Source organism: Callospermophilus lateralis, chromosome 6, assembly GCF_048772815.1.
Source record: "Callospermophilus lateralis isolate mCalLat2 chromosome 6, mCalLat2.hap1, whole genome shotgun sequence".
In the NCBI taxonomy this organism is placed as follows: domain Eukaryota; kingdom Metazoa; phylum Chordata; class Mammalia; order Rodentia; family Sciuridae; genus Callospermophilus; species Callospermophilus lateralis.
Window position 1 is genome coordinate 160,965,811 of NC_135310.1, and position 140,580 is coordinate 161,106,390.

Below are 140,580 nucleotides of genomic sequence, written 5' to 3' on the forward strand. Positions count from 1 at the left end.
CTCAGGGGGGGTTCTGTAGAGAAGCTTGGAGTTCTGAATGTAGAGCACCTGCTGGTGGTGCTTGTGGAGGAGGAAGACCATGTGGCCACTGGCCAAGCCCATGACACCCTGGAACACAGCATCTCGAAGGACCATGAGAGCAATAAAAATCCATCTAATTATCCAGTTTTCTGGTAGAAAATAGCAGTAGTTGTCACTTTCACTAAATTCTGATGTGTTCATGCTGCTGATATTTTTGATGTAAAATGGTAAGTTCATGCTTATCAAGGAATTGAGAATCCAACAGAAGAGCAACAAGGGAAGCAGGTGCCAGGCAGACCTGGGCTGCAGCCTCCCCCAACTGGAGGCTCTGGGACTGATGGTGATGGCCTGGACCACTGTGAGGAGACTGGTGGTGCTGATGGACAGGCCCCGGGCCACCCTCTCCAGATAAACCACAATCTTACAGCCTATGTCACCTAGGAGGTTTCTCCAACCAAAACTGGCTATTGTCCTTGGTGTGCATTTGGTAAAAAGCATTAGGATATTTGTGAAAGCCAAGTGGATGAGAATGAGGTGGATAGGTTTCTTCTCACTGCCTCTGAAAACGTAAATGTAGCTCACAAGGACAAAGGTGTTCCCAGCAATGCCCAGTCCTGTTAGGAACATGAAGGTTGTTCCCTTCGCCAGGTCCAGAACCATTTCTTACTTCTTAGGCAGAAGCATTTGGATGCTGCAGACATGTTTTAGGGAAAAAATATCAGAAATGATTATATTTATCTTCAGAAAGCCTTTCATACATCAGTTCTCTAAAGTTTAATGACAGTCAGTACACACGTCCCAATGCTAGTTTTATCTGAAGAACTATTCTACTCATTTTTTTTGCTCCTCTTTTCCTCGGCTGTAACCAAATACTTGACAAGAACAATTTTAGAGGAGGAAAGCCTCATTTGTGGGATCCTGACTTTAGGGATCCCAGTCCATAGAGGGCCCACTCCATCCTTGAGGGCCAGAGGTGTGACAGAACATCGTGGCAGATGAATGTGGTGCAGAAAAGTAGCTGAGAACATGGCACTAGGAAGCAAGAGGGAGACCCCCCACACAAGGACAAAATGCCCACCCAAGGCCCACTCCCAGCTGCCCACTGCCTACAGTCACCCCCAGTTAACCCCAGCAGGGACTAAGGCACTGACTAGCCCAAGGCTCTCATGACCCATCACTTCCTCTCTGACTCCCTGCATTGTTCCACTCATGGGCTTTGTGGGACCCTCATATCTAAACCACAACGGCATTCTTTGTGTGTCTCTTTAACTAATAAGAATATGGGGGAAAATACTATCCTGGGGGCTAGTATTCAAAGTTCTAAGTTTACAATCCAGCTTTTGTTTAAAGTCCACACAAGCAAAACCAGTTCTGCTTCCACATCCCTAATCCCACCCTGTGCTCAACCTCAGCAAGGCTGCCCTCAACCCACCGTTGGCCAAACCTGAACTTCTGCCATGTTTCTGTTATCATTCTGTCTGTCCTCATCATCAGTTCTAAAATGCTGGGCTCATGTGTGTCCTCCAGCCCTCCCCACAACCCCCGCACACACTCTTAGAAAACCTCGATGCTCAGGTCTTTCCCTTCTCTGACCCATCCCACCACCCACAGTGCCTCTCCTTCTGCTCAGTATTCCTTTCTGGGTCACATTGTTGGGAGTATAATGGTTTCCAGGTTTGCCTTTTGCTTACAAATGTCTCATTTTTGAGAACTGAACGTCAGTGTTTCTGAACTGTAAGCCCCAACCGACTGGGCATCTCCCTGCTTACAAGTTCTGCGGTGGTCCTTGTGGTCCCCAAGGTCAAGTCAGTCTGCACGACCTTTCCAGACAGGATTCTGATGTTCACTGAATCAGACAGAGACATCAGCACCGAGTGTCCTGTGTGGCAAGATCACATCGTCAGCAGATGCAGCCATGGCTGGTGCCCAGAGGAGCCAGTGTGACCCTCTAGGAGGGTCTTGGCAGAGGTCTGAGCTCCCCCTGAGTGACCTCAAGGACCACTGGGGGAGCCAGCATCCCTTCTGGATGTGTGGATGCTTATGGAGCTGGGTTAGGAGAAGGGGTTGATTAGGGTTGGTGCTGTGGTGAGGAGAGGCAGTTCATGGACTAGGCTCCCTTAAGGCCACACTGAGCACAGCAGGTGGGGATGATTACATTGGGAAGAACTCACTCACACAGGGTCACAGTGGCACAGTGCAGCTGCTGCAGAACTGCAGGGGAATGATTTCTGTCAGATTTGCAGCCTGATCTCTGTGGCTCCCTGCAAGCCTGATTAACAACGGGCTGCTTTGGTCCTCAGAGGCCAAGCCGATTTTCAGACTTCAGGCAGGGATAAAATGTTGCTCCTTACACCGCTGTTCTCAATCCCTTTTCTCAACAAGGGATTTCTTTCAAACTGTGGGCAACTTCTCCAGAAAGAAGGAAACAAGGATGTTTGGTCCAATGCATGGGAATTGCATGTTCTTTATACTGCGGAAACCTTTCTGCAAGCCTTCTCCCTCTTCTCCCTACAAAATGCTAGAGGGTTGCTTTAGATCCCTTTTCCTGAAGGTCTCTGAGGCCATAAAGTGCATGAACAATCCAGGCCTGATGGTGCATGCCTGTAACCCCAGTGGTTGGGAGACAGAAGAATCACAACTTGAAGGCCAGCCTCAGCATCTAAGCAAGGCCCTAAGCAACTTAGTGAGACCCTGTCTCAAAATAAAAAAATTGAAAGGCTGGAGATGAGGCTCAGTGGTTAAGCGCTCCTGGATTCAGTGTCTGGCACCAAAAAAAAAAAATCATAAACATAGGCTTGTGCCCTAGTGTGTACCAGGGAGCCTCTTGATAGGTGAAAAATTACTACTGGGGTCAGTATGTCCCAATGTCCTCGCAGATTTATCAGAACTTCTCCTGTGTATGTTTCATTTGTTTGTCTAGGTGTTCACATATGTTCTAGCTCTCTCTTCCTTTTCCCAATTTCAAAGCTCTGACTCATGTTTGGGGGCAGATTCAGAGACTTCTAATATATGACTTCTCTTTCTTGCTGACCAAAGTGAAGATATCAGACATCTGCCTTCTCTCCCAGGTGCCTTGGGGAGTGGTGAACTATTTTACAAGGCAGGCTTCACATTCAGACAGGCATAAGCCCCACCAGGACCAACAGTCGACAGTTCATGCAGGTGACTGCATGCATCAGACATGGTTTTCAAAATGAATCATGACATGACTGATTCTTGCTGCAAAATAACAGGATAAAACTAATGTGAGATATTTCATGTTATAGTAACCCACAGCCTGGCAGAGTCATAGTGGGTTCTCTTTAAAAAGCAACTATAGTATTTAATCTTAATAGTTTCTGTTTTTGTTTTAAATATTCACTTTTTAGTTATAGTTGAACACAATACCTTTATTTCATTTATTTATTTTATGTGGTGCTGAGGATAGAACCCAGGGCATCACACATGCTAGGCAAGTGCTCTACCACTGAGCCACACCCCAGCACCTAATCTTAATTGTTTCTAATAGTTTCTCCATCAAACATGAATGTAAGTAGTGGAATTGACTTCCAAGTATGGCATGATATATAATGTAATAGGGATGATTCAAGGATGAATACAGAAACAAATCATCCAAATTACTCAGAAATATAGTTAAAGAATTGTTAACATAAAGAAAAAAACCAGAGGGCTGGGGATGTGGCTCAAGTGGTAGCGCGCTCGCCTGGCATGTGTGCAGCCCGGGTTCAATCCTCAACACCACATACAAAAACAAAGATGTTGTGTCCACCGATAACTAAAAAATAAATATTAAAAATTCTCTCTCTCTCCCTCTCTCTCTCTCTCTCTCTCTCTCCCTCTCACTCTCTCTTTAAAAAAAAGAAAAAAAAACCCACAGTGCTCCATCCTGTAAAAAGAGAAATGCATCTAAAAGGAAATGTCAAATTTTATGAAAGCTAATGCAGTCACAATTCAGGTGAAATTGCAGGCTGAAGGCACAAAAATTTCCATAGACACTTGAAAAGATCTGTACCATTCTGACTTGTTAAATAAAGTAAGAGGGTAACCTTCTGCAAATATGCACCCAGAGCTCTCTCGTGGTACCAGATCCTGAACATTAGGACAGAGATGCCTAAGAGACTCTGGAGGGACATCTGTGTCCTCTGTCTTCAGGTCCTTCCTACAAACGGGCAGAGTGAGGTCCTAAGGCTCCGACCCTCTCAGCAACCCCCCTGCTCAGCCACAGAGAGTAAGCTCCGTGCTGCAGAGGAAATGTCACTTGTGCCTGTGAGGAAACCAGAACCTCAGGCCCACTCACCTGGGGCTGTGCTGCAGACAAGCTCTGTGTTGGTCCTTCTGACAAGGGCGGCTTCCCAGGTCCTATTGTACCTCTGGGTCCGTGGGGCTCTTGCCACATAAACCACCTCCAGGACTCCAGTTGTCACAGTGGCACCTGTCAGAGAGCATCAACCGCTCTGCACACCTCAGTCCCTGGAGTATGGCTTTCTCTCCCTCCACAATTACTGCTTTGTTTGGCTCAGAAGTAATCCCAGGCTTAATTGGGACATGATTATTTTAGTAAAAGTTTGTGCAGAGAAAGTGAACAACCAGCCAAGTTTCTGTGTCTGAGGTTCCATTTCTTGGCCTTCCCTTCCCCTTCCCAAAGGCCCACGACTGAATCAGAATGGGGCCAGGGTCTGAGACACAGAGGGTCACCTCCACTCATATTTAAGGCCCTCTCCACCCACAGGGATGTGGCACCTGATGACCAGCACTGGGGACTCTGCTCTCAGAGAAAGCCCCAACCAGGACCTGGGCAGGACCAAAGTCACCGTCCTACATCTGTGTACAGAGCTCACATTGCTGCCCTGGTGCTTTATTCCTCAATCATGAGACTGTAAGTGAGCCTGGACACTCAGAAGGATCCTCCCACCCTCCTTTAGAAATCAGTCCTGGTGCGAAGCTCAAGGACACCTCCACGGTCATCTACAGACAAGAATGACCCTTGCACAGGTTCACTCTGCTGCCGTCCTGGTCCCTGGTGCAAAGGACACCACCATGTTGATCTCAGGGCCGAGCTGAGGTGAGAAGAGCGTGGCTTCTCCACCAGGGAGCACAGCACAGGGCTGGGTGGGAGCCAAGGCCCTGGTCACTGTCCCTTCACTCCTGTGTGACCCTGTTCCCATACCAAGGGTGCACTTGGCACAGAGCAGACCCCAAACACTTGTGCATCTGGTGGAAGATGAGCCCTTTGAGGAGAGCACTATTGGGGCTCATTTGGATGAGAAGATGTCTCGGGTATGAAAGCAGGAAAATAAAATGGTTTACTCCATTCTCCTCCATCCAGGATTGGGTTCTGAATACCGTTTTCTGATACAAAGGAAGCAGAGCGTTTAACACAGAGGTTGTTTCAGGGCTAATTCAGAGAAAGGTAAGATGAGACTGAGCGTCTATTATGTCACAAGGTAAAGAAAGGATCCAAGAGGGACAGGCATGCCAACTAGGGGGCCAGCTTGCAGGGCTCTGCTGGCCAAAGTGAGAAAACCTGAGTCAAACTGAGTAATGACATAAGATGACATCACCTTCCCATGAACCAAGAACACAAAGGTGCACAATAAATGTAAGTGAACCAGGGAGAAGGGAAAGCTCTAACTTGCATGAAACACACAAATGATAAATGCAAAAGGAGAGCAGTGAAATTAGAAAATCGCCCTTTGCAACATCCTAAGAGCAATTTCTCCAGGAAGAGACCATCAGTGGATGCTCAGACCAGTGGGTGAGGGTTTAGGTGTCACAGAACATCAACATGGCCTGGAAGTGTCTCCCCCATGACTTACTCATGCCAAAGAATGAAAGAGTCACGTGGTGCTGGACACCTGTGGACACAGAGGGTAGCCGCGCAGTGCAGAGAGGACCCTCCAGCAGCATGCAGCCTGGAAAGTTGCGGTCAGCGCTCAGCGCCCTTCTCTACCGCACCTGCACAGGGCTCTCCTGAGTCTAAGCTCCAGGAAAAGTAGAAGAAGTCCATTGAAAGGAGACTCTATAATGTCCCTGTCTTTCAAAATCATTAGTGTCATAAAAGGCAAAGGGAGACTCAGGAATTTTAGAAAATAAAGGAGCCTCGAGAGACTGACATTTGGTGCTGTAGCACAGGATTGGGATCATCCTTTGACAGACAGATTCATTGGTACAGCTGGTAAAATCTAAATACGCTCTAACGGGTAATCTCCTGATTTTGGTTACTGCACTCTGGTATGTGAGTTGATATTTTGTTTTTAAGAAAGAAACATTGAAGTTGGGTGCGGTGGCCCACACCTGGAATCCCAGGGACTTGGGAAGTGGGCAGGAGGATCACAAGCTCCAGGCCAGCTCAGCCACTTAGTGAGGCCCTAAGCAACTAACTGCTGACCTGTCTGTCCAGTGGGGAGAGAGCTCAGGGGCGAGGTGCTACTGGGATCAATCCCCGGAACAAGAAAGAGAAAGTGTTAGAGTCTGTAAACAAGTCTGGATGGCGCCTGGCCAAATGCCAGAGGGAGTGGTTTGTGAAGTAACAAAAAACAAGCCATTAAGTGTGGAGATTCCTTATTGGTTGACTGCTGTATCTATTTTATGCTAATTAGATAAGCTGTGTAAAATGTATAAATATCAGTCAGATCCTACAATAAACGGCTCCTATTCCTGCTGCATCAACGTACACAAGTCATTCGTCACCCCCCAGTTATTCTGCTGCAGCCAGACTGCGGCAGATGGTGGCCCGTTACGGGGAGCCCCGGGACACTCTGGGGTAAGTGACGAAAAAAGCTGCCCGTCCATAGATAGGACGGGAGCAATCTGCACGTCCCTAGGCAGATAGGGCGAGAGGAAAAATGGCCATTTCGAGAAAATGGAGAAGATTGATGCAGTATGTTTTTGTCTTGTTTTGTCTTGAAATGTTGTATTGTCTTTGTGATGAAAATATGGAAGGGGTGAGAAGTATATTGATAAGGGAAAAAGGCACCCCAGTGGAACCAAGAATAGTTAGGGCATGTGTTGATAAAAGCCCAGAAACTCGAGTCAGAAAGAAAAAGAAAGTTCAGAAGAAGAAGGATTATCAGAAAAAAGTTGCAGCAAAAGACTATTACTGAATACTTTTCGATACCGGAGGGTGCGTGAAATGACAAGGCGGCTGCCACCTGCCCAAGCCGATCATGGCGCAGCAAAAATTTTCCAAGCGGCAGTTGCCGGCTCTTCCCCGCCCCCCTGCCCGGGGGAGCGGATCGCCACTGCAAGCCCAAATCTAGACCTGACCTGGAGGCACAGTCTCAAAGGCTTTTGCTCCCTGTGCCCGGAAGCAGTTTGAGTCTGGGACTCTCCCCAGGGCCATCTGGGGCTGCCTGGGATGCTACAGCTGGCAGAAGATGCTAATGGCGTCCCTGAAGTTTGATCATTTCCAAGGCCAGTAACTACAATGGGTCTCCCACACCTGGAGGCTGATGAGTAATGAGTACCATTAAGGCTTATTTCAAATGTAAAAAAACCTTGAATTAATGTACTAAATTGTTCAGAAGGTTGTTTTCTTAGTGAAATGCTACAGGATTTTCTTCAGCTATCTGGAGTTCCTGCCTTCGTCCCAGTGCCGGTGAAAATAAAGGTGAAAGAATTTACAATGTTGCTGAGAACCTGAGGAAACTTCAACTGAGAACGCGAGGAGACTTCGGAGCTGTTGCTGTTTCTGCTGCTACAACTTAAGCTAGCTGCCTGCAGAACTTACCTGGACTGTGATTTACTTGGACTGTGAGTTAATCTATTGAGACACTGCTTTATCTGGACTACGACCACAAACTGTAATCTACAACAAATTGTAACTTGATATCTTTACAAATGGTGTCATTGCTGGTATAATTTTTCCAAAGGCTTCTTGCATGGAGCCATCAATTGGCTTGGTATTGTAACATTTTGTATCCTCCCTTTCTGTTTCTAGCAGGTTATTTATGGTGTTTCTGTAAAAACCACTATGGTCGTTATTTAAATTAAACAAAAGGGGGAAATGTAGAGTCTGTAAACAAGTCAGGATGGCACCTGGCCAAATGCCAGAGGGAGTGGTTTGTGAAGTAACAAAAGCGAGCCATTAAGTGTGGAGATTCCTTATTGGTTGACTGCTGTATCTATTTTATGCTAATTAGATAAGCTGTGTAAAATGTATAAATATCGCTCAGATCCTACAATAAAGGGCTTCCATTCCTGCTGCATCAAGGTACACAAGTTGTTCATCACCCACCCCCCCACCCCCCACCCCCACCCCCCCACCCCCCCCACCCCCCCACCCCCCCCACCCCCCTTTCCTTGTTCTGCCCAGTCCCCAGGGCCCCTGAGTAGGAAGAGGCAGGTCCTTGGTGCAAGAGCGGAGGTGGACTACTTTGACTCTTTGTAATGAAAGACCCCAGCCCAGAAACCCCAGGCCCCATTGTGAAACCATCAGGGCGTGTTGCTAACCCACTAAACACCGGAGAGGTCTATCTGTTAATCAGTTAAGGGTAGTCCATTGTGAAAGGACAGGATGGTTGGAAAAGAACAAAAAAAAAAAAAAAACAGGTCCCAGGGCATTCTTAGGCAAATAGGAACTGATAACATAAAGTGAAGAACAACTTTGCCCTTTAGGTAATCTATATGCTGGGTTCAAAGTAACCAATAAGAAACCTGTTGCTTACCGCGCGCACGAAACCTGCCCCATTATCCTATAAAAGACCTGTACCCCAAAGCCCGGTGTGCCAGTTCACCAAAGCTCCGGCTGAGGTTTTGCTGAGCACCCGCAGGCGTCTGTGTCTGAATAAACCTCTTGTGTTTGCAGCCAGTGCCTCCTGCGTCTTTCTTGGACAGGGAATCGGTGGGTCTTTCAGTAACATGCATTTTAGTTTGATCCTGTAGTTTGCAACAGGTGGCGTCACTCCAAAGGAGCTTCTAACTTCTGCCCTTTAAGATCTTTCTCAGAATTCAGAAAGTGAGTTTATGCCATCTAGGCTGGAGAGGGAGTGAGCCTTCTTCAAGGAAATTTTCTATCCCACGAGTTTTTTGTTGTTGTTGTTGTTTTTGTTTTTTTTTTGTTTTGGGTTGTTTTGTTTTTGTTTGCACCAGGGATTGAATCCAGGGGCACTTAACTACAGTGCCACATCCCCAGAGCTTTAATTTGTTATTTTGTTACAGGGTCTCACTAAGTTGTTTAGGGCCTCACTAAATTGCTGAAGCTGGCTCTACACTTGCAATCCTCCTCCCTCAGCCTCCTCAACCATTGGGATTACAGGTGTGCACCACCATTCCCTGCACAAGTTAAATATTTTGCTCTGAGTGTCTTGATAGATTATCCTAAAATGAAGCCCTGAATCAGGAAACTAGGTCCACAGTATCAGTTTCGATTTATTTTTAGGGCCAAATTTATCACTATGCACCAGCAATCAAAGATCACTATACATAATGCCTTCTGCTGTCATGTATAACAAATTAGATTTTAAAATTTAAAGAAAAAAAGATCACTATACACCTAAAGAGAATGTGAGTGACAGATAAAAGTGAATGAGAAAAATATTAGGTAGAGGGAAGAAATTTATGAGGTGATTGCTACACAGAAAGGTAATTCAGTAAAGAAGTTACTTGAAATTGTAAGAGTAGAAATGAACAACATGACAGAATAACTGGAAAAAATGTGGAGGACATCATCCATAAAGTGGAGTAAAAGTTTAAGGAGAGACTTAAGCCACCGCACTCCTTGGCGATTACCAGAATAAGCTGAAAACATGTTCACACAAAAGCCTGTGCACTTTTATTCACAATTGCAGAAGCTCAGAAACAACCAAGATATACCTCAAAAGATGAGTGAATAAACAAACTGGTACCATGGGATATTATTCACCAACAAAGGACAATGAGATGTGGAGGGACTTCAAAGCTGCTAAGTGGAAGAAGCCAGTCCAACAGGCTACACCAGGCACATCGCAGACGCTGTCTGGGGCTTCCTGCCCCCTGCTCAGAGCTGCCCTGAACAGCTCTGGACACCTGCTGTCCCCGCCAGACCTGGACCCTGTAGTCCCTGCACTCGCTGATCCTGCACGACTGACTGGCACTGTGCAGTCCTTCCCGGGCGCCTAGAAGTCCCTCTGGTTAGTCAGAAGTAACCCTACTCACGCTCATTCCTCTGTGCGGTTCATTCATTCCACCAAAGAAACCCGGGAACCAAAACAGTCCAAAGGCAGTGGAACACTTGTTCCTGCTTCCTTTGGTATTCATGTTCCCACTAGGATTTCTTTCTTTGACTGAATGGTTGGTTGGTTGGTTGGTTGATTTTTGCACCACAAGGCTTGGAAACCGGCTTGGAAGCAGGCCACTTCTTCTCTAGGGCCCGTGTTAGAGTCTGTAAACAAGTCTGGATGGCGCCTGGCATTTTGCCAGAGGGAGTGGTTTGTGAAGTAACGCCAGGGAGCCATTAAGTGTGGAGATTCCTTATTGGTTGACTGCTGTATCTAGTTTATGTTAATTAAGATAAGCTGTGTGGAATGTGTATATACCCCTCCTGTCCTACAATAAACGGCTCCCACTCCTGCTGTATCAATGTACACAAGTTGCTCGTCACCCCCCAGTTATTTTGCTGTAGCCGGACTGCGGCAGATGGTGGTCCATTCCGGGGAGCCCCGGGACACTCAGGGTAAGTGACAAAAAAAAAAAGCTGCCAGTCCATAGATAGGACGGGAGCAAATCTGCTCGTCCCCAGGCAGATAGGGCGAGAGGAAAAATGGCCATTTTGAAAAAATGGAGAAGATTGATACAGTGTGTTTGTGTCTTGTTTTTGTCTCAGTGTATTGTATTGTCTTTGTGATGAAAATATGGAAGGGATGAGAAGTAAATTACTAAGGGAAGAAGGCACCCCAGTGGAACCAAGAATAGTTAGGGCACGTGTTGATAAAAGCCCAGGAACTCAAGTCAGAAAGAAAAAGAAAGTTCAGAAGAAGAAGGATTATCAGGAAAAAAGTTGCAGCAAAAGGCTATTACTGAATACTTTTCGTTACCGGAGGGTGCATGAATTGGCGGTGGCTGCCACGTGCGAGAGCCAGTCATGGCACAGCAAGGTTTTTCCAAGCGGCGGCAGCAGGCTCTTTCCCGCCCTCCGCCCTCCGCCTGCTGGAGCCCAAATCCAAACCTGACCCGGAGGCACAGTCTTGAAGGCTCTTGCTCCCTGTGCCCAGTGGCATTTTGAGTCCCGAACACTCCCTGGACTCTCCCTGGGGCCATCTGGGGCTGCCCAGAATGCTACAGCCGGCAGAAGACACTACCAGCGTCCCTGATGTTTGGTCATTTTCAATGCCAATAACTAAGCTACAATGGTTCTCCCACACCTGGAAGCTAATGAGTAATGAGCACTATTAAGGCTTATTTCAAATGTAAAAAAAAACCTTGAGATAATGTACTAAATTGTTCAGAAGGTTGTTTTCTTAGCACCTGCTGGAATACTACAGGATTTTCTTTAGCCATCCAGAGTTCCTGCCTTCATCCCAGTGCCAGTGAAAATGAAAGTGGAAGAATTTCCAGTGTTGCTAAGAACCCGACGAGACTTCAGATCAAGCTAGCTGCCTGCAGAACTTACCTGGACTGTGATTTAAGCTAGCTGCCTGCAGAACTTACCTGGACTGTGATTTACCTGGACTGTGAGTTAATCTATTGAGACACTGCTTTACCTGGACTGAGACAACAAACTGTATCTTTGCTAATGGTGTTGTTGCTGGTATAATTTTTCCAAGGGCTTCTTGCATGGAGCCATCAGTTGGCTTGGTATTGTGGCATTTTGTATCCTCCCCTTCTGCTTGTAGCAGATTATCTGTGGTGTTTGTGTAAAAACCACTATGGTCATTATTTAAATTAAACAAAAGGGGGAAATGTAGAGTCTGTAAACAAGTCTGGATGGCACCTGGCATTTTGCCAGAGGGAGTGGTTTGTGAGGTGGAGCCAGTGAGCCATTAAGTGTGGAGATTCCTTATTGGTTGACTGCTGTATCTAGTTTATGCTAATTAAGATAAGCTGTGTGGAATGTATAAATACTGCTCCTGTCCTACAATAAAGGGCTTCCACTCCTGCTGTATCAAGGTACACAAGTTGCTCGTCACCTCCCTGGTTATTTTGCTGCCGGACTGCGGCAGGCCGGTCCTGAGGCACGCAGGTGTTTGGGGAGCAACGAATTTCTGCTTTCTGGGCTCATCCTGCTGTTCCCTAGAATGCCTTACTCCTGATTTCATAGGGCAGTACTCATGTGCGTCCCCACCCAGTCCACACGCCTACCAGCAGGTGTAACCTTTTTTATTTTTATTTTTGGTAACAGCCTTTCTAGTTGGAGAGAGGTGATATTTCATTGTGGTTTTGACTTTCACTACCCTGAGAACTGGTGCTGGTGAACATTGGTATTTCTGAGAAAAGTATATGTAAGTCTATTGCCCATTTTTAACTCAGGGAATTTTGTTATTGCTACTGAAGTTTTCATCTGTGTGTTTCATTATTGACGCTTTTATTTTGTTCCATCTTTTGCTGTTGCTTGTTCCTTTGTTTGCATTGCTTAGGATGCAACCAGAGCCCTGCCTGTGTGAGGGAGGCTGCCTCCCACTGCGCTCCCTTCTGGGCCTCTGCCATTGAGCTCGGTTTCTTATGTGTCCTGTGAGCGCAGGGGGATGGCATTTCCAACCATGGCCTTTCTTGTCTCTTCAGTCTGTTCCTTTTTTCTTTTCCTGTCAGGAGTATTTTAGTTTGATGAATGCTTTTGTCTAGTTTTGCTTCTCTTTTTGATGTCTAGACCAAAAATTCGTTCCGTTTCTCATGCCCTAGGTTTTCTGCTAGATTTTCATAGTTTCAGGTCTTACGCTGAAGTCTCTAACCCATTTTGAAAAGGTTTTTGGCTGGAGAGACACAAGAGTCTAGTGACATTCTCCTCCTTGTAGACATGCAACTTCTAAGCACCATTATGGAAAAGACTTTCCTTTCTCAAATGCATGTTCTTAGCATCTTTGTTGAAAATGAGGTGGCAGCAGATGCATGGATGTCTTCTAGGCTCTCTGCTGGGTCCCATCAATGTGTGTGTTTTATGCCAATACCGTGATGTTTTGATCAACAGCCTTGCAGTGTGTTGCATCCTATAATCGTGTGATGCTTCCTGCTTTCTTATTTTTGTTCCAAATTGATTTGACTGCATTTTAAATTTTTTGTGGAATCTCCATGCTGCTTTTATAATAACTGGTATTCCCATTGACAGAGTACAAAAGACACCCAAAGTCACTTTTCCATATCCACAGGTCATTTTTCCCCTGTTCCCCTGACAACACTTACCATCTCTTTTCTCCTGAATAGCAGTCACTCTAACAGGTGTGAGGTGGTGTCATTTTGGTTGTGATTTGCACTACTGATGTGTGGGCCTGCTTACATATATGTTAGACATTTGTATATTTTCTTTGGAAAAACATTTTTTCAGGCCCCTTGCCCATTTTGTTAAATTTCTTTTTTCTTTTTTTTTTTTTTTTAGTATCCATTTTTTTTTTTTAGTATCCTTGATCAGTATTTATTTATTTTTATGTGGTGCTGAGAATTGAACCCAGTGCCTCATAGATGCAAGGCAAATGCTCTGCCATTGAGCCATAATCCCAGCCTCTGCCTTTTTTTTTTTTTTTTTTTTTTTTTTTTTTGGTACCAGGGATTGAAAGGGGCGGGGCACTGGACCACTGAGCCACATCCCCAGCCCTATTTTGTATTGCCTCAGCCTCCCAAGCAGCTAGGATTACAGGTGTGCACCACCACACCCAGCTGCCCCTGCCCATTTTAACCAGGTTATTTGTACAAGTTCCTTAAATAGTTTGAACATTAAACCTTTACTAGTCATAGGGTTTGCAAATATTTTTCTTATTCCATGGGTGGCCTTCTCACTGTGATAAGTGATTTCATTCTGTGCAATAGTTAGTTTGATGAAGTTTCACTTGTAATTTTTCTATAGTTCCTCAACTTTCAGCATCATATTAAAAAACTCACTGGCAGGTCCAAAGTCAAGTAATGTTTCCCATGTACCCTGACTTGGTGCTTTCTGATTTCAGTATCAGCCTACATCTTTATTAGACTTTAAGATGAGTTCTGTGCATGGTGTAAATAAAAATCCAATTTGGGGCTGGAGTTGTGGCTCAGCAGTAGAGTGCTCGTCTAGCATGTTTGAGGCCCTGGGTTTGATTCTCAGCACCACATAATAAAAAATAAAATAAAGGTAACATGTCCAACTACAACTAAAATAAAATATTTTTTAAAAAAAATAAAAATCCAATTTTATATTTTGCAATTTTAATCATGTGCTTCTCTCTTTATTTTCTGCTGATGACATGAGATGCATTTAAATTTTCTCAACTCCATTCTGACTTTTTGGAGGGAGACAGAATAACACTTATTTAGGGAAAGCAAGCTCCAGGCATGTCTTGGCTGCCTTTGCCAATAATCACAAAATATCCTTTGTTCACTGGATACTTTGTTATCTGTTCTTCATGACTCCACTCTCACCCACCATTCCTACGTTCCCTTCCAGGATCTGCACTCCTTCGCCTTGAACTATAACCAGTGACCTATTCAGGAATGAGCCACTTTGAGCCACTTTGTCGTGTTTTGGGGTTTTTTTTCTAAAGAGAGAATTTTTTTAATATTTATTTTTTCAGTGGACACAACATCTTTTATTTATTTATTTTTTTTTTTTTATTTTTATGTGGTGCTGAGAATCGAACCCAGTGCCCGGCGTAGGCCAGGTGAGGATGTTACCGCTTGAGCCACATCCCCAGCCCTTGTCTTGTTCTTTATGCTAGATGTTAAGAGGAGACTGTCAGAGGAGAACTGTGGAACTGAGCTAGATGGTACACTTCTTGTCTTCCAGAAAGTCACAGTTATATGAAGAAAATAAATTGATAAGCGTATTAGAGTATGACATAATAGCGTTACTAAGATACTTAAAGTCTATGTGGACATGTGTGAGCAAACCAAAAACAAATGTGCATTCACTTTCATTTTCTTGAGAAGTTAAACACCCAAATATATCCAGGGCCACGAGAGAGACATAGAAGGAACATCCTTCCCAGCAGAGGCAAAGCCCTCTGTGTCCCCTCTGATATTTTGCACCATGAATATGTGCAATAGGAAGATAGTTATTTCCCTAAATAAGAAAGAGCACATTGGAGTTCTCTAAAGACAGGGAGACTGACCGGATCAGACAGCATTAAGATTCTAACAGCTGCTGTTTTGAAATAAGCCATGAATTGTTTTCAATATTAATTTTTCACTCATTTGTTAAAAAATGCATCCAAGTGTTTAGCAAATCAGAAAATACAGAAAGAAAACAAATTCTACTATGCTTCCATTAACTTACCTTCTCTCAAAAGAGGTGACTAATCTTTAGTTTCTCTTGTGTTCTTGCAATTTTCATATGTAGATAACATTCAATTATATATATATTATATTTAAATGCTATTACCCTTCATAGCTTTATAATTTAATTAAAATGAAATTGCTAATTATAAATACACCCCACATATTATTGCATATCACAGTTCGAACTCATTTTTCTACAAGTTCTGTAAAATCCCTTGGATGGATGGATATTTATGAATATCTTCAAATAACAAGCAAAATAATCCCTTCTTTGGATATTGAAGTTTTTAAAAAAATAACACTACAATCTAAAATAGGCTTCATGCTGTTTGTCCTATAAGGATACTTTGAAGATTGGGTCCTAGAATTGGACTTCTTGGGTCTGGAGATGAATACATAAGTAATCTTGACATGATTTTCTAAATTGTTCTTCGGCGTCTCACTAGCAGAAGTGGTGGTATGAAAGAGCCACCTAACATGCGGGAGAACATCAGCTGCTTCCTGAAGAGTGGCAGGAAGGACTAAGGGGAGATAGCTGTGTCCCTCCAGCTCCCGATGGCCTTTGTCCACTGTCACCAGCTTTGAGGTCTGAGAATGCACCTCTGTGTGACTCATGTACAATTACTGGGTCACAGCAACACAAAACTAACAGTGATTTCAAACTTATTGAAAGAATAGATGAATTGGACATTTTCTCCAAGTCTTTTTCTGTTAGTGAGCATGAAAACATGGAGCCAGATGTCCATCTCTGTGAATCAGCACAAATGGGCCGAGAATTCAAAATCAAGGGTCAGAAAATTTTGAACATCTAATGCCATGGAATAATTCTCTAGGGAGACAGTTGAATATAAAGACATAAAATAATCTGTCTAATAGAAGAAGTGAAAACAAAGCATCAGAAGGAGAACACTCTTCGCAGCCTTCACCTCAGGGGGGGTTCTGTAGAGGAGCTTGGAGGTCTGAAGGTGGAGCACCTGCTGGTGGTGCTTGTGGAGGAGGAAGACCATGTAGCCACTGGCCCAGCCCATGACACCCTGGAACACAGCATCTCGAAGGACCATGAGAGCAAGAAAAATCCACCTGATTATCAAGTTTTTTGGTACAAAATAATAGTAGTTGTACCTCTTGCTAACTTCTGATGTGTTTAGGCTGCTGATGTTTTTTATAAAATGGTTAACTCATGCTTATCAAGGATTTGAGAATCCAACAGAAGAGCAACAAGGGAAGCAGGTGCCATGCAGACCTGGGCTGCAGCCTCCCCCACTGGAGGCTCTGGGGCTGATGGTGATGGCCTGGACCACTGTGAGGAGACTGGTGCTGCAGATGGACAGGCCCCGGGCCACCCTATTGAGGTAAATCACAATCTTACAGCCTGCGTCACCTAGGAGGTTTCCAAACCAAAGCTGGCTATTGTCCTTGGTGTGCCTTTGGTAAAAAGCATTAGGATATTTGCAGAAGCCAAGTGGATGAGAATGAGGTGTGTAGGTTTCTTCTCACTGCCTCTGAAAACGTAAATGTAGCTCACAAGGACAAAGGTGTTCCCATCACTGCCCAGTCCTCTTAGGATCATGAAGGTTGTTCCCTTGACTAGGTCCAGAACCATCCATCTCCAGACAGGGAAGCTTGGATTCAGCAGACACCTTTGTAAAGAAAGCCACAGCAATCGTGAGATGCATCTGCTAAAACAATTTTATATCAGCAATTTCCAGAGTATAAGAACAGGCAGGGATATACATAACTGCAGATTTTTGTCCAAGTTACTAGCCCTTTTCCTGGGGCACTCTTTATTTGTCATTCTATGTAACAGCCAGCACCATCTTGAGGACTAGTATTCAGTCAAGTTTTCCCCCCAAATTTCTTCAAAGCCTCATAAAAGAAACCCCATCTACCTGTTGAAATCCGTAATATCCCACCTATGTTAAGCCTCTGCGTAGTTCATTAAACACACAGTTCCCCAGCCAGAATTTCTTCCTGCCTTTTTTATTTCCTTCCATCATATTCTCATTAATCTATTTGAAAAACTCATGCTTGACCTGTCTATCTACCCTGCCCCGACACAGACACAAAATTCTACTGTCAACATATTTAACGTCTTGTAAATTCATCCATGTTTAAATTTGCTCAGGGCCTGTCATTTCATTGCATGTTCCTTTCTATCCATCATTTTGGTTAGCATGACAATTTCTCAGTTTGCTTTTTGCTTCAAGTATTGTCTTTGATGATAGTACCTTCATATTTCCGTACTTCTTAACCCCAAAATTATTCTGTGATTTCACTGCTTACAAATACTCAGTGTTTTGTGTTTTTTTTTTTGTTTGTTTGTTTGTTTTGTTTTGTTTTTATTTTGTTTTTTTAATACTCCTCAGCATGAAGCCAAACTGCATAGTTTTTCCAGGATGGATCCAATAGTTGAAGCTGAGTCAGCCAAAGACATCTAGGAAAAAGTCTCTTCCCTGAGAAACCAGTAAACAACAGGAAGCAGTCGGGGAGGGTGCCCCAGAGAAACCAGCCAAAGCTCCTCCTTAAAGGCCATTAGCCTCGAAAGGAAGGCTGGGTCAGTTCTGCTTGCAGTGGTGTCTATCAAAGGGTTAGGATGTGAGGAATGCGCACCTGCTACATGCTATCAGGAGAGGAAGGCAGTGTATGAGTTGGGAATCCCCAGAAAAACCTCTCTGTAGAAAAGTAGGTGGAGAGACATTGGGCATGATGAACGAACAAAGTCACTCCAGAAGAATCAAGAGGGTCAAGAGGGCATTTTATGGCTGCTGCAGAACACTGGGGGAAGCCCGAGCTGTGTCTTTTTTTCTAATATAGTCAACAATAGGAAAATGCTTTGATCTTTATCATCCCAGCGGATCTCATGCAAGCCTGGACAGGATGTTACCTTTTCACACTTTACCTTTTCCCATCTCAGTCTCACCCAAGAACTTATGCTAAACTATGTTTGGTTTCTGCAGAACACGGAAACCAGGCTGTTAGAAATAAACCCAGGATTTACATAAGTTCTGTGTGCTTCAAGTGTCCTTCTGCAACCTACCCCTCTTCTTCCTGCAAATCAGTAAAGGGTTGCTTTTCTCTTCTCTCTGATGAAGGTCTCTGGCAGCATGAAGTGCAGGAATTCAGGCTGTGCCCAGGTTTGGCACCAGGCAGCCCCTGGGTTTAGGAATATCAGTTACTGCCTTTCAACCTCTGTTTCCTCCCCTGCCTGATGGGGAGGCTGAAGACTGTGCCAATGCAGGAGAGAAGGCAGCACACAGTCCTAAACGTCAAATGCATGATGCCCTTGGCTACAGGCTTTAGTGACAGGCATAGCAGTTGTAATAACTCTGGGGAATAAGTGGATGGACTGCTTATTCTGAGACGGGGTGCCATAAAGGTGACTACAGTGAATTTGCCTCAGTACCCCGAGTACTTACCAAACCTGGTCTTCTTTCACATCTTTCTAGTGACTCTTATTTTCCCAGGATTCTCTCACTTTCCCAGACTTTCACAGCCTGACACACCTCTCAGACACACCTCTCAGACAGAAGGAAGAATGACAGAGGAGGAATATTATCCCAAGTTGCATTAGGAACAGTGTCGTGAACTATTATAAAAGACAGGCTTCGCATTCAGAGAGACGTGCAGTGCCCCTTCTGGGCCTAACACCCTGCAGCTGAAGCAGGCAAGCCCCTCCATTCCAGGCCCCGTTGTCCACAGTCAAATGTGAGATTAGTGTTGCTTGCTGCATAATACCAACTAAATTTAAAGGATGTTACCTCAAGTAATAATATCAGGCTGAAAAGCACCAGTAATAATTAATTCTCAAGAGAGAAACTGTGTTTTTAAATAAAAATTATTGTAGGAAGTCCACCAAATGGCAGACCTACAAAGAAGGAAGTTGACTTACATGGATGGCACAATATTAGGTGTAAGAACAGAGAGCTGAAGAATGGATGCAGAAAGAATACCTCTGAATTAAGCACTCTGCACTTGGGGCCCTGGTAATATAATACAAGTGCAAAGGCTGCCCCTTGCAGCACAGTAACACACCAAAACTTAGGGGCAGAGACCTTGGGAAGCTGAAGATGCTGGCAGTCATAATGCAGGACCACACGGAGCCTGAGGAGAGCTGAGCGTTTCCTGGAGGCAGGCAGTCCTCTGTCTCTGGAACTTCAGAGCACACCACAGAGCTCTGATGAATCCAGTTCCTGAACACAGGGCGAACAGGCTCCAGCACATCTACGGGGACATCTGCTGTGAAGGGCCCCTGCATCTTGCTGGCCCAGGTGCCTACAGGTGCCAGAGAGTGAAGGTCCTAAGGCTCAGACGCTCTCAGCAACTATTTGTATTCACTGAAAGAGAATGAAACCTGTGCTTCTTAGGAAATGTCACCCGGCACCGTGCGGAAAGCAGGACTCATGCCCACTCTCCTTGGTGGCTGGGCGCAGACCAGCTCTGCACCCGTCCTTTAACAAGGTGCCGCTCCCGAGGTGGGAAAGAGGACAGCCTCTGAGACACACAGGATGGGTCACTTCCCTTCCTTCTCAAGTCCTCTTTACACTCAGGAATAGAGTCTATGTGAGAGGCTGTAGCTCTGGAATAAAGACAGTTAATGAAACACCAGTTACTCCAATCACACGTCACCCTGAGATGAGCCTTGGGTGACAATTGTGTGTCGAGTCCTCCTAACTGAGGAAGAGATGGGTTTTAGATCCTGTCCTTGCGGTCTGTGCCTGCTGGCTGTACACGGGGACCGCCTTGTGCTTGCAGCCTCCAGAGCAGCTCCTGTGTCCCATTCGGTTCTGTATCTCTTCAGGAATAAAATCATTTTCTCTCCCTTTAGAAGCGGTTTGGGGGGTTGGCTGGAGATTGGGTTTTGATCATCCTTGCTCAGGACACACACAATAGATAGCAGCATCAAGATTTGAACCCAAGAGCAGAGCCCCACATCACACAGGGTGGCCTCTGCTGCCGGTCCCCCTTTCAGTCTGACTCACTGTCTCTGGATCTCACTAGGCTCACATGTCGCACAGAATAGAAAACCGCCCAAGTAGGGGGACGGACCATAAATGACGATGGTGACGCGGAGCCAGGAGTGGAGGTGGTTCCCCTAGCTTCCTCCCTGTCGCAGCCCAGCCTCAGCCGCACGGAGTGACCAGCCGCCCTGCTGAGACCGGGCTCCCAGGCGCAGAGGGCGACCCAGGGCCGGGCCTGGCTCCCTGCGGCGCACAGGTGTCTCCCTACACTGCATCGGGAGGCGCCCAGCACAGCAGGCGCCTTGGCGCGCGGAGCCATGGCGCCTCCCGCCGGGCTGTGGCCGGTGCTGCGGACGCTGGCCCGGTCCTCCGTGCAGTCTGTCGAGCACCTGCCTAAGCTGGTGGGGGGGGAAGCAGCATCACTGCCCTGTGACGAGGTGGCCGAGTGGTTAAGGCGATGGACTGCTAATCCATTGTGCTCTGCACGCGTGGGTTCGAATCCCACCCTCGTCGGTGCCTTTTCGGTACTCTAGAAAGTGGGGTTGTGGCTCAGTTCTGGCCAAGTTTCTCAGGACTCCCTAAGTTCTCCTGGCAAGGGAAGGAGGGTTAACACCTCACCACCTTCAGCTGGAGAGAAGCCCATTCCCACCAGTTTTACAAATTGCTAATGTGAACAGTAAAATTCAGCAGAAAGAAAAAGTCCTCAGACACAAAGGCAGAAATCCAATTAGATTCTCAAGATCTGAAGAAATGTGTGGCCCAGAAGGAGATGGTCAGGGTTTTCCTGGACGAGCATAAATCCAAAAACTTTACTCTTGCAGACCCCCAAGGTTCTTCACATGCCTTGGTAACTGTGCAGAGATAGAAGTTCACCTGATTGAGGGTCTGTCCTAAACACTTCCTTTTAAACTCTTGTTTTCATCTTAATAGCTGCATTATAGGCCAAAGGAGCTGATGTGCGATAATCCAGTTTACCAGGCTCCTGTTTCTGAAATGTCTAGTCTCTTAGGAGAATTGATGGTTTAAGGGATTGTTGTAGAAGTAGATCAAAGGCCCTGCTCATCTCTGGCTGTGGCTGATAAGAAGCCAGGTTCTGTCCTTCCTCTTTGCAGTACCTCTGTCTGGACAGAAGGGACCCAGTTCCCCCAGAGACCCTGGCCAGACTGGAACAGTGGTGATCTATACACTTCATACCTAGATGAAGTGAAGCAGACACGGCATATTCAAATGTATCTCCAGCCCACTTCATGGGTAGCATGGCTAGAATCTTTCAAGTTCCATTTTCTAAGAATTTTTGTTTGCTATAAGCCTGTCAGACTGACTGCAAATATTTTTCCTGTTAGTTCTCAATTAATTTTTAAAATAATTCAATCATAGAAACTTTAAAAATACACTGAAGTTTATATTACTATAAAATATCCATGAAATTATCTCAGAACTCCATCTTTTCAGTTTTGAAATTCCAATTTACAAAATAGCATTTTTTAAATCTTTAAACTTTTTCTCTTGGACACTTACCCTGCATGCACAAGTCCATAAACGTTGTGCCAACTTAATCACATAGCAAGCACATGTGCAGCCCTGGCAAAGGCTAGGCAGTGGTGTCTGTCCCTGGCTAAGAGGACTCCCGGAGAGTCATTGTCCCTTCCCCACAACAGCAACCACTGATGGACTTTGGCTTCCATTACTACTTTGCATTTTCTTATTATTTTAGCACCAATTTATTCTTAAATGTTAATCCTTACTTATACCTGAGCATTATATAAGTAAAATCATATATATTTTCTACTTTTTCCTAATATTCCATAAGTTTCATTTCTCTGTGTCGATGTCACCCCTCTATTGAGATTTTGTGTGGAATGCCACAAAGTGAATACCCTGCGACTTATTTATCACTTGTCTTCATTATCTCTCCCTGGAGGAAGGCGCCCTGGAGCTTAATACATTTATCATCTTCTCATTTCTGAGGTCAGGAGTCTAGGCGCAGAGTGACTTAGCCAGGTCCTCTGCTCAATGTCCCTCAGGACACTGCAACCAAGCCTGGGTCCAGCAACACCAAGGTCAGAGTAGTCCCTGACCTCCTCGGGACGTGAGAGGCCCTGGTGGGGGCGCCTGCCGTTTGGGGGCCACTCTCCACTCCTGTCCTCCACACTCTGCAGGACAGTCTCAGCAGAGTGGCTGGGTCCATCACAGCAAGCCCGCCAGAAGAGCCAGGAGAGGGGCAAGACAGAGGTCACCACCTCCAAAACCTCATTTGGAAGCGCTTTCCCAAAGCATGCGATGCTCTTCTCAAAGCAGATTAGATGACTCCGAGGGCGCCTTTCCCGAGGGTGTGGATCTTTTCTTCCTGTAAACTCACACCACAAACACCCACTGAAGAATGGGTGAGGGGTCTGAAAAGTCAATTTTCTAAGAAGGACATGAAATGTCCAGCAGGTATGTGAGCAGGTGCCCAACATCACTGATGACCTGGGAAATGTAAGTCAAAACCACCACAAGATGCCTCCTCATGCCTGTGAGGTTGTCCGCTCTCTAGTGGACAATGCATAAAAAGTATCAGTGCAGGTGGGAGTGGAGAAAATGATCTTTGATATAAAAATATGGCATTTTGGTTATTTTTTTATGCTTTTAGTGAAGTGGCACCCCCTCTCTCCACAGAAAAAGTCTTAACTGGGCTTCTCCAGGAATTCTCACCATGGCTGATTTGGGGACCGTCAGCCAAAGAGTCTCTGAGAAAAAGTTCAAAATGGATAAACTTCCTATTTTCCTGTTGCCCTGTTTAGCTTGGCCACTGGCCAGGAAGATACCAGCACTCCAGGTGCTGGGCACCCCCTTAATAATTTTTCACAAACGTATCCAGTATCATAGTTTGTAGAAATGTGCTAATGAGGCCTCTGGCCTTGAGCTGGGCTTCACAGGGATGTCTACATTTTTAAGATGAGTTACAATTGGGCTCCTTGGTAACAGCTGGCAGGGGGAGGAGAGAGAGGGGAGAAGAAGCTCCCCCCCTTCTCAGGTGTTGTCCTTGAAGGGTTAACTTGCCCAGAACAGTGAGAGAAAAAGCTGCCTTTATGTGAACTTTAGCTGACTATGAACTTCTGAGCCCCTCCCCTTACATGCTGGGTATAAAACTCTGAAACTCCCTGAACTCGGGGTTCAGGGGATTGATTGGTTATAGCAAAAGCTGTGCCCTCTGAACCTGGCTGCAGCCAAATAAAACTGTTTCCTGCTGTCTTCGGTGCCCTGCCTCGTTTGTCCCTACAACATTTTTGGCGACCACGAAGGGACACAGGAAGTAAGGAAGGCTATTCTGCCTCTCTTGTCTCTGGGGACCGGCTTCCCTGGGCCGATGGGGGACTGCAGTCCCCTTGGCGGGGCCCAGGCCACTCTTGGCCTGAAGGAGGATCCACTCACCCAGCGCCCTGGGGCTGCCACCCCGGAGCACAACGGAACCCACAGGCAGCAGGAACCAGAATTAGGGTTTTGGAGCAGCGCCCATGTGAACAGGTAGGACCCGGGTCCATTTGGTTTGCAGCCCACCTGACTTCCCCTTCGAGGCCTAAGCGGGTGGAAGAGAGGCTTGATCACCCTCTGTTGGGTCCCAAGTACCCTCCAATGAGGTTGGAGCTGAAACGGACCCGGGGAGTCGCCCGAGGAGCCTCTGTTTGGGGTCAGCGAGCAGAGGGGACACCGTGACTCCCTTTTCTGTTTGGTTTGGAGTTGTTGGAACTTGGGCAGTATAGAAATTCTGTCCTGGCCATGTCTGTGGGAAAGTGTGTGAAAGTGTGTGCATGAGACGGACAAAGGGAAGGGTTCCGACCCAACCCGAGGGCCGAAGCGAGTGCCGAGTCCTGATCTGTGGTTCCATGGCACCTCATAGAGTCTATGGCAGAATTTCACCAACCAACGTCCAGGTGAAAGCTCCAGGTCGGGGTTCATACCGACCCGCAAGGATAAGAGGGCCCTAAGTCCCCGCGAGGGGAGCGACACCGACTCAGGGTGGAACATGGGAGGCACACAAAGTAAACAGAGTTCCTTGAACCCCTTGGAATGTATGTTAAAAAAATTTAAAAAGGGCTTTAAGGGAAATTATGGGGTGAAACTCACTCCACAAAAGTTGCGTTCTCTCTGTGAAGCAGAATGGCCCACCTGAGGTGTGGGCTGGCCACCAGGAGGATCTTGAGATGACAGAGTTATTGCTGAGGTCCTTTGAATAGTTGTTGGTTCTCCTGGGCACCCAGACCAGTTCCCTTATATTGATTGCTGGCAACAAATAGTACCGAAGCAGCCCCCTTGGTTGAGAGCCTGTCTAGATGGACAGTCCAAGCTGATGTCAGCACGAAGCACTGCAGCCTCGAAGACACAACGGAAGGCAAATAGACAGAAGGAACCTGACAGAAAAAAGCCAGAGGAGAAACCAGTGTTGCCCATGAGCCAGCAGAGACCCCACCACCGTAAGCACCACTCTACCCAACCTGACCGAGACCACTGGGACAAGAGCCTGCACCCACAGCCCCTCATCCTCAGAGGTACAGACAAGAGTTCTCCAGCACCCGCTGCTCCTTCCTCCATTCGTCCTCAGAGCCGGGAGCTTCCCCTGAACCTAGTCTCGTCTTCCACCTCCTGAGGCCAGAAGGGAGCCCGTCCTAAGACTAGAGCCATTACTCAAGGAGAGTGCTCAGATGCCTTTACGAAGCTAGAGGACCAGCCTGTGTTGACCAGGAAGGAAATATTCCAGGGGGACTATGCACTTATATGTATCAGCCTTTCACCTCCACGGACCTTTTAAATTGGAAAAATCTACTCCCTCCTATACAGAAAAGCCTCAGGCCATGACTGATTTGATACAATCCATTACACAAACTCACCAGCCTACCTGGGTGGCCTGCCGCCAGCTCCTTCTGACTCTATTTAATACAGAGGAACGTAGACGGGCAACCCAAGCAGCCTTAAAATGGCTAGAGGAACAGGCTCCAGATGCACAAGGCAATATCCAAGCCTATGCCCAGGCCCAGCTCCCGGACACGGACCCCGGATGGGACCCCAACAATGAGGAGGACCTCCGAAAGATAAGGAGATATCGGGAGGCTTTCATAGGAGGCCTAAAGGAAGGAGGAAGGAAAGCCCTGAATATGAATACGATATCCGAAGTGATCCCGAAACCAGACGAAAGCCCCAGTCAACGCTGCGAACGACTGTGTGAGGCCTTTGACTCTTTACTCCCTTTGATCCTGAGGCACCAGACAATCAGCGGATGATCAACGCTGCCTTTGTGGGACAAGCTCAGGGTGACATTCGCCGAAAGTTACAAAAACTAGAGGGTTTTGCTGGAAAGTGTGCCAATGAACTGATTGAGGTCGCCACCACAGTGTTCATCATCAATCGAGACCAAGAGGCCCAACGAGAAGCAGACAGAAGGATGAAAAAGAAAATGGATTTACTTGCGGCTGCCTTTATTGTGAATTCAGGAGTCACTCAAAGGGGGGTCTTGCCAGAACAAAGCCAAAACAACATTCAAAATCGGGGTCCAAGGCAGAGCCCAAGAAAAGTCTGGCTGGAGGGACCATCATCCTGGGATTAAGCTGAGACCAAACCAGTGCAGCTGCAGCCATCCAGAGGCCCCTGGAAGACTGAACGCCCCAGGAGGAAGAACGGCAATTGGGCTGCTGCTACAGGAGTAAGGAACCAGGACAAGAGAGGTGAAGTCATTAGAGGACGATACCAGCCCCACAAAGGGTCCCCCATGATGCTCAATGCCACGAACACCCACCTGATACCCCAGAAAAGGATCTTGTGGGACTGGCAGCCATGGAAAGTTAGGATGAGGACTAGGACCGACCGGGCTCCATCCCATTGGGCCCCAGGAGCCTATGGTCCAAATGTTTGTAGGGGGCCAACCCATGGACTTTATGGTGGACACTGGGGCTTACCACTCAGTGGTGACCAGGCCAGTGGGACTGCTTTCAAAGAAACAGACTACAATTATTGGGGCCACAGGCAACAAAGCTCGTCAGCCTTTCCTGTTGCCTCAGCGAGGCAAATTGGCAGGTCATGAAGTGACTCATGAGTTTCTGTATATGCCAGATTGCCCAGTACCATTGACGGGTCGAGACTTGCTAGGAACACTCTGGGCCCAAATAACTTTTGATGCAAGAGGTCAGGCAGCTTTATCATTGGGAAACCCTGAGGCAAAATCCTAACCCTCACCATTCCCCAGGAAGAGGGATGGCGTCTCTTCAGCCTAGTAGATCACCACGACAGGAGCCAGAGCTTCCTTTCCAAGTGCCAGGAGCAGGGGAAGAGGACAATCCACCTGGACTAGCCCAAAATATTGCCCCAGTAAGAGTGGAATTAAAACCGGGAGTTATGCCAATCCGCCTGAGGCAATATCATGTTCCTCATAAGGCACAACTTGGGATCCAAAACATTTGGACAGACTTTTACAACATGGGCTTCTCAGGCCGTGCCAATCACCACGGAATACACCTCTTTTGCCTATTCAAAATCCAGGATCTGATGACTGCAGACCATTCCAAGATTTACGTGTCGTCAGTCCAAGCCACAGTCACTTTACATCCTGTGGTCCCCAATCCATGTCCACTCTTAAGTCTGCTCCCGGCTGAAGCAGCATATTTCACTTGTCTGGACCTTCAAGATGCCTTCTTTTGCATTCGACTGGCTCCACAGAGTCAGCAGCTGTTTGCCTTTCAATGGGGACAAAGGCCAATGGGCCTGGACTAGATCACCACAAGGTTTGAAAAACTCACCCACTGTCTTTGGGCAGCGCTGGCCTCTGACTGGAAAGCCTTTCCTGCCAGGCAGTGAGGGTGCGCACCGCCCCCATGTGTACATGATCTGATGCTGGAGCCACCACAGAGGGCTGCACGAAGGGGACACGAGTCCTTCCCACTCTCCTGTATGAGGCTGGTCACAAAGTTTAAAGAAGAAGGCCCAAATCTGTCAGGAAAAGGTCAGATACCCTGGTTTCTATCTGACTCGGGGCAACGACAGCCGGGCTCTGAAGGAAAACAGGCAATCTGCTCAATTCCAGTCCCTCCAAACCGCCGCCAAATTAGAGAACTTGGGGGAGCTGCTGGATTCTGCCGTATATCCAGCAGTCATGGCGAAACCCTCCACGAAGCCACAAAGGGGAGAACGAGATCCTCTGAGGTGGGGGCCAGCACAACAAAGGCCTTTGAGGACTTTAGACCAGCACTCACCAGTGCACCTGGGTTAGGGCTCCCTGACCTCAGGAAGCCTTTCTTTCTCTATGTCCATGATCGGTCTGGAGTCAGATGCTGGGGACATGGCACCTCCAGGGGCCTCTTTGTCAAAACAGCTGGACTCTGTGGCCCAGGGCTGGCCACCTTGTTTACGGGCCCTTGCAGCCACAGCCCTTCTGGTGTTGGAAGCTGATAAACTGGCCATGGAACAAGAACTGGTTGTCAGAGTTCCTCATTCAATTTTGACATTGTTAGAATATAAAGGACACTATTGGTTGACTAATGAAAGAACGGTTAGATATCAGGCTATGTTATGTGAAAACCCACGTGTCCGTGCTGAGGTCGTCAGAACTCTAAACCCAGCAGCTGTGCTGCCCGTTGGACCTGGAAAACCTGACGACAAATGGGTTGAGGTCATGGGTGAAGGGTTCTCCAGCAGACCAGCCCTGGCAGACCAGCCCTCGAGGACGCTGATGCAGAGTACGTCACAGGTGGAAGCAGTTTTATTAAAGATGGGATTCATTTTGCTGGATATGCAGTGGTCACTCTGGACCCTACTGTTGGGCAGAACCTCTGCCTCAGGGAACTTCAGCGCAAAAGGCAGAGCTTATTGCACAGACTCGAGCACTTCAGCTGGCAGCCGGAGCCTGTGCAAATATTTACACAGACTCAAAATATGCGCTCACCACCCTGCACGTTCATGGGGCCTTATATAAAGAAAAGGGGCTATTAACTCAGGAGGAAAAGACACAAAATATGGGCAAGAAATTCTTAAACTTTTAGATGCAGTGTGGGCTCCCAAAAGGGTTGCGGTAATGCATTGCCGGGGTCTTCAAAAAGGAAATACTGTGGTTGCTCAGGGCAACTGGAGAGCTGACAGAGAGGCCAGATGAGCTGCCTACAAGCGAGAAGATAATCCAGCCTTGGATTTAAATGCTGCTCTCCTGCCAGACCCACTAACACAATGGGAGCCAAAATATTCCCTGCATGAAAGTAATTGGTTTAAGACTGAAGAAGGAAGTTATCTCCCTGGCGGATGGTGGAAATTTTCTGATGGCCGCATAGCCATTCCTGAGATTCTAGCCCCAGCCTTTATCAGACAGTTCCATAGAGGAACACATATTGGACGTACAGCACTTGAGACAGTTCTGAGCCAATATTTCTATATCCCCCGGCTCACAAGCATTAAGTGGGAGATTTGTGAACAATGTGAGGTGTGCATGTAACAATCCCCGCCAGGGGCCAAAACTTTCCCAGGAATTCAAAGTATAGGAGGAGCACCTTTCGAGGATTTGGAAGTAGACTTCACGGAACTACCACGCTCACGGGGCTATAAATATCTTCTGGTGTTTGTGTGTTCATACTCGGGTTGGGTAGTAGCCTTTCAACCCCACTCTGAAAAGGCTAGAGAGGTAGCCAGAGTGCTCCTCCGGGAAATCATTCCCAGATTTGGTATCCCAGTAACTATTGGCTCAGACAACAGGCCAGCTTTTGTGGTGATATAATTACTGGCCAAAAATTTAAATATCAGATGGAAGTTGCATACCGCCTATAGGCCTCAGAGTTCTGGTAAAGCTGAAAAGATGAAGAGGACTTTGAAGACTCAACTAGGTGAGCTGTGTCGGGAACCACACTTACACTGGGATGAACTTCTCCCTATTGTACTTTTGAGGATTAGATCCACTCCCACTAGGAGGACTGGATTCTCTCCTTATGAGATAGTGTTTGGAAGGCCTCCCCCTCTTATGAGGGGGCTACAGGGAGACTTAAGAGAGATCGGGGAATTAACCCTAAGGCAGCAACTTCAGGCCTTAGGGAAAACTTTGCAGGTTCTCAACCAATGGGTTAGAGAGAGGTTGCCAGTAACTTTAACCACAGGTGCACACTCCTTCAAGCCAGGAGATTCAGTCTGGGTCAAAGAATGGAATATTCAACCTTTAAAACCTCTTTGGAAGGGCCCTTTCACTGTGATTTTATCCACCCCAACTGCAGTCAAGGTTGCAGAAACAGGCCCCTGGATTCACTACACCAGACTCAAGCCTGCAGCCGCACACTGGGAGGGCTCTCCAGATGCCACGACACCCTGGAAGCCGACCATCCGGAGAAAAGGAGCATCAGAGAAGCTAGAGGATCAGAAGGACAGCAGTCCTGCTCCAGTCACTCTGGAAGCTGACTAGTCTACGCATGGCCGAAGCTTGAGGAGTCTACGGCCCTGTTTCAGGAGGGACTGGCTGATCTAGTCATAGTGAAAGATAAACCTCCTATGAAAACTAAAGGACTCTTTCAACCTCTAAGAGAATTCCTATAGTGTAATGGTTAACACTCTGGGCTCTAAATAACAAAATTTCACTTATATTCATTATCTTGCTTATATAAGTTTCTAAGATTGGTTTGATGTTATTAGTTTGGCTTTGCTAACTTAAGCTGTCCAACCTATGCTAAGCAAAATGTTAGTCTATCACTTAGTATGGGTTCTTTTGGTAATCTTAAGAAGTTCTGCCCTACTCCTACCCCAATAGTGGAGATCATGTGAACCATGGGTCAAGCCAATCTACTAAAACCAAAAGGTGGTAAAAAACATATACTTAGGACCTGTCCCACCAGAGGAATGCTATAGGTGGATGACGGTTTGCCTCTGGGAAGGAAAAAGAATCTACATGGCTTGGATCGAATCACGATTTAAGGAAAAAGTAACTTGCCCAGGAAATTTCCCCTTTACTGGTGGAATTTGGTATTGTTGGCCACTAGACTTCCAGCCACTAACTTGGAAAAGTTTTATAAAAAGTGATTCAAAACCAACTGCCTTGAGACCTACTCTAAGTCCTTACCCTAAAGCTAAACTGTATGAAGAGTTGAGCCCAAGTCTCAACCTTCCTCCCTTAGGGAAGAATCTCTTTCTGGACCTATCAGGAGGAATTGCTAAACACCTTGGGGTTAAAAATTGCTGGGTCTGGGGGGGGGGGGGGCTTGTGAATGAGGAATGGCCATGGACAGGAATAGGTCTAGATGCTTACTCCCTACTACTTTGGAATAAAAAACAAATGGAACTAAATAAATGAAAGGCCCCAAGGCTGGGTTCTCATTTCAGAAATCTTTGGTGAAGAATGTATTGGCAGATTTGGACCCCATCACACACGATGGGTTGGTGAAACCCCATGTAATAGAATATTGTTTTGGAACTCCACCTGGTGGCCAGAGAAACCCACTTGGTTTTAGGCAGATAACCCAGGCTGGCTAGTAATTAGAGGTCTAATATGCAAAAAGCCCCATAAGACAAGAGCATTTTTTTAACTGTATGTGCCCAGACACTAACCAGATCAGTTCCTTTCGGGGCATCCCTGAAATCCATAAATTCTGGAGCAACCCAGCTCCCACCAACTGGAAAACACCTGATGGGCTATTTTGGATTTGTGGGAAAAGGGCTTATACCCAACTCCCAACAAATTGGAGAGGAACTTGTACTATTGGTACTATTAGACCAGGGTTTTTCTTACTGCCTAATGCTACTGGAAAGGACCTAGGAATCCCCTTGTATGAGGATCTAAGGCCAAGAAAAAGGAGATCCATTGGGCAAGAGATTGATCTAGGAGGCCACTAATCTTGGGGTGAAGATGAATGGACACCCTAGAGAATTATTGCCACTTATGGTCCTGCTACCTGGGCACAAGACACAGTTGGGGTTATAGGACTCCTATTTACATGCTGAACAGAATAATCTGCTTACAAGCTATACTAATCAGACTGTCACAGGTCTTGACCTCATAGCTACACAACAGACCCAGATGCGAGCGGCCGTCTATCAAAACCACTTGGCATTAGATTACCCACTGGCTGAAGAAGAAGGAATATGTGGAAAGTTCAACAACTCAGATTGTTGCATCCAAATAGATTATAATGGACAAGCAGTCAAGGATATAGCCAACAACATAAGAAAACTGGCACACGTGCCCGTTCAGACATGGAGAGGCATTAAAGTTTGGGACCCTAACACACTTTTAGGGGGTTGGTTCTCAACTCTTGGTGGATTTAAAAGCTTAATTGGTATAGTAGGTATTCTGCTGTTAACCTGTTGATTGCTTCCACGTTTGGCTCCACTGTGCATTAAAACTATTGGGTCCACTATAGAAGCCGCTGTTTGAAAGGAGGACAGCAACTAAAATTCTCGCATTATATAAGGCTTTAAGTCAAGATGATGATAATGATGCTCTGTAATTTAAAGGATTAAATCATCGGGAGCATCATTAAAGGGGGGAATCAAAGTGGCACCCCCTCTCTCCACAGAAAAAGACTTAACTGGGCTTCTCCAGGAATTCTCACCATGGCTGATTTGGGGACTGTCAGCCAAAGAGTCTCTGAGAAAAAGTTCAATATGGATAAACTTCCTATTTTCATGTCACCGTGTTTAGCTTGGCCACTGGCCAGGAAGATACCAGCACTCCAGGTGCTGGGCACCCCCTTAATAATTTTTCACAACTGTATCCAGTACAGTATTTTGTAGAAATGGGCAAACCAGGCCTCTGGCCTTGAGCTGGGCTTCACAGAGATGTCTACATTTTTAAGATAAGTTACAAATGGGCTCCATGGTGACAGCTGGTAGGGGGAGGAAAGAGAGGGGAGAAGAAGCTCTCCCCTTCTCAGGTGTTGTCCTTGAAGGGTTAACTTGCCCAAAACAGTGAAAGAAAGAGCTGCATTTATGTGAACTTCTGCAGACTGTGAACTTCTGAGCCCCTCCCCTTACACACTGAGTATAAAACTCTGAAATTACCTGTATTCGGGGTTCAGGGGATTGATTGGTTACAGCAAAGGCTGTACCCTCTGAACCTGGCTGCAGCCAAATAAAACTGTTTCCTGCTGTCTTTGGTGCCTTGCCTCGTTTGTCCTTACTACATTAGTAGGAATGTCATTTGCCATGACCCTTATGAAAAAGTACATGGAAATTCTACAAAGAATTAAAAATGTCAACAAGACAATCTTAAGCAAAAAGAATAATTGGGTGGCATTATAGTATTATAGAACCAAAGCACACTACAAAAGTGTGGTAAGCAAGACATCGTGGTGCTAGCATAAGAAAGACTCAGACTTGATCGACAGCGTGGGGAGCCTGGAGAAACCCACATGTCTGTAGCCACATGATCTTCAACAAAGGTGCTAGAAGAGGCCGGAGAAAAACAGCCTTTTCAATAAAGCAGTGCTGGAAAAGGTGCATACCCACTGAAGAACAATGAAGTTAGAGCCTCTCACCAGTTAAAACCAATTCCAGATGGATCAAAGACGTAAAGGACCCAAAACGGTAAAACTGATAGAAGTAAACTAAACAGACAGGAAAGTCCTAGGCCATTGGAATGGACATGAATTGTTGCACAGGGTGAAGAGACAACCTACAGAATAGTTGAAAATATTTGCAATAGATATGCTTCACGAAAATTTAATATTCAGATTGTATGTAAAAAACATAAAAATTCAATAGCAAGGGCTATGGGTATATCTTACTGATGGAGTAATTTCCTAGCATTTGCAAAACTCTGTTTTCTATCCCAAACACTACAGAACAAAAACATATACAATCAAACAAAAGAAAAATGTAAGACAAAATTCAATAGGAAAATAAAACTTCAATTGTAAAAACAAAACAAAACAACAAGCCAAGATAAACAAATGCCCTGATTTAAAAATGGGCACCAGGCTTATGTATGAATTTCTCAGAAGAACACATGATTGTTCAAGGTCACTAATCACCAGGGTGATGCAAATCTAAACCACAATAAGATCTCATCTCACCCCAGGTAGAGTGGGTGTTCTCAAAAAGATGAGACAACCAACGTTGGTCAAGGTGGAGAGAAAGGGCCTTACAGACTGCAGGTGAGAGAGTAAGTAAATAGAGCTCTTAGGAAAACACTGTGCGGTTCCATAACACTGGCCATCGGACTACCTTGTATCCAGGCATCCCACCAGTGGGCATGAATCCAAACAATCTTAAATCAGCTGACTGAGGAGGCTCTGAAATCCTACCTTCATTGCAGTAGAAATAGCCAACGAGGGAACCAAGTCCAGGGGCCATCAATGCATGCAAGGATAGAAAGTGTCCAGTAGCCCTCATCTCACCGTGAACAAACAGCAACTCAAAATGAGCCAAAGACCTGAGAATTAGGCCAGAAACTATGCAACTCCAAAGGGAAAATGTGGGGTCAACACTCCAGCAAGTGGGCCCAGGCAAGGACTTTCTCAATAGGACCTCTAAAGCTCAGGAAAGAATGTCAAGAGTTAACAAATGGGTCAGCATCAAATTAAAAACTTTCTGCACAGCAAGGAATAATTGAGAATGTGAAGAGGGAACCTATAGAGTGGGGAGAATCTTGCTAGCTACTCTCTGACAGATGAATATCTGGAATATATAGAGAACTCAAAAAACTTCACAGCAAAATATCAAATAATTCAATTACTAAATGGGCAAATGAATTAAACAGACACTTCTTCAAAGAAGAAACATAAGTGGACAACAAATACGTGAAAAAACTTTCAACATCATTAGCAATCAAAACGCAAATCAAAACGACACAGAGATTTCATCTCACATTAGTCAGAAAGGGAGTCATCAGAAAAACAAATAATAGCTGGAGGTATAGCTCAGTTGGTAGAATGCTTGCCCCGCATGCACAAAGCCCTGGGTTCAATCCCCAGCACCACAAAAAAAAAAAAAAAAAAAATGATAATAAATGCTGGAGAGGAAATGGAGAAGAAGTACCCTGACACTGCTGGTGGGACTGTCCCTCAGTACAACCACTAAGGAAATTAGAGTGGATATCAGTGTGGATATCCACCCAGCTGTACCACTCCTCGGTACTTAAACTGAAAATTTTGAAAATTTTAAATCATCATACTGCAGTGATACATGCATATCCATGTTTATAGCAGCACAATTCACAATATCCAAACTATGGAACCAGCTTAGGTGTCCATCAACAGATGAATAGATTTTTAAAAAGGGGGGGAGGTGTATATATGCACAAAATGGCATTTTTTTTTCAGCCTTAAAGAGAAATAAATTATGTCATTTGCAGGAAAATGGGTGGAATTGGAGACCATTATGTTAAGCAAAATAAGTCAAACTCAGAATGGAAAAGGTGGAGACTGTATGAAAAGGAAGTAGATAGTGGGAGAGGGGAAAGGGGAGGTACTGGGGAATGACTGTGACAAATTTATGTTGTGTGTGTTTAAGAATATGTAACAATGAATCCTACTAGCATGCCTGATTATAATGCACCAATAAAAAACTTAATCAAAAACTTTTAATTTGAGAAAAGAAACATAAAAAAACAGAAGTTATTGTTCTTTAATTCTCAGCTTTATCTCTAAAGTGAAGATGACAAGATTTATGCAAAAACAGTACACTGGGTGTAACAAAACAACATGAGGGACTCAGGTTAGCACCCTGAAAGCCCTGTCCAGGCAGTGGCCGTCAGCACTGCAAGGTCCCCAATAAGCACACTGAGGAGAAGTGTCTGAGGCCACCTGGCTGCAGGGTTAAAGTGAGGAGTCTGGCAGCCGCTGTGCCTCTTCTCATGGGGACTAGGGACCCTCTGCAGCATGGCCAGAGGGGAGACTTTGGACAGCAAAGAATGACCATAAACCAATCAGAAGGAAAATCAAGTCTAGGCCAAAGATAAGCACAACTGTCCTTGCCCAGAAGACCACAGTGTCCCCACCCTGGGAAAGCAAGGAGTGGCTCACAGCCTGGCCCACCCGAGCGGCATCCTTCCGAGTGCAGATAACGGTGGAGGCCTTGTTGAGGAGAAGACCTGAGAAGCACGTGTTTCTTTTCCAGGAGAAACAGAGATCCAGATGGCTGAGAAGGGAAACCGGAAACACATCCTGCCACTTAGCGCCCCGATCTGTGACTCTCTCCTAATCCCAAGGTCCTGGCTTCAAGCTTCAGGGCGGAGAGGGCCTGTCTTCAAGAGATAGATGTGTCACTGCCTTATTTGTCATATAAAAGAAAGCAGATACTGTGCTATCAATGATCATTAATGAGAGACATTCAGGAAAAAGAAGACATCTCAGCGGCCACAAAACAAGTTCGTTTCTTTTCCAGAAATGAAAACTCTGAATGCCACCAGAAACACTCACAGAAGGGCCACAGGGATGAGCGTTCTCCTTTGATCTTCAGAATCTTCCCGTGAAGGAAGTTCTTCCAGTTTTCTCAGGGGCAACAGCAGAAGGAAGGACTGTGACTCCATTGGTCTGTTCCAAGGCTCTGTTCCACACAAGGTGACCTACACACCCTGGGGAGGTGGGAAGGTGAAGCTAATAAGCCAAGGGATTGGTAAAGAACACAGAATGCAGGTCTTGACACATTTTTATGACAAAAAAAAAAAAAAAAAAAAAAAAAGAGTAGGGTCAGGAAACACAGAGAGGGCAGTGCAGTGCAGCAGGCAAAGAAGGTCAGCTGACAGCACGGGCTCCTGGCCTCAGGACCGGGCCTTCCGTAAAGAGAAGAGGTCCCATCCCAAGAAGTGAAGACCAGCCACAACCCCACAGTGGCTCTGCTGCTCCCCCTGGCAGCGCAGAGGGGACGTCCACCCAGGCCCTTCTCAAAGATGAGCCACCAGGACGGTCAGGCGGGGTTCCCTCCTCAGGTCACAAGTGGAGGCCAAGGAGAGCTTCAGCCACTGCGCCAGCTCACAGGAGGGGCTCCAGGCTGGGCTCCAGGCCACCGCTCCAGCTCACAGGAGGGGCTCCAGGTCACTCACCAGCACCAGCGCACAGGAGGGGCTCCAGGCCAGTGCACCAGCTCACAGGAGGGGCTCCAGGCCACTCACCAGCACCAGCGCACAGGAGGGGCTCCAGGCCAGTGCACCAGCTCACAGGAGGGGCTCCAGGCTGGGCTCCAGGCCACAGGAGGGGCTCCAGGCCAGTGCACCAGCGCACAGGAGGGGCTCCAGGCTGGGCTCCAGGCCACCACTCCAGCTCTCAGGAGGGGCTCCAGGCTGGGCTCCAGGCCACCACTCCAGCTCACAGGAGGGGCTCCAGGCTGGGCTCCAGGCCACCGCTCCAGCTCTCAGGAGGGGCTCCAGGCCAGTGTACCAGCTCACAGGAGGGGCTCCAGGCCACTCACCAGCACCAGCTCACAGGAGGGGCTCCAGGCCAGTGCACCAGCTCACAGGAAGGGCTCCAGGCTGGGCTCCAGGCCACAGGAGGGGCTCCAGGCTGGGCTCCAGGCCACAGGAGGGGCTCCAGGCCAGTGCACCAGCTCACAGGAGGGGCTCCAGGCCACGCACCAGCGCACAGGAGGGGCTCCAGGTCACCGCTCCAGCTCTCAGGAGGGGCTCCAGGCCACGCACCAGTGCACAGGAGGGGCTCCAGGCCAGTGCACCAGCTCACAGGAGGGGCTCCAGGCCACGCACCAGTGCACAGGAGGGGCTCCAGGTCACCGCTCCAGCTCTCAGGAGGGGCTCCAGGCTGGGCTCCAGGCCACGCACCAGCACCAGCGCACAGGAGGGGCTCCAGGCCAGTGCACCAGGAAAGCTAGGGGCAGAATGGTGCGAGGAACACGAGGCCACCGGCCAACTGAATCAAAGGGTGGACAGAGTCCGCATTTGCGTTTGTCTCTGTACAAGGACGTTTCAGATGGGAGCACAGGAAACTAATAAATAACTAATAATAAACGAATAAACGCAGAATATCGAAGACAAACACAGCAGGGGCAGTGAATGCAGTGAACAGGTGTGACTGACTACCCCAGGGAAGGAGCCGGCCCTTCTGTCGGGTGCGGAGGCCCTGGGGGCCTTTGACAGGAGGAAAGGAATGGCCAGCGCATGGGCAGTGAGTCCAGGGAAGCCCATCTGTTTGCTAACTGGCCCTCGCACTTCCTACCTAGGCTCCCACCACAGACCCAGGGCCAGGAGCCCTGAATTCAGAAGCTGCTTGGAACAAAGAGCAAAGGCAGCCTCGGTTGAGATTTCTCAGGCACTAGAGGGAACAGGGGCTGTTCCTAGGACGCAGCCTTGAGCCGCTAGGAATTCCATGAGTGTCTGCAGGCCAAGGCCGGTGGGGGAGCTGGTCAGAAGGGCCGAGAAGGGCTTGACCAGAGTGGGCCCAAGGAGGGCATCTTTGTCAGGTGGATGGGGAAGTGATTAACTGTGCTCTTCATATATGCCTTATTACCCGCAGCTCATGAAACGACATGGAAACCATGAAAACATTCAGCTGCATTACCCTAAAGAGCCACAAGATGGCGACATGTTCCTTTACGACTTCAGGATGGACAAGGCCAGTGGGCCAGCTTCTCCCCATGCTGACAACTGATTCCAGTTCTCTTCCTGTGGTTCCCTTAGTTCATTGGCTGGAATTTCTCTGCACCCATGCTTGGTTCCTTTCAGTGTGGCTCTATTGTAAACCAAAACAGAAATATGTTCATTGATTGGGCAACATTTTTTTTTTTTAAATTACTTTTAGGGGGTTCAGCCTGGGGAGCTATGGAAAAACTTAAGTACAAGTTATGCAAAAGCAGAGAGAATACTGTACTTCCAAGTGCAGAACACATACACCTCAATTGCCAGCCTGTTGTCCTTGTTCTTTCATTATCCAACCCACACAGGCTGGGAGGCAGGGTAAAGAAATCCCAAATGTCATTTCAATCATGAATATTTTCATAAACAACCTCAGAGACATGAATGTGAAGAAAAAATATCTCACTTAAGAAAACTTAAAAATTATTTGTAACATTACCCAATATCTAGTCCTTTAAAAAAAAAATCTCTATTTGCCTCAGATATTTTTTTACAATGATTTTGTCTGAGTGTGGATCCCCCAAGTCCACACGTGGTATCTGGTTCCTCTTCTTACATATCTCTAATCCATAACATGTACCCAAACCTCCAAGCAGCCATCTTTGCTCTTTCGAAAAGGAATTGAGAGCTTGTATTAATTAGCTTTTCATTACTGCGACCAAAATGACCAACAAGAATAACTTACAAAAGGAAAAGTTTATTTGGGCTCATGGTTTCAGAGGTCTCTGTCCATGGATGGCCCACTTCCTTGCTCTGGGCCCAAGAGGAGGCAGCATATCCTGGTCACAAGGGAGAGGCAGGACATGTCCCTAGTGACCCATCTCCTTCCAGCCATACCTGCCCTCCTAGTTGCCACCCAGTCCATGCAAGCTAGGGTGGTCGGATTGGGTTACAGCTCACCACCCACTCATCTCACCTCTGAACATTCCTGCACTAATGAGTTTCTGGGGAGGGGCCGGGGAGAACATCTCATATCCAAACCATAACGAAGATTGATCTGATCGTAGGTCATTGCTTTTAGATTGTTTCTATCATTGCCTTTAGATTGTTCTATGACAAATGCTTGGTGTGTGTGTGTGGGGGGGGGGGGGGGTGTTTTCTAAAAAGGAAAAAAAATTGAATCCTGTAAATTCATTTTTATTCAGATTAAAGTTAAAAGTATTCTTAATGTCTATAAATTTGTAATTGAAACTTTTAATCTACAAATCTTAACTCCATATACAATAAAAAATAACTTATTTCCTGTATTAATAGGCAAAATACTAAAGGCACCTGACAGTTCCACTATTCTGAATTAGGAAACAGGGAAAGAGAAGAATGGAAAGGGAGATTGTTAGAATAGGAAACTGTGGGGGCAGGAATGCAGCGTTGTGGGCTCTCCTCAGTGATGAAGGTGTATGGTGGGGATGAGTTACATAGATCTGATAATGTGCAGGTAACAGGGATGCACAGACATGCCCCTCTGGTTTCCCAGTGGCACGTGTACAGTAGTTTCTACAATAAGCAGGCACAGATGCACTTGCCAACAACCAAGGAAACCATCAACAACACATGAAACAAGTTCCACAGGAACCCTCATTTTAAAATTAAAATTCAAAATTTCCACTCCACTCATGTGCAGAAAGTAAATGTAGCCTAGTGTGCAGAAAGAAATGTAACCTAAATAGGTTTGCTTATCCAGTAGTTATCAGGAAAAGTCCTCCAAAATCATGGCTTAGAATAAGACATCCTAATCATTGAGTAGTTTTCAAAACTATTTTGTGCATCATTCAGAATTTATTTGCTTAGATAAAACACTAGCTACTACTTTTAAAACAAAAACTAGTCACAAGGAAAACTCCCCAAGGCTTATATACACCGTGGTTTAAGATATGTGGGGGTGATTGGGTCAAATGAGACCTGCAAACCTGCTTCCTCTTTTTTCCTCTGCAGCTTTCCTGACTGCACTAAAGGAGAGATAATCCGTTGGGATTGACCTTCCAGACTCCGTGACGTCCTGAAAGAATTTAGGAAACTTACAAACTAAAAAGCAAGACTGACTAGCCGAGTCTGCGAGCTGCGCGCGCGCACGGGTCCCAGATCTCGGCAACCAATCAGAATGTAAAGGCAAAAGCGCCATTAGCTAGCCCGGGAGATTTAAAAATCCCGCGCAAGCCCGCAGTGGCCCACCCCACCCCACCCCACCCCACCCCACCCCACCCCACCCCACCCCACCCCACCCCACCCCACCCCACCCAGGCGGCGCCCTTGTACCATAGAGCGGTGGCACTTACGTCCAGTTAGAACGTAGACACTAAACCGCTTACTTACCTCATGATTAGCCAGACCCGGTAGTAGACCAAAATGATAGACAAGCAGCAGCTCTCTAAGGAATGTGGGTGGCTCTTAAAAGAGCCGTTAGGTTTGAACTGGCAACTAATTCCCCGGTTACTTGGCGCTGGTGTACTTGGTGACCGCCTTGGTGCCCTCGGACACGGCGTGCTTGGCCAGCTCCCCGGGCAGCAGCAGGCGCACCGCCGTCTGGATCTCCCGGGACGTGATGGTCGAGCGCTTGTTGTAGTGCGCCAGGCGCGAGGCCTCGCCCGCGATGCGCTCGAAGATGTCGTTCACGAACGAGTTCATGATGCCCATAGCCTTGGACGAGATGCCGGTGTCCGGGTGCACCTGCTTGAGCACCTTGTACACGTACACCGAGTAGCTCTCCTTGCGGCTGCGCTTGCGCTTCTTGCCGTCCTTCTTCTGCGCCTTGGTCACCGCCTTCTTGGAGCCCTTCTTCGGGGCGGGAGCGGACTTCGCTGGCTCAGGCATGGTCGAAGAGCAGAAGCTTCAAAACCGAAGCTGGAGGCACGGTGCGGCTTTAAATAGAACCTCATACGCAAATAAGGTGGAGTTAAAGCCTGTTTCTCATTGGTGGTTGTTCGGGTGAATGTCAGAAGGTAGCTTTATCCAATCAGAATGCGTAAATTCCAAAGTCGCTTTTCTATTGGTTGGAACGAAGTTACAATTTCGGCCAATGACAAGTCTAATTCTTCTTGCCTGTTAATAACTATAAAAGATGAAGCGAGTGCGCTTTCGTTTACGGTAGTTTGTGGTGAGATCGACGAACTAACGCTATGTCTGGACGCGGCAAGCAGGGTGGCAAGGCTCGCGCCAAGGCCAAGACGCGCTCCTCCCGCGCCGGCCTGCAGTTCCCGGTGGGCAGAGTCCACCGCCTTCTGCGCAAGGGCAACTATGCCGAGCGGGTCGGGGCCGGCGCGCCCGTCTACCTGGCGGCGGTGCTGGAGTACCTGACGGCCGAGATCCTGGAGCTGGCTGGCAACGCGGCCCGCGACAACAAGAAGACGCGCATCATCCCGCGCCACCTGCAGCTGGCCATCCGCAACGACGAGGAGCTCAACAAGCTGCTGGGCAAAGTCACCATCGCGCAGGGCGGTGTCCTGCCCAACATCCAGGCGGTGCTGCTGCCCAAGAAGACCGAGAGTCACCACAAGGCCAAGGGCAAGTAACGCCCTGTATTGGCTTGCTACGAACCGGGTCCAAACCAAAGGCTCTTTTCAGAGCCACTCACTGCTTCTCAGAAGGAACTGAACACTGGCTGAAGGAGAGATGTCTGAAAAAGTTACCGTTTGGTGCGGTGTCGCGCTGCACAATTGAAGCTATACAGCTAAGGGCTCGGCAGGCAACCGCTCCCAAAAGCCTGCTAAGGGGCTGCTCGCGCTAAAAGTCGGTGACCGCGCTGCGGAAGGCATGCAAGGCTACCTAGCCCTTACTAGGAGGACTCCAGCTTCTGCCATCCTTTTGCAAGTCACCATCGCACACAACACGGTTCAGCTCAACTTAGTGGTCAGCAAAGAGATTGAGGTGTGCTATAGACTAACCAAATAGCGGAGTTATACATGTTTTTTCCTTACAACAAAGTGGAACTATCCCCTTTTCCACCCACTCCCCCATGTTGCAAAATGAAAGCCCTTAAAAGGGACATTGTATCTGGATCTAAGGTTAAAACTAAAGTTTGGTTTGTCTACCCCATTGTTCAGCTTTAATTTTTTTACTGAAAACTATCTGGGAAGGCATTAATAGGAGAAAAACATAAGTTTATTTAGTGTAGTTTTATGTGATAAGGAAGCAGTCGTAAATGTCTATATCTGGGTGTTAGACATTTGGACATTGCATAAATATTCACATCCTTTTCTATTCCACGTGTTTAACCCACTTTTCAATCTAGTATAAATATGATTTATGAAATAGATGTGTTAATGATACCCAGCAATGATAGGCACTGAAATGGCCCCTCAAAACTAAAATAAATACTTGGCTTTTGGTAGAATTTTTAGAAGCTGTGTTAACTATCGATTTTATTCAGTATTCAGTTCTGCCTTAAATGTTTTCCACTTTACTAGTTTAATAAAATTAATAAGTAAACATGCAGTAGTGAGAGGTGCAGGATGTATTTTGTAAGTGTAAAGAAGTTTGCTGCCAGATTTGTAACATGAACGAATGTGATTGGGATCACTTTGGCCAAAGGAAAGTATAATAAATGAATAGAATTTGTTGAGGGAGGGGTGAAGAATGTGAGAATTCAAGGGAAATACCTTGATTTAAACTAAGTTCATCTGGGTAATTGCCATATTAGAAAAAAAGCCTGAAAAGCATCACTTTTTTTAAATAATTCTAGGTATTTGTAGAAAAATCAAACACTTCTGGCTATAAAGCTTAGAAATAAAGAAGATAACAAGCTTGTCAAACATCCATTGCAAGGGTGGTAAAATTCTGCTTCTACCCAGGGAAGGGCTCAGTAGCTAGGTCTGAGAAACACAGAAGAAACAGGAGAAAAGCATACATGTTTCTTTAATGTAAGTTTTATGTGACAAGAGCGAAGTCATAAGGAATCGAAAGTAACAAGGTTAATCTTGGAAAAGCAACAAAACTGTGGAAGAAGACTAAAGCATCACAGTTTTAAAATAATCAGGAATCACATTAACAAGACCTTCAAGAGTTCTCTGTGGCCTCAACTTCCTATCCATGCTGGCCTGACCCTTCCAGGACAGAAAGGAGTCACCAGAGAGCACTTCTTGTACCTGTTGCTTTAATTGCCTTCCTCTCAAAATAATCCCTATGCCAAGTGGTATACTTTGTTGTGGCAGATTCTCCCACCTTCGCCATCTAATGCTGTCCTTATGACTTGCTGTGCAAAAAACCTATGAGATCAAGTAAGGATAGAGGCTTCCTGTTGATGGAAATTGTACTGATGTTTTATGTCTTTAAAATATGTTCCAGTTAATATTGGAGAAATGTAAGAAAAAAAACAAAAAACTCCTCCAATGAAGAGAAACAGCTTTATTTTTGAATAAACATTGAGCCAGCAGGAAACACTAATCGCAGGCAATCTTATAAACAGCTTGCAAAGACAAAGAAATTTGTCTTTTATGTGGCTACATTAAGTTGATGTCAAAATTAGGGGTCAGGTGATAGCTGAAGTTAGACCATCTCTATCTGGAAACTGAGGAAAACTAATTGTGAACTACTACATTTCCAAGAGATGACTCTCCAGTCCTTGGAAAAATATTCCTGCATTTTGAAGCTGAATAAAAAGATTTCCATACATTTGAAAATGCTAGAAAAACTCTTAAGTGGAAGAAAGCCTCTTATTTGCAAGAGAAAATTAAGCCTTTTATTTTTAACATGTCTTTGCCCTTAAACTAGCTTGCTAGTTTGCCTATGTGATCTACCTTCTGTATAATTTAGGTGGAATTCGGCTACATTTATTGTTGAATCATTTTTGTTTTTGTTTTTCCAAAAGTGTTCATCAATTTTTCTTTTTATTGAAACATACAGAAAATCTCAAATTTTTCATTGAAAAGTTTATTTTCATTTACTTACTTTTTTATTTATTTTATGAAATGTAAGTGTAATACTATGGATATATTGAGATTGAGGCAGTAGGATCACAAATTCAAAATCAGCCTCAGCAATTTGTGAGCCCTAAGCAATTTAACAAAACCCTGTCTCAAAAGGAAAAAAAGGGTGGAGGGAGGGGGGCTGGAGATATGGCTCAATAACTAAGTGCCACTGAATTCCCATCCCTGGCACCAAAAAAGAAGAAAAGAAAGAAAGAAAATACTGTAATGCAACTTTGCTCTAAGGGATCTCTCATTAAAAGGTAGAAAAGTCAAGGAATAACAAGGAATCACAAGTTACTGGTGGAAGAAGTGATTAAAATGTCTCAATGGTAAGGGACAGAGAGACCCAATCCAGGAGTGCTGGAAACATGAGATTAAGAGAATAATTTGAACTGCGCCTTTTGTACTGACCCCCACGTGCTTTCTTTTCAAGAAGCAATTTGCCTGTCTTAAGTATTCAGATATGTTACATTCCTCAGCAAACTGCCTATCATCTGCAGGGAAAATGCAGGCCTGAAATAACATGGAGTTATTTAGAGTCACTCTAAAGAGGGAGATTTTGTGACCCTTTCAAAATCCAGATCCCAGAACTCAGGAAAATAAGGATAATTCCAACTAGCCATAAAATCAGTAAGAACTGGTCAGCAAGGGCCAAAGTGGCCAAGAGTTATCAATGCAGTGGGGACTTAAAAGTCTGATGTCATCCTGTAGTCAAAAAACAAAAAGTGATCTGGGAAGGACTCTCTGGAAACTTCCCTAGGACCCACCCCACCCCCCAATAAAACTGGAGGGCAGGAGAGGAGGAGAGGTCCTCTCAGAGAGTCCACTGTCTCCTTTGAAAGTATCCTCTTTCCACCTTTCCCAGCCCTTCTAAGAAACTGTTACAGAGCAAAATGACATTTTTTTAATCAAGTATATGCAGCCAAAAGCATGTTATATAATAATTACTTGAATAAACACTGTCTTAGAAAGGTAAAAGCATACTCCCTCTTCCTTGCATTTGAATTTTTTACTTTTCCATTAATGAAGACAATAGCTCTTGTAATTATACAAGATATTTTTAAATTTAATACATATTATAAAAAAAAAAAACCCTACTGTGATACACTTAAAAACCTTCATTGATAGATTCAGTATTTTTCAAGTTGGGAGTTCATAGTGTTTCAAAGGCAGCAAATTTACCCAAATAAATATAAAAATTTAACAATTTCAAACAAAATCCTAAAAGATTTCATTATTGTAAGTGAACTATTTGTAATTTCAAAAAGTATAAATGGTGACAATATTATAAAATTATTTTGAATAATTATGTAAGTGGGAATTACACTGTCAAACACTAGGATAGTCTTCAATGCTACAAATGATTATAATTACTCCAGCACTACACATAGATTAATCAATAAAGCAGAAATTTCATAATTTTAATTGAAATATTCAATACACTGTAAAATGATTCTTCAAATCTGGAAGGAAAATAGTTAATATTGCACTGCTTGGCCAGTTGGTTAACTGTTTAAAAACTTCTCTTTACAAGAAATAAAATCCAAATTATGATGGATTAGTAATCACCGTTGGAATCCTTCAAAAAAAGTGTCTTTGCGGGAAGACACTTTGGCAATACAACCTAAGGGAGCTTAGAAGTCTGACTTTTATTAGTCCACCTATTCTGTTTCTAAAAGTCGGCCTATGGAGTCCATTCACACCGCACAGAAAGGAGAAAAACTACAAATACCCGAGTCATTGCACACGCTGCTTAAGACCTGTGCAACAGGCAGAGGAAAGAACAGAATATTTTCGCTTTTCACGTATATTCGACAACTTTAGAGTTTTGTTGTTTGTGGATAGAATGGGAATTACATTAACTGAAAAAAGTTAATAAATTAAATCTTTAAGATTAAACGAACCGAAAGTAAATTGCAGCACAACGGGCTCGGGTGCCTCAAGGCCCCTCCCCCTACCCGGAGAGCCTTCCCGCCACCGCGCTTTCAGTTTTCACTCCGGTCCGCAGAGCTGACCTATAAAAAGTGCCTCCGACCAGACCCGACAGTCATCCACCTTCTTCTCTCCGCTCAGGATGTCGGGTCGTGGCAAGGGAGGTAAAGGCCTGGGCAAGGGCGGCGCCAAGCGCCACCGTAAAGTCCTGCGCGACAACATCCAGGGCATCACCAAGCCCGCCATCCGCCGCCTGGCCCGCCGAGGCGGCGTCAAGCGCATCTCCGGGCTCATCTACGAGGAGACCCGCGGCGTGCTCAAGGTGTTCCTGGAGAACGTGATCCGCGACGCCGTCACCTACACGGAGCACGCCAAGCGCAAGACGGTCACGGCCATGGACGTGGTCTACGCGCTCAAGCGCCAGGGCCGCACCCTCTACGGCTTTGGCGGCTGAGCGTCCTGGTGCCGCCATCACCTGCTTTTCTCAACTAAAGGCCCTTTTCAGGGCCGCACACCTACAATGAAAGAGTTGCAGGCTGACACGCTCTGGTCTGGGGGGCTTGAGAGGAGAGCTGCTCCGTCTGGAGGACAGCTTTCTGGGTGTGGGCATCCCCGGTACCTGGCATCAGGTGGGCAGAGTCCTCTATTACTGCAGAGGGCTTCCGAAGCCACCGGGCACTCTCAACACTGATACGTGCGTCCTAGGTTTTTAGGCCACTAAACGACTTGGAGGGGCTGGAGTTGTGGCTCACTTGCAGAACACTAGCCCAGCACGTGAGGCACTGGTTTTGATTCTCAGCACATCTTGAGTGTTTATTGTCTTATACCAGAGGATTTTTGAATGACTAGTTGCATTTCTTAAGCTGCTTAATTTTTGGTTTTGATTGTAGTCTGGCTTTGGGCCTTTGTCGGCATGTGGCAAGCACATTCATCTGTTTGGTTTTCAAGTGTTGTTGGTATATGAAAAATGTCCCATTTACATTTTTCATACGCTTTGAGCTTCATTTGGGGATACAAAACTGCAAGCATCAATTAGGGGGTAAAATAGGCTTAGCTTTGTGATTTGACTTGCACAATGTTATTCTTAAACTGTTGAAGAAAACCTTAAACTGAGGAAAACCTGATAACATTTAGGTGTTAAGGCAAATGAGAGAAGTCATGCTTAGGATATGTTAAAATGTGTGTCAAATGCTTCACATGGGTTATTATATGTAAAAGAGGCATCTAACTCAAACCTGTGGCATTCTTAACCATGCTCAGTATATAGAAAAGCCATCATGGACAGTCTTGGGGCTAGTCCTATAACGGATAACCTGGAGAAACAAACGGGTATGAGACCCGTCAATCACTATCCCAGTTGGAATGGGTGATTTTATACTTTTCAGGTTGTGAGCCTAAGAAAGTAGTTTTTCCATCAGCGCAATCAGTATCCCCTACCCCACAGCTCTCATGGTCCAAGCCCTCCAGTGCCCTTCTGATTTCAGAAGATCTGTTATCCAGTGAGGAGGGCCCCATGGGTTTGAAAGTTAAGTCTATCTATAGCACTAGCCATGAAGAGTGGTACTTGACAAAAAAAAAAAAAAAAAATTTAAAAAGCAATGTTTATATTTCATTTAAATGGGTGCTGGTTTAGTTTTGGATAATATTTATACTTGAGAACTTAGATTCATAAATCTGAATAATTCAACTTAAAACAACTTAATACAGACCAAGAATTCCATGAACATTTTATAATTTTGATGTACTGTGAAAGTGTAAAATTCACCATATTTTGAAATCTTGAAATAAAAAAACAAAGCAATGCAATGAGTGCAAGAAAGATCCATTTAATAAATTCTGTATATGCTGAAATAAAATGCTGGGTCAAACAGAACATTAAAATTTTATTTTTTTTACTTATTTAAAAATATGGGTGCTAGAAAAATAAAAATTGTGTGTATTACATTACATTACATTTCTATAACAGTGCCTACTAGAGTAACAAATTGGCTTTAAGCTTTCAGACACAAATATATGAATAGTTCAGAGACTTAAAAAAAAAAAAAGTCCTAGTTCAGGAGAGAAACTGGAACAATAAAATGAAGATTAATTTCATTTTCCTCCACTTAATATTCCTGAAAATGAAGTCTTCCAGTTCTACTCAGACCTAAGGTGATAAAGAAAGCACTGTGACATATTACACTACTCATGGGCACAGAGCTGTGGAATTTGTCCTGTCTTAGTAAATAATGCCTAATAATTCCCTGCTATTCAATGAATAAAGCCATGCCATTTTCTTGGTCTTTTGATTCTTCAACCTCTAGACCCACATATGCATCATTATAGACTAAATATGTGATTGCCAAGTTATTAACCAGAGTTAAATAAACCTCCATATCTCCATTGCAAGCTTCTCCTGGTTTCCCAGTCTGGTAGAACCTGGAGCTGTAACTGTTGGTGTAATTCAGGACACTACCAATTTCGATTCAAGCAGTTAACGTTAGTTGTTCTAAACTGGTCGCCAGACCTTTTGTGACCCTGGCGTTCCCTACCTCTATTCACAAGGGAAGTCGTTTCCCAGCCCCTGTAGACACCAGCTACCAGGTGCTCTCGTGTCTTCCCGACCCACGTGGACTGATGAGGATCCGAAGTTGGGAAGAAACTTAGTAAGCAAAATCTAGTCCAGGTAACGTAACCACCGCCGCTTTCTTAAGAGTCAGGCAAAACTCCACAAAGCAAATTTTAACTCAATACGATTATGAAGCTCCCCTGCAAAACCCTAGTCCTGAGTTACGAGGCAGGAGACAAACACCATCCTAACTACCGTGTGATGGAAAACTTCGGACACTTTTATACTTGGCCTAACAAAGCTCAGCATTTGCAGTTCTGATATTGAAAATGTAGATGGCTCTTAAAAGAGCCTTTGGGGTTAGGTGCAAAGACGCTTAGACGGCATTTACTTGGCGCTGGTGTACTTGGTGACAGCCTTGGTGCCCTCCGACACGGCGTGCTTGGCCAGCTCCCCGGGCAGCAGCAGGCGCACAGCCGTCTGGATCTCCCGGGACGTGATGGTCGAGCGCTTGTTGTAGTGCGCCAGGCGCGAGGCCTCGCCCGCGATACGCTCGAAGATGTCGTTCACGAACGAGTTCATGATGCCCATGGCCTTGGACGAGATGCCGGTGTCGGGGTGCACCTGCTTGAGCACCTTGTACACGTAGACCGAGTAGCTCTCCTTGCGGCTGCGCTTGCGCTTCTTGCCATCCTTCTTCTGCGCCTTGGTCACGGCCTTCTTGGAGCCCTTCTTCGGGGCAGGAGCGGACTTCGCTGGCTCAGGCATGGTCGAAGAGCAGAAGCTGCAAAGCAAAGCTAGAGGCACGGTGCGGCTTTAAATAGAACCTTATACGCAAATAAGGTGGAGTTAAAGCCTGTTTCTTATTGGTGGTTGTTCAGATGAACGTCAGAAGTTAGTTTTGCCCAATCAGAATGCGTAAATTCCAAAGTCGTTTTTCTATTGGTTGGAACGAAGTTACAATTTCAACCAATGACAAGTCTACTTTTTCGCGCCCAATAGTGGTTATAAAAGGTGCTGCTGTGGTGTTTGGTCTTACGGCCTTTTGCTGCTAGTTTGGCGAGATATGTCTGGACGTGGTAAGCAAGGCGGTAAAGCCCGCGCCAAGGCTAAGACACGCTCTTCCCGAGCCGGCCTGCAGTTCCCTGTTGGTAGAGTCCACCGCCTTCTGCGTAAGGGCAACTATGCCGAGCGGGTGGGGGCCGGTGCGCCGGTCTACCTGGCAGCAGTGCTTGAGTATCTGACAGCTGAGATCTTGGAGCTGGCTGGCAACGCGGCCCGCGACAACAAGAAGACGCGCATCATCCCGCGCCACCTGCAGCTGGCCATTCGCAACGACGAGGAGCTCAATAAGCTGCTGGGCAAAGTCACCATCGCGCAGGGCGGTGTCCTGCCCAACATCCAGGCAGTGCTGCTGCCCAAGAAGACCGAGAGCCACCACAAGACCAAATAAGGAGCGAGGTTGGAAATATCGCAAAAACAAAGGCTCTTTTCAGAGCCACCCTAAATTGTCCTTGAAGAAGCTGTTGACACAGTTTGCACTCTTGTTGCATAATATTTGCCGGAAGCAACTTTCTTACGGTGAGTTGAGAAGCACAGGGATGTAGTAGTCCCAGTAGCAGTAAGTGGGGGTAGTCAAGTTTACAACTGTTTGGAACACGAGTGGCAACATTAAACTCCAAGATGTACTGACTAAAAAAGCAAATTGAGCAAGGCGGTCTTGTAAATGAGGGTCACCTGCTTTGGTGACAAGGAGTAACTTTGCAGAGGATGGAATTGACATTTCATTAGTCGCTTAGATTCTGGAAACTAGGAGTTGATGTGCTGATAAACAAATTTCCTAAGAACCCTGTTGACCCATTGACTCCATTTGTTTGCAGCAGGTGTTTACTTGTTGCCCAGTAGTTAAGGATAAAGCAACCTGGAAAGTCTGCCTCCCTGGGAATTTCTTCTGGGTGGAGATGGTAAGCTTGTCAAGGTGTACTATGCCAGGTGGTGCACATCAATTATAGCAAGCTACAAAGCTACAGGGACTACCATTCTAGATCAGGTTACCAAAATGACCTTGAAGGTGTTACTTGAGAGGCAGGAGGCTTATCAGGACTGAGTACTTCAGGAAGAGGGAACTGAATGCAGGGGCCTTGAGACCAAGATGTTTTGGGTGGGAATCTCAGCAGGCTTTTACATAGAGCCCCAGATGTGTCACTCCATTACCATATTTTTTTTTCTTGTCATTTTATTCAACAGACTTCTGCAAGTAAAGATAGGAATAGCAGATAAATCTGGCTGTATATTAAATTGTAAACTGTCCTAGTAAATCTTTTGTGAACCACATGATAAATACTATTTTTATGGAGTCTCTTAAGTAGCTTGGATTCCATACGTTTTCTATTTTGTGTTATCAAAATTTTAAGCCTCAGACTGCTATTGCTTGACTGCCCATCCACATTTACGTGCTCTACACAGCCCTGTATTTTGGGTCCTCTCCCCCTGTTTCTACCCCAACTTGATATGGCTTGCTTTCACTTCACATGAAACGATTAAACTAGACATGATCATTCCGTGATGACTCACTTCCTAAAGGCCCACCTCTTGATACTAACATGTTGAAGCCAGAATTAGGAAGTTATCAGAGATAGGTAACTCCAGTCAGGTCGATCTTGGAGGCCAGTTGACTGACTCCAAGAAATTAGAGACTGCCCCTTGAGGGATTGAGATGTTAACTCCTTCAGAGTCCTTCCTCATTAAGAACCTGCCCCTGCTCCAATCTGTTGCTAAGGTCACCTGTCCCAGGAATTGCCCCTCCCTACAGGGAGCTAATTGTTAATTAATGTGTCCTGAGCTGCTCCATCCTGCCCTTTCCCCTTCAGCCCACCTGTTTCCCACCTTTTCGCCATCCCACCCAGCATTTCCTGGGCCTAGTCACAAACACAGGAAGGAGAAAGTAAGGAGAGCAGAACAAAGGAAGCCTGGGACATATAAAAAGGCAAAACGCCCTCGCTTCATGGGGTACCCGGACACCAGCTATGGCCCCTTTCTGCCTCCCAGGAGAAGTCTGTTACCCCTTTTTAAATAAACCCTGCTTCATATGCTGGCCCCGGCGTGCTTTCCTAATATTATACTTCAGTGTCTGAGGGAGCAGGACTCATCACCAATAGCCAGCGGTATCAATATTGGCGAGTAATTTTCAACATCTGGATTCCTGGGACACATTCAGACCACGTCAGTTTCCAAGACAGGGATCCAGCTGCTCTATCTACTGCCATCCAGAAGCCGGGCCCACTTGCAATAGCCCAGGACTGTAAATCCTAGTTGCTCCCAAAGCAGAGGCAGGAAGATAACAAGTTCCAGGCCAGCCTGGGCAACTTGGTAAGGTACTAGCGATTTAGTGAGAACCTGTGCCAAATAATAATAATAGGTCTGGGATCCCCGGTACCAAAGCTGACAAATCAGATGAGAACCCATCAACAAGTACTGGAGACACCATTTCAATTAGTGGAACAAGACCAGCCCCAGGGGAGGCTTGGGGAATGCCAGTGGAAGGAGAGAAAACGAAGGAGTGAGATGAAACAAGAGACACTGGGAGAATGTGGCTGAAAGCTGGTTGACAAGGGCGCTGGCGATACCTCGGTTGTCGGTGATAGCGCCGGTTATCGGTGACAAGCTCTGCTCCCTCACATGTTGAAGTCTGAACATTAGCGAAGCACACCAAGGTAAGCATTATAAAGCAGGGTTTATTTTAAAAGGGGAAACACAGACTTCTCCCAGAAGGGAGAAGGGGGCCATAGCTGGTAGCCTGGTATCCCAAAAAGCAAGGTGTTCTGTCCTTTTTATATGTCCTGGGTTTCCTTTGTTCTGCTCCCTTCCCCTATCTCTCCTTCCTCTGCATTCGACTAGTCCCGTAACTATGCCTAGGAAATGCTCTTTGGGTGTGGAATGGCCAAAAAGTGGGAAACAGGTGTGTCAGGGGCTAGAAGGAAATTCTCCTTCAAAGAATAGCCTGACAGCTACAAGAAGGAGAATTTCCTTCTAGCCCCTGACACAGGCGGGTGACAGGGAAGGGCAGGATGATGCAGCCCAGGACACCTTAACAACTGGATAGCTCCCTGTAGGGAAGGGCAACTCCTGGGACAACAGATGGAAGCAGGGGCAGGTTACCTTGATATGGCGGAGGAAGGGCTCTAAAGGCCTTTCAATCCCTGAGGGGTGTGTGTGGGGGGGGGGGGGGAGGCAGTCTCTAATTCAAATCGGCCTCCTTGATCTGACCGACTCGAGTTACCTATCTATACCGACTGCCTGTCTAATTCTGGCTTCATCGGTAGTTGAAGGGAGGCAGAATCATTCCTGATAAAAGGAATAACAATTTGGAATGTAGTAGGAAAGAGCCTACAGAGGTAAATAGTTTTCCCATACATACATCTATAGATGTGAACAGGAGACAGAGGACAGAATTGCTGAACTATGCCCATGAGCGGGAGAGAATTCCCACGTGGCAGAGTGTGGGCACTGGCCATGTAGACCTGGTAGGATGTGCTTGCAACCTCTCACCCTTCCTCAGAATCTTGTAAAGATAGTCAGACAGAATCCGCAGGCCTTCAAAAGTTAGCACTAGAAAGGGCCTGTGACACCCTGCGTCCTGTTTCCACCGAGTAGCTCACACAGATCGACCCGCAGGAAACCCACCCGCAGCTGCGACTCCGCCCATAGAAGCTTGGCCGCCCACCGCCCACCGCAGCAGCTTACCTCCCAGCCTTAGGCCAGCTGAAGGGGCTGGGGACTGGACCCGGGGCCTGACGCAAGGCCTGCTGTGGCTCAGAAAAGGGGATGGAGAGAGTCCTTCTGCCCAGGAAAGAGGTCCAATTGCAATCGGCCCGAGACCAGGGGAAGCCTGTGCCCCCTGCTTACTGGCAGCATTTCGTTTCTTCGAGGTCTGAAGATTTCTCTGAGACTAAGAATGCCACCAGCTCCTTCCTTATCAGAGACAACGACCGCTGGGGAGCGGGTTTCATCCCGCCTGGCAGCAATCGGACGGTCCTGTCTACACCAGGAAAGGAGACGGACAAAATCGCAGAGTCAGGCTGCGGGCTGGGACTTGCTGGCCGGTGCCCACGGGGGCTGCTAGCTGGACGCACTGGGCGCGCCTTCCTCGTCCGCCCTCCCGCTCAGCAGCTGCGACAGTGGCCTTGACCTTCAAAGCCCCGGGGATGGCCTGCTGAGTAAGAGCGTCCCCTCGGAGCACCCTGGAGGACGGGAGATCAGGGACCAGCCGACCCACCGAGATCAAAAGGGCGGGGGCTGACCGTGACCTAGACGGGGGCAAGGACAGCGCGCCCGCCACCCGGACCCGCCTGCACGGCCCCAAACCCGGCCCGCGCGGCGGGGAGGCAGGCGCGGGCGGCGGAGCCAGCGCGGGGCCCTCGGCCCGGGAAACCCGGAGCGTCCCGTCCGGCTGGCTGCGAGCCGAGCTGTGAGCCCGGGAGGGCGGAGAGCCGAGGGAGGCGGGCGGGCGGGGACTGCCGCGACCGCACCTCCCGGCGCCGCCCCCGGCGGAGAAGACGCCAGTCCCTGTGAAGGGCGCAGAGCGCGGCGGCGTGGCGGGCGGCCCCGTGGCGCGCCGTGATCGTATAGTGGTTAGTACTCTGCGTTGTGGCCGCAGCAACCTCGGTTCGAATCCGAGTCACGGCAGTGGGTGAAGGTCACCAGGGGCCGCTGTTTTCCTCCGACGCACAACGGAGAAGCCCTGCACGGAAAACCGCACCTCCGAAAAGGAGCTTGTGGGCACAGAGGCCCCCGCCCCGCAGTGTGCGAGGCCATCCTTTTTCGCCCTACCCATGCCCATCTGGGCGTGTTGCAAAAGAAACCGCGGTAAGGAGAAGTTGAGGGAGTAAAAGGCTCTTTAACCGGCAGGGAGGAGAAGAAAGGCCGAGGGTTGAGCCGGTCACACTGACCGGCCCAGAGGCGGCCTCCTGTTGAGAGGGCTCGACCTCCACCCAGCGCCGGAGACAGTCCCTGGTGCCAGGTGGGCAGCTGGTGAAAAGACCTGTGCTGGGTGACTTGCTGGAAGGAGTTCGCTGGGTGGCGCCCGGTGACACCGGGTGCGCGGACCGTCTGCTGTGGTTCGTCCCATCTGTGCGCACGGTGGCAGAATGCAGCTCCTGCAAGTCACTGTACACAGTGCTCCGCACCATTCCTGCCTCCCACCGCCTCTCCCTCCCCCTGCCCTGTCTAAAGTCCCCCTCGATCGCCGTGATGCAAGTGAATCCTCATATCAAGGAAGACAGCCGGCCTTTGGTCTGGGGGACTGGCTAACTTAGCATGGATTCCCCGACTCCAGCCATGTATCTGCAGATGCCGTGATCCCATGCTCCTCGTGCTGAGTGATGTCCCACTGCGAAGACATGGCACAGTTTCCCTCTCCCTTCATCTTCGGAAGGGCATCTGGGTGGTCCCACAGTCCAGCTATTGTGCATTGTGCTGCTGTACACCGTGCTGTGGCTGGGCCCCTACTGTAGTATGCTCTTCTTAAGTCCTTGGAGTGTAAACCGAGGAGTGGGAGAGCTGGGTCAAATGGTGGTTCCATTCCCAGTTTTCCAAGGAATCTCCACACTGCTTTCCAGATGGGCTGCTCCAATTTGCAGTCCCACCAGCAGTGCATGAGTGGCCTTTTCCCCCACATCCTCGCCAGCACTTATTGTTGTCTGTGGGCATAATGGCTGCCATTCTGACTGGAGTGAGATGAAATCTTGGTGTAGTTTTGATTGGCATTTCTCTAATTGCTAGAGATGTTGAACATTTTTTTCATATGTTTATTGATTGATTCTATATCCTCTTCTGAGAAGTGTCTATTCAGTTCCTTGGCCCATTTATTGATTGGGTTGTTTGGTTTTTTGGTGTTAAGGTTTTGGGGTACTTTATATATCCTAGAGATTAGTGCTGTATCTGATGTGCATGTGGTCAAGATTTGCTCCTATTCTGTATGTTCTCTACTCACCTCACTAATTGTTTCTTTTGCTGAGAAGAAGCTCTTTAGTTTGAATCCATCCCATTTATTGGTTCTTGATTTAATTCCTGCACTACAGGAGTTTTATTAAGAAAGTTGGGGCCTAATCTGACACAATGGAGATTTGGGCCTACTTTTTCTTCCACTAGGTGCAAGGTCTCTGGTTAAATTCCTAGGTATTTGATCCATTTTGAGTTAAGTTTTGTGCATGGTGAGAGATAGAGGTTGAATTTCATTTTGTTACATGTGGATTTCCAGTTTTCCCAGCACCATTTGTTGAAGAGGCCATCTTTTCTCCAATGTTCATTTTTGGCACCTTGGTCTAATGTAAGATAACTGAAGTTATGTGGGTTTGTCTCTGGGTCCTCTGTTCTGTATCATTGGCCTACAAGTCTATTTTGGTGCTAATACCATGCTGTTTTTGTTACTATTGCTCTGTAGTTTTAGGTCTGGAATAGTAAGGCCACCTGTTTCACTCTTCCTGCTAAGAATTGCTTTAGCTATTCTGGGTCTCTTATTTTTCCAGATGAATTTCATGATTGCTTTTTCTGTTTCTATGAGGAATGCCATTGGTATTTTGATTGGGGTTGCATTAAATCTGTATAGTGCTTTTGGTAGTATGATAATTTTGACAATATTAATTCTTCCTATCCAAGAACAAGGGAGATCTTTCCATCTTCTAAAGTCTTCTTTAATTTCTTTCTTTAGCATGTTGTCGTTTTCATTGTAGAGGTCTTTCACCTCTTTCATTAAATTTATTCCCATGTATTTTATTTTTTTGAGGCTATTGTAAATGGGGTGGTTTTCCTAGTTTCTCTTTCAGAGGATTTGTCACTGATGTACAGAAATGCCTTTGATTTATGGGTGTTGATTTTATATCCTGCTACTTTGCTGAATTCATTTATTAGTTCTAGGAGATTTCTGGTGGAATTTTTTGGGTCTTCTAGGTATGGAATCATAACATCTGCAAATAGTGGTAATTTGAGTTCTTCTTTTCCTATACGTATCCCTTTAATTTCTTTCATCTGTCTGATTGCTCTGGCTCATGTTTCAAGAACTATGTTAAATAGAAGTGGTGAAAACGGTATCCCTGTCTTCCAGTTTTTTGAATGATGTTGGCCTGGGGCTTAGCGTAGATAGCCTTTACAATGTTGAGGTATGTTCCTGATATCCCTAGTTTTTCAAGTGTTTGAACATGAAGGGGTGCTGTATTTTATCAAATGCTTTCTCAGCATCTATTGAGATGATCATATGATTTTTATCTTTGTGTCTATTGATGTGATGGATTATATTTATTGATTTCTGTATGTTGAGCCAATTTTGCACTCCTGGGATGAGCCCTACTTGGTCATGATGCACTATCTCTTTGATGCAAGGACTGTTTAGGTGAGATGTATCAGATGACCCCGTTTACAATGATGTTTTGTAGCTTTGATTGATTACCACTATAAATCCACTGATCAGAGGAATTGCAAAATAAAAAGTTTATCTTTATGAATGTACTAATGTTGGTCTGGGAACATCTGACACACATTACCAATTACATCTGCAGAATAATAAATGCCTTAATTCTGCCTGTAGTACTCAAAATCTTAAACTGATTTTTAAACGACCACCGCCTATGATTTTGTAAAGATCTAAGGATATTATGTGCAGTAGCTCAGTGAGCTCCAAACCAAAAATATGGTGTGTGTGGGGGGGAATAAACAAGCAAAAATGTGGTGAAACAAGTCATTTTTGTTATTGTTGAATAGCATTGCCGCTTAGCTGGAGGAAGGACTTTGTACAGCAATAATGCTTTAAACACTGCTAGGAGACTCACTGTCTATTTAAATAGAGGGCATCCTCTTTTGTTTTGTTCTGTATACTAATAAGCTAAATTCCTACCACAACAGGCAGGATTTTATCTGTTCTTGGGATTAAGGTTTATTTGGAGATTTGAACTAGGCTTTTTAATAAGATTGATGATGCCAAAATGTTGGCTTCAGTAGGCCATAAATTTGTAGAGGCACAGAAGTCATGCATAAAGGGGAATCCTAGAAAGAATGGCACTTTCCCTCAGTTGAGGAAACAGAAAAACAAGCCTTTCTTCTCACAGTAGCAGAAACAAAGACGGACCCCTCCAGGCAGGGGTGGGAGGGCTCATTTCCCTTCAGTGTGCAGCTACTCCTCACCTACTTTATGTAAAATGTTGGCTCCTGTCTTGGAAAACTTTCCAGGAGGAGAAGCAAAGAGCTCTTCCACAGGATCTTAGGCCTTAGCAAGGTTTATAAAGCACTTACAAAACTTCACAAAACCTCAGCTAAGAGAGCTGAGAAATGTGTAGCTCCTGGCCATGGAATGAGCTAGGCGGTAAGTAGAAGCTCAGGCCCACAAGGAGATGGATCCAGAGTGACCCTATTCAAGGTTCATCCTCAGCACAGGGTTGTAGCTCCGTGGTAGAGCACCTGCCTACCGTGCACAAAGCCCTGGGTCTCCTCCCCAGTGCAAAAACACAAAACAACCTCAGGATCCTCCAAGGCATGTCACTGCCATATGATCTCTGCCGTACTTCTGCCCATCAGGGAGGAGAGACTTCCACGGTCATATGTGCCAGCAAACTCCAGTCAGAGTTGACTAGTGAAAGTGACCTCAGTGAGAAGAGAAAGGCCCCTGTCAGCCACTGTCTTCCACTGCTTCCAGCTAAAGTGTCTGAATGCTTTGTTTTGCACAAATGAGCCTGTAATCCAACTGTAACTATTTTTTTTTTGGGGGGGGGGGGGTGCCAGGTATTGAACCCAAGGGCAATTAATCACAACTCCAGTCATTTTTTTATATATGTTATCTCTTTATTTTTATGTGGTGCTGAGGATGGAACCCAGGGCCTCACACATGCTAGGTAAGCATCCATACTGCTGAGCCACCACCCCAGCCCCTCCAGCCATTTTTATTTTGAAACAGGGTATCACTAAGTTGCTGAAAGTCTCATCAATTTGCTGAGGCTTGTCATTATCCCTAAAGAACAAAGTACAACAAATATCTGCACAGATTCACACTGTGTTAGGTGCCATTAGTTATCTGGAGGTGATATAAGACCTATGGGAGCCTGGACTGAGGTCAGGTGCAGGACTAGGCCCTTTTGCATCAGGGCCTTCAGCCTCCCAGGTCTGGGTGTCCTTGGGGTCCTAGAACCAATTCCTTTATATTTCAAGGGATGGTTTACACTCAGTTTGGCCTATATTACACTATTAATTCTGTTGCATGATTTCTTTATCTCTACATAAACATTATACATATTAATTACTTTCATAATACATCTAAGCAACTCCATTATCATCTTTTTTTAAAAAAAAAAAGTGATTGAAAATGCTAAAATTCTTTTGTTCTTCAAGATACTGGGAATCTGTTAGAATTGTGAGCAATATATGTAGATACAGAGATTGAGTGATTGATTTAACGCTTTGTACTTTAGTATATTTTTGGTTTCAGTTACGTGATATATCTCTGCATTCAAGTTTTTTTATATTTATTCACAATATTGGTCTCATTCTTTCAATTGCATTCTTGACTTGGCCTCCTTCAAGTACCTCTAGACATCTATAATTATCTACCCATGAAAAAAAGAAAAAAAAGTTTATTTTGAGTCAGATGCCCCTCCAGGTATGGGTCAAGTTAAACAGTTAAAACCCCTGTGTGCCTGGACCTCATATTGTGGTTCCTAGTGCTAATAGGAGCTGAATAAATATGTCTTGATCTCAAGGAAATCATAACTGAAATTACAACGACCACAGGTCCTCTTTTTGTCTTGGTCAGAGCTGACCAATTCAGTTTAGGCTATCTGAGCTGCCATAAGTCTGGAGGCAAGCACATTCATTCTTTTCTCTCCCATTCTTTCTCTTCTCTTCTACCTCTCCCCCTTCCCCCACCCCCACCCCTCTTCCTGCTGTGACCCCGTGCTGTCCTGACACATCTCCTTCAAACTCCTCCTGGGTGCTGCTCTCCAGAGCCCTGGCAAAGAGTCTCTGGCCTTTTTAAAGTCAGCAGCCAGGGCCACCAGCCTCAGAGCCTGTGTGTGATCGGTCTTCTGCGACGTCCAAGAGTTTCTCATTGCTTCTTAGAACAAAATCGCACTCGACTGAGAAACCAATGGCTTCAGTGGTCATGGCACAGACAGAGGGAGGCCAGGCCCATGCAGCAACTCGGTCCACGCGCCTGGTGACCCTGCCTACTAGATGTCCCCGCCAGCTCTGGAGTAGGCAGGATCACAGGAGACGGAAAAGCATCGTCTCCCCTCCTGCTGCCCCTGGACCTGCTTCCCCGGGCTGCGTGGGTTCGGGTGGGTGGACCGTGCGGGTTTGCTCGGACACAGGGAGTGACGAGTGCGGATTCCCCGGCCCCAGGGTCCCGCGTGGGAGGCCGGTTCTCGTACCTTTGTTTGTCGTTAGGCTTTCGGGTTTGTGGCGATTTTTTTTTCACTTGCTTTTCAATGTCCCTCTAGATACAGATTATGTGATACTGATTTGTTGAAGTTTTGTTCACTGTTCTATCTCCAGTGCTCAGAAAAGCATCTGAAACTAGCTTTAACTCTACTCTCAGGTTCAAAATGAATAAAAGGAGAAATGAATTTAAAATATGCTGCAATTTCCAATACTTCCTCGAGGGGGCGATAGTCACCATGAAATAGAGAATTCGCCTTTTTTTAATCGATTTTAAACCTTGTATTGAAGAAAATATTTCTTAAATAACGGAGTTTTTTGTTTTGATATGAATTTGGACATATTGATGAATTTTCTCTGTCACAAAACAAATAAGTTGACAAATTGCTATATTTCATATAAAAGTTATATATATGATATAACTGAGCACAGGCTTAAGAGGGGCCCTGTGGCTTAGCTGGTCAAAGCGCCTGTCTAGTAAACAGGAGATCCTGGGTTCGAATCCCAGCGGGGCCTACGTGGCTAGGTTTTTGTATTTTCCATAGTGTGTGGTCACTAAGTATGTCAAGAATACCTTGAAGAATTTATAAGTGGTTAAGATCTGTATTGAATTGTTCCAATTTGCATGATGATGTGTAATTTGGGATAAAGGAGAAAAATGAGTAAGATTTCTAAAGCTAGTAAAAAGCAAAAGGTTTGCTCTTGATTGTTAAGACTGAGACCTAAGAGTTGTGAAAAAATCATCTTGCAGCAAGTGATAGAGACAACCAATTCAAACTATCTTGGAAATTCATTTTCAGTCTCAGCCTGTGATAGCCAAAATCTTCAGCTAAATGATGGATTTTGCTTGTCAATATGAGGCAAAGCATTGATAAGTCATGGTATTTGATTTGGAATCAGATTCATTTTTTGAGACCAAGGAAAAACAGTTCTGCTAAAATTTAGACTTGGGCCCTTCTGGTTTTGAAGGACCCTGCGAATTGCCACATTTATGCATCACAGGATCCTTCTGAGAATGGGGATAAAAACGTAGCTCAGTGGTGTTTTGAGAAAGTAAGTCACAAATTGAGTCATTCTCTTGAAACTTCAATGGCACTAGGAGTGTGCCCTTTGAGACTCGGGCCTGCTCGTTAGACTCTGGGTTCCATCCAGAGAGGTCGAAGGCAGCACCCCAGCCCTCTTCAGGGGAATACCACCCTAGGCCCTAGTCTACTTCCCAGGGAACTGAGCAAAATGAGGGCCCCAGGTAACTGTCACATGGCTATGTGATCGCCTTAAAAATCAAGTTCAGTGAAGGTGAAAAGTCTTGTAGGTGGAAGGGTTATTCCTATCCTACAGCTACCCAAAGTAGGTACACTCCAGTTAAGTGGCCCCAAACAGTCTCTGACAGAAATATCAAGTGCAAACTCCTGCTGGTAGTTAAAACCTGCCAGTTCCTCCAAGTCTGCCCACGATTAAGGCGCGCCAGCCTGCGCACAGCTCTGCTGAGGCAGGAAAGTGGAATCCTGGCCTTCTCTTCTCCTGTACTTAGAAAAGCCCAGAGAAGTCACTTAAGGGAAGAAGTTGAGCAGAATAATCATGCCACCATTGTTTAAGGCCTTGTAAGACATCAAGAAATTCTGTGAAATTTTTTTGCAGAGGTGTGGCATGAAATGTTGTTTAAAAGACCACATTAAGACAATTCAATAAATCAAACAAACAAGAAGACTTCAAGAAAGAGGAAGACATTTGAAAATAGAATAACCGAATTTTTACTAGCCATTGGCTTAGAAGTCAGATGGTGAAAATTATTTTTTAATTAATAACTTTTGTTAGGGTTTGTAAACAAGTCAGGATGGCACCTGGCAAATGTTAAGAGTCTGTAAACAAGTCAGGATGGCGCCTGGTATTTTGCCAGGGGGAGTGGTTTGTGAGGTGGTGCCAGCGAGCCATTAAGTGTGGAGATTTCTTATTGATTGACTGCTGTATCTAGTTTATGCTAATTAAAATAAGCTGTGTGGGATGTATAAATACCTCTGTTGTCTTATAATAAAGGGCTTCCACTCCTGCTGTATTGATCTACACAAGTTATTTGTCACCCCCACCCCCACCCCCACTATTTTGCCCAGCCAGCCAGGCTGCGGCAAACTTTCAATCTTTTTTTTTTTTTTTTTTGTACACTCTGAAACAGGCAGAACATTCTTCAAACAAATCATTCATCTCAAGAGCCTTCTTCCCTGGCTTTATCTTCTACTGGGCCCATGGATCTGCTGGTCAGAAGACCCATATTTAAAGGAATTATCTTGCTGCTGTTGAAAACATTAAGGCCTAGCCATGCAAACTCTGAGTACTGTGGTTTGAGTATCTCCACCTACCCAGCTTGATATTTAATTCCCACTGTGGGGAGTTAAGGGGTGGAAACTTAATCCTACTGTGGAAGTTGGAGGGACCTCTGTGGAATGATGAAGGTTAAGGCCCTAGGTGTGGGCCCTGGCCACAGCAGCATAGTGTCCTTTGGCCAGAGAGAAGCAGCAGTAATCAAGTCTAACCAGCCATCATTTTAATCACTTTTTTCCTTGTTAACTAGTCCAGAGGTCTACCACTGGGAACTTACCTGAGTTGCCTATGGAGTTCCATTAACATACAAATGAGTAGGACCCACTGCAGACTTATCAAATCCTTCTCTCAATATTGCAGATGTATTTTTCAATCAGGTTTACATGTTAGTGGTTTATTATGTATCAGAATTATTATCTTACATCTCAAGGTTTTTTTCTCTGTAAAGATTATATTTGTCTACTTTTATAGATTGAATGTTTTATTAAATTAAATACTCTCTTCTTTGAAAATGTGGTTGATGGTCATATTTATGACCATTACGTCTAAAACTTATTTTGGATTGGTTTTATAATCTTGTTTTGCAAAATGCCACAGAACAACCAAAATTCCTTATTTGTGTCATTATTCTTGTTATGAAATCTCATCAGATCTTTCACTTTTGAAAAAATTACAAACAATAAATCAACTACAGCCATTTTAAATCTTTTTTGCCTGCATGTAGTTATTTTGTTTTATTTTGATGCTTCCTAAAATCCCCTGCAACCAGCTACAGAACTGAGAACTCAGAAAAAGGACCAGCTCCAAGCTTCATGGGACAGCCTATGCAGGTGCCTTTGGGCACAGACTCCTGCTGACATCGCCTCCCCAGCTTCAGGACCACAGGGTTCTACTCAGTCAGCAGGTACAGAACTTCAAGATTCGCATGGGCTTCTGAGACTGTGCTGGGGAAACAAACAGCCCTGCCCACAGAAAGACACTTCCTATCGACTGAAGAAGCAGAGCATGCTGCTTTGACTTAGCATTGACAGAGCTACACATACATGATAATGGCAAAATGAGAACTATGTCTCATTCATTTTAAGCTGCAAACCCAAGAGGGTGGTAATTTCTCTTAACCCTTGAGAAGCCAAGAAGTGCAGGCGCACACACACACACAAACAAACACACACACACACACACACACACACACACACACTATTGGTTCTATTTCTCTGGAGAGCCCTCACTAGTACAGAAGTCTTTCCTTTTTTCATAGGTCTCCATTAACTTCTCTCAGCAATGTTTTGCAGCTTCTGGTGTACAATTCTCACATCTTGTTGATTAAATTCATTCTTCAGTATTTTTTTTATCATGTGTTCATTTTACATCTGTGAAAGTAATGGTTTTATCTTTTTAAATTATCTTTTGCCAGACAACTATGTAGTTTCCTTTGATCAACAAAGTGTTCTGGAGCCCCTACTTCAGGACTCTGAAATTTCACACAGAAAGGGCCTTATTCAATTAAAACAAAATAAAAGGGGCTATTTTGTCTCCTTCCCTCCAATCCTGCTTATATATAGCTTGCCCCAGCTGTGGGAGGAATTTAAAAGGTCAAGACTCAACTCCTAGCTGGCTGAACCAATTCAATTGAAAATAAGTTCTATTTCTGTATGGCAATACTATTTAATGTCCTGTTTGAAGGATTGAATGAGTGTTGTTAAATTAGAGATCTCCAAGGTACATGAAGTGAAAAAAGGAAGACGTTACATGTGTATGTTGCAGCATATATGAAGTAGGACAGAAGATAGGAAACTAGAAGGAAAAAATAAAATGCATATTTATATTTACATCCCTCTATATGCACGAAGAAAATCAAGGAGGATGCTATGAACTCTGAATGACAGTGATGTACTGGAGTAGTGCTGAGCTGAGAAGTGGGCAGACAAGGGATGAGGGATAAGGAAACTCTTCGCTGTGTACCTGTTTAGTTCCTGATCATTTGAATGTATTTTCTTATCCAAGGGGGAAAAAATGTGTATTTCCTTAATTTCCAATGGTCTTCAAGTCATCCTTAAAGGCTCGCCCCCGCTCCGGGGCTGGTTGGTGGCTCTCTCCGTCCTTTCTTCCTCCCTGAGGTTGACCGTCTGCTTCCTTCGTCTTACGATCTAGTCCCTCGCGCACTGCCCCGAGGAGGAGACACTCGGCGCAGGACACGCAGTGCGCAGCGCGGGGTTGAGGGTCTTGCTTGCTCCTTTCACTGCGGCTGCGGTGACAAGGTGACAATCGCGCAGAGGTCCGGCTCGAGCAGCACCCACTGCCTGCGCGGCTCCGTGTGGCGCGCTCAGCTGGGGGCACCCCCGGGGTGGAGTGCGGAGCACGGCCCCAGGAGGAGGGCTCTCCGCTCCCTCCGCTGGGTCAGCCCTGGGCGGGGCCACTCCCACGTCGGCCTCCCGGGGCGGCTCCTTCCCCCCAGGTCAGCGACAGCCTTCCCTGTGCTTTAGCCCTCAAGTGGAAGGCCGAGCACTGAACTGGACCAGGGCAAGGAAGGCCCGGCGTACGGGCTCAGCCGGCACCCGCCGCGCCCTGGCCCGTTCTGGGGCCGTCCCTCACCCCGCTACTTACCCACGGGAACCCGTGTCCACGCCGGTTCCACTGCTCCCCTTCAAACAGGAGGGGCCACCCTAGGCCGCGAGGCCAAGTGTGCGGAGAAACGGGACGGGAGGGAGTCGTCCGGCGGGCGCGCAGAGACTCCGGACTGGCCTCCGAGGGAGGACGACCACAGCGTGGGAGGACTGGGGGGGGGGCGCGGGAGGAGCAGTGAGGACAGGTGAGGACCAGCGAGGACGCGGGAGGATGGGTGAGGACCGGAGAGGACGTAGGAGGACCAGAGAGGGCGAGGAGGACCGGCGAGGACGCAGAGGACAGGTGAGGACCGGAGAGGACGCAAGAGGACAGGTGAGGACTCGGAGGACAGGTGAGGACCGGAGAGGAAGCAGGAGGACAGGTGAGGACCGGAGAGGACGCAGGAGGACAGGTGAGGTTGCGGAGGACAGGCGAGGACACGGAGGACAGGTGAGGACCGGAGAGGAAGCAGGAGGACAGGTGAGGACTCGGAGGACAGGTGAGGACCGGAGAGGACGCAGGAGGACAGGTGAGGACAGGTGAGGACGCGGAGGACAGGTGAGGACCGGAGAGGACGCGGAGGACAGGTGAGGACCGGAGAGAACGCAGGAGGACAGGTGAGGACGCGGAGGACAGGTGAGGACCGGAGAGGACGCAGGAGGACAGGTGAGGACAGGTGAGGACGCGGAGGACAGGTGAGGACCGGAGAGGACGCTGAGGACAGGTGAGGACCGGAGAGAACGCAGGAGGACAGGTGAGGACGCGGAGGACAGGCGAGGACACGGAGGACAGGTGAGGACCGGAGAGGAAGCAGGAGGACAGGTGAGGACTCGGAGGACAGGTGAGGACCGGAGAGGACGCGGAGGACAGGTGAGGACGCGGAGGACAGGTGAGGACCGGAGAGGACGCAGGAGGACAGGTGAGGACAGGTGAGGACGCGGAGGACAGGTGAGGACCGGAGAGGACGCAGGAGGACAGGTGAGGACCGGAGAGGACGCAGGAGGACAGGTGAGGACGCGGAGGACAGGCGAGGACGCGGAGGACAGGTGAGGACCGGAGAGGAAGCAGGAGGACAGGTGAGGACTCGGAGGACAGGTGAGGACCGGAGAGGACGCAGGAGGACAGGTGAGGACAGGTGAGGACGCGGAGGACAGGTGAGGACCGGAGAGGACGCGGAGGACAGGTGAGGACGCGGAGGACAGGTGAGGACCGGAGAGGACGCGGAGGACAGGTGAGGACGCGGAGGACAGGTGAGGACGCGGAGGACAGGTGAGGACCGGAGAGGACGCAGGAGGACAGGTGAGGACCGGAGAGGACGCGGAGGACAGGTGAGGACAGGTGAGGACGCGGAGGACAGGTGAGGACCGGAGAGGACGCAGGAAGACCAGCGAGGGCGAGGAGGACCATTGAGGGCAAGGAAGACCCCGCGCTCCGCCCCGGCGCGCCCACCTCCGGGTCCAGTCAGGCTCCGCGTTCCCAGGCGGCGGCACGGAAAGCAGGTGGACCCCTGGGCGCGCCCGGTGCCGCCGCGCGGGAGATTGCGATAGGAACCGAGGCCGGAGTGGCCGGCGTTTTCTCCGCAGGCGTCGCCGGGGGTACTTCCCAAAACAATGCGGGGATTTCTAAACTCCTCCTGTTCCCGGTCCCCGAACGCACCGTCCCACCGCGCTCGGCTTCCTATTTCTTTCTAACTGCTAAGCACTGGCGCAGCGGCGCCCTGGAGTAGCGGGGTATGGTCCGGGGACGGGAGGGCGGCAGCGGCTCCTAGAGCCGGTTAAAGTTGGGGAAAATTAAAAGGAACAACTGGCCCGTACGGGGATCGAACCCGCGACCTTGGCGTTATTAGCACCACGCTCTAACCAACTGAGCTAACCGGCCGGCTGTGCGAGGGCGCGCTCGCTTTCTTGTATTTGAACTATCTCTAATGTCCGGGGACGTTTTTCTTTTACGGAGAATGAGTTCCGCTCTTTCTTATTTATTATTTAAAAAGGAAGAGGGAAGGACTCCCACCAACAAGAGAGAACTGCTCCCTCTGGGAGGCTGGGCCTGTGCGCCGCGACCCCTCCGCTCTGCGTTTTCCGTAGGCAGCTCGGCGCGGGGTCAGCCTGGCGCGGTCGCCTAGCGGGGTGGCGACGCACGCAGACGCCAGGGCGGACCCAACGCCGCGGCGGGGGCCTGGAGGACGCACCCTGAGCGCCGCCGCTCTCTTCCCGCGCTCGAAAACGCGAGTCGCGCCAGCGACGAGGCCGGTGGAGGCTGGAGGCCGTGGCGTCCAGCACCGGGACAGTCGCAGGGGTCGGAAGACGCGGGTGGCAGGCCGGTCCGGAAGCTTGCAGGCAGGAAGCGGCGCGAGCCGGCACCCGGGCGAGCCCCGCGCCCGCGCCCGCCGCCCCACCCGCTGGCGGAGCCCACCCAGAGCGGCGGGAAGTACCCTCGGCGCCCTCCGGCCCTGTGCACCCACAGCCGCCCGCGTAGTCCCCGAGTTTCTCCTCCGGTTTCATCTGAAGTTAAGACCCCATAAATGCTGGGAGGACACCTTCTCCTCCTTGGCTTTTTCTTCTTTTTGAGAAAGGGGTCCTGCATCTTTTGATAAGCCGGGTCGACGATTCATTTGCATCCTTTCCGCCAAGAAATTTGTAAATTGTTATTTTTTTAAAAGGGGTGAGCTCCTGCTTTTTATTTGAGCACCTTCTTAAACTCCATCCGCACTGGTTGTCTCCATTTGTTCTGTCCTCTAGTAAAAATCGGGAGGAAGGAGATGGGAAACCAAAGTCATTTTACTCCTCCCCCAGGTCTCCCGCTCCGTAGTCCCCAGAGCCCTCCTCCCGCTCAGCCCTGGAGACCCTCCCAGCCGCCCCGCCGGGGCCTCTGCTCTCCGGGTTCCGCCTATTTGTGTCTAGATCTCTCGGGCGGAATCCTTGCTGGGGTTTCTCGTGGCTCTCCACCCGACAGTGCAAACACAGACTGCCCGAGGTTGACTTCGCTTAGTTTCCCTGCTGCTCCAGTTTGGATTTTGAAGGTCCCCAGGGTCCTTGTGTTCAAGGCTTGGTCCCCAGCACCCGTGCAGCTACTGGGAGTTAGCAAGGCCTTTGGGTCAGACGTGCCCGCCACAGGAACAGCGGACGCCCCGCCCCTTCCGCTGCCTGATCACTTCCGGTTTTGCTCTGCGGTCCACTTGGGCCATGGTGTGCTATAGGTGCAAAGCAACAGGGTGCATTTCACTCTCCATCTTTCGGGGTCTTCTTATAATCATCCTACATATGACATCCAAGGGGTTTATTGCAATAAGGAGGATAAGGACAGGTACATGGATACCATGTTCCCAGAAACCTTGACATGTTTTCATACCTGTATTTATCATTTTATCTGAATGTTTTTGTTAGTAGACTGATTGCACCTATAGAACTTAGGTATGATTTGTATTACAAGGTAATGTATTAGTGTTTACTTGTAAGCTTATTATATTTATTCATATCCTATATTTAGTTATATTTATTTGTGTATCACCAGTGAAATTAGTTATTATTACTAAGAGCAATAAACATATTCACTTGCCTTTGATTCAATTTGTTAACATTAGCATTATACCATTTCTATAAAACTCAGAAACCTCTACTTTTTTTTTTTTTTTTTTTTGGTACTCTTACATAAGAGCAAATATCTTGGTATCTCTTTCTTGTAGTGTTGGTTGTTGCCTTGTTAATTGGGTGGTTAGTAGGCTGAGACTTTCCCTTACCTTGGGTTCCTACATAAACTGAAGTTCACTGTAAACAGTAAATTAAGTTTACTAAAATTAAGACTCACCAATCAGAAACCGCCAAACTGACCTGTAACTAGGGGTATTAAACTAGTATCAGTCAAATGCCTTTTCTGTGTCTTGCTTCCTGAACACCTGTGGTTCCTCCTGTGGCCCCCTCGTCTGGTGTTGCCAGATGCCACAGCACAGATTAAATCTTTACAGTGCCTAAGTTGTTTGTTGTTATTTTTGCTGTTTTACTAGGGGTTGAACCCAAGACCTTTTAAACCACTGAGCCATATTTCCAGCCCTTTTAAGTTTTTACTTTAAGACCAGATCTTGCTAAATTGCTTAGGGCCTCACTGAGTGGCTGAGGCTGGCCTTAAACATGTGATTCTCCTGCCTCAGCCTCCCAAGCCACTGGGATTACAGGCATGCACTGCCACGCCCAGTTTATCTTTTAACAACAGGGATTGGCTTTATGATGGTCATCCCTTGAGAAATCAGCTTCCACTCAGGTTTTGAAAACCATGTGTTCTCTCCCTCTCTCTCTCCCCCATCCCCCCCCCGCCCCACCCCCACCCCAGCAGCTTTCTTCACTGAGCCTAAAACCCTTCTCCTGGTGGACAGCCCAGGTAGTGTTTTTGATTGGCAGTTAGTCTCCAGTATTCATCCTTGGGTTTTTTTGGTTTTCACAGCAGCAGTGGATTCCTTCTTGTGTTTTAATTTGCATGTGAGTGACTTGATTTTGAATCTTCTGTCTGCTCATCTAATAACTTTAGATGACTGTTACTTTAATGACTGTAACCTTGTTTGGACTTTGACTTCCAGAACCAGTTCACCCTATTTCTTCTCACACACTGAAATCGCTCTTGCTGTGTTTCCCACCTGTTCCTTTCCCCCATAACTTTGGCAATGGGATGACTGAAACTGACATGCATTCTTCTGTCATCTAAGTACATTGTCCATGTCAAAGAGTCTCTCCCAGTGCAGACATAGCAGAGGGCTTCTCCCATCCTTCGGTCCCAGATGAATTCACAACTCCTCATTGGTTCAAATGCTAAGAATCTCATCTCCCATCCTCATCTGTGATCGCTGGATTCAATTGACACTAAGCAGCACGGTTTTTAGACACTTCTTATCTGCCTCAAGTAGGTCTTTCACCACTTCCAATAGATTGGGCCTCTTTTGTGCCTTTATTTTTTTCTATTTCTTCAGATGATCTTCCTTTGAAATATTCAAAGATTTCTCCATCTGCTTCTCTTCAGCAATTACCTGGTTGCTCCTCTGCAGGTTCTGGCAACCCATCAGGTGAGGTCACCCACTGATCTAAAATCACTAAAAATCACTCTGATTTATTCCAGTAGCATGATGTAGTCAAAGTCCTCATCAACAAAGGCTCATTATTTTCTTAAACATGCCCAGGCCTTCTGTTACCCTCCAGACACTGCACAACACCATCCAGGTGGTCTAGATTCCTCCTGAGGTAAGAAGAAACCAAGATCCTTGTTGGTCACTCTCATTGTTCACCAGGGACACTGTGCTTTCCTTTTAGTGCTTCTTTCATGACAATTTGTCTTCAAAAAAAAAAAAACGCCATGACCTTGAAGCTCGCCCCTGTGGGACCACCAGTGTGCACAAGGAAAGCTGTCAGTACATTGTGCAAAGCCAATAATTGGGATGTTTTATTTTGAACCACTCTGGGAAATTCGAGCCAGCTGAAGGGAAGGAAAAACAGAAAGCCACTCCTAGGTATGACTTCGTGGACTGAAAGTGATCGTCCCACAGGTCTGGTCTAGATCCCACTGGCAGGACTTTTCCCGAGCTGCTTTCCACAAAGGCTGCCAAGTTGAAGACAGAGAAGGACAGGGTGCCACCCAGCAGCCCCAGAGACACCCCTGCCCTGTCATTGTCAACTGTCCTGTGACACCACAATGCTCCTCATTCTCAAAGACCCAAGGACAAAGATTTCTTTGAAAACCACCTGCATTGCAATGGTGCTGTTGAGGTTTCAGTAGGTGTTGTTTGCTATGTCTTACAGAGTCAAACAGTGTAAAGTAACAAGAGTTGCACTAGTCAGGGCTCCCCAGAAACACAACTATGTGTGCAAGCATGTGTGCTAATACAGAAGGACTTTGTTTTAAAGAACTGGCTCACCCAGTTGAGGAGGGTGATGAAGGCTGTTTGCTTGCCCAAACTCTAGTGAAGCTCCTGCAGCTTCTCCTGGGCCTATCTGTGCACTTGCTCATAAATTCCAGCTTTAGTAATGAACCTGCCAAGTCTAGTTAGCAGAAAGCCTCCACCCTCAGTATCTGATAACCCAATAGCTCATCAGGTTCTTCATGCTGCACCATCCCCAGGTGGTGTCCATCACCTGGACCGTCTCATCCCTGATGCTCCTCTTGGTGGTCTTCTGTTCACTAGCCACCACACCACACTGGCTATGAGTTCCCACCTGCCAATGCTGTGTCCAGAGTTGAGCCCAGTGTCTACCACACAGGAATGCCCAGTTGCAGGGGTGCCTTAGCTGCTGCAACAGTTCCAAATAGTCTCCCAGGCCAGGGTGTAGCAGGTGTCCCCGAATCTTATTTTTTTTTTTTTTTAAGTGAGCTTTGACAAATCCAGAATCTGACAAGGGAGCCCAGCAGGCTGGAGACTCAGGAAAGGGTTGAGCTCTAATCCAAATACAACCTGCTGGCAGAATTCCCTCTTGCTGGAGGCGGTCTGCCTTTTCTTCTACTTACCTGATTACAGGAATCCCACGCTTTATGACAGGTAATCAGCTTCATTCAGTGTAAATATAAATTTCATCCAAAGGCACTCTCACAGAAACATCCAGAATAATGTTCACCCACACACAGTATCTCGGCACCATGACTGAGTCTAACTCACATGTAAATTAACCATCCAAACTTGTGGATGTTTTATCCTATAGTTTCTAGACAAGGTTGGAACACTCAGAGATGTGCATCTTTTATTGAAAAAATATATAGTTTGATGTCATCACATAAATGGACAACAAAAAGGAGTGAAATGTGGACTTGATCAAGCACAGCTACATGTCAGGGAAAGTCTTGCCTGACAGTACTTGCAGTACCTTGAAGAGAAGGCTGGATGTAGCTTAGGGCAGGTGCTTCCCTAACCAGAGGGAGGTAGGAGGAGTTGTGTGATTCTACAAAAGAAATTTTTAAAAAAGAAATTCCTAAATCCTGCAAGCAATTCAGAAATATGATGGGAAGAGAAAACAGCTAAAAAAAGAAAAAAATTGTAGTGTACCATGAGACAGAAGAAACAAGCCATTGTTACTGCTTATTAAATACAGGTAATCCGATCAATCTTCCTCTTGTTATTTTTGTTTGTTTTAAACTTTAGGTTAAATATCTTAAGAATAAACACAAAATAATATAGGTACAAACAAGTATCTGTATTCCATAGTTTCAAGGTCTCCAAATTGGAGCACAGAAACAGTATAAAACACCTCTATATGTTCACATATTATTTAGTTAGTCCTAATGTTGATCACTTTTGACACGTCTAACCGGTCCCATTCTTGTTTGAGAGAAATGCACACTGGGGTAACAGACAACGGAGTGATAAGATCCCTGTAACTAAAAACTACTCTCCCAGCCTCCTGTTTCCGCCCGGTTTCGAACCGGGGACCTTTCGCGTGTGAGGCGAACGTGATAACCACTACACTACGGAAACGGCTGCTGGCAGCCTCCCTCCCATGTGTAATTGACACGCTCTCCCTGGGGCGCTCCAGAGCATCCAGCGGGGGTCTGCCCCTGGGGTCGCTATGGTGGCTCCCCTCCTTCTTTTCTATTTATCAATAATAACAACTCGGGACGAGCAAAGCTCCGCCCTGGGTCCCAAATGCGGAAAGAGTGACCGTCTGGACTGATTTCCAGATCCCCCGTGCTGTCTACACGGGTGACTGTGGGCACAGCGCTGTGACACGCGCCTCTTGGTGACAGAAAATGACTCCTAAACAATAAAGCAGACTTCTGAGCCCGGGAGAGGGCCAGAGGTCATGAAAACTGCCGCAGCTGCCCTCGGTGTTCCCTGTACAGTTCACTGGCCAGCAGTGGCCACCTGGCTCCATGGAAAGACCAGCTTTCCGCAGACCCCGGGAGGCGCAAGGCGCCAGATCCCGCAGCAGAGCGCAAATTCCAAAGAGGCGGCCTCTGCGCTCCAGACCCAGTGTCCAGCAGTGAGGCTTCCTTGTCAAGTCAGGGTAATACCATCCTGGTGCGTTATGGCCCTAACTTGTAGCTGGTGCAGACAACAATGTTTTAAAAGGGTTGTAAGTAACCTCACTCTTGATCTCAAGAACTTTCTAGCACAAGCCCAGATGTTCACTAAATATGACGTTAAAGCAAATAATAATAATAAGTATTTGCCAACCTAATTGACAATATCTCAAGACCCTTACTCCAAGGGTGCCTTCCCTGCACCCTAAGGAAAGGAGCATTCTCACCACTGAAAATGCAGGGAAATCAGCGAACACTCACATCTTGCTAAGCACCCTGCCCCCATTTATTGCCACGAGGTCATATTATCCAGATTTCTTCATAGTTGTTCTCCATATTTATTTACCTCTTCTTCAAACCTAGTATAAATTCACAGGGTTACTTGTTTCTTCAAGTATTCCTGTCCTTAGAAAGGCACCAGGGCACATAATCTTAATAAATTGGCGTTGTTTTTTTTTTTCTCTTGCTGGTCTGTCTTGCTTTAGAGGCCTCAGCCACCAACCCAACAAGATAAGGAAAAGATACTTCTTCCGATGCTGGGGATGGACAAGAGCGGGCTAGTAATCAAGGAGAGGAGAAAAATGCATGACACTTTAGTTACAAGAGACTATGTTGAGATTTTCTTGAAATAGGAGCATGAAGACTTTTTCTTTTTTTCTGGAATGAAAACAGAAGGGAAGGTGAGAACTTTTGTCTTCCTCAATCGTATTTACAAAAATTACTCCACATGCCTTTGTGCTAACTGGTGGGATCATCACTTCTCCATAATCCAAGAATTCAGAGCTCTTCCCTGAATAATCTGCAATGGCCTCTGAGGCGATGGTTTGTGAGGCTGGTACCCGGCAGGGTCTCTAGCTAACACCTCTTCTTGTACCTGAGGCCCCAGAGGGTCGGACACAAACTGCACCCTGGAGAAGGTATGGTATATACACAGAGAATTGCATAGTTTTGTCAGTTTATATTGACAGAACCCTGGCAGAGATCTTAATAGGATTGGATCTTAAGGGTCTGGGATCAAGATGAAAGGATTTTGAATATTGCATCAGATTTGATGTGTTGATCTTGGGCTTCTAGGCAGAGATACCTTACTCAGCTCAGGCAGCTGAGAACAGCTCTAGGTTTTTCTGGCTCGTGGTTTGATGTTATGCACCCAAAGCCAGGGTGAGACCAAATAAATGAGATTGAAATATCAGTACTTCCTTGGGGTACTTTAGAGCCAGTTATCCAAAGGTTAAGGAAGATTGAAATGCTAGAATGGGGTTATGGAGCAATACCTAAGACCTCATGCACTCTGGGCTTTTCCAGAAAGCCTTTTTACCAAAGTCAAGAGAAATAAATTCATGAGAAGATTCCCAGCAGCCTTACAGTGCTCAATGGTGGACCTTCCCCATATGCTACAAATTACCATTGAACTGGAATCCCTCAGCACAAGGGTGATGACTGGAACCCAGACAACAGGAGCCAAGTGTTAGCAGCAAATCATCAAAGACTAGTTAGATGTCATTATGGACTGAACCCCCTCTCCCCTAATTCACGACGTTAAAGCCCTGGTTAATTCTGATGTGAGATGGGCAGAAATTGAAGTTAAAGGAAGCCACACAATGGGGCTCTAGTCCTGTAGGGCTGGTGTCCTTATAGGAAGAGGAATCTAATACAGAGATCATTCTTTCTGTATATACAAAGGGAAGATCACAGGAAGACACAGTGAGAAAGCAGCTGTTCACAAGCCAGAAAAAGAGGTCCCCAGAAATTAACTGCATCCTCCATCATGGAACCCCCCCCGAACTGTTGTTAAGTAGCCCATTAGGCATCCTAATTAGGATGGTATCCTGTTAGGCAGTGCACATTGGCTAATGCAAGCCTGTTTAACAAAGTAAACTACTGGATAGGTATTGGATAAATTATTTTTGCTTTTCACTGTGAGGTCTGAGGATATTAGTGATACATGATATACCATATGACAAGACAAAGTTTTTTGCTTTTTTTTTCTGGAGTTTTCCTTTCTTACAATTGCTTTTTAAAAAAATCTCTTTTCCTTTGTATCTATCCATCTATCTGATGATCCTGGCTGTGCATTTGCTAGCACTGCCAAAATGTATTATTTGCTAGCTTGCCAAAACAAAGTACCACAGACTGAGTGATTTAGACAATAAAGATTTATTTTCTCACATTTCTGGAGACTAGAGTCTGAAAGAAAAGTGTCAACAGGGGAACAGGGGTTTGGTTTCCTTTTTTCTATTTTTTTTTTTTCTTTTTTTGTGAGACAGGTCTCACTGTGGCCCAGCCGACCCTCCTGCCTTCACCTGCAAAGTGCTGAGGTTACAGGCACCATCATGCTCGCCCTGCCCAGCCTGCGTGGGTTTCTTCTGCAGCTTCCCTCCTGGGTCTGCAGGAGCAATAGCCACTGCCTGAATCTTCACATGGACTCTCTGTGTCTGTGTCCTAAGCGATTCTTCTTACAGGGACACCAGTCTATTGGATTAGGCCCAATCTAAGACACACTGTAATGACCTCATTTAACTTAACTGCCTTTTCAAAGCTCTGTCTCCAAAAACAGTCGCTTTCTCAGCCCAGGGTGGTTAGAACGTCAACCTATGAATGGGGTGGACCAATAATTTAGTCTTTAATACAGTTACCTGGAGAATAGGGACTAAAGTGTGGATTGAGAAATGGAGCAGATGTTTTCCTATCCCTCACACTTAGTGCTGGTAAAACCCCTGGGTGCTGTTCTCTACACGGGCATAGGACAGCTCTGAAAAGCCGAGAGGCAGCACACCAGCTATGTCATGGGGAGCCCCTCCAGAAAGCCCTCTAAGTCCGAACTTCACATCAAAAGAGAGCTGTATTTACCTGGCCAGGGCCTGTCACCCACCACAGAGACTCAAGCTCTTTGGGAGGACAGCAGCTTCCGGGTCCATCCAAGGAGAATATAAGCACAAAACCCCAACTCGGTGACTTGCTATCGTCATATAAGCTAGCCAATCACAGAAATTAAAACATTAACAAGCTGGGCCTGTGGGCTCTAGGAAGGACTGGAATTTTCTGGTCAGCAAGCAAGCGGTAAACAGAAGCTAAGAAAAGAGCATTAGCTTTGCAGTTCAGTTGACCACAGTCCTGGGTTCAAGCAGGAGCTAAACAGTCTTATCCTGAATTTGGGCAGGGGTCACAGCTGGGCGAGAATCTATTTCAAAATCATGTATACCCACAGGGGCATTCACACCCAGGATGTAGCTCCCCACAACCACTGCTGCATCTGTTAGAGTCTGTAAACAAGTCTGGATGGCGCCTGGCAAAATGCCAGGGGGAGTGGCTTGTGAAGTAACTCCAGCGAGCCATTAAGTGTGGAGATTCCTTACTGGTTGACTGCTGTATCTAGTTTATGTTAATTAGATAAGCTGTGTGGAATGTATATATACCACTCCTGTCCTACAATAAACAGCTCCTACTCCTGCTGTATCAATGTACACAAGTTGCTCGTCACCCCCGGTTAGTTTGCTGCAACCGGACGGACTGTGCAGATGGTGGCCCGTTACGGGGAGCCCTGGGACACTCAGGGGTAAGTGACAAAAAAAAGCTGCCCGTCCATAGATAGGACGGGAGCAATCTGCTCATCCCTAGGCAGATAGGGCAAGAGGAAAAATGGCCATTTTGAGAAAATGGAGAAGATTGATGCAGTATGTTTTTGTCTTGGTGTATTGTATTGTCTTTGTGACGAAAATATGGAAGGGGTGTTAAGTAAATTACTAAGGGAAGGAGGCACCCCAGTGGAACCAAGAGCAATTAGGGCATGTGTTGATAAAAGCCCAGGAACTCAAGTCAGAAAGAAAAAGAATGTTCAGAAGAAGAAGGATTATCAGGAAAAAAGTTGCAGCAAAAGGCTATTACTGAATACTTTTTGTTACAGGAGGGTGCGTGAATCGGTGCAGTGGCTGCTGGCTGCCACGTGCGGGAGCCGGTCGTGGTGCAGCAAGGACTTTTCAAGCTGCGGCAGCCGGCTCTTCCCCGCCTCCCCTCAACCCTCCCCGCCGGGGAGCGGGACGCCATTGCAAGAGCCCAAATCTAGACCTGACCTAGAGGCACAGTCTTGCAGGCTCTTGCTCCCTGTGCCCAGTGGCAGTTTGAGTCCGGGACACTCCCCGGACTCTCCCCCGGGCCATCTCGGGCTGCCCGGGATGCTACAGTCGGCAGAGGACGTGCCCAGCGTCCCTGAGGTTTGGTCATTTCCAATATCAGTAACTACTAAATTGTTCAGAAGGTTGTTTTCTTAGTGAAATGCTACAGGATTTTCTTTAGCCATCCGGAGTTCCTGCCTTCGTCCCAGTGCCGGTGAAAACAAAGGTGGAAGAATTTCCAGTGTTGCTGAGAACCGGACGAAACTCCGGCTGAGAAACAGATGAGACTTCGGAGCTGTTGATGTTTCTGCTGCTACAGCTTAGGCTACCTGCCTGCAGATCTTACCTGGACTGTGATTTAAGCTAGCTGCCTGCAGAACTTACCTGGACTGTGAGTTAATCTTTTGAGACACTGCTTTATCTGGACTGAGACAACACACTATAATTTACAACAAATTGTAACTCGGTATCTTTGCTAATGGTGTCATTGCTGGTATAATTTTTCCAAGGGCTTCTTTCATGGAGCCATCAATTGGCTTGGTATTGCGGCATTTTGTATCCTCCCCTTCTACTTGTACCAGATCGTTTGTGGTGTTTGTGTAAAAACCACTATAGTCGTTATTTAAATTAAACAAAAGGGGGAAATGTTAGAGTCTGTAAACAAATCAGGATGGCGCCTGGCAAAATGCCAGAGGGAGTGGTTTGTGAAGTAACAAAAGCGAGCCATTAAGTGTGGAGATTCCTTATTGGTTGACTGCTGTATCTAGTTTATGTTAATTAGATAAGCTGTGTAAAATGTATAAATACTGCTCCTGTCCTACAATAAATGGCTTCCATTCCTGCTGTATAAATCTACACAAGTTGTTCGTCACCCCCCGGTTATTTTGCCCAGCCAGCTGGGCTGCGGCATGCATCCTGAGTAGGGTACAATTTGTCGGGTACAAAGTACAGAAAGACAATTTTTATAAGAAAACAGCTTTCATTTCAGTTTCTCAGAAACAGGTCTTGTAACAATTTTTCATAGAAGGCAGCAAAATGGAGTCTTAGGCCTGCCTGTGACAGTTCTTGCTTTATAAATTGTTGCTGGGAGCCATCAGCCAAGTAGGTATGACAAATTCCTTGCCAGCTTACTCCCATGCTGTCTAGTGGAAGGACTTCTAAAAGGTGACCTTGCTCAAGGACCAGGGCAGGATCCGTGTTTAGGGTGTTCCCCCTTTAGAATAGGGCAGTTTAGCATAATAGGAGATTAGGGTGTCCCCCCTTTAGAATAGGGCGTATCCTGCTGCTGAGTTCCTCTTGAGTGCTTAGGGTCAGACAGTATATTTTGGGAGACAGAAGCCCATGCGGAGTGGATTTGGGCAGAAAACGTGGATTCCCCCAGAGCGTGTTTGTAGACGGCCGGTGTGAGTTCGGGAATAAAGAATTGCTGTTTGAATCTACAAGCTGTGTGGAGACTCGTGATTTGTGCCCAGCCAGAGACTGCGGCAAATTGTCTTATGCCACTTATCAAAATCTTATAATTATATTTTTAAACTAATCTATAACCTATAACTTACACTCTTTTTGATTGTATTTATCAGTTCACACAACAGCTAGGTGCCTTGGGATCTGAGGAAAGAAGTGGTAGGAAGATCTGCGTTTCCCTTTTGCTTCCTATATCCTGAACAGTGTGCTAGAGAAACCAGCAATCCTGAGTGTCAACTAACATGGACAAAAATCCTCAAGAAAGGCTGTCCTAGATAGACAGGCACCATTAGGGTAAAAAAATTCTTTTTTTAAATTTTAAAAACCTCTGATCCAGCACGCTGCAGAAGATGCTGTGTGCCTGGTGATGGTCCTTCATTCATTCCCCTTGGAAGGTCCACTGGGGATTTAGCCCACTTTGATCAGCAGCTGAGTGGCCTCAGAGAAGGACAGCGTGAGGCCAAGATCTTGGCCTTTACTTGGCACTATCAAGGCCAGCCTCACACCCCACACCCCGGGCCTCAGTGGGAGTTCAGAGCACTTGGGAGAGAAGTTGACTGTGGTGGCCATCGCAGGGCCATCTGACGGGGGGAATCTCCACTGTAGGGATCAGCATTTGGGTCAGGCAGATTCCCAGAAAGGGACCTTTCAGCCAACTGCAGGACATTATGGCCCTGGAGTGTAAGATTAGGATGATATGGTGGGATTGCGTTGGTTTGTAGCATGGCAGGTGTCTTTGGGATATGTTAGTTCCAGTAGGGCCAGTGAGCCTCATCCTCCAGATACTCCACCAGTATCCCCAAACCCTGAAACTGAGGGACAGGTCATGTGAATTGAAATTCCTTCAAAGTGACATTCCAACCAGCCTCACTCTCACTTACATACGTTTATACCTGTACCACCAATTCCTTACACTTGGTTGTTTCCACAAGATATTCAGTTTTTCCCAAGTGTGTCTCAAAACAAAGCTTTCCTGTATATAACACTAACCCATCTGCTATTTGGCTCCCAAAATTTTGCTGCTACTGCCAGCTTTAGATTAGTGTCCTTTTATGTATTTGAACACCTTCCCCCCACCCCACCCCCATGAACTCTTGCCCTGTCTCTCCCTTCCCTCCCTTCCTTCCTTCCATCCTAGCAGACTTTTGGGAAAACAGACATCAGATGCTTGTCTTTAGTATGACATTCTTTTAAGTAATTCTACTCCTGATTTGCTCTGATTTATCAAAGTGCTGGATACTCAGAGGACTAGGAAAATATACAGTAGACCACAGAATGGATGCCATTGTTTATGTTCAGATTATAATCTCAGAAGAACTCTACCTTCCAGCTAGGATGTAAAAAGCCAGAAAGATTGTTGCTTAAGACAAGGTCCAGACTTGCATAACTTTCCTTAAACCCGTAAGAGAGCTGGGGTTTCGAGGAACCAAAGCAATCTGAAATCTAAGGAATAGCTGGTAGATCCACCCAGAAGCAGGACATGAATTCTGGTCACCTACTGCAGGGGAATGAAGACGGGTCCTTCACGCGGAAAGATAAGAATTCAGCTAATATTCGTATTTATAATGAATTGCTAAAGTTTAAGCATGGGTCAGCTAGACACCTTAGGTCACACCGGGATGGCCGAGTGGTTAAGGCATTGGACTTAAGATCCAATAGAACCTCCCAGACCAACTCTCACAAGGAGTTTGCACATTCACATAGAAAATATAGGAGAAAAAAATCTTTTTTGGCATTGGATTTGCTCTACTCTCCTTGGTTAATGTTAGAACTTATACAAATGAAAGTGTTGAGAGCCACAGCCAAGTCGGGATGGCGCCTGGCATTTTGCCAGAAGGAGTGGTTGGGAGGTGACACCAGTGAGCCATTAAGATGATAATTGAGTTAAGCTGTGTATAATTATTAAGATAATGACTGATTGCTGTAACTGGATGATGCTGAATTGAAACAAACTGTGTGTTCAGTTGTATATGTAGACCTCTGCTGACTGGCAATGGGGTGGCTCCTGCTGCCTCGGGTGCCCGCTACTTTTGAGTTCTAGCAGAGTTCCTGTTGGTTCTCGTGGAGTTTCTGTGGAATTCTAGAGAGTTCCGTGGGGTTGGGACAATAAAGTAGTTCCTGTTTGAACCTACAAGTGGCTCCTGACCTTGATGTTATTTTGTGCCCAGCCAGACTGCGGCATGGAAGATTTCTTCTCTGCATAAGTCATTGTTGAGAAAATTAAAAGACATGTTATAGAATGGGAAATATTTGTCAAATACATACCTGAACATTGTGATGTGTCCCGGAAATATTAACAATTCTCAAAATTCACTTATAAGAAAACAATGCAACAAAATGGGCATATTTGAGCACATTTTCTCAAAGAATATATATGACTATAAATACACGAGAAAGATTCTTTGATCTTTAGAGAAATTCAGATTAAAACCCATAGTAAGGGGATGTGGCTCAAGTGGTAGTGTGCTCGCCTGGCCTGCGTGCGGCCCAGGTTCTATCCTCAGCACCACATACAAAGATGCTGTTTTCGCCGAAAACTAAAAAAAAAAAAAAAAAAAAAAATCAAATATTAAAAAAATTCTCTTATCTCTCTCTCTCTCTCTCTTTAAAGAAAAAAAAAACCATAGTAAGATACTGATACATACCCTCTAGAATAGCTAAAACTTTTAAAGATAATCGATAGCACCAAGTATTGATGAGGGTAGACGGTGGAACCTAAATTCTAATGCATTGAAATGGCACACGCGCTTTGGAAAACAATATTGGAGTTTGTGCAAAAGTGAAGCTCACTGTATTGGGGACCAGTACCGCCGGACAGGGGCAGATTTGGCCTGAAAACAGCCAGGGTCAACAGTTACCTGGCTGCAGCCATCGTCCAAACGGCCTCCGACTAAACAAGGAGGTACCCGGTCGCTCGGCTCTTCCTTCTAGGAAGCCGTGACCGTCCCGTGTTGGAGCACGTTGGAAAGCACACCGCTCGTCCCGGCTGAGCGTGTCTGCTCTGGAGTCTGCCCCGTCTGCGGGAGCACCCGGAGGCCCGGTGAGAGTGGGGTGCTAAAGGACAGTTTTGCATAATAAACCCTCAGGCTCCTGCTAAGGAAAAGCAGCACCCCCTCAGTCCTTACCGGGAGTGGGGCTCGAACCCACGCAGACGCACGTCTATTGGATCTTAAGTCCAACGCCTTAACCACTCGGCCATCCCGGTGACGGCCCCGGGCCTCTAGCTGTTAAGTTTTACTGGACTGGAGTTCCCATCCTCTAAAGGGCTTGAGAATGCGATGTTCCTGGGACGAATCTGCATCTAGGCTTTAAGGGGTGTGCAAAATCAACGCACCCTGTGCAAAGCCTCCCGGAAAGAAACTCGGGGGAAAGCTGGTCTTCAGCAAATGCTATTCCGTCAGTGCTGGCGCCGGTGATTAAACAGCATTTGTTGGGGTTCAATGATTTCATGATTTCATCGCTGGCGCTCGAGAAGGGAGAAGCGTCCAATCTCTGCGACCCGCCTTCAGCGGCTCCAGACCCGGCCCCGGCGCCAGGCGCGCTCCCGGAAGCGCGTGTCCGAGCGCGGGCGCGCACGGGCGGAGTTCGAGTGCGCGACGCGGAGGTGGGTCAGGAGGTATTTTAGCCGAGAGCCCTGACTGGCCTCGGAGGAAACCCTCTCCGGAGGCCTGCTGCGCCCGGGGCACCCAGCAAGCGCACAGCACCTACCAAGTCACCGGAGGCCACAGGCCCCCGGGGAGGAGTGGAGGGTGAGCGCCACAGCAGGCCCAGCTGGGTGACTGGATGTGAGGAGTCTGTGCGACTCTGCGACTAGGAATCGAACCCGGCGAATCCTGCAGAATTGATCTACAAACAAGATGACCCCCCCCACCCCCCCCCATTATCTCTGGATACCAGGAGGGAGAACCGAATGCAGGAGGTTCTATCTGCGGAGCACAAACAGAATGATAGCTCTCCACCGACGGCCACCGAGGCGGAAAGAGCCTGGCTGTGGGGAATTCACGGAGCTGTCTTCCCCCGTGGCCTGATCAAGCCATGAAAATATGGATGTGCCCTTAGCCCAGGGTCCAGTCAGCTCAGGGTTCTGCCTCTGGCCTTGTAGGCGTTCTGCCCCAGGGAGCACGTGGTCTGCAGTCTTGCCTTTGCGTGTGGAGGGGAGTCCAGGCCTGTCAGTGCGGGGGCAGAGTCAAGCTGGGAGGACCAAGTCGTGCATTCAGAAAAGACATCGAAAAGAGGAGCCCCTACATTGAGATACTCCAGACACCTTTTATTCTATCTTTATTAACCTAGAATGACCTACGAAGTTTATCGAATTACTTGTCTAGAAAGCTTAACACCTATATATGACAAAAATCAATGGAAATATATGCAGAAAAAAAATGTATATATTTTTTAAAATGTCTTAAAGATTTCGGGCAAAGATCCCAGCGCAGTAGCGCACGCCTGTGATTCCAGCGGCCCAGGAGGCTGAGACAGGAGAATCGAGAGTTCAAAGCCAGCCTCAGCAAATTAGCGAGGCATTGGGTAACTCAGGAAGACCCTGTCTCTAAGTAAAATATAAAAAGGGGATGTTTGTTTCTCAGTGGCTAAGCACCCGTGGGTTCAGTCATAGATACATGGCAAAGAGAACTTTTTAAAAAAGAGTTTTGAAAGCACAAACATCTCAGCAGAATGCTGGTATGAACTGCTTCATCTAACAAAGATATAGAAGGTCACACCGGGAACTATTCAGAAAGGTATGACAAAAGAGAAGATATTTAAAATACTTAAAATGACAAGATTTCAATCTATATTATTTAGTAGTGAGACATAAAAATCAGCAAGATCAGAGACAGCACGCTCAGTAGGAAATGGATAAAGAATAGGGACTGAAAGCTCATCAACCCCAAGAGAGATAAGAAAGGTTTAAAAAGATCAAACTTAAAAGATTTTAAACATTGAATATTATTAGTAATTTATAAAATGCAGAGAAATTGAGATGCTGCTCTACCTCTGTTGGAGCAGAAGAACTAGAAGGCTGGATGTGTCCATTAAGGCAGGAAGGAGAACACAATGGCTATCAGCTCCTGCTGGGGGCTGTTACCTTGATGCAGCCACCTGGAGTTAAGATGATTTACACCTGGCTGTGCCGGCCTTCTCCTAGTTGTACAAGACCCTCAAACCCAAAGCCCAAAGGCACAGATTGTGTCACATATAAAGGGTGATTGCAGAGCTAGTCTTTCAGAATCATATTCAACAGTGATGCCACCACCCGGATGGTAAATGCAAATATTGACTATTATGGGAAGCAATAGAGTAGGTATGCATGTACCAATACTGTGGCCTTTAAAATGTACCAGTACATGTGGACTTTAAAAAGGAAGTTTTTTTTTTTGTTTAAAAAACTGAACACAAGGAGTTCCCCCCCACACACCCCATTAACACTAACTGGGCTGCTCTCTGGCCTCCAAATCCTACTTCCTCCCTCTACTTTCTGTTCTTGGTCCTGTGCATTCCCTCCTTTACAATCCCCCAATGTTCTGTGTAGGGTAGTTTAGAAAGAAAGAAAGCAAACGCTTTTCTTAATTTGCCATCATTACAGTTAAGTCTGTGTCAGCTATGATTTCTCATCTCCATGGAACCCAAGGTTAGCAAAATACTGGTGGTGACAAAGAATGGCCATTAATTTGAGGTCAAAATACTGAAGAACATCTTTTTTTTTTCTTTTTTTGGTCAAATCTCCCTGTTATTTTACCACAGACCTGTGATGGGAGGCTAAGCTGAGGACCGAATATAACATCCAGGACGTAATCAGAACCGCTTGCAGGCGGCTTGCTAGCTCCTTCCCTGGCAGCTTTTGGAATGTGAAGCGCGGTCCCAGGAGCTCCCCGGAGAGACACTGGGAGGCTGTCTTCTGCTCCGGGAGTCCCGGGTGGCCCCTATGGATACGCACGAAGAAGCCGCCAATAAACACATAAAAGAGTAAAATGAAGTGTGTGTGCGTGTGTGTGCATGCGCGGGTGTGCATGCGCGGGTGTGCATGCGCGGTGTGCATGCGCGGGTGTGCATGCGTGTGTGTGCGTGCGCGAGTGTGCATGCGCGGGTGTGCGTGCGTGTGTGTGCTTGCGCGGGTGTGCATGCGTGTGTGCATGCGTGAGTGTGCATGCGTGTGTGCATGCGTGAGTGTGCTTGCGCTGGTGTGCATGCGCGGGTGTGCATGCGTGTGTGTGCTTGCGCGGGTGTGCATGCGTGTGTGCATGCGTGTGTGTGCATGCGTGGTGTGCATGCGTGTGTGTGCTTGCGCGGGTGTGCATGCGTGTGTGCATGCGTGTGTGTGCATGCGTGGTGTGCATGCGTGTGTGTGCTTGCGCGGGTGTGCATGCGTGGTGTGCATGCGTATACACACTTTTAAAAGACTCTGGTCCTGTCTTGGTCCTAAGCCTCCCAAACTCACCCGGCTGTTTCCTCCTGTTCCCTGCCTTTGCTGGGTCGCCTGATTTGGGTTTCAGTCCTCAAGGCGTGTCCCCTAGGTGGTCCTGGAGTTGAAGGAGCCTCTCCGCCGCAGGTGACCGACAGGCTGTGGCCTGAAGCACAAAGAGCCCATCAGGTCCTGGTTCTCAGGCGTGGAGAGAAGAAAGCGGGAGCGCCTCCGCCGAGAAGAGAACGTGCCCAGCGACTTGCAGCGGCCGCTCCCGGGGGCAGGCCCCCCGGAGGCTCCGCGAGCCCTGAAAGGACGTGGTAGGCTCAGTTTTAACTAATTGAGATAGGAAGGGGGCGTTCAGCGGCGTTTCCGTAGTGTAGTGGTTATCACGTTCGCCTAACACGCGAAAGGTCCCCGGTTCGAAACCGGGCGGAAACAGGAGTGCAGTTATTTTTGTAAGTTGACTCTGTTCTGATTTAAACCAAATCCCAAACCTTCACCTTCCTTTGCAACTCAGAATTTTCAATCAAAAGAATAATATAATAGTAGCCCTGAGACTAACTTCCTTTCACTCCCTGAAAGCCAAGGTTCGGTCCCTGCAGGAATTTGAGGTCTGCGCGGTGCAGCGCCGCAGTGCACAGCTTGGCTGCACAGCCTGGGCGCTCACAGGGCGTCCGCAGCGAGCGCGTACGAGAGCACAGGCCCGGGGGAGCAGAGCCGGGCCACTTCAAAGGAGTTTGCCTTGTTCTCTGGTAAAATGAGGAGGCATCGGATTTTAAGCCGCGAAACGATTCTCTCCGAGTGATTTGAAGGTCTTTCTGCCGTCTCTGGGGAGAATATTTTGTAGGGACAGAAGGAAAGCCAGCAGATGCACGCCCTCTCGTCGGAGCTGATGGCGGTGACGTGGAGGTGGTGAGGAATAGAGTCTGGGGACATTTTAAGGACAAAGTCAAGAGGAATGGATGTGAAGAGGGAGAGAGAGAATAAAATCAGCGATGACTCAGAAGGTTGTTCCAGAAAAACTGGGAGGGCCTTGTCATTTAATGAACTAGGAGAGACTGGGGGCAGCAGGATTGTCTGGGGACAAACTGGGAATTTCACTTCAGACACCAGAAGTCGCTTTAAAAACCCAAGCGACCTGAGTATCGTGTTGAGTATCCAAACCTGGAGGCTGAGGGACTGCACTGGACATTGCTGAGTTGACATTTGTCAACCCCGAGAGGCTGACAAAGCCCCCAGGCAGAGAGTGTAAGAAGAAGGGCGAGAGATCCCTCCCGAGGAGGCCGCTGAGAAGGGTGGAGACCAGGGCTGCCCAGAGGGGCCAGCGGTGGACAGACACTCCGGAGACCTGCTGGGGGTTAGACCAAGAAGCCTGGCTCCTCTCTTCTCTCTGAGAAGTCAAGAAAGAGAAGGACGCGGGAGTGACCAGTAATCCTGGATGGGTAGGGGTCATCGGTCACGTGACCAGAAGTTGCCAAGAAGTGATGGTGCCAAAAAGAAGGTTTTAAGGAAAAATAGAAGTAGAGAAGGTGCAGATAGTAAATCCAGATAAGTCTTTACAGACTTGTGTGTCACACACACACACACACACACACACACACACAATCATCTGAGAAAATGTCTCCCTGGGGTCTTCAGTCGCCCTCCATTTTCCTTCCCGGCTCACACACTCATGGGCGATGAGTTATGGTGCTATTAATGAAAAATAGACAAACAGATCCATGGAACACAATGTAGAACCCAGAAATAGATGGACACAAATATTGTCAACGTAACAGACAAAAGATACTCTTTTCAACAAATAATGCTAGAACAACACCACCCACATGAAAAAAAAAATCTAGACACAGACTTCACATCTTCACAATAATTAATTCAAAATGTGCCATAGACCTAAATGCAAAAGGCAAAAACTTTGAGATTCCTAGAGGATGACTTCATAGAACGTGGTCTAAGGGTGACTTTGTAAATACAATGCTAAAGGAATGGTCAGTGAAAAAGCCTACGTATTTCATACGGATGACCTGGACTTCATTAACGTCAGACACTTCTGCTCTGCAAAAGGTGCTATCAAGACACGAGAAGTTGCAGACTAGAAGAAAACATTTAAAAACTCATATCTGATAAATGCCTGTTATCCAAAATATACCAAGAAAACTTAATACTCAACAATAAGAAAATGGGGGCTGGGGTTGTGGCTCAGTGGTAGAGCGCTTGCCTAGCATGTGTGAGACACTGGGTTCGATTCTCAGCACTTCATATAAACAAACAAATAAATAAAGGTCCATCAAGAACTAATAAATTGAAAAAAAAATAAGAAAATGAATGACCTGACTTAAAACTGGTCAAGAGAGCTGACCAAATACCTCACCAAAGAAGAAATGCAGACACAAATGGGCTCAGGAAGCGTTCAATCTCATGTGTCATCAGGGAGTTACAAATTAGAATGACACTGAAGTAGTACCCACACTTATCAGAGTGGCAAAACTCCAAACCATGTTGACAAGCATGTGTGACAACAGGAACTGTCATTAATTGCTGGTGGGATGCAAAATGGTAGTCACTTTAGTGTTTTTGTTGTTGTTTTGTTTTTTGTTGTTTGTTTGTTTGTTTGTTTTGGTGGGGGAATACCAGGGATTGAACTCAACCACTGAGCCCCACCCCAGCCCTATTTTGTATTTTATTTTGAGACAGGGTCTCACTGAGTTGCTTAGCACCTCACCATTGCTGAGGCTGGCTGTGAACTCAGGTCCTCCTGGCTTGGGAGGCTGAGGCAGGAGGATCGTGAGTTCAAAGCCAGCCTCAGCAATGGTGAGGCACTAAGCAACTCAGTCACTCTGTCCCTCAGATTCATAAACTTGTTGATGCATAAACTCTGGAGCATCTAGACAGTGGGGTATTACTTAGGTCTGAAATGTGACAAGCTAATAAGCCATGAAAAGACATAAAGAGACTTTGCTGCACATTACCAAAGGAAAGAAAGCCATCTGAAAAGGCTCATACTGTCTAACTAGGACATCTGAAAAAGCACAGAACCATGGAGACACACACACAGATCATTGGTTGTCAGACGTTAGGAGAGCGGGATAGATAGGCAGAGCACAGAGGAATTTTGGAGCAGTGAAACTATTCTGTATGACACAATAGTGGTGGATAGTGGATCATTTGCTCAAACCCAGAGGATGCACAATACCAAGACTGAGCCCAACGTGAGGCATGGACTTTGGTCACAATGATGTGTTAGTATAGGTTCCTCAGTCATAACAGATGCTCCACTCTGGTGCACCTTGTTGATGGTGGAGGAGGTTGGGAGGAAGGGGATGATGCAGGGGATGTAGGAGAACTCACTGTACCTTACACCAAATTTCACTGTGAACCTAAAATTGCTTTATAAAATTAAATCTATTTAAAAATTTTAAAAACAAGCAGGAAAAGCAAATAATCTTTATCAAGAATTTTGTCATGTCTGCTAATTTCCCATTGGCCAGTCACAGTGCGCAGTTAAGAGAAAGAGCAGAAGGTCAGTATAGGTCAGATCAAAAGCAACACAATGGGAAGGGGTGATTCTCTTCATTAAGTCATTAGGTCCATGAGAACCACCAGAATGTAGCGGGTTATTTCTAGTTAATTTGATGCAGAAAGGTCAAGATGGGACTATTTTGTCTACTTGGTTGTGTGTTCAACAGATTTTTCAGCTTTTACCCCAAGTCCATCACACAAGCCACAATTGTGGCCACATCCCTGAGCCAGCAGTGTCCCTACCCTCTCCTTAACATCACCTCTGCTCATCACCCAACTGAAAGTTAATTAAAGTGTCTGGAACACACTGGGAAAGCCAGGTGGAGTGGTCGGGCCTGTGATCGCAGGGACTCGGGAGACTGAGGCAGGAGGTTTGTGAATTCAAGGCCAGCCTCAGTATCTTAACATAAGGCCCTAAGCAATTTAGAGAGACCCTGTCTCAAAATAAAAAATAAAAAGGTCCGGGAATGTAGCTCGATGGAAAAGTGCCCCTGGGGTCAATTCTCCATATCAAAAAATAAAGTGTATCGGGAGACTCAGAGATGAAATTATCTGGACATTAAAAACACGTGTTTAATGCGATTTTGATTTTAGACTGAAGCAATGTTGGCGACTTGAACCTGCCAGGCAAGTGCTGTACCACTGAGTTACACCCCCCAGGCCGAAAGCAAAGTAAACATAAAGGGACCAGGTGGCCCGCAGACACCATTTTAAACCCCTCAGTCTGCCTGGCAATCACGTGGGGAGCATGCTTTTGCAAACCTTCGGTTTTTAAAAACCCTTCGTGACAACCAAGCAATGCTCTTTCGAGCTCTGCCAACTCAACGAGCCTCTGAAATCGCCATCCCTGAATCCACTGCTTCCCTAAACCCTCCTCCCCCAAAACCTTGGGTTCTTCAGGGACTGGTGCTTCACAGCGGTTTCCTCGTCGTTTGAAAACGCCCCTCTGTCCAGCCCCACGTGTCCACATTTCCTTCTCCGCTGAGGTCTTTGCCATTTATTTTCCATATCCGCGATTCTGTGTGTTCTGGGAGCAGCCATGACTAGTTTGTGGCCTTGCAGAGCGGCTCGGCAGGCCCTCCTTCCTCGGGGTAAGTCATGGACGGCGTCTTCACGTCGGGGAGGGCCCTGGTTCCTCCCACCAGCTCTCCCACCAAACGCAGGTTGTTTGCAAAAGAAAGCGTGACTGAGTGTCCCCGCGGCCGGCCGTGCTCAGGACTGGTGGACGCCTCCTGTGGCTGAGGTCCGCTTCACGTTTGAACGAAGCCCTTGCTGCTCTGCCGCTGAGACTTATTGTAAAACGACTTGTTTTTTCTTCTCATTCCCAAATCGACCAGCGAAGCCTAATTCCCCTCAGGCAACTCCTGGGACGTAGCCCCTGACCACTTCTCTAAAAACCTTCAGCCCCATGGGCAGATCGCCCTCTGGACAGGAGTCCCCTGGTCTTCCTTTGCTAGCAAAGCAATCACCCTACTTTTTTTCTTTTTTCTTTTTTTTCTTTTTTCCTTAAAACCGTGACCTCCTTGTTGGGTGGCACGGGGACCGCGGCCAGCCTCGGTGACACTCCTCCAGCTGTGGCAGGCCCTGAGCCTGACCCACACGTGACCTTCCCCGTGAAGCCGGCGGAGCCCGAGGAGCAGATCGCGGCCGGGGCCGCGCCGAGACCCGGGGCCGGGACGGGGCCAGCTGCCCTCCTCCGCGCTGTCCCCGGCCGAGGGTCCCCTGCGTGGAGCGGCGCCGCCCCCGGAGACGGGCGCTGGGGGTCCCTCCCGCGGACCGAGGTCCTGGCGGGAGCCGAACGGAAAAGGAAACGGGGGCCGGCCGTAGGCGGGTGTCCACGGGTGTCCGCGCTCAGGGCGGCCACGCGGGGTGGCCTCGCCCCGCGAAAGGACGAAAGGACGGGAGAAGGCGGCCTGCGCTCCCCGCCGAGTACGGGGCCCTGGTGCCACGTTCAAGCCTGTGGAGGAGACGGGACGAAAGGAGCCGGGTGGCGGCTGAGGGCTGAGGACGGTCCGGCTGGACCCGACTTGGGCCGCAGGGAAAGGAGTGGCCCGTGCGGGGCTCCACCCGCGACCTTGGCGTTAGTGGCCCCGCGCTCCACCCCGCTGGGCTCACCGGCCGCGGCCCCGCGCTTCCCCACCGAGAGCCGTTCCTCCGTCTCCGCGCGACCCGTCGAACCGCGGTGGAGCCGCCTCTGCCTTCCGCTGCGCCGTCGCTCCCCGAGCAGAGCCGCGCCTCGCCGGCGCCCGGTTCCTCCGGAGACGCAGAAAAAACGCTCCCAGCCCGCGTCCTTCTCGCGACCCCAGGGAGGGACCTGGGACCGGCTGGTCCCTGGAGCCAACGCCCACCCAGGTCCCTGCGGACCTTGACCGCCACCTCTCGGTCCCGAAGGGCTGGACCCACGGTTGACCCTCCCTGCAGCCAGCGACGGGAGACCTTGCCCTGCTCCCTTGGGTGTCACTGAGACCTGATGCTCGCGTCCCTCTTCCGCTGCCCCGGGCTGAGGCTGACCGTCCTGTCCGTTTCCCGGGTGCCCAGGTGCCCGCACACACGACATGTAGCTCAGATAATCCAACTTAATAAACGGAGAAAGGTGTTCAGAAATCATTTCTGCGACTCACCTGGTCTTCGGGTCTTCCAAGTGGAGCGCAGAGGTCATTGGGTGTCCTGCAAATGTCATCAGGATCTCTGAGTTTTTTCTTGTTTTCAGAAAACTATTTTCAACGAAAATAAACTAAATATTTCTAACATGATTCTAAAAATGTGTCTTGTAAAGCTACTGTAATTCCTAAATTTATTCTCTTAAAACTGGTTGAGCTGCTTTCTAAAAGAGTTTCTTTGTTTCTTAGTCAAGGTACAAGGTTCTTATATCTTTGTATCTCTCCCACTGAAAAAAGGCAAGTTCTGAGCATCAGTCCACTTACCACCAGTATTAACTATTCTCATAAGTCCCTATGTGAGGTAAAAGAGGATTTATAGAAAAGGGGGGAAATGGATCTTTATTTGCCTTAACTTTCCTAAGTGTATAACATAATTTTCCCTTAATTAAATAAAACCACATATGGTGGGCTTTGTGCAGTAAGCATAATAATTAGGCTTTCTAAGAGGCTGGAGATATGGGCTTGGGTTCTTAGTTGATATAATCAATGTGGTGCCTAAAGTTCTCATGACTTTTCGGAGAATGATTTTTGTTCATTATCAGTTTTGTCCTCGATGTACTGAGATAGAAGAACAGCCTTCTATTTTGTCCTCCCTGTGCTGAGGGGTAGTAGAAGAGCCTTCAAGGCATGAACTACCTGTTATGTTCTAGGCATCTGAAATTTAATTCGGTTTAGCATCCTCATGCTTCCTGTCATGAATATGAACATGAAAATTAAAAGTCCCAATTACATAAAAAAAAAAAAAGGTCTCATGGTTTTGGTTTCCCACCAGTGCGGATTTGCCAGCATTTATCCTCACTGTGACCTTGTCAAGACAGTGGGAGGGGGAGCGACTTCACCAATAAAACTTTTACACCATTTTTAAATTTACTGAACAGATTATGAATTTTGAATAATTTAATTATTGTGAAAAAATAAATGCATAAACACTTCTTTAACAGCCTTTAATTTTATGTCATTGTTTTCTTCTTGAACCTCACACATCGATGTGTATCAAATATAAAATAATCATTTGAAGCTTTCTATATCCTACTTTCCCACCATAAAAACATACATGCACTCTACAATTAACTTTGGAGATGGCATAAACCTCTAGTTTTTATTAGAATTTCTAGGCATTGAATTATCATTAAAATTATTACTTGAATACAATTAACCATAACAACAAAATATTATCAATTTGCAAACTAATTCATAAATTTAAAGGTAAATAATTGCATATTTATCTAAATGTAATTAGTTCATATAATCATCAGTTAAGTTTCATAAGTAAAGTTTCATAAAGTTGCCATAAGTTTCAGCATTAACTTTATGCCTAATTTATAACTACTGAGAAAATGTATTTTAGCACCCAAATAAATGAAAATAGATCAAGTTGTCTATTGGTTGTCTTCAAGTTAGTTGAAGTTGTCCAGTGAGTGCTAAATGAGACACTGGGAACTTAATGTAATGAACCCACTGTGCATACCACCCTTGGAAGGTCAGGAGTCTTTGGCAATGCATTTAACAAACTGAGAGCATCTTAACTTATTCCCTGCAGAGATTGAGAGCTAGCTTCTGCTGGACCAGCCCCCGTCTCCCCTCAGCTCTGCTGGACCAGCCCTCTCTCCTCAGCTCCACTGAGTCACTGCCAGGGACCAAAAGGGAGTTCTCCTTCAAAGAATAGCCTGACAGTGCCAGGGACCAAAAGGGAGTTCTCCTTCAAAGAATAGCCTGACAGTTACAAGAAACAGCCCCTGGGAGACGTCTTGCCTGAGACACCCTGCAGCCATCCATCTCCCTGAGACATCCTGCGGCCATCTGTCTTCCTGAAGCATCCTGCGTTATCTCACCTTGTGAAGACATCCAGCAACTGCCGATAAGAGAGCTTCCCCATCCCCCGCCCATAAATACCCCTGTGTGAACAATAAAAGTTTGCAGCTTGATCAGACTCCTGTCTTGCTGTCACCTTTCGTGTCTCTTGTCCCTTCATTCCTCCCCATCTAGGTTCGCTGCCCACGTTGATGTGTCCTGCCGGTCAGGACATTTGGCGCCCAGTGTGGGGCTCGAGCCTTTGACTGAGAAGGAACGCCATCGTCCGGGGAAGACTTGGCCAAGCGGGAGCTCGAGATCGCCTCGGCAGACACGACCCAGAGACAGATCCAGGAGGAGAGTGAGGGCGACGCACGGTGAGTGACCCACCATGGGACAAGCAGTTTCGTCACATGATTTGTTTTTGTCAGGCCTCAAGGAGGCCCTCAAGACACGGGGGGCACGTGTTAAGAAAAAGGACTTAAAATTATTGTTTTCATACATAGGAGAATTGTGTCCGTGGTTTCCCCTTGAAGGGACCATTGATGGTAAAAGATGGCTTAGAGTAGGAGACTGTTTAAAAGATTATTATGAATCCTTTGGCCCAGAAAAGGTGCCTGTTCCCACCTTTTCTTACTGGAATTTAATTAATGAAATTCTTAAAAGTTTACCCTTTGACGATGGTACCTTAAAACTTGTCAGGATTGGGGAAGAGGCTATGCAAAAGACCTCTCGTCCCTCTTGTCCCCCCTCGGCATGCCCTTCAGTTAGTATAGACACAGATCCTTCTCAGTCTCCCCAGGACCCTGGGAGCCTTCCTGGTCCCCCTCAAAATCCCACCCTAATGAATAAGGCTCCAAGGGTTACCAACCACCTTTACCCAGTTTTAAATCCGGGAGACACATTGACCCCTGGGGAGGAGGCTACCTTGGAGAAGGAAGCAGCTCACTACCATTCAGAAGATCCACCAACTCTCAGGACCCCGCCACAGTCTATAGGACTTACACATCCCCCTCCCTCCTATATCCCTCCTGCCGTTTGTGCTCTGGCCCTTCAGGGGCCAACTGCCCCCCCAGATATTTTTTCTCCACTTCCCCTGCCTAGCCTGGCTCCCTTGCGAGATTCTCTCCAACATAGACGGGAACAGATCCAACTCTTAAAAGAATTAAGATCCCTTGACTGTGAGCTTCGCTCATTAGCCTTAGGCATGGAGTCAACCCGAGGTGGCCCAAGGCGGTCTAATACAAAGGCTAAGCCGCTCCAGCGGCCGGTTCTTGCCTTCCCAGACACCCGCAGTCAGACAGATAAGCCCGCCCAGGCTGAGGACAAAGAGGAGGAAGCGGGGGAAACGGATCAAAGGGATAAAGCAGGGGAAGGGCAAGAGGAAGAGCAGGACTTAGAGGATGAGGAGTTCACCCCTGGGCAGGAGGGAACCCAGAGTGTTCACAAAAAATTAAGCCTGCGCTTTCTCGAAAAACTTAAAAAGGCTTGTGCTCACTATGGACCCACTGCGCCCTACACATTGGCCTTATTAGATACCCACAGCGCACAATGGCTTACTCCTAATGATTGGAAATTTTTAGCCCGAGCCACCCTCAGTGCCGGAGACTTCCTGTTATGGAATGCAGATTTCAAAGAGCACTGTCGGGAAACTGCTCAAAAAAATTTAACTAAGGCTTCCTCTAAATCCTGGACTTATGTTAAGCTAGTGGGCCATGCGCCTTTTGACACTAACCCTAAACAGGCGCGTTTCCCTGCTGGACTTTTGGCGCAGATTCAGATGGCTGGCTTACATGCTTGGAGACACCTCCCTCAAAAGGGCTCGGCTACCACTTCCCTGGCAAAAATTCGACAAGGGCCTGAAGAGCCTTATAGTGACTTTGTTGCCAGGCTCAACCTAGCCGCGGAGCGCCTGCTTGGACCAGGCGAAAGAGAAAGCACCTTTGTAAAACATCTTGCCTTTGAAAATGCCAACCCGGCATGTCAGGATGTTCTTCGACCACATAAGGATAAAGGGGAACTTTCTGACTTTATTAGACTCTGTGCCGGGGTGGGTGCAGCCCATGCCATGGGTCTCGCCATAGGTGCCGCCTTTACCAAGGCCTTTCGCAATCCTGGCTCACGTACTTGCTTTACTTGTAAACAACCTGGCCATTTTGCACACGAGTGTCCAACAGGCAAACAGGGCCTAGGGATAGCGTCTCCTCAAACTGGGGCTAAACCGCCCCCAGCCACCCTTTGCCCTAGATGTGGTAAAGGTCGTCACTGGGCCAGTGAGTGTAGATCTAAGACAAATGCCCTTGGACAGCCTACTTCTTCCCGCTCCTCGGGAAACTCCCTGCGGGGCCAGCCCCTGGCCCCAACCTCCCCCAGGACAAACTCAGGGGCAATAAGGTTTGTTCCCTCCCAAACTCCCAACCTACCTCAAAATCCTTCTCCAGGATTGCCTCCCTCCAAGGAGCCACCCCAGGCAGCACAGGATTGGACCTCTGTGCCGCCACTGATACGGTATTAGACCCCATGCAAGGGCCCCAGATAATACCCACTGGAATTATGCGTCCCCCCCCCATCTCATACGTGTGCCCTTATTCTTGGAAGAGCCTCTACTACCTTACAAGGTGTTCAGGTCTTTCCTGGTATTATTGATAATGATTTCACTGGAGAAATAAAAATACTGGCCACAGCTATTAATGGAGTTGCGGCCATCCCAGCAGGAACAAGACTTGCACAATTAATACTCCTTCCCTTAGATTCAGGAGGCACTTCCACCACCCAAACCCTACCACGGGGGACTACCTCCTTGGGCTCCTCTGATGTGTACTGGGTTCAGCCCATTTCTCACAATAGACCCACCCTTACCTTACTTATTGAAGGAAAGGAGCTCCAAGGAATCCTATATACTGGGGCTGATGCCACAGTTATTTCTCAAAAACACTGGCCATCAGGTTGGCCCCTCACCCCATCCTTGACTGACCTTAAAGGGATAGGACAGTCAAAAAATCCTCTGGTCAGCTCTAGGGCTCTTAGCTGGGCTGATAAAGAGGGTAATAAGGGAACTGTCACTCCTTTCGTTGTTTCTGACCTCCCTGTTAACCTATGGGGCCGAGATATTTTGAGTCAAATGAAAGTTATCCTTGCCAGTCCCAATTCCATGGTGACTCATCAAATGCTTCATATGAATTTTGTCCCTGGAACAGGCCTTGGGAGACTGAGACAAGGACTGGTGGAGCCTATACAGCCCATACAAAAAACAAATACATATGGACTTGGGTATTTGGATTTTTAGTGTCGGTCCCTGATCCTCCTGTACCCCATGCAGATAAGATTATTTGGGAGACTCAGACTCCTGTGTGGGTGGATCAGTGGCCCCTTACCCAAGAAAAATTGGAGGCTGCCTCCATGTTAGTGCAGGAACAGCTGGCAGCCGGCCATGTAGAGCCCTCAACCTCACCATGGAATACTCCTATTTTTGTTATTATTAAGAAAAAATCAGGCAAGTGGCGCCTTTTACAAGATTTGCGCACCATTAATAAAGTTATGTGCCTGATGAGAGCACTAGAGCCAGGCATTCCCACGCCAGTGGCTATTCCCAAAAACTATTGTAAAATGGTTATTGACTTAAAAGATTGCTTTTTCACCATTCCTTTACATCCCGAGGATAGACACTATTTTGCCTTTAGTCTCCCTCACATTAATTTTCAGGGCCCTATGCAGAGATTTCAATGGAAGGTTCTTCCCCAAGGTATGGCCAACAGCCCTAGTCTTTGCCAAAAATATGTTGCTCAGGCAGTAGACCCTGTGAGAGAGCGATGGCCACAAATTTATATTTTACATTACATGGATGATTTGTTAATTGCTGCACCTAATACCCATGACCTTAATAATTGTTACTTGGACCTTTACAAAGCCCTCACTGCCTTGGGACTATAGGTAGCTCCTGATAAGGTTCAAACACAGGACCCTTATACCTATTTGGGCCTTAAACTTCAAGATAATCAGATCCAAATTCCTAAAATACAACTACGTGTGAACCATCTTCACACCCTTAATGATTTCCAAAAATTATTGGGGGATATCAGTGGCTAAGACCATATTTAAAATTACCCACTTGTGTACTTCTGCCCCTTAATGATATTTTGAGAGGCAATTCCCACCCCTCCTCCCCTCCGGAGCTTACTCCCAAGACACGACAGGCATTAAACCAAGTCACAGAAGCCATTGCCCAACAGTTTGTTGCACACATTTCTTATGACGTTCCTCTGGTTCTGGTTATTTTACGCACCCCTCATACATCCACAGGAATATTTTGGCAGCAAGATCCACATTTTAAAAATAAAGGCTGCCCCTTGCTTTGGGTCCATTTACCCACCACATCCTCCAAGGTTATTACTGTTTATCCTGCTCAGGTAGCTTCTATTATTATCAAAGGCCACTTGCTTTCTCGACAACATTTTGGCAAAGACCCTGATAATATTTTAATTCCATATAGTAAGGACCAAACCCAATTTTTATTACAGACAGGGGATGAATGGGGTATTGCCCTATCAGGCTTTTTGGGAACAATTGATAACCACCTCCCCAATGACCCCCATTTACATTTTGCCCAATTACATCCATTTATTTTTCCCAAAGTTACTCAAAAGGCTTCCATTCCTCAAGCCCTTACTGTCTTTACAGACGGTTCCAGTAACGGCCGTGCGGTCTTCGTTGTCAATAACCAGTCTACCACCTTTGATTCTGTCTATCAGTCAGCACAGCTTGTGGAATTGTTTGCCATAACACAAGTTTTTATAACATTTTTTGATAAGCCTGTTAATATTTATGCAGACAGTGCCTACATTGCTCATTCTGTGCCCCTGCTGGAGATTTCACCCGCCATTAAGGCTTCTTCCAATGCGGCCTTTCTGTTTCACCAGCTTCAGCAGCTAATTCAGGCCAGACAACACCCATTTTTCTTAGGACACATCAGGGCACACTCTAATCTTCCTGGCCCTCTAACACAAGGTAATGCCCAAGCTGATGCAGCAACTCGTTCCATCTTTCCAATTTTTGTTGGCTCCGTTCAGAAGGCCACGGAGTTACACAATCTTCACCATCTAAATTCCCAGAGCCTTCGATTACTTTGTAAAATTACCAGGCAACAGGCACGAGAAATAGTAAAAGCATGTCCTGCTTGCGCTGTCTCCCTCCCCATTCAACACTTGGGAGTTAACCCACGAGGATTGCTGCCCAATCAGGTTTGGCAAATGGATGTCACTCATTTTCCTGAATTTGGAAAAACCAAATATATACACGTTTCTATAGATACCTTCAGAGGCTTTATTTTTGCATCACCACATTCCGGAGAGGCTACCAAAGATGTCCTTTCTCATCTTGTTTCAGCCTTTTCCATAATGGGTAAACCAATACATATTAAAACAGATAATGGTCCTGCATATACCAGTGCCAAGTTTAAACAGTTTTGTGCTACCTTGAATATTTGTCATACTACTGGAATTCCATACAACCCTCAGGGCCAAGGCATTGTGGAACGTGCCCACCTTACCTTAAAGACTTGGCTAACCCGCCTTAAGGCTTCCGCCCTTGTATTTACCACTCCCAGGGATCGCCTTAACCATGCATTATTTGCCCTCAATTTTCTTATCCTAGACAGTGAAGGCCATTCGGCCGCAGACAGACACTGGCATCCCTCGTCCAATTCTGTTCGCCCACCTGTTATGTGGCGTGATCCCCTTACAAATAAATGGAAAGGCCCAGACCCTGTCCTCATCTGGGGACGAGGCTCAGCTTGTGTTTTGGATCAAGAGCAAGCAGCCCCAAGATGGTTACCAGAACGCCTGGTTAAGCAGGTCAATGACTTACCTCAACCCAGGGACGGAGGCCCTCCCCCTGAGGACAAATTTTCCTCTTTTGCAGATGCAGCCAACAATCTGTGTGAGGATCCTGCTTAAGGCACTTCTGCTGAACAGGTTTGTATATGGGGGCCTTGACCCTCCACCTTCCAACATCAGGGAGTACCTTTTTGGCCCCCCCTGCAAATGCAGGGGAGGATCTTGGACTCAGGCTCCCACTAGTTGGACCCAGACTGCTGACTGTGTGACTAAGGTGGCTTACCTCCGTGCTGAGGTTGACCATAAACTCAGAGGAGTTCATCAGCCTGAATGGGTATGTGTTAACAAGCCAAAGATTATTCCCCCTAGTACAAGTAAAGCTCTCCAAAATTGTTCTGCAACTTGTACGCATACCCAGGCGATGCATGTCTCTTGTTATGTGTCAGCCTCAATTTGTGTTAACAAGCAGGGAAAACAATTTTTTGAAGCCACCCTAACTAAAACTCATGCAGCAGAGGGGACCACTATTCATTATACTCCCGTTCTCTTTGACTGGGGAGGAGAAGGCATATACACCAAGTTACAGTCAGCTGGAAGCCAAGGCACTGTCGGTAAACCCTCCTGCTGGCCCATTAAGGCCCCTACAGGGGTCTCTAATGGTGGAGGACCCACTGATGCTGTCAAGCATCTTCAGATAATCAAACTTTTGAGACCACAAATCCCTGAGCTCACACATCATCCCTTAGTGCTGCCTAAATCCCAGCTCCCAGGTTTAGATACCAATACATTAGATATTTTGGAAAGTACCTTCTCCTTGCTTAATAATTCGAACCCCACCCTTGCTGGTGATTGCTGGCTCTCCATGACAACCGGGACAATCATGCCTATGGCAGTTCCTATTAATTCTATCATAGGCAATGATAATACATGCCAACCCGGATTTCCTTTTAAAGTACAGCCTATGGGCACTTTTACATCATGCCATTTAGGCTCCATGCAGAATAATACCTATGATATTGATGCTGGAGTTACTTCCTTTGGAAATTGCTCAACAGTGCAAAATTATTCCTCACCCACCCCATCTCTTTGTCCCCCCAATGGCACAGTTTTTATGTGTGGAGGAAACTCAGCCTTCCCCAGGCTTCCAGCGAATGGGACCGGTGGCTGTGTTCTTGCCTTATTACTCCCTGATATAACTATTGTCCCAGGAGATGAACCTCTACCCATTCCTAGCCTAGACACCTTAGTCAAAAGACACCGGCCGGCAATACAGGCCTTACCACTCCTTGCCAGCCTTGGAATAATAGCTGCTGTGGGCACAGGTACCGCTGGCTTAGGCACGGCTATACACTCCTACCGCCGCCTGTCCCAACAACTTATAGATGATGTACAAACTCTATCAGGAACCATTAAAGATTTACAGGACCAAATAGACTCCCTGGCAGAAGTGGTCCTTCAAAACAGACGAGGCTTAGATCTGCTGACAGCTCACCAGGGAGGTATTTGCTTGGCCTTAGGGGAATGATGCTGCTTTTACGCCAATAAATCAGGCATAGTACGCACTAAAATTAAGCAGCTTCAAGAAGGTTTAGAAAAGAGACGAAGAGAACTATTTGAAAATCCCCTCTGGACTGGGCTTAATGGACTTCTACCCTACCTTCTTCCACTATTAGGCCCTTTGTCGGGTTTACTTTTAGTGGTGTCCATAGGACCCTGCGTTATAAACAGGCTGGTACAATTTATTAAAGAACAGATTAATATTTTGGCCTCTAAGCCCATACAGGTTCACTATCATCGTCTGGAGATGGAAGACCGCACTGCCAACATTTAAAAGGATGTTCTACCCTTCTCACAGGCTTATTTCTTAAGTTTACATCCCCACAGATCCCCCCTTTCTTAAAAGTGTCTTTTTACCTGAGCTCAAACAAGACCAAACCAAAAAGTAAATTGTATGGTATTTACTAATTACTGGCCAGTCATCCTTTTAGGACTCTTGCTTTTCTTAGATTCTGTATTTTTTTTGAGCTCATAATTTTGATCCTACAGACAAGTTAATGTTTTCTGATCAGTTCTATTTTTGATCAGCTGTGGAGTTTTTAAACATTGCAATGGAGATTTCACCTCAAAAAACAGCTACAAGGCCTGTGTATGTGTGCACACTTGTGTTATGTGTTGTATGTCAGTATGTCTATATGTGTATATGTCCATATATCATGCAGTTATATGACAATTGGCAGATATATGAGGAGTGATCAAAAATAAATAAATAAATAAATAAATATCCAAATATCTTTGATTCACGTGATTCAAATTGTTCAATTGAAATTGGGTAAACAGATAAAAGTAAAGATGTCTTTAAAATTAAGCTTATAAGTTTTTCTAGGTGTTCAACAATAAAACCTAATAAAATGTTGATGTCTATGAAATAATTGCTTAAATTCAGAAATTTACAAGTATTGTTTCATAATGTGAACAAAAAAGAAGGTTAACAGATGGAAAAAAAAACTAAAAGTTTCTAGACATGGATTTAATAGAGAAAAAATGTGTTTCTGGATAAAAAGTCTATATGATTGAGTTAACAAAAGGGTTTAAGTAAGTGATAAAAAAGGTCTGTGTAAATGTGTAAGTTTTTGAATAAGTAATCTTAAAGAAATTAAAAATTATACAACTATGGTTAAACAATAACTGTTATTTTTCAATATTGTAATGTTATTTCTTTAAGAGCTAAACTTGGTTAATATAAAATCATCAATGTAATTATGGTGCTATTAATTCATATCTTCCAGGTATACACGTCTGTAAGGTAGAAGCTTCAAAAGAGAATTATATCAAGCTGGTGTTCTGAAGTTGTATGGTAATTTTAGGCTTAAAAGAAAAACATGTTGGAGATTTATTTATATCATTTGTGTTCTCTAACTGGATTTGTTATCAATAAGATGTAAAGTTCTATGTTACTTTACACTGAGATACAATTCAAATGTATTTTTAAGTTAATGAGAGCCTAATCTCGGTGAAGGTTTTATTGTACAACACAAAAGTACTTTGCTACTTTTCTAAAAAAAAAAAAAAAGGGGGGGAGGTTAGAAGTTTTCAGCCTTTAATTCATGTTTTAGATGTGATATTATGTTGTATTAGCTAATATTCATGTAAGCTTTGTAAAATTATGTCTAAAAAGCAAAGATCAGCTTCAGAACTGTAGTGCTTAAGATTTATGAAGAGCCCGAGACTATGAAAGAAGTAGGCCAGATTTCAGTACATTTAAAGTTGTGTCCAAAAGTTGGTTTTTGCCAAGATTACTAGGATCTCAAACAGGGGATTATAATGTATAACCCTGCCAAAATTCGAGGTAGCTATTATATAAACTAAATATGTTTTTACCCTAGTTAATCTTAGTTTGTAGTTTGCCTATAGATGGTTTAAAGATTGCCTGTTAATGTTTTGCAGAGGTACTACTTTAAGAACTCATGACCTGGGTTAATTTAAGATAATGAGTTACAAGGAGCTATCACCTACAGGATAGAGAGATAGCCTTATATTAAGAGTACTGGGCTTTAATGGCTGTTAATTTATTTGCTGGATGTTTAGGATCAAGTTTTAAAATTAAAGATTTGGCTCTTGCCCTCTGAATCAGTCTGAGTCAGGGAATAGGGGACTTCTCCAAAGAGCTTTGCAACTCTGGGCCACATAACCTCCTGAACAGGGAGATTAATGAGGCCAGTGGAGGACAGAAAGCCAATTAGTGCATTTGCTGTGAAGAGGAGGGTCATCAGTAAAAGGAGACATCCCTGATGCTTCTGAGGGAAGCCATATGGTCAAGCAAGGCCTGGACCCATCCTAGCGCAAATGGCACTAGCAGAACTGAAAAACTGCTGTAAGCTCCCCGAGGACTCCCAGGGAAACTCAGCTGACTGCTAACAATAGATAAAAACAAAAGTCAGTTTGACTTGCTTCATCCTAAACACTTAGCAAAGACAGTCAAAGCCAAAACACTGCTATTCCTGAGTATTTTAAATAATAATAATAGTTAAATGTAACTTCCAAGAATAAGTAAACTGGAGGCTGCAAAAGAGATTCTCAGATAGGAATGCCTGATAACCATCAAAAGGGACTGCCAGAATAGTTTTTAGTTTAAGGCCTTTATTTCTAACCTACACAGGTAGGCTTAATGTTTGCTAGTATGGTTATCCAGCCCTAAGTAACAGAATTAAAGATTTCTCTATTAGACACAGGCTGGTAAGGTATGGTCAAATATTTTATATAAGTAAGGGGGAGATGCCAGGGACCAGAGGGGAGTTCTCCTTCAAAGAATAGCCTGACAGTTACAAGAAACAGCCCCTGGGAGACGTCTTGCCTGTCACACCCTGCAGCCATCCATCTCCCTGAGACATCCTGCGGCCATCTGTCTTCCTGAAGCATCCTGCGTTATCTCACCTTGTGAAGACTTCCAGCAACTGCCGATAAGAGAGCTACCCCATCCCCCGCCCATAAATACCCCTGTGTGAACAATAAAAGTTTGCAGCTTGATCAGACTCCTGTCTTGCTGTCTCCTTTCGTGTCTCTTGTCCCTTCATTCCTCCCCATCTAGGTTCGCTGCCCACGTTGATGTGTCCTGCCGGTCGGGACAAGTCACCCTTGTCTCCACAGCCCAACTGAACTGTCCGTCTCTCCATATTTCCAACTGAACTACTCATCACTCCATCCATCTTCTCATGGATGGGTCTCAGACTGGAGAAGACATCTCCTCCCGTTTCCCGCCCTTGCCTTAAAAACATCTAGGACAAATGTCAATACAAACTGGTTTTAAAAGCCTTATGCACGGACTTGAAAGCAGACATAAATCTTTCAAGCCTTCACATTTTGTCGGTGCCTGTGGTCTATCCAATCCACTGAACTACAAGTCCAGGCACCACCAGCCCGAAAAGATCTGATTTCCCACTCAAAGGGCATCTTCACTGCTGCAACGCTGCTTCAATTTTTTTTTTCTTTTTTTGGTGGGGGGGGGGGGTCTGGGCATCTCTCAGTTCTCACTTTCCAACATCTCCAGGTTTGGAGTTGGAGCCTTCCCACAAGAGTCAGATGTTACTCAAGTGGTAGAGCCATTTTGGAAAAGAGTTTAGCAGTTGTTTAAAACATTATATGTAATTTTAAACATGACCCAGCAACTCCACATACAGGTATCTATACAAGAGATTGAAAATATATAGCTACACAAAAACCTGTATATAAGTGTTTGTAGTAAAATCATTCAAAAGAGCAAAAAGCAGAAATAACCCAAATGTCCATCAACTGATTAATATATAAATTAAATATCTTATGTCCATGCAGTACAATATTATTTAGTCATAGAAAGAAAGAAGTAATATACCAGTTACAACATGGATGAACCTCAAAAAAATGTGAAGTGAAAAGGCCCAAAACAAAACAGCACATATTGTAATATCTCGCTCATGTGAAATGTCCAAAACAGGCAACTCCACAGAGAAATAAACAGGTGGCTGTGGCTGGAGAAGAGGGTGGGAACTGCTACAAACAGGCACACAGACTCTCCAGGGTGCCTGGAAATGTTCTCAACTGGATTGTGGTAACAGTTATATCAAACTGTATACTTACTTAAAAACACTGAATTGTACACTTAAAAAAGATGAACCCAATACTTGGAAAGTCTCACCTTCCCAAAGAGTATCTCTGGTGCCCAAAGATAGGAAAACCCTGTCACCTAAAAAAAATAAAATAAAATAAAGTGAATTTTATGGTATATAAATTATATATAACTAATTATAGACATTGTTTTTGTTGTTGTTTTATCTTGTTTTTGGTACCTGGAATTGAACCCAGGGGCTGAGCTACATCCCCAGCCCATTTTATTATTAATTTTGACACAGGGTCTCACCAAATTGCTGAGGCTGGCTTTGAACTTGCAATCATTCTGCCTCAGCCTCCTGAGCTGCTGGGATTACAGGTGTGCACCAGGCTAGCCATTGTGGGCTTTTGTTTTGATTTTGTTTTGTTTTTGTTTTTGCTGTTTGTTGTTTGTTTTTAATGAGTTCAAGAGTTTCCTAAAGTGGCTGTTTCACTTTACATTCCAGTACTTGTACTGTCAGTCTTCATTACAGCCATCCCTGTGATGAAGGTATTTTGGGCTGGGAGTGTGGCTCAGTGGTAGAGTGCTTACCAAAGACCTTGAAAATAAAAAAGTACCTAGTGGGTTTTTATTTTGCTGTTGTTGTTGTTTTGTTTTTCCTGTATTTTAGTAATGACCAATGATGAAAGACATTTTTTTTCATGTGCTCATTGGCCATTGGCACGTCTTTGGTGAAATGTCTGTTTAAATCCCTTGTCCCTTTTTAATTGGACTATTTGTCTTCTTCTTATTAAGTCGGGGTGAAGAGCTCTGACTTTCCAGGGTAGCAATTAAAACAATTTAGTAAGTTGATGCTTCACAAAAAAACAAATCAATAGATATACCAATATACTGATTTAATGATCTATCTGTTTAGAGACCAGGCCTTCATAAGATCTCCTGGACTCAAGTGACCCCCCACCTCACCTCCAAGTCCTGGGGCCGCAGGTGCTTGCCACCAGGCTTGACCTAATGCACTGATCCTTTAAGGGCCTTCTACGGCAACGCGTGAGACTTAAACTGAAAACCAAGACTCATTCTATAGCTTTTTAAAATTTGCCAATTTTTGATGTCTTATTTTCATTAGTGTCTTACGGTCCTACCCGACAGTGGGGTTCTTTTGACCTAGTCACGCCTGCTTGGCGTACAATTGCTCCATTTCAGTCCCCAGTGTTTCCCCAGTCGCCTTCTTCTACTTTACTGGTCTCCATTCTATTTGTTACTTTTTAAATTAGTGTTTTATAGATATGCATAAAGGTGAAATTCACTGTGATATATTTATATATGTATGAAGCACAATTTGTCAATTTCATTTCTTTTCCTGTCCCTCCTCCCTCTCCCTGAAGTGCCCTCCTCTACTTCACTGATCTCCCCCCCATTTTTGTGGAATCCTCTCCCCTTTTTTTCTTACTTTGCTCCAGCTTCTGCATATGAGAGAAAACACTTGACCCTGGACTTTCTGAATCTGACTTATTTCACTTGGCATGATGTTCTCCAGCTCCATCCATTTACCAGCAAATGCCATAATTTCATTCTTCTATGAGAAAAAGAACAGGAAATACAAATGTTTAACAGATAAAATGTTCAATATCCCTAGCAATCAGGGAAATGCAAATCAAAACTACATTGAGATTCATCTCACTCCAATCAGAATGGCAATCATCAAGAAAACAAATACTAATGAATGCTGGGAAAGACATGGGGAAAAGGTACACCCTTCTATTGTTGGTGGGACTGCAAATTAGTACAACCATTTTGGAAAGCAGTAAGAAGATTCCTTATAAGACTAGGAATTGAATCATCATAAGGCCCAGCTCTCCCACTCCTTGGTATTTACCTCAAAGAACCAAAATTGTCATACCATGGCACATCTATGCTTATACTTGCATTTAGGCACAATGATGTTGAGAGCTGTGTAACCCACAATAGCCAAACTATGGAACCAGCCCAGGAGCCCATCAACAGGTGGAAGGAGAAAGAACACGTGGTGTACATTCCGTGGCTCTTGAACAGTTTGAGTCTGCTGACCTCCCTTCTCACCTCATTCAAGTTCCTTCATTTACTCTCCCCCAGTCCTGACCATGGATGCTCTTAAAGGTGTCCACTGGGCTGGCGACTGTCTTTGCACCTGCCGCTGCTGGGCCAGGAGCCTCTCACCCCAGCTCACCTCACACTCCCCAGCTTCTCATTCTTACCTCCACTCGTGGCACATTCTCTGGGTACTCTTTCCTGGCCAGAAAATCGATTGGTGAAGTAATGAATTTGCCCATATAGTTTTATGTTTATTAATCACCTATCAAGGGCCTCCCAGTGACCCGGGAGTTATGGTCACACTAATGACCACAGCAGCACAAGTTCCAGGGTCAGGGGCTGTGCTGTCTGTATGGCTAGATAGGTAAAACTTCACTGTAAGGTAAAATATGAAGAGAACTAGAGAAACTGGTAAAAACAGGACCTGCCAATCTCAGGGGAGTTGTCCATTGAGAGCAAAGACTGAGAAGTGTGGCTGATGCGCTGTGAAATATGAAGCCATTCCTGCGGCTGAGCAGTGAGCACAGGAGGGAGTGGAGGGGATGAAGCTCTGAGGGCAACGAGGCTCCATGGTATAGAGTTTCAAAGACACTTTAAAAGCTTTAGGCTTGGGGTGTGGTGGTGCATGCCTGCAGTCCCAGCAACCAGGGAGGGTAAGACAGGAGGATTTCCAGTTCAAGGTCAGCCTCAGCAATTTAGCAAGATCCTGTCTCAGAATGAGGATTTGGCTCAGAGGTTAGGTAGCCCTGTGCCGCAGTCTGGGTGGGCACAATTCAGGAGCCACTTGTCAAAAGAAACGAACTTTATTTTTAGAACCACACACCAAACCACACAGCTCCTCAGGAAAAACCTTCAGAGCCCAACTGCCACCACCGGCTTCCCCCAAGCCTCTCCACCTCCCCCACTCCTCCTGCTCTTGAGGCTAATTGGCTGGGTCATGTGGGCAGAGCCAAAAAAGTCCCCCAATGAGCAGCTCCGTGGTCTGAAAGGGCGGGGAAACAGCCCAATGAGCATCACCGCAGAGGAGCCAATCAGTTGGCAGCTAGAAGTTTGCTGGGGCCGCTGTGAGCCAATCATCAGCTGGCAGCTGGAAGTTTGCTGGGGCCCCTTCGGCTGTGGCTCTCAACAGCCCTGGGTTCCTTGACATGGGGTTGGGGGAGCCTGAGTTTTTACTTCAAGTAAGATAAGAGAGAATGATTAGATTCATATTTATTAGAATCTGTCTGTGGAATGGAGAATATCATGTGGCAGAAACAGGAGACCATTCGAGAAGCTTCTGTGATGTTCTAAGTCAGAGGGACAGTAACTGAGAATTGATGACCCTGGATATAGAATGTCACCGTCAGATCCAATTATATATTTAAGTAGAATCAGCTGTAGTGTGTGATGGATTATTCATTCACTCAACATTTATTGACTGCTCACCATGCACACTTCTAGGAACAAAGTGATTAGCAACGGACACAGGAGCTAAAAACTCTTCCCTAGAGAGCTTACTTTCTAGTCAGAGAGACAGAAAATGAGCCACCTTATCTTATTTTGCTTTGTGTTTTTGTATTGGGACTTGATCCCAGGGTCACTTTACCACTGAGCTACAATACCAGTCCTTTTTATTTTTTATTTTGAGACAAGTCTTACCAAATTGTGTCCTGAGGCGCTGAGATACAGGTGTGTACCATCGCGCGTAACTAAGCCACATAAATTAAAAAATACATATAATATTTCTCATAGTGATAAGCACTGTGAAAAGGAATGAAGAATAAAGCCAGGAAGGGGTTAGGGTCAGGATAGCCACAGGAAGACCTTTCAGAACAGATGACACTGAGATCTGATTGAGGCAAGGGAAAAAGCCCTATGGGTTTATGGAAACAGCAAAATGCACAGAGCTGAGCAAAGGTGAGAATGTCAAGGCAGGAGCAAGCCTGGTGTGTTCCCAGAGCCCTTCCAAGTCAGGGAGCTGGGATTGGGGTTCAAGAAATGGGAATAGATAGGGGACAAGAGAAACTGTAATTGAAGATGAAAAGTGGTGAGGGGCAGGACTGAAGGGCACGAGCTAAGACTGGACATTGGGACCACTGAAGAGGGCTGATGGTGGGGCAGAGAGCAAAGACCGAAAGCAAGCAGGCAACTGAGGGTTCAAGAGGAGGCACAGTGGTAGAAAGGTGCAGGACAGGACGGCAGAGACAGGGCAGCCCAAGGTCAACAACAGGGGAAGGCAGAAGATGGAGCAGAGGAGTGGGAGGCACAGAGGGAAGGTGGCCCCAGGGGCTGGAGGAGAGAATTCAAGTGCAGCACCAGCAGGCCACTCACAGGTTCTGGCGTCCCTGCCCCGCTTTAGCGGTTCCTACAGACGCTTGACCTGCCATGAGAGGCGTCAGGGAAGAAACCTGAGCCAACCTTTAGAGACAGGATAAAAGGTCCTCCGTGAGTGGGAAGCAGGACACCAGAGTCCTCTCACAGGCACTGTACAACATGGCCATTGGGCTCGCCCAGTGGCTGGGCCCTCTGCTCCTGGTCTCCCTCTGGGGGCTCTCAACTCCAGGTAAGTGGAAGATGGAGGGCCAAGAGGGGGTCAGGGGGCCACCTGACTCCCTCCCTCTGTGTCTTGCAGCCTTGCTCCTTAGACGCCTGGGGGAGCACATGCAGCGGCTCCAGGAGAACTCTGGCCTGCACCTGCGCCTGGGCCCAGGCACTGCCACCCTCCCAAGAGCAGGGTGGCTGGAGCAGCCGCTGGACCCCTTCAATGCCTCTGACGGAAGGTCCTTCCTGCAGGTGAGACCAGAAGTTCACTGCCCACCCTGACATGCTCTCAGTGACCCTCTGACTTCCTACCTCTCAGTGCACAGTCTAGTCCGTCAGTCCACACCTCTGTCCACACCTCTGCCCCTGTTCTGAGTCTCATACTGTACTGCTTCAGTGTCCCCTTACACTCCTTTCATGCAGCTCCACTGCCCAGGTCTCAGGTCCACTTAGTGTAGCCACCCCCACCCACGTCTCAGCTTTACCTTTCCTCTCATCTCTCTCCTCAGTGTCCCACATCTTGGTCCCTCATGTGTTGTCCCTCACTCTTTCCTTCTCTGTCCCTCTTACCCTCTCATTGCCCCTCAGTGTCCCCTCTCCCTGACCTGCAGATTGCACACGGAGCCTGCCAGCAGTATGCAGCAGAAATGTGAACTAGCTTGGTAATCGGACCTGACTCTCAACCGACACTCACAAATCCCTTTTAAATGAATAAACAAATGTATGTTTTTCAGTGCCTCCTTTATATACAGTCTCCCAAGCTTTATCCCACTTGGTCCCTACTCCCGAATTCATCCAAACGCATCACATATCCTACGATTAGTACTTCAAAGAAAAGGAAGTGCCTGCCATGCACCAGCCACCTCCTCAGTCCTGGGGACATGAGAACAAAAGAGCAGACAAAAATACCTGCACATGTGGCTCTTGCACCCTGGAGGAGGAGAAAGGAGAGAAATGACCCCACAAATAGACATTCTGCTGCTGGGTATCTAAGGAAAGTCCCATTCCCTCTCATGCCGCCTTTCTTCTCCCTCTCCCCACCTCTCAGAGGTACTGGGTGAATGACCAGCATCGGGCTGGCCAGGAGGGACCCGTATTCCTGCATCTTGGGGGAGAGGGCAGCCTCGGACCTGGCTCAGTGATGGCAGGTAAGAGGCAGGGGGGAAAGAGGCCTGGTTGGAAGCTGGTGGGGACAGGAGGGGGAACTGCAGTGGTGGCACTGTGAGGCCTGAGGGTTCAAGGACCCAGCTTGCATCTCCCTCCCCACCACACGCTCCTCACAGGACACCCTGCAGCCCTGGCCCCTGCCTTCGGGGCCCTGGTGATAAGCCTGGAACACAGATTTTATGGCCTGAGTGTACCACCTGGAGGCCTGGGCATGGCCCAGCTTCGCTACTTGTCCAGCCGCCACGCGTGAGTGGGGGTAGGGAACGTGCTTGGGTTTCAGGACTAGTGATGTCTGCCTGGCCCCTCTCCATCTGTGCCTCTCCATTGCCAGTGCCAACCTGGGAGTCTCTGGTTCCCTGTTCCTTCTCTTTCATAGGGTCTTACTCTTTCTTTCTCTGGGGCTCTGACTCTCCCTGCCTTTCTCTTACCCTCCATTCTTGTCTGACTCTATCTCACTGTGGCCCATTGGTCCAGATCACCAGCACCTTCACCAGTCTCCCTGGTTCTGCCCTTGACTTGCAGGTGGAAACCAGAATGATCCTGTTAGAACACACACCAGATCACGATCCTGTCTGGCTCCAGTCCCTCACATGTCCCTTACATTGTTCAGAGTGAAGCCCACATATTTACCAGGGCCACAAGGCCCCCTAGTTGACAGGGCTCTAGCCTCAGTTAATTCTGACCCCTGACTTCCGGACTCACTAGGCTCCAGATACCTGAGGTCCTTGCTATTCTCCAGGTACATTTCTATCTTGGGCCTCCTAAGACTTCCCTCTGCAGGAGTGGCTTCCCCCAGACATCTGCAGGGCCCCTCCCCACCTCCCCTGAGCCCCACTGTTACCAGCCCCACAATGTCCCGGCAGCATTATGATTCCCCAGGGCCTAGTCCCCTCCCCTCCCGGTGTCTGTCTCTGTAGCGGCATCTTTGCCATCTGTCTCATTCTTGTCTCCACTGCTCTGTGCCCATATCTGTTTCTCTTTGTGTGTCTCTAAATCTCAGGTTTTTCCTACAATCTGAACTGGTTTCTAACGGCACAGTATGGCACTGAGTGAAGACAGAAAGTCCTGAGGAGGCAAAGAGGACGTTAGAAATATCCCAGCATTTCTCTGCTTTTCTCGGTGTCTCACCTTCTCCCACACCTTTTAACCCATCCAGCCCAGGACCCCTCCTCCTCCTCTGAGTAGCTGTCTTCCATCGCCTTCAGCTCCTCCCCGTATTTGTCAAGTTTTAATGTAAAGTGCCTTGGAGCCCGGCATGGTGGTGCACACTTGTGATCCCAGGTGGGGGAGGCTGAGGCGGGAGGATCACAAGTTTAAGGTCCGTTTCAGCCACTTGGCGGGGCCCTAAATGACTTAGTAAGAGCCTGTCTTTAAAAAGGCGGGAACGAGGCTCAGTGGTAACGCATCCCTGGGCTCAAACCCCAGTACCAAAAAAAGAAGAAAAACAAAGCGACTTGGAAAGTTTTCCTTTTCCACCTAAAGACAGTGAGGGGAGGTGGGTAAAGGCTTCCTACAGGCGGGAGACAGGATCTCCCCTGACCTGGACATAGGTGTTTTCGGAAATGCTAGAGAACTGAGCCGGGCCTTGGGCCTGGCTCTGCCATCCAAGTCCCTCGGTGGGCTGCCCGCGGTGGCTGACCGAGTCGCCCTGTCCCCAGGCTGGCCGACGTGGTCTCTGCCCGCCTGGCTCTTTCCCGCCTCTTCAACGTCTCCTCCACCAGCCCCTGGATCTGCTTCGGAGGTTCCTACGCCGGCTCCTTGGCTGCCTGGACCCGACTGAAGGTCCTGGGACCCCTGCGATGGGCCGGGGAGGGAACCGAATGCGGGGTCCAGTCGCGGCGACAGGAGCCCTCCCCACGACGCTCGGCGTGCACTCGCGAAGAGCTCTACAGCCGCCTCCCCAGGGCTCGCGGGGCCCCGCGGTGACCCCAGGCGGAGGACGCGGCCCGCCGGTGCCCGCTGACGCCGCTCCTTTCTCAGTTCCCGCATCTCATCTTCGCCTCGGTGGCCTCCTCTGCCCCGGTGCGGGCGACGCTGGATTTCTCCGAGTACAACGACGTAAGAATGTGGGCGACCGGGGAGGGAGGAGGAGGCCCCTGCGGGCGGAGCCCTGGACACCTCCTTGAGTATCCGTCCCGCGCCCGACTTCAGGCGGTGTCCCGAAGCCTAGCGAACGCGGCGATTGGTGGGTCGCTGCAGGTAGGAGGTGGGGTCAGGCGAGGGGATGGGTGAGCGGCCGGCCCTGGGAAGCCCGGCCCGCCGAGGGCGACCCCGCGGGGTGCTGGAGCGCGGGGAGCGCCGGGTCTCGGGAGCCGGGGGTGGGGGTGGGGGGAGCTGGGTGGGCGGGGCGGCAGGGGCCGAGGCGCCCCCGCGGGGTGGGCGGCGCTGTGTGGAGCGGAGCCTATCCGCAGGGAGAGCTCGGGTGGGCGGGGCGTCAGAGCCAGGCGCACCCACCCGGGGACGGGGTGGGAGGAGCCAGGCCGGGTGGGCGGGGCCACGGTGGGCGGGGCCCGAGGGGGGAGGCTGGGACTGCGGACTGTGGGAGCCGGCCGGACGCCCGTTCTGGGGGGTGGGGCCGGGCGGGCCTGGGTCCCCGTCCCCACCGCCCCTCGCTCCCGCAGTGTCGGGCTGCGGTGTCCGCGGCCTTCGCGAAGGTCGAGCGGCGGCTGCGCGCGGGCGGGGCCGCCCGGGCAGCGCTTCGGGCCGAGCTGGGAGCCTGCGGGCCTCTGCGCCGAGCTGAAGACCAGGCGGAGCTCCTGGGCACGCTGCAGGCCCTGGTGGGCGGCGCGGTGCAGTACGACGGGCAGGCGGGGGTGCCGCTGAGCGTGCGGCAGCTCTGCCGACTCCTCGCGGGCGGCGGCCACCGCAGTCACCCCGCGCCCTACGGTGGACTCCGGCGCGCAGTGCAGGTGAGGGGCCGGACCCACTCTGGCGTGGCCCTAGCGGACCAGGGCTCCTGCTCTTCCCGCTCCGTGTGGCTTAGGCGAGAGCCCTCTCTGGGCCTTGGTTTTCTCGTCTGTAAAGTGGGGGTGTTACCTCACAGGGCTGATACTCAGAAGGTGAAATGGGAGACATGGAAAGCGGTTAGCTGGGAGCTTAGGACGCAGGAGGCAAATGATAGAGACTGTGGCTATCATCCGTTTTGCCTCGTGTTCTGTTCTCTTTTCTGGGCTTGCAGCAGTGTCCTCCACATAGCAAGCGCTCGATTAGTATTTGATGAAAAAGCACAGCCCTGGAAACAGAGCTCTATAGGGACCGGGCCCACACCTCTGAATCCACAATTCCAACCCACTTTTCTGGTGCTGTCTGGACTGGGTGCTATAAGACATGCCTCACATATGTCGTTCATTGAATTCTTAGGAGATAGGCCCTAGCACAATGCCCACTTACAGATGAGGAAACTGAAATCCAGAAGATTTTCACTAGCCTAAAAACTCATAGGTGATAAGCTCCCGATCATAAACATTCACCTGCTCTGACTGTTGACTCCCAGGAGCTTACCCTCCTGTGAGTCTGACAGGCCCTAGCTTGCTGGGGAGAAGGAATTTATGTGTGTGTTCCTACTGTTTCCTAGATTGTCATGCACAGCCTGGGCCAGAGGTGTGTGAGCCTTTCCCGAGCAGAGACAGTGACGCAGCTGAGAGCCACTGAGCCCCAAGTGTCTGGCCTGGGTGACCGGCAGTGGCTGTACCAGACTTGCACGGAGTTCGGCTTCTGTGAGTGACAGGCATGACATTGACCCAAGTATACATGCTGTGCCTGCCAGTGGCCATCACACAGGTGATGTGGGCTGATTTTGATTTCCATAAGACGGCGAACCTGACCTTGTATGCTGGGCTGGAGAGGTAGGCAGCCATACTGGTATGGGTGAGCTTGAACCTCATAGGCCTCTTCATGCTCACACTCAGGCCTTCCACCTGCTCTTCCTGTGCTCCCGTCCCAGGGAGGTCTCCGCGCTCTCCCCAGCCACCAGCCCAGAGTCCTGGGGGGAGTTTTAGGTGTCTCCTAGGCAGTATTCAGATGACCTGTTAGTCACTGAGTACCACCACTCTTGGACCCCTTCTGGTCCCTCTGCCTCTCTCTTCCCCTCTGCTGTCCTGAAGAGGACCATCTTCTCCTGCCTAGACCCCTGACCAGCCCTGACCCAGGTTTCTAGATTTTCCATCTCACCTGTACAACCCACCACACTGCATCCAGGAAGGTCCCTGTTGCTCCTCTGCTCAAAACCTTCCCCTGGCTTCTTAGTGACCTCAGGTGGAGTTGCCAGACAAAATATAGGTTACCCAGTTAAATTTGAATTTCAGATAAACAGAAAAAAATTCATATGTGTGTCCCAAATACGGCATATTAAAAAGTGTAGTTTGAGTTTATTGAAATTCAAATTTAACTAGAAATTCTGTATTGTTAAATCTGGCCCTTCTAACCCAGATTTCAGTTCAAAATCCTCACTGTGTCTTTGGAAGATAGTGAGGATAGTGGTTTAAAGTGAAATATTCAAATTCCAATTCCATTTCCTACTTATGTGATCTTGGGCAAATATAGGCAAGTGACTTGCCTGTCTATGCCTTAGTTTCTACAGCCCTAAAATGAAAATAATAAGGGTATTCTCTCATACGGTTGTTTCAAGGATCAAAGGAGGTAATGTACATAATATGCTAAGAATATGCTGGTGTCCAGTGTTGGGAGCTGCCACATAGGAGTGAGCACAGACCCCTAGCCTTGAGCCATGCAGGTGTGACACTGGTTTCCGATGATAGTAACAGGTGGATCTCACCTCTGCTAGGCAAGGGATTGAAGCCCTGGGAGTGGGTGTCACCCAGTGAGACTGGGCTACACCTCCCTGAAACCCAGTCACTTGTCTCATCTGGGTGGAACTTTCCCGAGAGTTTTTCTCAATAAAAAGGGTCTCAGGCATGCTCTCTCTCTCTTTCCAATGGACCCTTAAGATGGAGAGCCATCCCTGATTCCTGCAAGCAAAAGGTATTTCTGTGTGTCTCATGCTTCTTTAGCCATTTTCTTAAGTTGTTGATGCAGCCAGCTCTTGTGAACCCAGCTCAGGTCGCCAGCCCGGCTAGCTGGTGATAAGACAGTAAGTATTCTGCAAGTATTTGCTCCTGTTGTTAGGAGGCGTTTGATGTTTTGATCCTCAACATGCCCATCTTTCTGACTTCAGAAGACTTGCAGGTGTTGTTCACGCTGCGTGTGATGCACATTTCCTGCTTCTCACAGTTTCCTCATCCTCGAGTCTCCACACAAGATGCCCCCTCAGGAAGCCTTCCGTCCTCCCTCAAGATACGCCAGCCTTCCCATGCCCACTTTGGTAGCTCTGTGTCCTCTTTAAATGGTCCAGTTGTCCTCCAGGCATTTCTTCTTGCCATTAAGTCCTGCGGCAGCAGGATCCAAACCTGTTTGTTTGCCACTATGTGCCCAATAGTCCAACTTCTGAGCACATGGTAGGTGCTCAATATATGGCAAAGGAGGAATGAGTTGGTGTGGGGGGTCACAGAAGTTAGATTTACCCTGAAGCACAGTGAGCTCTGGGTTTCAGGCAGAGGAGACATGATCCAATCTGAGCCTTGGTCGCTCCAGAGACCTCTCACCTCCAGATCTTTGCCCACCCAGTCTCCGCTGTTGGCAGTGCTTTCTGTTCTCTGGCTCACTCGAATTCCATAAGGCCTTATGCCTTATGGGGTGTCCTTGAGCCCATTATGCTTCCTCTGGCACCCCCACCTCCTGAGCGGTTCTCATCATCATAGCCCTGTCCCTCTGGGTTGTCACCATGGGGTGTGCAGTCTCTGAAAATACTGCAGGCTCGCTGAGGAGAACCCTGTAAGTGATGGTGGAGAGCGAGGGACTGGCTCTGTTTCTCACACTCAGGTATCTCCCTTTACAGACGTCACCTGCAAGGGTCCTGGATGTCCTTTCTCCCAGCTCCCAGCCCTGCCCTCCCAGTTGGACCTATGTGAGCAAGTGTTTGGACTCTCCGCTTCCTCTGTAGCCCAGGCCGTGGCCCAGACAAATGCCTACTACGGTGGCCAGAGCCCCGGTGCCACCCAAGTGCTGTTCGTGAATGGTGAGCCTGACATTAGAACCTGGCTGGTAAGCTTCCCCCAGTGCCAGCTCAACACACCACCCTCTTCTTTCTTCCCAGGGGACACAGACCCCTGGCATGTACTAAGTGTAACACAGACGTTGGGACCCTCAGAGCCAGCCCTTCTCATCCCTAGTGCCTCCCACTGCTTAGACATGGCACCCGAGAGACCCTCAGACTCTCCCAGCCTCCGCTTAGGACGCCAGGTGAGAAGAAGGCCCTGATACCACGTGCTCTCACTGGCATGCTTATCCCGTGTCCCTTCTTTCTACTAGTGCTGGGGTGTGGCCTTCAGAGCTCTTCCTGCCTCTCCACAGAGCATATTCCAGCAACTGCAGACCTGGCTCAGGCAAGCAAAGCAGAGCCAGCTTCAGAGAGGGGTCTGAGCCTTGCACCCCACAGCTCCCCGCCTGGCCACCTTCCTCCTGGACATACTCATTCACTGGACAAAAGAAGGCCTCTTGTTTAGAAGATCCCCAGGGATTGGGATTCTGTACCTGTTCTGCATATAATTGTCTGTAAACACCCTCACTCCCAGACCATAAGTGTTTGTACAGGAAAGAACATGCAAATATAGTGGATGATCTTTCTCATTGTGCCTGTTGGTGTTTGCATGATAAATGTCAGAGAGATGCAGCTCTTTCTGCTCTGCAGTTTGGGAGGAATGTTCTGCCGTAATACTGAACAACAGTTCAAGTCTTTTGTAGCTGGAAGAAGAGAACTTGATGAAGACCCAAACTCCTGCACTCCCAACACCCCTTCCCATTTCCAACTGTTTCTCTATTTTTTATCATTTACTTTATTATGTAATTTGCATGATTATTTCATTTTCTGTGCAATGGTAAGCTTCATAAAGAGAGAATTTTGTTCACTTGTAATTCTATATCCTCAGTTTCTAAAATAGTAGCTAGCACAAAGCAGACACTCAAAAATAACGCACAAGTTATATTTTCATTGTGAGGATTGCAGGTGAGAGCAGGTTCCCAAGAGGTGATTGAGCATCTCACAGAAGCAAAGGCAATAACGCTCATACATAAACCCAGGGGTCTCAATTTACACACAAAGTATTTGTTTTAGTACTAGGATTGTGGTGGGGAGTGTATGCCTGTGTGGGGGTGTCCAGATCAAGAATCCTCCATCAAAAATTTACATCCACCTAGATGGCACACGCCTGTAATCCCAGAGGCTGAGACAGGAGGATTACAAATTCAGGGCCAGCCTCAGCAAATTGCCCTAAGGAGCAGCCTGCCAAAGTCTAGCGCAGAACACAGCCGAGGACTTCGGGCATTTCGGGTTTGCAGGTTTGCATGCCTCCTCAGGTGGAGCCTCGTTTGGGGACATTGACCTGTATTTCTTAGTTTGAAAGAGACTGACTTCACCTGGGAGAGGGAGGGCTGCTTTGGGCACAAGTTGATCTTTTCTATTTCGTTTTCACTGTCCGCGGTGGGGAGGTGGAACTCAGAAGGAACTCAGGCCTGTCCAAAGTGTTTCCAGATCATGATTTTTTTTTTTTTCTCCCAGAGAAATTTTTGAAGAAGCGAGATCCATCGGCGTGGTTTATGGTCATATATTCCTTGTAGAAGAGTTAATGTGCTGACCAGCTAGCTCACCAGGTTACAGTGTGGTGGTAATAGTACCTGGGTTGCTGGTTTGAGGTCCATGTGGGGCAATATAGGGGTTTTTTACTAGTACTTAACACCTGTCATCTCCTGTTTGGACTTTTCTTCTTATGTGTCTCCAACAACGAAATAGATCACCACCGCCCGTCCAGAGCACCATCTTCCAGATAGCGCTCTTGATGGAATGGTCAGTGCACGATTTTGTTAATTTAAAAGTAACCTGCAGGGGCTGGGGATGTGGCTCAAGTGGTAGCACGCTCGCCTGGCATGCGTGCGGCCCGGGTTCGATCCTCAGCACCACATACAAACAAAGATGTTGTATCCGCCAAAAACTAAAAAATAAATATTAAAAAAAAAAATTAAAAGTAACCTGCAAGAGTGGAAGGGAGGGAGGGAGGGAAAATTGGGTTAAGATATACTCAAACAACTTCCTATTTCATTTTAGGAAAAAAGCACTTAAAACAATGACCTTTAAAGCTGAAGGGACGTGCCACCTGCCGTGTTTGGTGATTGCAGTTGGCTGGAGCAGGGTGTTCATGAAACTACGTGTGCTCTTCCACTCAAGCTGAAGGCCATTTTATTCTTTTTCTACACAAATAAGGCACCACTCTGACCTCAGGTCCGCTCCCAGGTCTCTGCTGCAGAGCAACAGAAGCCGAAGCCACCTGAGAGACGTCTAGGCGGCCACCTGCCTGAGTTCTGGACCCTGCTGCCAGAGTCTCTATAGCAAAGGTACAGAGCACCCAGCCAGGGAAAGCTGAAGGCCCTCGGGCGTTACCTTTGCCTTTGGGAAACACTCAAGCCCAGAAAGTGAACCTATTTTGATGGTTTCTGACAAGAAATGAAAACCATCTGCACTTCCTACACTTCTGCACCTGGGTATTTGCCAGTTCAGTGAAAGAGAAAACCAGAGTCTTAAAATGTCAGGGGTGAACAATTTTCATGAACATCCACACAGGAGGAAAGAAGCCAAGAGCTGAAGACTAATTTCAAAAGTAAACTTTCTTTTTTTTAAACATTTGATTAAAGTTTAATTTGGGGGTGAGAAATACGCATTTCATAGTTAAAGAACAATAAAAATAAAAGAGTGTGAAAAGTCTCTCCTCACCCCTTGCCCATCCTAAGTAATTCTCAACCTCAGAAGTAAACTCCCCACATAGATGTTTGTGATTCTCTTTACACCAGCTATTTGTATGCATTCTTGCTGTCATCTGTTGCATCATCGAAGCAGGGAAGGTGTGTGAGGAGGAGGGTGTGAGGAACTCTGCCAGAGTGGCTTGGGAATCCTGTATTTGCTTATTTAAAACTTTTTTTTCTAATAATCTTGCTTCTCATCTATTAGTTTGGCTAGTTATGTATTTCTTGGCTCCTACCTTTGTTTCTATTTTTAACGCTGTGTCTGATTTTCAGTGTCATTCTTGGAAGCCCAGTGCTTGGCTTCTGTTCACAAACTTCTTGGACAATGGCTTAATGGCTGTTTTCACTGCTGACCCTTTCGGGGAGTCCAGTTTTGCTGCATGGGATCTCTTCACCCACCCTTCACTTCAGCCCTTTTTCTATGGCCCATTTTCACATCTTTGCCTCCTCTAGGGAATGAAAAGGTGCTGAGGAAGTAAAAAGGGACCTTTGTCTTTCTTTCTTATAATCGGACGTTTTGATCTGGTCTCCCTTGAGTGTATTGGATCCAACCTCCATTTCTGATGTGATTCTTTTTCTTTTTCTCGATTTTTTTAAAAAGTGAACTCAAAACGTCTACTTCACCTCATTTTCGTCCTGTTCTAGTTCAACGCGCTCGGGCTGCACGTCCACAGGCGCTCGTCCGGGAGACCTCATTCGGTGCAGGTCGTGTCCGTCTCTCCGTCCTGGGCGGACTTCCCCCAGCCGAACCCTCTCCACTCTGGGGTTTCGTGTGAACAGCAGCGTTGTCCAGACCGGCGGGTGGCGGGTAGGGAAGACCGACCCTGGAAGCCCGGAGCCAGTCGGAGGCAGGGTCACAGCCCCGAGCTGTGATGGGGGGGCGGGGGGCGCAGACTGTTTCCTGCGGAGGCTCGAACCCGCGCCCCGCGAGGCCGGGCGACGCTCGCCGCCTGAGCCACCAGCCCAGCCCGGGAGAGGGCAGCTTTGACCCCTGGTTTATCCCCGCAAAAAAGGGACTGTTCCTCCTTCAAAGGAGCAGAAAGGGGTTGGACTCAGGACTCACAAGTCGGACAAGGAGCGCTGGGATAAGAAGCCAGCGGGGTAGACGTAAGGTGAGGGGAATCCCAGGGACCTAAGAAGCCAGCGGGGTAGACGTAAGGTGAGGGGAATCCCAGGGACCCACTGCCTCCGAGAACAATTATGTCAGGCAAAACTTGGCCCGTACGGGGATCGAACCCGCGACCTTGGCGTTATTAGCACCACGCTCTAACCAACTGAGCTAACCGGCCACTGGTGACCCGTGGTTTCAAGTTACACTTAGCAGAGTCACCACAGGCTGGAAGACGGGGCTGCTCGCTTCGCGGGGTTCTGCTCCTGGGGACCGCGCCCCTCCCGCGTCCTGCTCCTCGGAAGTCCTGTTCCTTGGGGGCCGCGCCCCTCCCGCGTCCTGCTCCTTCCAGGTCCAGCTCCCGGTGCTGCGCAGGGAAGCGAGTCCGGGCCTCGGCCTTCGCCCGGACTCGCGGAACCGGGCGCGGGATGCGCGGCTCCTCCGGACCCACGCTCCCCAGGGAGGCGCCCTCTGTCTGCGGTGGGAACCGCGGGTCTTCCCCGCAGAAGGCTGGGGTGAAGGTGGGAGACGCCGTCTTAGTTTCTGTTTGCTTCTCCTAAAAGCACCTTCATGGAAACCTGCAGCCTTCCCACGACCCTTTCCCGTCGGCCGGTAGCTGGGCGACGTTCAGGAGCCAGGTCTGAGACCGTGGGTGCTCTTTCCGCGTCACCGGCCTCCTTCCGAGTAGGGCGACTGCTAAAATCGTAAGGCAAACTCGGCACCAGATAAACAGAAGGCCACTTTACAGCAACTGCCCTCTGGCATCTTGGAGAATTCGCTTCTGTATCCGTAAAACTTGAGCAAGATTTGAGTTGACCTTTCCGGGACTCGGCCGGAAGAAAAGGGGGGCCCCCCGAGCCAGCCAGGAGTCGAACCTGGAATCTTCTGATCCGTAGTCAGACGCGTTATCCATTGCGCCACTGGCCCGAGCCTGCGAGGGCCCCTCATATGATAGTTGATAAAACACCGTTTCCACGTCATTCGTGCGGGCACCCTGATGAAACCACCGCCAGGTTTGGATCTTGGTGAGTCTATATCCGTATTACACCTTTGTTTTAAATCCCTAAAAGAATGAATTTAACCTTTAGAGCATCACAGTTGAATAGAAGGAATTGTCTTTTTTTTCCTGTGTGCGCTTGTTTCTCTTGATGTACTTGTGACCTCATCACTAAATTTTTATCTGTTAATTTGCCACGATTCCACTTTTACTATATTTCTTCTCATATATGCTTATAATGAGTACCAGTGATGTGTGCTTGGATTACTAATGAGTACTCAGTATTTTTTCTAATTAAATGTTATAAAATAAGGTACGTGGAATACATTTAGTTATAAGAATTACATCTTTTTACTGCTAATAAAGGAATAACTCCTTACAGGAGAGATGCAGGGCAAAATTGTATGATACATCTTGCAGCAGATAAAAGCATGCAAAATAATCTGCAAGCAAAAGGAGGCAAAGTTCAATAGGAAACACGCACTCTAGAAATTGTATTTTGCATCAAATGTTAGAAACTGATTTATTAACCGAAAAACCTAAAACAAATGTTGTCTTTAGATAAATTGCTCCTTTACTTTAGTTTTCAACATTAACAAAATAGACACTTCAAAATATGTAACTGCTTTTAAGAAAATGGTTCTGAGACAGAGAATAGTAACATCCTTAACAACAGGAACCTAGAAGCCAGAATGCAAAGCTCCTTATCCTTGGCTACCTTTTGCCCAAATGGCCATGGCCAAACCAGGGAGGGAGTCTTCTTTGTTCTTGGAAGTCCTCAGCAGAACTCACAGCTCCATTGTTTCAAGACTGGCTAAATGCTAGGCTTCAGCACTGCTCCATCAGGATGACGTGGAATACAGCCTTCATTTTCGATTTTGGAATCCCAGAGAAAGCACAAAGACTTTGTCATTAAGAAACTGGGCTTTTTTTCCTCAGCCTGTCATGCAGGCAAGGAGGTGACACGGGAGTGGCCTCCGGGCACCTCTTCAGCCCGCTTGTGGCCTGCCCTGTAGCAGGCGTGCCCTGAGATCCTGTAGGAATAGGAAACACCGACAGAGCCTTGCTTTCAGGTAGCTGTTACCACAATGACCTTGATGGACAGCAATGATTCCACTGAAGATGTTTCATTGTTTGATGCAGAAGAAGAGACAACTAATAGACCAAGAAAATCCAAAATCCGACATCCAGTGGCATCATTTTTTCATTTGTTCTTCTGAATCAGTGCCATTATAGTCTATCTTCTCTGTGAATTGCTTAGCAGCAGCTTTATTGTCTGTATGGTGACAATTATCTTCTTGTTGTCATGTGACTTTTGGGCAGTGAAGAATGTCACAGGTCTTCGGTGGTGGAATAGACAGGCCTTCGGTGGTGGAATCGTATTGATGAGGATGGAAAGAGTCATTGGGTGTTTGAGTCCAGGAAAGCATCTCCTCAGGAGAATAAAACTGTTTCAGAAGCTGAATCAAGAATCTTTTGGTTAGGACTAATTGCCTGTCCAGTGCTGTGGGTGGTATTTGCCTTTAGTGCTCTCTTCTCCTTCAGAGTAAAATGGTTGGCATGGTTATCATGGCTGTGGTGCTACAGGGTGCCAACCTGTGTGGTTACATTAGGTGCAAGTGGGCAGCCGGAAGAATTTAACCAGCATGGCTGCCTGTATCTTGGAAAGCAGTATTTAAAACGAAACACCGGAAATGAACAGACTTCTTGAATAGAGAGAAAATTATATTTTCTGTATTATTGGGGAATGGGCAAAGAGATATTTGATTATGAACTGTTTAGAGCTCAGTCCAATTGCAAAGAGGAGCATTGGGTCTTTTTTTTTTTTTTTTTTTTTTTTTGTTGTTGTTTTGTTTTGTTTTCACTTACGAAGTTACCATGAAAACTGTTTTCTTTTTTTAAACAAAGTTTTTATTTTCTTTTTCTAGTAGTTGAGGCTGGGAAGTATGATATCATTAAGAACATTGTCAGAATTTATTTTATGGTGTACATATGTATGCATATAGTAATGTATCTGTATATCCCAAATTAATGTGTTTACATATGTTACAGAGATATTTGCATTTTGATCCATAGAATAAGGGATAATCTTAGTCTGTCTCAAAGGTATGTGTGTTTACATACTATTTCTGTAGGTTATTTTCAGAAATAAATTGATTCCATGATTAAGAGTAAACACTTGGCTTGTGTATGAGTTAAAATGTTAGAAAAAATTGTTGATTTTAAATATATACTTCATGTTGAAACTGCTTACCTTAGACATACACAAGTGAAAAACAAATTCAGGCTGGTAGTGTTAACTAGTGTCTAAAATTTTCTTTTATTTTTATACTTAAGGCCCTAAATAATAAATGGAATCTTTATAGTTTATGTTTAAGGGACACCCAGGGATTGCTGCTGTTCTATTTATTTCATGGAAAGGGCAGTCAGATTTTATTTTGGAACTTCCTGGAAACTCTGAAATGGTCTCTGGACTAAAAAAAATCTTTTAGCACTAAATGAATATTATTCTTATGTCATAGTAAGAATAATCATTTAAATATACTTGGCATAATAAATGCCTAAAGAAATTTTATGAATATTTTTTCTTGCTATAATGGGCATATTGTAAATCATACATTTGTATTAATAACAAGGCAATATATTTAACTGTAAACTAAACCAATCTAAAAAATTATTGTAGACAGTTGTAAATTCTGTTGTAGGTACTAGAAACTTTGTTGGGGTCTTTTAATCAGCAGATTATGTTGTGATTGTATTTGTACATTGTTAAAATATTTTTAAAGATGTTTTAGTTGAATAAATGTGTATTGGAGTGATAGCTTGGAAGGTGCACAACTTTATATTTGTATAAAACTATTGTTTACAAAGCAAAAAAAAAAAAAAAGAAATTGGGATTTTTTTTCTTGGTGTGGGGGTTGAACTCAAGGCCTTGTTCATGCAAGGTAAGCACTCTACCAACTGAGCTATGTCCCCAGCTCAAAACGTTTACATTTCTTGATGAAGTAAAAAATGTTGGAAAAGCTGATGTCTGGGCTAGGCTTCCAATCCAAGGACCTGGGTAAGTCCGGACCGAGCTGATCACCACACTAGGGAAACTTCCTGTGGGTTCTCCAGTCCACACCAGAAGGGAAGGGTGACTCTTTGGGTACCCTCAAACCTAATGATTTGTTTTTACTTTTAGTATTCTTTATCCATGGCACACTTCCTTCCTTCATACTTTCTATTTGTTAAAATTCATAGAAGTTCCATGACTCACAAAGAGAGTCCAGATCCCTTTCCAAATGCCAGACAGCGTATTTTCAGGCTCCCATGGGATTTGATTTCAAAAGCCTTCAATAATTTGCTGTGACTTTGGCTTCCGTCTCTCTTCCTGAGTCCTGGAGACCACCAGAACTCCCACGAGGGGCACAGCCTGCAGGTGGTGGAGCAGAGTGTTATGGGTGGGTTTTGTCCAATTGACTGTCAGAGGAGGATGGCAGGGGGTGATGCTTGATGATCTATGTGTCTAGACTCTATGCTGAGTCTAGATGACATCAGACATTTTATTCTGTCATTCTCTTATTCTGGTGAAATAAAAAAAAAAAAAGTGGACATAAAATCTAAACCATTATATTTAAATAGGTTTTATTGATTTTGTACCTGTGAGATGGTCAATAATGTCTTTCAAATGGGAAGTTGCCAAACTCATCCTTCTGGAACATAGGTTTCCAAAATTCTGATTTTTGTTTGATAACTTGAGTTTTAACATTGGCAATCATTACAGTCACTTTGACAAGCACCCAAGTGTGAATGTTGGGCATTCTCTCAAGTAAAAATGACATCCTATCAAAGCTAGTTCAGCTCACCATGCAAATACTCAAGTGATTTCCCTCAAGGCGATCACTCTACAGAATGCAGTAGACTTGCTTCATGCATATGATCATAGCATTACTAAGACTCTTTAAAGATGAGTAGGGCCTGTCTGGTATGATGCATATCATATGCAAGCACTATTCAAAGGTTTCTTACAAGTAGGGAATCCAAAGCATGAAGAAGTTAAGTAACTTGCTTAAAGCCACAAAGCAAATAAAAAAACAAAGCCAATAATACATCATATCAAAGATGTCTGACTTCAGAGTTGGGGCAGTTAGATGACATCCTATTTGCCTCTCAATCTTTCTTTAGTTTGAGTGCTGGGAAGTGAACTTGAGGCCTTGGGTATGACCAGAGAAGTATTCTATCTCCAGGCTGCATGCCCAGCCTGTCTTTCCAGTCTTCAGGACCACACTCCAAGGAGGATTTTTACAGTTTTTTCAAGTCAAGTTGTCAAAGCCTCAGTTTTGATTTTATAATTTACATGATTTTATAATTTTTAATATATAGTTTTTAAGTTTCTTGACCAAATATGACTTTAAAGACATGTACATTTCTATTTTACCTTTCTTGGCATAATTTTCATCTACCACTTAGAAAGGATTCTGCCCCTTTTTTTGACAGGGTGAAAGATTACGGTCTGCTTAAAAATGTATTCTAGTAATAAAATAAACTCCATGTTTGTATAAATATGTCAAAATAGACTCTACTGTTATTCATAACAAAAAATTTTTTAAGAATAATAAAAAATGTGTTCTGTTTTACTCAGGTTATTTTTCTTAGGTAAAATCTAAAATCATATTGATATTAAATACTGATCCACTCACATCACTCATCTCCAAAGTCAATGTGTAAAGAAAACAAAATTCATGTGGAAATATGAGAAGCTGAACCACTGCAAACTGACATTTAAAAACAGTCTATAAAACAATATTTCGCAAAGACAGTGCGAAACTGTGGCAGGCGGAACAATCTTTGCATACTACGGGGGCGTCAGAGAGAAGACCGCTCCTTGTGGTCACCGCAAGATCCTGAGCCAACGCGAACCTGTGGTCGCAAGGGTGTCGTGGTTCCCAGACACCACAGCTGGAGCTCTCGTTCCTGCAGGGACAGGGCCCGCCGCGGCCCCCACCAGCCTTCGCTCCGACTCGTCCCTAACCTGTCACTTGTCACCTCGTGTCCGCCTCCACCTCCGCGGAGCCGGGCTCCTCCAGCTCCCGGCGCAGAGGAGTGCGGGAGGGCTCGGTCACCTGGCTCCGGTCGCCTCGGAGTCAACCTCGGTGTCTTTCCCTTGAGTGCAGCCACAGCGAGTCCCCCGAGGTGGCCTCCGAGCGCCGCCTGGCACCGAGCGGGCCATCTCGGGGATCCGGGTACCAGGTCGGGTTATTTTCCTGGGATCATTTTTGGTCTTCAAGAGAGGGATCGCAGGCTTTCCTTTTGTGGTCAGAGAAGCCCCCACAGGACTAGATCAGGCTCCTCCTCCCCCTCCTCCCCCTCCTCCCCCTCCTCCCCTCCTCCTCCTCCTCCCCCTCCTCCTCCCCCTCCCCCCTCCTCCCCTCCTCCTCCTCCTCCTCCTCCCCCTCCTCCCCTCCTCCTCCTCCCCCTCCTCCCCCTCCTCCCCTCCTCCTCCTCCCCCTCCTCCCCCTCCTCCCCCTCCTTCCCTTCCCCCTCCTCCTCCTCCCCCTCTTCCTCCCCCTCCTCCCCCTCCTCCTCCTCCTCTTCCCCCTTCTCCTCCCCCTCCTCCTCCTCTTCCCCCTCCTCCTCCCCCTCCTCCTCCTCCCCCTCCTCCCTCTCCTCCCCCTCCTTCCCTTCCCCCTCCTCCCCCTCCTCCCCCTCCTCTTCCCCCTCTTCCTCCCCCTCCTCCTCCCCCTCCTCCCTCTCCTCCCCCTCCTTCCCTTCCCCCTTCTCCCTCCTCCCCCTCCTCCTCCTCTTCCCCCTCTTCCTCCCCCTCCTCCTCCTCCCCCTCCTCCCTCTCCTCCTCCTCCTCCTCCCCCTCCTTCCCTTCCACCTCCTCCCCTCCTCCCCCTCCTCCTCCTCCTCTTCCCCCTCTTCCTCCCCCTCCTCCTCCCCCTCCTCCCTCTCCTCCCCCTCCTCCCTCTCCTTCCCTTCCCCCTCCTCCCCCTCCTCCTCCTCCTCCTCCTCCCCCTCCTCCTCCTCCTCCCCTTCCCCCTCCTCCTACTCCCCCTCCTCCACCACCTTTTCTTCTTGTCTTTACCCTTCCCCTTCTGCTTCTTTTTGATCTTCTCTGCTGGGAAACCTAAAATTCTCTGTTTTGGGAAGGGAGATTTCCCCCAGGATGTAGTATTTTCTCAGTGAGACTTATGGACTTCCACATGATTGAGGAGTGGAAAGCCGCAATAACCTTGATTGTTTCCTGGAAGAGAAGATCAGTTCGACTTACCAACTGGGCGGTCGGGGAAAATGCCAAGGTCTTTGGCATCCACGACCCCAGCATCTCCCAGCAGAAATGTGCACCAGGGCCAACAGGTGTGCACCGCCAAGAGTCAAGACCCTTCACCAACTGCTCACGCTGTCTGGAGTGTCCACTATGGTATAAGAGCAAAACTTAAAAGACTAGAATGACCCTGTCCTCAGCCGGTCTTACCGGTCTGGAGCTGGCAATTTGGCTCCATGAATGGAGAGCCTAGTGGAGGACTGGAAGCCACGCAAGGGCCCAGTAACTGTGGAACTGTCTGGCCATTGCACGAAGTAAGGAGATATTTTAAAAATACAAATCTTTCCATGGGTTCCCATTATTGTTAGGACTCATTCAAAAATATTAACCTTGGCCTAAAATAGGTATCATGCTTTTTTGTTGAGACCTGATATAGATCAATTAATACCAGTTAACTACTTTCAGTACCCCACTGTCTTTACCATAAATTTATTCTGATTTAGATATTGTATTCCTCTAGAAGATCCTGAATCATGCACCTGCTCTCCCCTGCCCTGATCTCCTTCTACTTTGCAAAGCAGCTCCACCCAGGAAGCTCAGTCTGACTACCCAGACACACAGGCTTGTCTTAGCTTCTCTCCACCCAGGTGTTTATGGCCAAGTTTTATCTGAGATGTACAAAAGAAAGGCACTGCTGTTCCTTCTCCCAACTCTCCACTTAGCCCCTTCCTTTTCCCATCTGATTTTACCACACCTCTCTTTGCCATACATCATTAACTGCACCCCAAATCTCACCTACCCCCAGAGAAAGTGAGATTGCAGAATCAAACGTGTTCTTAATGTGAATAAACTCCACATGTTCACCAATTATTTAGTTTAGTTTCAGAGAAGTAGGAAATTAGGGAAGAGGGAGGAATTGGAATGTGGCCAAGATCCTATGTTATTGTCCTAAATATGTGTAATTAAAACAAGCTATTGAGAGGCTAACACAGGAGGCTCACAAGTTTAAAGACAGCCTTAGCAAATTAGCCAGACCTAAGCACCTTAGTGAGACTCTGTCTAAAAAAACAAAAGGGCTGGGGATGTAGATCAGTGGTAAAGCCCCCTGGGTTCAGGAGAAAAGAAAAACAAATGCAAATACAAACAAACAAACAAACAAAACCCCAGGTGTACAAAAAGGATAAAGGGCTCAGGTCTTTGAGGGCGGTGAGGTAAGGTCTATCAAAATTGCCTGTGAACATATTTTTTGATGTGGTTCTTCTACATGTGTGTAAGTCATGGTGGCACACATGAGATTCAGTGACCGCCCACAGCTATAAACAGTGTGTGCAACAACAACAGGAGGAAAACTCCAGTACCAACGCTGGTACAGAGCATGTAATTGAATACGAGGCATATTTACAAGATAATGAAGAACATTTTTCTGTTTCAGATATGGGAAGATGGAAAAATTACATTCCGTATAAAAAAAATTAAAAGCAAAGGATGGAATGTGAATCAATTGCCACTATCTGTGACAGAAAAAAAGAAAGAAAGTATATTTGCAGAACTTTGGTTGCTCATTTAAAAATCTCTGGAATGAGAAACAAATCACTACAAACAATGGTGACATTTTGGGGAGAAGGAGACTGGGTGCCTCTAGAGCCGCAGTTCTGGAGCTAGTCAGACCTTCGATGGGGAAAGGAGGCAGCAGGTAGATGGGGAGGCTTCCAGGTGTGGCTCAGGAGACTGGGCATCAGAAAGCTGGGAGACCCGGGACCACCAGGAACCTGACGGATCAGAAGATCCTTCAGGCAAACAACTGCATTCCCTTAGTGGCGGCTTTTAGGAGGCCAGTGGCTGACAGGTCTGATTCATCTGGCACAGGTGCTGATGAGCAGGCGTTTGCAGAGCAGTGAACGTAAATATTTCCATGTATTCTTTTTTTTTTTTCCTGATCAAAGAGCTCATCTGGAAATGGAAACAAGTGTAGAGAAATGTGAAAACTTTGGTAACTTTGATTTTAAGACGATTTACAGGACAGAAATAAATTCCATTTTAGTTCTATGAAACCTACAAAGTAACTCAGCATTAACAGCTGGAATGAAGACATTAACTGAGTACTTTGCGGGAGTACTAAAACTAGCTAAAACTACATTCATAAACGTTCCTTCCTGGGCCTGAAGCTTATTGTATTCTTAGTACTTTGATGTATCTTCTCTTCTTTCTTCCTAATTTTTAATTAACATTTTACTAGAAAAATTTTTGAACACACTAAGACTTTTTTTTTTAAAAAAAAATGCATGTACTTAAGACCTGTTTCACATTCTGGCCAGTTGTTTTCTGAGTATCAATCACACCCCCTTTGCCAATATAGAAAGAAGGGAGGTGCCCTGGGGTGGGGAAGGAAAGGAAATATCACCTTGCCTGTCTCAAAAAACAAAATCCATCCAGCAGCAGATTCAGGTACAATGTTTTAGTTGGTCTGTATCCTCTTTCCGAGTAGGATAAACAGGGAGGAAAAATAAAAAGATATTTTCTTTTCTATTATTTAGCCTTTGCAGGACAGCAGATTTGTTTTCTTTTCAGAAACAAAGTAAGTGTGTGACAAAGACTGTGTTTTCCAATCCTGTTTCATCATTTTCATTCTAATTTTAGACAATTGTGTGCATGTTCACCCTTTTTCTCTGACCCCTGTGTGGCCAGGAACTATGTATCTCTTACTATTTTATTTCTTATATTCACAATGCCTAGAATACCTTGGTGGTCAATACATAATCTATTTACTAAATCTATAAATATCACAATTGTTCCATTAGTGGCATACTGGGAAGAACTGAATCAAGGACAATTTTCTGGACAAAAATTTAAACTAAGTTTTCCTTACTGTGGTTGGCTTCATTAAATTTTAGTGCCCAAGTTTCTTTCTTTCTCATGTGCTGCGCCCCTCCCCTGACTCAGGCAATGGCAAGGCCCTACTGAGGTGGATGGCGCCAGGCGTCCATCCTCTGGAGGAGCGCAGTCTGTTTCTGGGAATGGGCTGATTTGTTTTTGTATTCCTTTAGTAAGTATACTTGTGACTTCTCATATGACCATTAAGTATGAAGGAAAAAACATGACTTTCCCAATTAATACAACTACTTCTAAAGAATAGATCTGTTTGCTCTAAATGCAATGATTCAGCTGTGGAGCGTAAATTGATAATGTCTAATGAAAAACTCCCTGTATTCCTGTCAAGGAAGTTTTTGAGAAATTAAATTAAAATCTAGAGAAGAAAAATTAATGTTAAGAAGACAGATTAGTGCTTAGTACTGGGCAACTTGTTCTTGTTCCTGTGCACAATGGTTTGTGCTCTTACTCTTGTTTGATTAAAATTAATAACAAGTTAACCACTTGCCATAACCATGGCACCGGTTCCAGTCAGTAAGTCAAGAAAGAATAGTCAAGGTATAGGCCAATAGTTTGGGACTTGGTAACTATTATTAAAAGTTAACTAAACAGAAACAGCTCAAAGCAAAACGCGAACTGAAAGTACAAATGCTTGCTTATGCATAAGCCAAGATACATTCTTCTATTCCAATTGTAGCTAGGTAATATTTTGTTTCTTTGAATACGGTACTTTGATGTATTTTCTGTGAGCCTGCCAAAATGAAAAGTATATATAATCAACTTCACAAGTAAAGATTGGGATCAACACCTGCACTTTGGTGTCTGTGTTGTTTCTCCACCCCTCTTTCGCCGACTCCTGAGACGCCCTGTTGGAGCTGGTCTCCGACACTCATGTAGTAATATTTCAATCACATAACAAAGGTAGATAACTTGATTTGGAAACTTTGATTTGCCCCAAATTGTATTAAGCTCAATCATTTATCCCACAAACATATATTAAGTGCCTATTTATAGCTGGCATTATGTCACCATAGGACCTCTCCTGGCCCACGGAGGGTAGAGGTTTGTTAGTAACTAGACATTAAAAATAATTACAAGGCATTGTGAGATATAAAATATTTCTATAAAATCTGATATGTGATACATAGAAGAGACATTTGAGTTATATTTGAGTCATTAGAGGAAACCATTAGATGAAGAGATAGAAATGGAGCTATAGAGGAGGAACACTTCTAGGAAAGATAGTAATACCCAGAATCTGGAATAGTTAGGGAATTGCAAGTAGTTAATTGTGACTGAAAAAAAGACACCTGGAGACACCTGGAGGGACTGCAGTTGCCTGTGGGCTGCCAAGGCTAAATTTCACCTGGAATGCTAGATTCAAGAAGGGTGTGTGACCATAGGGTAGAGTGACAATGACTGGGGAAGCTATGGATGTAAGAGTGGTGAGAAGATATATGGATGAGGGCTGAGTAACTGGGTCAAACTTTCTTCAGGAAGATGAACTTAAAGTTGTAGGTGGTAGGTTAGGAAACAAAGTGCTGAGAGAATCACTATGTTTCATGGGAAGAGATGGATGTGTATGTGTGTGTGTTGGCAAACACACTTGGACCAGAATTGGAACTGTGTTGGTGTCTCTGCATTTGTTTGAGATGTCTGATGTCTTGGAGTCATGGCTGGAAACACTGATTCCATTCCAAGAGAAGAAGAGTTCAGGTACAATTGAAGCATGAGCTAAGAAAGCTCATGGGGAGAAGGGAAAAATTCAACTACCAGTAAAACCATCAGGGAAAATCATCACAGACTACAAAGGACTCTGAGCGCCAGAAATCTTGACAGTAATTGTAAAGTTGGAAAACTGCCCTTAACTAAGGGATTTACAGGGGGAATGGGTCCAGGTGGATCTAAGGCTAATGACTACTTAGCAAACCATTAAAAATAAATAAAAATAAAAAAAGATTTTCACTCTTATCCAAAATGTGGGCTTTATCTCTAAAATATGACCCATCATGACCATGCCAAAGCTCTACCATTTTATTCACAATTAAATTCTATCCTGCAATCTTAGATTAATTTCTTTCAACATACACATATGCCTCTTGGAACAATCTAGACTGTTGCTATGGTTTGGATGTGAGGTATCCCTCAAAAGCTCAGGTATTTCCATATATTCTTGAGCCATTGAAGGAAGCTTGAAAAGTTTAAGTCTAGGAGTATGGCTTTAAAAAGCAATGTGTTTTTTTGTTGTTTTGTTTTGTTGTTATTTTGCTTTAGAGAAAACTCTGTCATCTTTTTATCAAAAGTCGAAATACGCAAAGACATCCTTCCCAGTCCGACAATGTTACTGAAGAGAACACCTCAGGGGATCAGGAAAAGGCTTCTTTTCCCCTTCCCTCACAGCGGCCGGTTAGCTCAGTTGGTTAGAGCGTGGTGCTAATAACGCCAAGGTCGCGGGTTCGATTCCCATACGGGCCAGCTCTTCTTCTTCCCACTGAAACAAGGCCAGCTCTTCTTCTTCTTCTTCCCACTGAAACAAGGAAGAGTTCACATCTCTCAGGAGCTCCAAGTCCACCCACCGCGCACACTTACCTGAGCTCAGGATCTCCAGCCCCCGTTTCCCCAGGGCTCCTACAGTTTGCCCCAGAAGCAGAGGGCTCGCAGCCCCACGATGGGAGACCGGGAAAGCTTGCTGGCGCTTCTTAGGTGTGATTTTATTGTCCTCCCGAAGGGTCCGAAACCAACCCCCTCTCTCAGACGGTCAAACCACAAGGTGAAGACTGCACGTGCCAACAGGCTGGCCCCTCGCCGCCCCTGAACCCCTCTGGGATCTCACCGACGGCAGGACTGCCCGTGGGCCGCGGAGCTGCGAGCCTGAACGTTCCCCTCGGATCTCACCGACGGCCAGGACTGCCCATCGCGGAGCTGCGAGCCTGAACGTTCCCCTCGGATCTCACCGACGGCAGGACTGCCCGTGGGCCGCGGAGCTGCGAGCCTGATCCCCCTTCGGATCTCACCGACGGCCAGGACGGACGGTGGCGGACCTGCGAGCCCCAGCGGGCTCCGACGCCTGAGACTACTGGACTACCGGAGGGGGTGGGGGCTGCATTCCGCGGCTCCCACCCAGGAGCCCAGCCTCTCGCGGACCCGCATCTAAAAGAGACCGAGACTAAGGCTGCGGGCAGGGTTCTGCGCCCGCGGCCTCTCGGGGGTCCAGCCACCCTACGTCCCAAGCACCGGCGCCCGAGACGCCCCAGCCAGGCTCCCAGGCTCCCCAGGCCACGTGTACATAGGATCTCCCCCCAAAACCAACAGGGATGAGGGTGCAGCGGTCATGGCAAGTGGTCCAGCTGCAGGCGCTGGGGTCGGAGAGGGCCGGTTCAGACGGGGGCACCTGAACCAGAACTTAAGGGCTGGCTTGGGAGGGCAGACCTCAGGGTTTGGGGCTGGAGTGTATCCCTGTGAAACTTCCTTATGAGAGAGAAAATAGAAACCATCTGAACAGCCAGCAAATGAGGATCTAAACAGCACGACACAGCCTAGAATCAAGACACCGATGTGTACGGATGTTTGAAATGTGCACAGGACACCTATTTTAAAAACACGCATTAGGGCCATGGGGCTTTGCTGATGTAAAAAACGGTCATAGACATGTAGGCAATTGTTATTCTCCGTAGGCCTACAGCAAGGGTTAAAGGATTTCATCCAAATTCTCTTTGCAGTATTGGAGTGTGTTTGGGGGGAATTCAGATTTCTACAGAAATTATATCCTCTAATAAGCCATTAAGATATTTGGCATTTTAAAATAATAAATAAGATTTAAAATAAATAGAGATCAGTGAGTGAGGATTTGTGCTGCAGCCCGGCTGGCTGGGCAAAATAACGGGGGGTGGGGGGGTGACGAATGACTTGTGTAGGTTGATACAGCAGGAGTGGAAGCCTTTTATTGTAGGACAGGAGTGGTATTTATACATTCCACACAGCTTATCTTAATTAGCATAAACTAGATACACCAGTCAACCAATCAGGAATCTCCACACTTAATGGCTCCCTTTTGTTACTTCACAAACCACTCCCTCTGGCATTTGGCCAGGCACCATGCAGACTTGTTTACAGACTCTAACATTTCTCTGGCAAAATACCAGGTGCCAATCTGACTTGTTTACAGACCTTAAAAGATTTGAGTCCACAGGCTGAAGGCTGAGGTACAGGTTTTACAGAAGAGGAGCAAAGAGACAAAGGCAGGAGCTACACGTATAGCCTCCGTCCTTCGTGGCCTTGTTCAGGTCTGGGGGTGCAGCCTTTGCCCTCAGCCTCAGAGAGACCCTGAGCTTGAGTTCGTTTCAAGAGCAATGGTCCCTGCGTCCTAAGCAGGGGAGCAGCTCTCAGACCCAGACCACAGCCTACATGCAGTGTAAGAAGAAAGGGAAGGCAGAGAGTGAGAGGCATTCAGAGAAGCCGCTGCAGCCACTGTTGACTGCGTGACTAGAGTGGCCACTGGGCATAGATGTAAAGCCCCCCCAGGGTGTTGGGGAGCATCAAACCCTCAGTCTGAGGGGCATTGTCAACCAGACTTATTTACTGTGCGCTCCTGAATAAGTTTCTAAAAACTGTAAGTTAGTTTTATTTTAAAATGTGTACTAGAGGTTTCTGTTGTATGATTATTTTACTATTTAATCAGGAAAATTTGGCAATTACTAATATTTGTATTCCTCAAGGTTGACCCCAAGAGCCTGAGGCAGCGTAGCCCTCCACCTCCCACAAAGCCTGGTTCCCAGCTGCATGTCTGGCTTCAGACCCTAATCTGGGCTCGCACCGGCTCTGAGTACCGTGGCTTGTGGGCTTGGTCACTGCAACTCCTGGGCTCACTCAGGAGACAGGGCCGCAGCTCAAAGGCCACCGCGGGTTCTTCTCATGACTCTTAGTGAAGTCTGCTCAGTCATGGTCCTGAGTGCCCATCCATAACGAGAACAAGATTTTGAGAAAAAGGAAAAGGAAGTTTTATTGCTTTACGCTGTGATTCTGGTGGTCAAGAGTAACAGAGGTGGTTCCAAAGGCTGCAGTCCAGCTGTGTCCTGTCAGGAGTCACCATTCACTGTGGCTTTCCCAGAGAGCCCCTTCCTAGGTCCTCTGAGGCCACCCTGAAGTCTGAATTACTGGTTCCTGTGATGTGTGCTCAAGGAAAAGGGACTGGCCTGGGATGGGAAGACGCATAATCGTCCTTCCCCAAGGATAGAGAGGGGAAGAGGGAGAGAGAGAAGGGGACAGGAGGATGGCGATTTTAAATAAGCCACGGAGGCAGAGCAGCAAGGGTCATGTTCAAATCATGAAGTGGACCCCGTTACAATTTCATTCTGGCTTTGAAGTCAAATGTGTAAAAAGCATGCTCCCGGGACATCAGGGATCAGGGATCACTCATTGTTTAGGCTGCTTGGTGTCCACTCAGTGTTGATTAGGCCCTCTGTTTAGAAAACATGAGTATCCGGGATGTTCCAACAGGACCAAGGCCCTGGTCACTCTCTGAACCTAGGTGGGAAGCAGCGAGAGCGAGACCAGCGACTCCTGGGTTCCTTAGCTCTTGGTGTTCTGGGTTCCCTGGAGCCAAACTGTCCTGTGGATATGGTCAGCCCAGGCCGGCTCCTGGGGAGAGCCAGAGCTCGGACCCTCTTAGACCAAGGGGGAAAGCTCAGTCTCCCGTAAAGGGATGCTGCGGGCGAGCTTTGCAGAGAAGCGGGATGAGAGGCGGAAAGGCGGCGGAGGCCGGCAGGAGAGACTCGGAGGCCGGCAGGAGAGACTCGGAGGCCAGGCGCCCAGGAGGGAAGGCGCCCGGCGCCCTGCAGCTCGGCGGGCGCAGGAGGTGGACCAGCCGTCCGCACCGGCTCCGGGGTCCGGGCCCCTCGGCTTCCAGCTGCCCGCACCCGTTCGCTCCACTTATGCAGCCGCCTCCGGTGACACAGAAGGACGGCGGGAAGTGCCACGGGCCCTCGACACAGCCGTCTCACTTTCAAAAAAGGAAGCGTACGTGTGTGATTAGAAAATCAGTGGCGTGGGTTTTTACGCTTCTGTTATTTGACAGAAGTCAAAGAAAATTCTTTGACTTCTGTCAAGTAACACGGATGTCCTTATTTTATAAACTGTATGTCGTCGCAAATCTGCCATCACTTTTGTTCATGGCTATTATTTATTAATTAAAGTTATATATTGTTAATTAAAATGACTTTGTAGTTAAATGTGTAAAAAGCATGCTCTTAAAAACATCGGAGGTTCTACCTTACTAACAAGAATAGATTCTGCAAGCTCCGAACCATAAATCGGATATTTTGCTGTTAATTCCCACTGAAATCTCACTCCAGCAATGAATTTTCATCCAGACACACGGATTGTTGGGGGAAATACTTTCATCTTTCATTAAAAGATGCATTTCCTACGCAATTCTACTTTTCATATATAATAAATCATTTATTAAAATGCTTTCTCTGTGCCCTTTACTGTGTGCTAACATTACACTAAAAGTAATTCAAGGCATTAGAAAAATGCTTAAAAGTGAGATTTTTGGTCCCTGGAAATAAGTAAAAATCAGATTCTATTCATAGAAGCAGTGTGGCAGATAGGGTCTTTGACATGTAAAAATACATAATATTGGGATGAAATTCTGTGGCAGATATAGAATGGAAATTCGTTTCCAAGAGGGAAAGGATTCTTGCAAAAATTTTCAACTGTATTCAGCTCCGTAAGAAGGCTGCCAGGTCTGATAAGGTCTGAACTTACCGACGGACGCGGAGGGGAGATCCCAGCACTTTGCAGGCGGAGGTAGAAGGAAAACGTGGATCCTGCGGGCAGCAGAAAGATGCTCGCTGTCGCTGGAGAGCAACTGCGGGCGTCGAGAAACGTTGACAGTAGGGCACTGGGGTGGCATCATTGAAATGGGAGAAGCCCTGGGGAGGAGGAAGGAAAGAACCTGTGAGGAGGAGTCTCAGGCGACGATATGCAGAGCACTGGGCTCAAAGTGCAGGCCTGAAAAGAGAGTCCACAGACGGGGGAGGTGAGCAGGACGAGGTGGCCGAGTGGTTAAGGCGATGGACTGCTAATCCATTGTGCTCTGCACGCGTGGGTTCGAGTCCCACCCTCGTCGGGTCTGGCTGCAGTTTTCTTCTGTTCCATTATGCTTCCAAGTTGGGCAGGAGCAGATCAAGATTTGCACCCTTCTTACTGTCCTAGCGAAGTGCTTTGAGATCTCCAGTCCAAATGTGATCCAAGTATTGGAGATCAACAGAGGGAACAATAGGGATCAGGAATCACTCAATGTTTAAGCTACTTGATGACCACTGGAGTGTTCATTATACCATGCTGTTACTTTTTGGTTTTAAAGTACTTTCAAACATGGGAAATGTGTAAAAACAAGCAATGTGGGACCACCATGTGCTTTTTTGGCTTGAATTGGTTTGATTTTGATGCTGGGGATGGAACTCAGTCTGCAGGCAGCTCTGCAAACTCCCCCAATCCCATTTTCCAGAACATTTAAGTGTAAGTTCTAAGTATTGTGGCCCTTTGCTCTTCAAATGTTTAAGAGGGAATTTTCTGAAAGCAAAGACATTCTTATGCAACCACTGTTAATATGGTGTGTGTGGTAGTTTAAAAAATATTTTGCCTGTATTCCACTTCTATCAGTTGATCTGTAATGCGCTTTACAGCACCCCCACTTTAGTGCAGGATTGAGTTAGGATCAGGTAACCTCCACAGCCTTTTAGTGTCCTTTAACCTGTCCACATAAATACCAATGAGTATTTTATGACCCTGACATTTTTGAAGGACACATTTAAAAAATAGAATAAAATTAAAATTGAAATATAAGAAGCCCTGGGGAGGAGGGAGAAAAGAACTTTTATGAAGGGTCTTGCAGGCAACGATATGCAGAGCACTGGGATCAAAATGCAGGCCTGAGAGAAGAATCTACAGATGACAGGAGGTGGCCGAGTGGTTAAGGCGTTGGACTGCTAGTCCCTTGTGCACTACTCATTTGGGGTTTGGGATTTTCTCCTGTTGGACTCATCTATGCAGTACACCATCTAAGCAGCAGGCGTCCCTGGAACACTGTCTGGAGACTGGAGACTTCTGTGTCCATCAGCCTTCGTTACTGGGTTGATTCTGGTTGTGCAGACGGGCTGATATTTTTTCCATTGTGACTAAGGCAACATAAGGGAGACACACTAATGTTGGAAGCCATTCTCACACGTGACTGGGTGACTCCCGGTTAGGGTCTGAGGCGCTCTGGCTGTGTCGGAGCTTTCCCGGCCCTCTCCTGATGAGAGAACCTGTCCTGATGAGAGAACCTGTCCGTGTGGGGGTGTAACTGACCACTGACCCCGGAGGCCCAATCACTGACCCTGACCTTGGAGTGCGGCTCCCCCTTCAACCTTCATTGGATGGAATTATCCCCTGAATTTCTTGCTCCCCAATAAAAGGCTACTCCCTGGCGTGCTCTCCCTCTCTCTCTCCTGCTAGCCCTGAGTAATCCTTGCTGCCCTGCCGGGCGGTTAGAGGAGGGAACCAGAGAGGGGAGCCGTCTCGGACCTGGTCATAGAAAAAAGGTAACTGAGTCTGTGTGTTTATTTCGATCTCGCTAGCTAACTTTTATGCCAAGAACCTCATTAATGAAACCATTGCGCTGGCCGCGTGGTAGACACTAAGACGATGCAAACGGTTTGCTCCCTTGAAAGTTTCCCTTCAGACTTGGCATCTATAAGTCCTACCTGAACCATATTTACTATGATGGTTTCAAACCCATGGTTCTTCAACCCCAGCATTCCCGTCACATTTAGCAGTCTGGACTTCTTTAGCATTCGCTTGTAAGCAAGAGCCCTCTACTAACCTCCATCTATGTGTGTGTTTATTATTAGTGTGAGCTTTGAAATCCTATTTTTTTCAGTGATTTGCAATTCATTGTTGTCTTTAATTACTCAAATTAATTCCACAGTTGGTTGGCCAGAGCCCCTCAGTCTGTGACTATGTCCCGGGCACATTGTGCCCCTGTGATCTTTAGGTGCTCTGAATTTGTGGCATAACAAGCCCCTTTATTCCCCAGAGGGAGACTTTGAGTGAGCAACCATATCCAGGGCCCAGCTAGTTCACTGCTTCTGAGATGTCTTGCTTTTAGGACCCTTTAGCAAAAAAATTCTAGGAAATCCATGTGTGTACAGACACACATACCACACACACACATGTGTACAGACAAGTGTATACACACATGCATATTTTGATAATCATGAGTCACAATATCAGCCAAGAAGTCCTTTCTCCCTCCCCGTGGTGTGTCCCTCTCCTCAATGAGAACACACCAAGTGATATCAACATGCTCACTGTCATACAGCACACCTGAAACCCCTAAAACTCACTGTCATATGGTACACCTGAAACCCCTAAAGCTCACTGGCATACGGCACACCTGAAACACCTAAAGCTCACTGTCATACAGTACACCTGAAACACCTAAAGTACTTTCAAAATCGTTTCACCTGCATGACAACAGGGAAAAAACAACAACTGAAAGAGTTCAAGATTTCTTTGTAATTTTCACCCTGGTCCAGACTCTGTGTTAAAAAAAAAAAAAAACACAGATTGGTTTGGCTCTTTTTGTCCTCCAGTATATTTATTATTCCCTTGAAATCCAGTGAAGCCCAATTATTTTGCTTTGCCTCTAGTTTAAGGGTTTTGTTGTTGTTGTTGTTGTTTTGTGGGTTTGTTTCTGTCCTTCCCATACCAAGATAGATATAATCAGAGCCATCTCTTGCTCCCTGATCGCCCCATAAACGGCCCTTGTAGGTGACTGGCTTTGTTTCTTTCTGATGAGTCCTGGGGAGTGTATCTTCTGCTTCACTCCTTTCTTGTACCCAAGAAGGTGAGATCTACATGTGCTCTGTTGTACTTGGCTTCCTCCCTTGAAACAGTCCCCTGGATGTTGCTGCATGCTGTTGACAGAAGCTTCTCTTCCTGGTTCATTCTGCTCCGCGGTCCTCCACGGGGCACTGTGCAGCCAGTCGCCCACAGCTGGACCTTTACATCTAGTCACAGTGCTTTAGGGGGCCACTCCAAGACCGGCTGCTGGTCTGGGACACCTCCAAGTAAGAGCGCCTTCAAAGCTGCCAAGGAAAGGGAAAAGCGCCTCCCCTCGTGGCTTTATTTCCATCTTTCCATTTCAGTTCTCTCTCTCTGTGTGTGGTTTCTTATAAATTCTAGGTTCTTGTTCTTTAGAAGAATTCATATCTTCTGACTGTTAAGGACTCTCTGCAGAGTGCTTTAACTAATTTTTTCTTAAAATTGCGTTTCACAAAAATCTCACTACAACTTCCTTTCTTCTCTCATTTTATGTCTCCCCTGGGAATCCAGACAAATAAACTTTAAAAAGGTCAATGCTTCCCGTTTTCTGCCACTTCATATTTAATTTTTGCCTCCGTTTCCCCCATGAAGCCCACACCGATGCAGCGCACCTATGCGGAGAGGAAACCGCGTCTTGGTGATCTCTGCAACAGGAGTGCTGGGGAGGCTGACCCAGAGCCCCATGGACGTGATCCCAGTTTCACGAACGCATGGACTTGAATACAGGAGCGGCAGCGGGGCGTTCGCCAAGTAAAGATGTAACGTAGACGTTGTGCAGAAGCAAAAAGTGCCTTTCTTTTGAATGTGAAGAACACAGAACTGCGACCTCCTGAAGGCCAGCGCGCTTTCTCTTCGCGGGAAGACGCAGTAGGGAGGGAGCCGTCGGCCTTTTTTTGACACGAGTGACGAGGGCAGGCACTGCAAGGAAGGAGGGCAGGGGCGACCAGTCTGGCAGAGGGCGAGT

At 46.9% G+C, this 140,580-nt stretch overlaps 7 protein-coding genes, 11 non-coding genes and 2 pseudogenes across 20 annotated transcripts in view; 11 read left to right on the forward strand and 9 right to left on the reverse strand.

Moving 5' to 3' along the window:
* The window catches only part of LOC143401002 (putative vomeronasal receptor-like protein 4), a 921-nt gene extending 216 nt beyond the window's left edge, over positions 1–705 (reverse strand). The window contains exon 1 of the mRNA XM_076857978.2: positions 1–705. This exon is cut by the window's left edge and continues 216 nt beyond it. Within this exon, the coding sequence (XP_076714093.2) occupies positions 1–681 (681 nt within the window). The 5' untranslated portion in view covers positions 682–705.
* Positions 706–16,262: 15,557 nt separating this feature from the next.
* LOC143402240 (vomeronasal type-1 receptor 1-like) lies at positions 16,263–16,996 on the reverse strand (annotated as a pseudogene).
* A 3,786-nt stretch (positions 16,997–20,782) lies between these two features.
* Trnas-gcu (transfer RNA serine (anticodon GCU)) lies at positions 20,783–20,864 on the forward strand. Its single transcript has one exon. It is a non-coding gene; the product is annotated as a tRNA-Ser (tRNA).
* A 19,423-nt stretch (positions 20,865–40,287) lies between these two features.
* Positions 40,288–40,668, reverse strand: LOC143401005 (histone H2B type 1-K). The gene has a single exon (XM_076857980.2). The coding sequence runs from the start codon at positions 40,666–40,668 to the stop codon at positions 40,288–40,290; it is 381 nt and encodes a 126-aa protein (XP_076714095.1).
* A 305-nt stretch (positions 40,669–40,973) lies between these two features.
* LOC143401006 (histone H2A type 1) lies at positions 40,974–41,402 on the forward strand. The gene has a single exon (XM_076857981.1). The coding sequence runs from the start codon at positions 40,974–40,976 to the stop codon at positions 41,364–41,366; it is 393 nt and encodes a 130-aa protein (XP_076714096.1). The 3' UTR covers positions 41,367–41,402.
* Positions 41,403–45,834: 4,432 nt separating this feature from the next.
* On the forward strand, positions 45,835–46,146 carry H4c9 (H4 clustered histone 9). Its single transcript, XM_076857982.1, has one exon. The coding sequence runs from the start codon at positions 45,835–45,837 to the stop codon at positions 46,144–46,146; it is 312 nt and encodes a 103-aa protein (XP_076714097.1).
* A 1,382-nt stretch (positions 46,147–47,528) lies between these two features.
* On the reverse strand, positions 47,529–53,509 carry LOC143401640 (histone H2B type 1-K). Of its 2 annotated transcripts, none has more exons than XM_076859300.2 (2): positions 52,984–53,509; positions 47,529–49,887 (listed from the first exon to the last, which is right to left on the reverse strand). In XM_076859300.2, exon 2 carries the CDS (start codon positions 49,006–49,008, stop codon positions 48,628–48,630), a length of 381 nt encoding a protein of 126 aa, XP_076715415.1. In that variant the 5' UTR covers positions 49,009–49,887; positions 52,984–53,509; the 3' UTR covers positions 47,529–48,627. The 2 variants fall into 2 exon arrangements, with proteins under 2 accessions (XP_076715415.1, XP_076715414.1); XM_076859299.2 differs by having other exon boundaries at positions 47,529–50,491.
* Positions 49,307–49,693, forward strand: LOC143401639 (histone H2A type 1-J). The gene has a single exon (XM_076859298.1). It carries the CDS (start codon positions 49,307–49,309, stop codon positions 49,691–49,693), a length of 387 nt encoding a protein of 128 aa, XP_076715413.1.
* A 344-nt stretch (positions 53,510–53,853) lies between the features above and the next one.
* Trnah-gug (transfer RNA histidin (anticodon GUG)) lies at positions 53,854–53,925 on the forward strand. Its single transcript has one exon. It is a non-coding gene; the product is annotated as a tRNA-His (tRNA).
* A 6,172-nt stretch (positions 53,926–60,097) lies between these two features.
* Positions 60,098–60,171, forward strand: Trnat-agu (transfer RNA threonine (anticodon AGU)). Its single transcript has one exon. It is a non-coding gene; the product is annotated as a tRNA-Thr (tRNA).
* Positions 60,172–66,379: 6,208 nt separating this feature from the next.
* Trnai-aau (transfer RNA isoleucine (anticodon AAU)) lies at positions 66,380–66,453 on the reverse strand. Its single transcript has one exon. It is a non-coding gene; the product is annotated as a tRNA-Ile (tRNA).
* Positions 66,454–71,943: 5,490 nt separating this feature from the next.
* Positions 71,944–72,016, reverse strand: Trnav-cac (transfer RNA valine (anticodon CAC)). Its single transcript has one exon. It is a non-coding gene; the product is annotated as a tRNA-Val (tRNA).
* Positions 72,017–81,259: 9,243 nt separating this feature from the next.
* On the reverse strand, positions 81,260–81,342 carry Trnal-uaa (transfer RNA leucine (anticodon UAA)). Its single transcript has one exon. It is a non-coding gene; the product is annotated as a tRNA-Leu (tRNA).
* Positions 81,343–84,902: 3,560 nt separating this feature from the next.
* Positions 84,903–84,975, forward strand: Trnav-aac (transfer RNA valine (anticodon AAC)). The gene has a single exon. It is a non-coding gene; the product is annotated as a tRNA-Val (tRNA).
* A 23,486-nt stretch (positions 84,976–108,461) lies between these two features.
* On the forward strand, positions 108,462–116,539 carry Prss16 (serine protease 16). Of its 2 annotated transcripts, XM_076857983.2 has the most exons (12): positions 108,462–108,531; positions 108,601–108,761; positions 109,558–109,657; positions 109,793–109,922; positions 111,335–111,458; positions 111,657–111,734; positions 111,828–111,875; positions 112,298–112,585; positions 113,251–113,392; positions 115,570–115,749; positions 115,828–115,973; positions 116,085–116,539. In XM_076857983.2, exons 1-12 carry the CDS (start codon positions 108,462–108,464, stop codon positions 116,151–116,153), a joined length of 1,536 nt encoding a protein of 511 aa, XP_076714098.2. In that variant the 3' UTR covers positions 116,154–116,539. The 2 variants fall into 2 exon arrangements, with proteins under 2 accessions (XP_076714098.2, XP_076714099.1); XM_076857984.2 differs by lacking the exons at positions 109,558–109,657; positions 109,793–109,922; positions 111,335–111,458; ... (1 more) ...; positions 111,828–111,875; positions 112,298–112,585.
* A 3,199-nt stretch (positions 116,540–119,738) lies between these two features.
* Trnai-aau (transfer RNA isoleucine (anticodon AAU)) lies at positions 119,739–119,812 on the reverse strand. Its single transcript has one exon. It is a non-coding gene; the product is annotated as a tRNA-Ile (tRNA).
* A 673-nt stretch (positions 119,813–120,485) lies between these two features.
* On the reverse strand, positions 120,486–120,558 carry Trnar-acg (transfer RNA arginine (anticodon ACG)). The gene has a single exon. It is a non-coding gene; the product is annotated as a tRNA-Arg (tRNA).
* Positions 120,559–121,716: 1,158 nt separating this feature from the next.
* LOC143401009 (Golgi apparatus membrane protein TVP23 homolog B-like) lies at positions 121,717–122,339 on the forward strand (annotated as a pseudogene).
* Positions 122,340–132,147: 9,808 nt separating this feature from the next.
* Positions 132,148–132,221, forward strand: Trnai-aau (transfer RNA isoleucine (anticodon AAU)). The gene has a single exon. It is a non-coding gene; the product is annotated as a tRNA-Ile (tRNA).
* A 4,572-nt stretch (positions 132,222–136,793) lies between these two features.
* On the forward strand, positions 136,794–136,875 carry Trnas-gcu (transfer RNA serine (anticodon GCU)). The gene has a single exon. It is a non-coding gene; the product is annotated as a tRNA-Ser (tRNA).
* Positions 136,876–140,580: the final 3,705 nt, after the last annotated feature.

Coding starts and splice junctions, on each gene's coding strand:
- LOC143401005 (XM_076857980.2), bottom strand. CDS start 40,668: ATGCCTGAGCCAGCGAAGTCCGCTCCCGCCCCGAAGAAGGGCTCCAAG.
- LOC143401006 (XM_076857981.1), top strand. CDS start 40,974: ATGTCTGGACGCGGCAAGCAGGGTGGCAAGGCTCGCGCCAAGGCCAAG.
- H4c9 (XM_076857982.1), top strand. CDS start 45,835: ATGTCGGGTCGTGGCAAGGGAGGTAAAGGCCTGGGCAAGGGCGGCGCC.
- LOC143401640 (XM_076859300.2), bottom strand. CDS start 49,008: ATGCCTGAGCCAGCGAAGTCCGCTCCTGCCCCGAAGAAGGGCTCCAAG.
- LOC143401639 (XM_076859298.1), top strand. CDS start 49,307: ATGTCTGGACGTGGTAAGCAAGGCGGTAAAGCCCGCGCCAAGGCTAAG.
- Prss16 (XM_076857983.2), top strand. CDS start 108,462: ATGGCCATTGGGCTCGCCCAGTGGCTGGGCCCTCTGCTCCTGGTCTCC. Junction 108,532..108,600: donor CTGGGGGCTCTCAACTCCAG/GTAAGTGGAAGA, acceptor TGTGTCTTGCAG/CCTTGCTCCTTAGACGCCTG. Junction 115,974..116,084: donor GCCTCCGCTTAGGACGCCAG/GTGAGAAGAAGG, acceptor GCCTCTCCACAG/AGCATATTCCAGCAACTGCA.